Here is a 134,712-nt window from a genome sequence, read left to right on the forward strand (position 1 = left end):
TCTTGCTTTAATTACAATACACATACGTCGATATATTTCTGTGTATATATGTATTTCTCTGTATGATTATCTATCTGCATTCTACAACCTGGTCTGGAAGGATACAAAGCCACTGGTAGCAGTTTCCTCAGCAGAGAAGCCTTTTCTCATAGCTCCATATCTAGCTATGCATATGTGCACAAAAATGTAAATACAAGGATGTGCAACATTGTTTATGATGCAAAAAGAATTTTTACCACCTGATTTCATCACTAGGGAAGATGAGTCCAGAATGTACTACGGTATATTCACATAAGGAAAATCATGTGGCTGGGAAAAAGAACCTGGTGGACTTCTATACCTGACAAAGAAAACTCCACAAAAATGTGAAGTGAAAAATAGGTCCCTACATGGTCTTATTTCATTAGCATAAAATCACTGTAATATGTCTGTAAATGCTTCTCTAGCTGCATGTCACTTTATGGAAAGAAAGATGGGAAGGATACATATTACTGTTAACAGTGGTTTCTTCTGAAGAGAAGGAAGAGACATGGAAGGGCAGAGGGAGAGGGAAGCGGGCTCTTGTTTACTCTCTTTTCTGTGACTTGGCTGGAAGGCAGAGGGATAAATGTCGATTCCCCACATCAGGGGGAGCTCACTCTTACTGGACCTGTCAGCCTATGCTGTTTTGAAAGTGTTTACCCCTTTAATAAGAATAAATTAAATATTACTTGTATAAATTAATGCATACAAATTAAATATTAATACAAATTTTTATTAAAATAAGGAAATAGAAATAGTTTAAAAGACAGAAGAAACTCAAAGTTTAAATATTGGTTTTGTTAATCATAACCACACATATCTGTATTTATTGTAGGAAGAAATGTAATCCAAGAGTTTGAAATTATTCAGTCCAAAATTTTCATTTTACAGACAAGGAAATTGAGGTCCCCAAAGACGAGCGACCTGACCATGTCACAAGAGTAGCTACTTGCATCAGGAGCACTATTACAGTCTCAGAACAACCAGGCCAGCAGTTACTCCGATGAATTAGAAGCATTCCTAAAAAGCAGCACCTTCTGTCCAAACACCATCCTGACCATGTTGAGTTTTTGTGATCAGAGTTTTGTTATATTAAAGGGGCATTGCTGCATTTGAAATTAAATCCTCCAGGTTAACTACTAAATCCAAAGGCAGAGATGATGGTACAGGAAGGAAATCTCAGATGATCTGTACAGGAATCTAGAGTTCAGTCATTCCATTCTATGTTATCTGTAAAGCTTTACATCATAGGGCGTTAGTAGAGAGGGCTTTTGAGGTTACTTCTGAGCTTCAACCCCGGACACAGCAAAGGAGGAAAAATAATTTTCTTTCTACTCTTCTAAGTTCTTCTGGTTGGTCTAATGATCAAATGGACCTGGGACAAATCAACAGGAGAAAATGTCCAACTTATTATGTATGCATATATAGGGATTTCATAAGAATATGGGGGCAGTAGAGGCTTATTTGACATCTTGAGCTAAGGAGAAGGAGTGGGGTGTATGGTTTAAGACTTTAAAGAAGGCAATTCACATGGAGATGGAAAAGCAAATGCTTTGTAAACAAATGTTTGCTGGGCCATTATTAACAATAGGATGCAGAGAGGACTTTGATCAAATAGGCCTTTGCTAGGTCCCTCTCTATCTATTGCACACTAGTTCACATTGAACTATAGTTATCTGTGATGCTAGCGCTCTTTCTGGAGCAGGTCCTCTATCAAAGTTCCTTTTAGGCAGTTAAGGGAGAAGTTCAAAAGTTCTTTCTCAGTCTTTTGTTTCTTAAAACTAACCAGCTGAAAATCAATATCCCAAAAAAAGGTACATTTTGTGGTGGCCAACTCTTCTCCCCATCAGCATTATGGTAGGTAAACATGCTGAGGCTCTCACTTCAGTCCTTGGAAAACGCTTCTTTGACAAGCGGATGGAGACCTAGGTGAAAGGGAGTTAAGCACTGAATAAGTTTAATAAGATTTAGGCTCAATTTAATCTGTTATTCCCCAAAGCAAAATTTTACCTCTTACTAGCAAGAGGCTGATTTCTTTTTTTCTTATTCAACCACTTTCAAAATCTGAAAATGAGAATAACAAACTTATTCAAACCTTAAAAAAAACATGTGAGTGAGTTCCTGAAAAAAAAATGGCATAGATGATAGAAGCTTCACTCTTCCCCTCTTGAAACCACATCAAAGTTGAGATGGAAACACAGAACAAATAGCAAGCAGAATCACCTGGCAGTCTAGATGAACAGAAGCCCCATAACTAGGGAGAGAAATAAAAAGTCATCCTGAAACAGTTGGAGGTAGGAGGTGGTGAAGACACGAGTACTAACCAGGCCTGACCCAGCGTAGTTTCCAAGATCAGACATCGGGCTTGTTCAGGGGGGCATGACCGTAGACCATGTACTGTGGCTCCACTAGAGTGTGAACTCAAGACCTTTTGTGTGTAAAGCAGATGTGCTAACAACTATACCATGGAATCACATCCTTCAGATGCCTCTTAAAGGGGCCGTGTCCACGAGTAGACTTTTGTGGTGATAGACCTGCTCGCTCTGAGCACCAGTGCCAGGTCAGCTGCTGGGGGTCACCAAGGACTTACAGGGGAACACTGAGTTATTAGATTGAGGACCAGAGGTGAGGCCTTCTCCCAGGCAGAGGTGCTGGTGGTATCCATTGTTTTTCTGTTGAGCCTTCCCCACTCCCAGTGTGTGGACATAGCATCGCCATAGCTGAGACCTCATTTAACTGGATAACAGAGGTTGCTCCACCCAGAGGATTCCCTGACTTTGCCTCCCCCAACTTGTGGCCCTACCCAATCCATGTCCAGTTGTGTCCTTGGTGAGTCCTGTGCCACTTGCTGAGCAGCTCCAAGACTCACACTGGTGGCAGCTGACCTCGGTTTCTGGCGTGGCTTCTTGAAGCAACTATAAGCACAGCATCTGTGGATTGCTTGCTGAATTTAACAAGTGGCCCTAGAGGATGGGGCTAAACTTGGCATACAGCTGAACCCCTCTCAGGACTGAGCTGCTGAACACCTTCTTCACAAAGCTGCACTAATAAGGTTGAGACTTAGGAGCTTTCCTTAACACATAGAAACAGACACAGAAAGGCAGCCAAAATGGGAAGACAAAGAAGCAGAAACCATATGAGAGAACAGAATAGAGATTCAGGAATAATGGAGTCAAGCAATCTAACAGATGCAGAGTTCAAAATACTGGTTATGATGATGCTCAGTGAACTTAGGAGAAGTGTAGATAAATTCAGTGAGAACTTCAACAAAGAGATAAAAGACATAACAATGGAAATGGAAATTATAAAAGGGAACCAGTCATAAATGAAGAACATATTATCTGAGATGAAGAGCATATTAAAGGGAATAACAGAGTGGAGGAAGAAGAGGATCAAAACACCAATATAGAGGATGGGGAAGCCAAGGACACCCAATCAGAATGGCAAGAAAAAAGTAACCAAGAATATAATTTAAAGACCCCATGAGACAAAATTAAGGGTAACAAAATCTGTGTCATAGGGGTACCAGAAGAGGGAGAACAAGAAGTTGAATATACATTTGAATAAATAATGATGGAAAACTTCCCTACCCTGGTGAAGGAAATAGACATACAACTCCAGGAAGCTCAGAGAATCTCCTCGAAAATGAACCCAAAGAACCCCACACTAAGTCACATAATTAAAAGGTTAAACACAAAAAATCTTAAAAGTATCAAGAGAAAAGCAGTTAGTTACCTACAAAGGAGCACCTATAAGAATGGCACCCAATTTCTCAAAAGAAATTTTGCAGGACAGAAGAGCTTGGCAAAAAATATTCAAAGTGTTGAAAACTCAGGATCTACAATCAAGAATACTTTATCCCACAAAGCTATCATTTAGAGTCAAAGGACAAATAAAGAGCTTCACAGACAAAAGAAAAAGCTAAACGAATTCATCAGCACTAAGCCAGTATTACAGGAAATGTTGAAGGGACTTCTTTAAGGAGAAAAACAAGTATCAAAAATAGGAATAAAAAATGATGACAACTACTTTCCTATCAGTAAGTACCTTAAATGGAAAAGAATTAAGTGCTTCAACTAAAAGATAGGGAAGCCAAATGGATAAGAAAAAAAGACCCTTACATATGCTGCCTACAAGAGACTCACTTCAGAATAGAAAACACACACAGACTAAAAGGAAGGTGATGGGAAAAGATACTGCCTTAATGGACCTAGAGGGTTTTGTGTTGAATGAAGTAAGTCAGATAGGGAAAAACAAATACCAAATTATTTCATGTACATGTGGAATCTAAAGAACAAAATAAACAATGACAACAACAAAACCAGAAATAAATTCTTAGATACAGAGACTATTTTGAGGGCTCCTAGATGGTAGGGGGTTTGGAGAGATGGTGAAAAAAGGCAAAGGGATTAAGTACAGATGGACAGATATAAAATAGTCATGGATGTATAAAGTGTAGCATAAAGAAAATAATCAACAATGTTGTAAAAAGTATGTAAGGGAGAAGAGAGGTGCCTGATTTAGTGGGGCGATCACTTTGTGAATTACATAGATCTCTAATCACTATGCTGTGTAACTGAAACTAACATATCATTGTGTGCCAACTATAATTGAAAAAAAACTCATTGAATTGTACAATGTAAATGTGAGCAACTAATTGTCTATTATACGTCAATAAAGCTTGGAAAAATTATGAGCAAAATAGTTGTTTGTTTTATGTGTACTTTAAAAAAATAACAATTTTATAGAGATATATAATTCATATACCACAAAATTCACTCTTTTAAAGTATATAATTTAGTGGTTATTAGTATATTTAGCATTGTACAACTATACCCACAGTTGATTCTAAAACATTTTCCACACCTTAAAAAGAAACACCAATACCCTTTAGGGGCAACATCTTGTCCTTCCTTCCCTCAGGCCCAGGTAATCACTAAGCTACTTTCTGTCTTATGGATTTACCTCTTGTGGACAGTTCTTATGAATGGAATTATACAACATACAGTCTTTGTGATCAGCTTCTCTCACTTAGCATAATGTTTTCAAGGTCCTTCTGTATTATGTATCAGTACTTCATTCCTTTTTATGGTTGAATAATAGTTATTATATTAATATATTGCATTATATTTATCCATTCATCAGTTGATGGACCTTTGAATTGCTTTCACTTTCTACATATTATGAATAATGTTGCTATAAATATTTTTGTTCCTAAATAGGGCCCAAGAAGGATTGTCTGGACTTAATTCCAACATGTGTACAGAGGTTTTCCCACATCAGCAGGCAATTCTCAGATGCCAGCAGGGGACTGAAAGTAAGACCTCTTATGCCCAGCCCACATATTTGGTTTTTCTATCATATTATAAGTCTATCCATTAGCATGACAAATTAATGAGTACAGGAAAATTTCTTAGAAGTCCTAACTGTTCTATGCATAGCCATTGCCTATCAGTAATGGTACTTAATTTTAAACAACAAAAATCCACATCAGCTGTTTTAAGGAAATATGGAATTCATAGCAAGATTTAGACTTCTTTGAAGAGCTGGTGAAGCAGCTTGGTTTCCAGGCTGTGCAGGGAGAACCACAGTCAAAATTGTATCTCACCACAGGTCCTGTGACAACAGTAAGGCTGCCACTAATGAGGACAAGATCCCAAAGCTCAGCCCATGCACACAGCATTGCTGGCACTAGTGCCCCTGAAAAGGGGAAGACCTTTTTACAGTCCCCACTGATATAAGATTCTGACCTTTTGCATCTTAGCAATATACTTCAAGTCCAGAGAAAACAGATATGACTGGCTTGGTCCCACTCATGTTCCATGGTTGACACTTCCAAAGCTTGCCCATATTCAGTCCTCCCTTTCTGCTAAGGATATTAGAAATTATGCTTTTTTGTCTTCTTATAGTTAGGACAGGGCAGTGGTTTGTGAGTCATGTGCACTGGCAAAAGAGCTGGGTGTCCAAGTGACAGTCTTATTTCTGGGATAAAGCATTTTATTGCCTGCGTGAACCCTGTCCAACAATCTATTCCCCTGGGTATTAATGGTAAGGGCAGGTCTTCTCAGTGTTGCAGCTTCAGGATGGTGAACCTCTGTCTGTCTGCATTTCATGGTGACTAGAGTTAAATATGTAACACAGCAAGGAATAACTCATGTTGTTGAGCCATTGAAATTTTTGAGTCTTTGTTCCTGGAGACCAGTATAACCTAGATTATTTTAAATATATTTATAATAAACAAAATAAAAAGGCAGAAGGAGTTTAACATTTTTCTCATTTCTAAAATGAATCAATTATCAGAAGTTAACTATAAATAGAAAATTGGAAAAAAACACAAACATGTGGTGATTAAATACCATGGTACTAAACAACCAATGAATCAAAGAGGAAATTAAACAAGAAATCCAAAAATACCTTGAAACAAATAAAAATGAAAACATAACTTTCTCAAATTTATGGGATGCTGCAAAAGCAGTTGCAAGAGGAAACTTCATAGTTATATAGGCCTACTTCAAGAAACAAGAAAAATCCCCCCAAAACAATTTACCTTTATACTTAAAGGAACTAGAGAAAGAACAAACAAAACTCAAAGTAAGCAAAAAGAAGAAAATAATGTAGATTAGAATAGAAATAAATGAAATAGAAAGCGATTTAAAAGATCAATGAAACTAAAAGCTTATGCCTTGAAAAGATAAATAAAACTGAAAAACCACTAGCCAGACGCATCAAGAAAAGACAATGAGCCAAAATTTAAAAAATAAGAAATGAAAGAAAAGAGATTACCGCCAACACTACAGAAATACAAAAATTTATTAGTAAGTACTATGAACAATCATATGCCAATGAACTGGATAACATAGAAGAAATGGATAAATTTTGAGAAACATATAACCTTTGAAGACTAAGCCAGAAAGAAATAAAATCTGAACAAACTAGCAATGAAATTGAAGCAGTAGTCAAAAATATCCCAACTAACAAAAGCTCAGGACTAGATGGCTTCACAGGTGAATTCTAACAATTATCAAAAGAGGAATTAATACCAATGCTTGTCAAACTATTACAAAAAGATGGTGAGGAAGGAACACTTTCAAACTCATTCTATGAGGCCAATGTTACCTTGATACCCAAACCAGATAAAGACACTAAAAAAAAGAGGCAGGCCAATATCTCTGATGAACATAGATACAAGGATTCTCAATGAAATACCAGCAAACCAAATTCAGCAACACATTAAAAAGATTATAACACCATGATAATGCGGGATTTATACCAGGGATGCAAGGATGGTTCAATATCTACAAAACAATTACTGTGATACATAACAGTCACAAAACTGAGGATAGAAATCATATGACCATTTCAATAGATGCAGAAAAAGCATTTTAGACTATTCAACATCTATTTTACTCTCAACAAAGTAGATATAGAAGAAATTCATCTCCACATGATAAAGGCCTTATGTGACAAGCCCACAGCTAACATCATGCTCAATGGTGAAAAGCTGAAGGCTTTTCCTCTAAAATCAGGAATAAGACAAGGATGTCCAGTCTCATGAGTATTATTTAATATAGAATTGAAAGTCCTAGCCACAGCAATCGGATAAGAAAAAGAAAGAAAAGGAAAACTGTCATTATTTGCAGATGACATACTATATATAAAATACCCTGAAAACTACACCATAAATTATTAGCATTAATAAATGAATTGAGTAAAGTAGTAGGATACAAAGTTAATATACAGAAATCTGTCACATTTTTATATACTAATAATGAACAACAAAAGAAGTTTTAAAAAATCCCATTACAATTGCATCTAAAAGAATAAAATACCTAGGAATAAATGTAACTAAGGAGGCAAAAGGCCTGCACTCTGAAAACTATGACCTGAAGAAAGAAATCGAAGAGAATACAAATAAATGGAAAGATATAATGTGCTCACAAATTGAAAGGATTAATATTGCTAAAATGTCCATACTACCCAAAGCAATCTACAGATTAAATGGATTCCCTATCAAAATATCAAAGGAATTCTCCTCAGAACTAGAAAAAATAATCCTAAAATTTATACAGAATCATGAAAGATCACAAATAGCCAAAGCAATCTTTAGAAAGAACAAAGTTGGAGGTATTTTGCTGCATGATCTCAAACTATACCACAAAGTTATAATAGTCAAAACAGTATGGTACTGGCATAAAAACAGATACATAGATCACTGCAACAGAATTGAAGACCCATAATAAACCCTCACCTATATGATCAAAGGAAGCAACAATATATAATGGAGAAATGACCGTCTCTTCAAAAAGTAGTGTTTGAAAAACTGGACAGATACAAAAAGTGCTATGCTTTCTTCCTCTCATGACCATATTAAAATAACAACTAACCTACAGAACAACCATCAATGAGAATCTCCTGAAATTTAGCTGAACAGAAGTTCTAAGGATAACTAAGGATATACAGAAGACACCTCAAAACTAGTAGGAGGGGTGGAGACATGATATGGTCTGGCTCCACACTAATGTGTGCTGGTTGAGAATCAAGAAGAATATCTCAGCTGTTAATGTTCCCCCTAAGGAGCAACGGGACCTAGCTTCGCACCAGGGTCCCCAGTCTGGAGCACTAGTGGAGGGAAGAGAATTCCCCACAACTTCCGGCTATTAAAATCAGTGGAGAGTGTGGCTGAGTGAGACAGAGGACTGCTAAAGTCTCAGACGTTTCTCTTAAAGGACCAAGCATAGACTTACTCACTCAATGAACTCACTTGTTCTGAGCTCCAGCACTGGGGAACAGCATGAAAGGTGCCAGGGACATACTGGAAAGAACCGAATTATCTGGCTTTAGACAAGGGTTGGAGGAGTGGCTCTCTCCTAGACCGAAGTATTGTCAGAGGTATTGTTCCTTTGTTGAGCCCTCTCCAAACCCAGTGTGCAGACAAAGGTGGCCACTGTATCGGAGTTTCCATCAGCCTGGCAAACAGTTGTTACCCTGTCCTGGTGATTCCTGGAGACCCTGTCCCACCCAACTTGTGGGCCCATCTAAGCCAATTCCAGTGGCTTTTCCATACAAAAGGCTTGTCTTGGCTTATGCTGTGGACTTTTCTGAAATTTATCAAATGTTCATAAACCCTAAACAAGTAGCTGCTGGCCTTGGCCTGCCATGTACCCCTGCTAAGCAGCCCAAAGCTTGGGACTAGCAGCAGCTTAGCCTCTCCCAGGCACTTTAAAACCCAGCACAAGTGGCAACCATCTGCAGATAACTTTGTAGCTTATACCAAGTGGCTCTGGGCAGGGCACAGGCAGTGGCTGAATTTTGTCTTCAAGATAGCCCCTTCCAAGACGCCCTAGAACCAAAACACCCTATGGCCAGCTTCAGACTACACCAGAGCACCACCCAACCACCTCAACAAAAGACACACCCAAAGGACAGACAGGGTAGGCACTAAAGCCATGCTAAAGCAAATCCTGCTTCGTAAGGTCAGTCTCCGAACTACAGCTACTTCACTGTAGTCATAACCAGCTTGAAGGTCAATCCCTCTGACAACAGCAACCAAAGCTCAACTACAACATGAGGGCAATACAACCACACAAGGGACACACCTGGAGTACCTGGCTCAGGTGGCCATGGAAGACTGTGCTACTGGGCCCCACAGGACAGCTACCAGATAAGGCCACTCTACTAAAACTGGGAGACATAGTAGCCCTACTTAATATACAGAAACAAACACAGGAAGGGAGCCAAAATAGGAATACAAAGAAACATATTTCAAATAAAAGAATAGAACAAAGCTCCAGAAGATCTTAAAAAAATGGAGAAAAGCAATCTACCAGACGTAGAATTCAAAATAATGTTATAAGGATACTCGATGATCTCAGTGGGAGCTTCAACAAAGAGATAGGAAACATAAAAATGTAGGTAGAAAATATGAAAAAGAACCAGTCAGAAATTAAAAATTCAGTAACTATGTAAAGAATACATTAGAAAACCAATGTCACCTCAATAATTGTAATAAAAATAGAATACATTAGAGGGAGTCAACAGTAGATTAAATGAAGCAATGAATCAAGTCAGTGATTTAGATGATAAGGAATCAGAAAACATCCAATCAGAACAGCAACAAGAAAAAAGAATCCAAAAAATTGAGGATAGTTTAAGGGGTCTCTGGGACAGCATCAAGCATATCAACATTTGCATCTTAGAGGTATCATAAAGGGAAGAGAGAGAGCAGGGATTGAAAACCTATTTGAAAACATAATGATGGAAAACTTTCCTAACCTGGTGAGACAAATAGACATACGAACCCAGAGAGTCCAAAGAAAATGAATCCAAAGAGACCCACATCAATACTCATCATAATTAAAATACCAAAGGTTAAAGACAAAGAGAGAATCTTAAAAGCAGCAAGAGAAAAGCGGTTAGTTTACTTACAAGGGAGCTCTCATAAGACTTTCAGCTGATTTCTCAACAGAAATTTTGCAGACCAGAAAGGATTGGCAAGAAATATTCAAGTGATGAAAAGCAAGGATCTACAACTAAGATTACTCTACCCAGCAAAGCTATCATTTAGAATTGCAGACAAAGAGCTTCCTAGAAAAAACAAACACACAAACAAACAAACAAACAAATGTTAAAGGAGTTCATCACCACCAAGCCAGTATTACATGAAACGTTAAAGGAACTTTTTTAAGAAAATAAAATAAAAAGATAAAAAATATCTCTAATAAAAAGGTGAGAACTACATATCTAGCAATAATTACTTTAAATGTAAATGGATTTAATGATCCAATCAAAAGATAGGGTGGCTGAATGGATAAGAAGACATGACCTTTACATATGTTGCCTACAATAGGCTCACTTTAGATTGAAAGACACACACAGACTAAAGTAAAGGAATGGAAAAAGATATTTCATGAAAATAGAAACAAACAACAAAAGCTAGTGTAGCAATAAACAAAGAAGGATCCAGTAATCCCACTTCTGGATATTTATCCAAAGCCCAAAACACTACTTTGAGTGGATGTGTGCATCCATATGTTTATTGCATTATTTACAATAGCCAAGATATGGAGGCAATCTAGGGGGTCATTAGTGGATGAATGGATTAAAAAAGGGGTACAAATATACAATGGAATATTACTCTGCCATAAAAAAATGAAATCTTGCCATCTGCAACAATATGGCTGGATCGCGCTGAGTGAAGTAAGTCAGACAGAGAAAGAGAAATGTCATATGATTTCACTTATATGTGTAATCTAGAAAACAGGATAGATGAACAAACAAAGCAGAAACCAGCTTTGTTTTATTATATATATATAATAAAATATTACTGAGAAATAAAAAGAATTAAATCTTGCTTTGTTTATAAATATTTAAATTCTGTTTCAGATCCTAGTTCCACAATATTTCCCCTGTTGTTTAATATTGGTTCTATATTTAACTTTATTCAGTTTTCATCTCCATTACCATAATCTAATTTTAGAACATTTTTCATAACCCTAGTCCTATCCATTAGCAGTCACTCCCCATTCTCTCCTTCTAGCTCCTGTCAACCACTTGTAATAGAGTGAAATGCTCATTGCCTTATTTCCCTTAAGACTGAGGAATGAATAAAAAAGGAGGGAAATTTTAATAGAGTGAAATGCTTGGTCTGACTCCATCTTGTTCAAGTCTGCCGTAATCCCCGTGGCCTTCAGGCTAAGTAAGAGCTCCTGCTTTAAACATGGTAATCATTAGAGGAATTCTGCAGGGGGCTTGAATTTTTACAACAATAGCCCCTCCCATTTACCCTTCCCTTGACAAAAAGAAGCCTGAACTCTGTAGTTTTTTTAAAGATGGATTTGAAGATAAAATCTCCCATCTTCTTGCTTGGCACCTTCTTGATTAAACTTTTCCTTACGCCAAACATTGACATTTTGATTTTTGGCCTTTCAAAGCATCGGGCACTCGGACTTTGGACTGGTAACACACTGATCTATGGATGTGACTATTCTGGATATTATATGTATGTGAAATTGTTACTGGTGCTTAGATGGTTGCATTGTGTAAGTCCAGGGTTTGGTCCTTGGATCTCCCATGAAAGGTTTGCATGGAGAGCTGATGTTCAGAGAGGAAAGACAGAGAAGACAAATAGTAGCAAGCAGAAGTGATTTGATTAAGTGAAGCAAGCAAAGTAAACATACTTGAGAGTAAGTCCAAGGGAGCAACTTGATAGAAATTCGAGTGTGCTGATAAATTGAGGGTTAGAGTTTATATGAAATTTCTTTGTTCTCCTCCTGTCTCTCCTACCTCAAATGGAGGGAATTCCCTGATCCTCCCTCAGACTCTCCTCCAAGCTGGGGACTGAGGAGTTTGTGTACATAGATGGGAAGTCATACACCTGTGATGTGAGGATTTTGAAGGTAGGCACACGCCCAATTAACTAATTTTGCACATGCCAGTAGAATATTCCCCACCCCCATCCCACCAAGTAAGGTCATATAATGGTCATCTTCAGTTAACCGACTGCAGGGGAGAATGCTGGGGAGTGAGGAAGGTGCCACTAGTTATCTTACTTGCCTAACTGGCTTCTGACCTTGGGAGAATGAGGGAGGCTCCAGAAGCCACTAGATACCTTGTAATATACATTCTTCTTCTGAGTTGGTTTTAGGGTCTTGTTAACTCTTCATTGTCCCTCTCCCTCTGGCTCATATCTACTACCTACTACCCTGTCAGAATCATGCAATATTTGGACTATTGTGGCTGGATCCTTTCACTTAGCATGTTTTCAAGGTTCATCTCTGTTTTAGTATAAATCACTATTTCATCCCATTAAAAAAAAATGTTTATGAGTTTATTTGAGTCAAACTGAGGACATATACCAGGAAGTAAGATCTCAAATGCTCCCAGTACTTTATCCCATTTTATGATTGAATAATATTCCACTGTATGTATGGTCATATCATATTTTATTTATCTATTCATCAGTTAAAGATATTTGGGTTGTTTCCACTTTTAGGCTATTATGAATAATGCTATTATGAACGTTTATATACAAGTTTTTATGTGGACATACATTTCATTTCATACATTTGTAAGGGGTATATATTCATGAGTAGAATTGCTGGATCATATGGTAACACTGTGTTTAACTTTTTGGTAAACTGCCAGAGTGTTTTCCAGAGTGGCTGTACCATTTTACATTCTAACCTGCATTATGTCAGGGTTCCAAATTTTCTACATTGTGAATACTTGTTATTGATATCTTATTATAGTGATTCTAATGAGCGTGAATTGTTATCTTATTATCTGTTGCTTTACATAACTAATGTTAATCATTTTCCATGTGCTTACTTGTCATTATATACCTTTTTTGAATAAATGTTTACTTAAATCCTTTGACCGTTAAAAATTGGGTTGTCAAACAATAAAAAAAATATATGGTGTAGATGATAGAGGCTCTATTCATCCCTCTGGCGACCAAATCAGAGTTGTAATGGAAAAAGGAGCAGTAGCAAGGAAAAATCACCTGGGATCTAGATGAATAAGCCATTCAAAAAGGGAGAAATCCAAGAAAGCAAACTGTAATGGCAGAAGGTAAGAGGGGGAGAGGACTCGGGACTGCCTGGTCCCAGGCGGCTGAGTGAGACGGAGGCTGTGGCAGCAACAGGTGCCTTATGTCCCTTAGGGGCCTCAGATTTTCTGTGAGTGGATTTTCGTAGTAACAGACCCGCTCACTCTGAGCTCCAGTGTTTATTCAGCTGCACCCAGGGAGTGCCAGGGACTTACAGGGACACATTGTCAGAGTGAGGGCTTAGGCGAGACTTGCTTGGTACAGAAGTGCTGGCGGCATCCATTGTTCCTTGTTGAGCCCTCCCTCATATCAGTGTGCCACACACAGCACCACCATAGCTGTGAGGTTATCAAACTGGATAACACAGGTCTCTCCTCCCAGAGGATTCCCTGACTCCTCCCCCAACTCACGGTTCCACCCAAACCACATCAAGGTGTATCCTCAGCAAGTCGGGTGCTCCTTGCTGAGCAGTGCCTGAAGTCACACTGGAGATAGCTGGCCTCAGTTTCCGGTGTGGCCTTTTGAGGAAACTATAAGCACAGCATCTGTGGATTGCTTGCTGAATCTTGACAGGTGGCCCCAGAGGGGCAGAGGCTTGGGCAAAATTTGGCCTGCAGCTGAACCCCTCTCAGAACTGTGCCACTGGACATCTACTTCACAAATCCACACTAATAAGACCGGGAGACTTAGGAGCTTTGCTTAGTACATAGAATCAGACATGGAAAGGCAGCCAAAATGGGAAGACAAAGAAGCAGAAACCATATGACAGAACAGAACACAGATCCAGATATAACGGAGTCAAGTAATCTAAAAGATGCAGACTTCAAAACACTGATTATAAAGATGCCCAATGAACTTTTGGGAAGTGGAGGGAACTCCAACAAAGAGATAAAAATGGAAATGGAAATTATAAAAGGGAACCAGTCTGAAATGGAGAACACAATATCTGAGATGAGAAGTATATTAAATGGAATAAACAAAGGAATAAACAAAGCGAACAAAGAAAAGGATTAAATGCCCCATCTAGAGGATGGGAAAGCCAACCAGGACACTCAGTCAGAATGGCAAGAAAAAAGATGCCAAGGCTATAAAAATAATTTTAAAAGGATATGGGGCACTATTAAGGTTCCAAATATTCATCTGATTGGCATAAAAAAATCAAGATGTTAAACAGCTGTTTGAAGAGATGATGTAAAACTACCCTAGCTTGGTGTAGGAAATGGACATATAATCCCAAGAAGCTCAGAGAATTCCAAAAATCAGGGATCCAAAGAGGCGTACACCAAGACACATCATAATTAAAATGCCAAAGGTTAAATAAAAAGAAAGAATATCAAAAGCAGCAAGAGAAAAACAGTCACTTATAAAGGAGCACCCATAAGACTGGCAGCTGATTTCTCAAAAGAAACTATGCAGGACAGAAGGGCTTGACAAAACATATGTGACAGGATTAAGACCCAGGATCTACAACCAAGAATAATTTATCCAGCGAAGTTATCATTTAGAGTTGAGGGACAGGTAAAGAGCTTCCCAGACAAAAATAAGCTAAAGGAATTTATCACCACTAAGCTAGTATTACAGAAAATGTTGGAGGGACTTTCTTTAAGAATAAAAAATATGTATCAAAAACAGGAATAAAAAATGGTAACAACCACATTTCTATCAATAAGTACCTTAAATGGAAAAGAATTAAGTGCTCCTAGGAAAAGATAGAGTGGCTGAAAGGATAAGAAGATGAGACCCCTACATATGAAAAGGAAGGGGATGGGAAAAGATATTGCTTTGATGGACCTAGAGGGTACTTAAGTCAGACAGAGAAAGATAAACACTATATGATTTCACTTATATGCAGAATCTAAGGAATAAAAAGAACAAATTAATTTTAAAAACCGACTCACAAATATAGTGGACATTTTGGTGACAGAGAGGAGTGGGGTTTGGAGGACTTGGAAAATTGGGTGAAGGGTTGAAAAAGTACAAATTAGTAGCTGATAGATGGTCATGGGGATGGGGAGCATGGCATAGGAAATACAATTATTAGCATCAATACATTGGCTAAGTGGAAGTCAGGGGATGGAGGGAGCAATTGAGGGGATCATTTTACTAACAATATAGATCAATTTACTGCATACTTGAAACCAATTAAAAATTTAAAAAAAAAAAGGGAAAAAAAGAATGTTATTCCACTGCCTTTGGTCTTCATAACCTCTGTATAAATCTGCTGTTAACCTTATTGAAGACCCTTTATACAAGAGGAGTCACATCTCTCTTGCAGCTTTTAACATTCTCTTTGTCTTTGAATTTTAGCAATTTGACTAATATATCTTGATATGGATCTCTTTAAGTTTATCCTGTTTGGAGTTTGTTGAGCTTTTTGTATATGTATATTCAAGTCTTTCATCAGATTTGGGAAGTTTTGTGCCATTATTTCTTCAAGTATTTTTCTGGTGCCCTTTTTCTCTTCTTCTGATGCTCTTATAGTGCTTAGGTTGGTCTGCTCGATGATGTCCCACAGATCCCTTAGACTTTTTTCACTTTTCTTTATTCTTTTTCTTTTCTCCTCCTAAGATTTGATCATTTCTTAATATCTAATCTTTAAATTTACTAATCTTTTATTTTATTTGCTCAGATCTACTGTTGGTTCCCTCTAGTGAGTTTTTTTTATATCAGTTATTGTAATTTTCAGCTCCAGAATTTCTTTTTAGTTGCTTTTTATAATTTTCATCTCCTTATTGATATCTATTGATATTTTAAGACATCATTGCATGGATTTTCTTTAGTTCTTTGTCCATGATCTTCTTTATTTCATTAAACACATTTAAGATAGTTGATGTAACATCTGTGACTAATAATTCCAATATCTGGGCTTCCCCAGATATAGTTTTTGTCAAACTTTTTATTTCCCGTGAATGGACCATGTGCATTCTGAGCATCATATTAAGGTAACTCTGGAAATTCAATTCATCAAGAATTGCAGGGTTTTGTTCATTGATGGCTAGAGCCATTTTTTTTGTGTGGATTTTCCATACTATTATTGCAAAGTGTGTATTCTTTGTTGTATGTGTTCACTGAAGTTTTCTTTCTGCCTTTTCTACAGTCAGCCACCTGACAAAAATTAAATATTTGGCTCCCAAAAGATATTTTCAAAAAATACATCCTGTCTGTTGAAGTTCTCTCATGTATGGGAGGCACTTCATCCCATGGGGTTTGAAACAATAGTCAACTTCAATGCCTGCCACTCACTGACTTTTTTAGAAAAAAAAAAAACAGTCAGAAACTACAACCCTGAATTTTGAGTAACAAGTTCTTATTGCCCACTCTGGCTTTAGCAAGCTACATCAGGAATGTGGGCTGCCATACCTATAGCTGTTTGTTTTGGTATTGGGGAATAGGGAATGGTAGACCCCAATTTCACCAAAAGATGAAATCGACAAAATTTACCAGCCTCTTCATCACTCTCCTGGATGTTGCAAATGTTCGACTATACTCAAGTTACTAAGTAGTTGCCAAGTTACTAAGTATTTCTTTTTTGTTCAAACTAACACACCAGTGTTGAAAAGTCTCATTTATAAATTAACCTCAATCATTTTAATAGCATGTGATTGATATTTTTAAAGCACTCAGAAATTTGTGAAAAGCAGGTTGCTGTGATTATTGCATTTAGCATGTAAACATCCCTGCTTTTTATTCTCATTATGTCTGTATTCTCATAGTTTTCCAAGCAGCATAACAAATTACCACAAACCTAGCAGGCTGAAACAAAAATATTTATTATTTCATAGTTTCCATGCTTCAGGAGATCAGCACAGCATAGCTGCAACCCTGATCAGTGTTTCACAAGGCTGTAATCATGGTATCAGCCAGGGCTGGGGTTCCATTTGAGTCCTCTTCTAGACTCACAAGGTTTGTTACAGAATTAATTTCCTGTTGAATTCGTGGCTTGCATCTTTAAGCCCTGAATAATTGTTTTTTCTGATTTCACAACACCAAAGTAGCAATCAGAAGAGTCTGACTTGCTATGGCATTAGCTAGTTAAGCACAGTGTTCCTAGAAGTGAAATTAATAGGAAGTCTACTAAATTCTTACTTGATCTGTAGAAGCAGAAAAGTTCTAGGTCAAATGACTAGAAGTCTAACTCAGATCATAAAAATAGAGAGTCACAGCTGCCAATCAATTCTCAGGCTTGAACCAGTTACTCAACTGGCAGATCCTGGTTCCTCTTAAAGAAGGACTCCAATAAACTGCCAAGAAATTATACCATTAATCTTTCTTCCAGCCTTCTCTAAAGGAATTTATGGCCTTTTACCAGGATAAACTGAGGGAAAAGGAAAGAATCACACCTTCTAGGGACTACTGGACACTGGCTTTGAACAGGTATTGATTCCAGGAGATACAAATGTCATTGTAGTCCTCTAGTCAGAGTAAGGGCTTTTGGAAGTCAGGTAATCAAATGGTATTTTAGCTCAGTTCTATCTCATCATGGGTTCAATGGGTTCCCAAATTCATCCTGTGGGTATTTCCCCAGTTTCAGAATGCATAATTGGAATAGACATACTTAGCACCTGGCAGAATCCCCACAGTGGTTTTCTGACCAATGGAGCAAGGGCTGTTGAGGTGGGAAAGGCCAAATGGAAATCATTAGATCTGCCTCTATCTAGAAATATAGTAAACTAAAAGCAATATCACATACTTGGAGCGACTGCAAAGATCAGTGCCACCATCAAGGACTTGAAAGATGCAGGAGTGTTAAATCCCACCAAATCCCCTTTCGACTCTCCTGTTTGGCTTGTGCAGAAAACAGATGAATCTTGGAGAATGAGAGTGGATTATACAACCTTAATAAGTGGTGACTCCAATTGGAGCTGCTGTACAAATGTGTTTTCATTGCTTGAGCAAATTAACACATCCCTAGGTACCTGGTATAGAACTACTGATCTGGCAAATGCCTTTTTCTCTATACCTGTCCATAAGGCCCACCAGAGTAGTTTATTTTCATCTGGCAGGCTGGCAATACACCTTCAGAGCTTTACCTCAGAGGTATATCAATTTTCCAGTAGAATGGGAGCATTTGAGATCTTGCTCCCGAGCATATGTCATTAGATGGGCTCAGACTCTTAAAAAGTTCTCTACAGGTTTGGATGTTTCTTACATCGACATTTACTTCCTGTAATCAGCAGGATTCTGAAGAAGCCCACCCAAGACCACCCTGCAGACCCAGACCTGGTTCTAGGTGCAAGCAAGACCCATTGTGCCTCACCATCTTCCCGCTTTGCATTAGGTGAACATGGGTTAGTTTTTTCTCAGAATCCTAAGCCTCCTTGCTTAAAGTAGCAGGTAATGACTTTATTTGAGCTGCTTAAGAGTTAAGATAACCCAGGGAAAGGAGAAAAAAATAAATTGTTGATTTTAATTTTAGCTTTATAATTGGATTTTTTACTGAAATTGAACAATTTCTTTGCTAGTTAAATAAAAAACTGAACTCCATTTAGCTTCGGAAGCAAAAGGACACTTGCTTCCCCAACCTGAATAGACAATAGAGTGATTACAGTTTTTCAGATCCCTGAATCCAGAGGGGTGAAGATGAACACTAGAAGTCATCAAGTTCTGTAGCACAGGCAATTTTGGAGAAGCCAGTAAGAACCCTGGAAAGAAGAGAAAGGCTTGTGACTTAGATAACATCACAGTTCCAATGGCATCTGGTAAGCTCTCACTGACCCTTGCTTGGGTATTTGCAGGTGACTAAGAATCTTTGTGGAGTGGCCTAGGAAAATTTTCCTCTAGGGTGTAAAGCAGTCCTAGAAGATTTACCACTTTGAGCTTATGAGATGTGCATGGTAAAGGCTGGTTGTCCCTAGAATTTGTTCACATCTATGGATCTCAGAATTAACATGGATAATTGTGCCTCTCGGGCCAAGGCCCACTACAGTCAGCCTCTCACTTATAACTAAGATGGCTGATATGAGGATCCTTTGATACTTCTAAATTAATCTTTTGTGCACAAAATAAGAAAAAGCTGGATGTAATATTAGGCAGAATGACTGAGGAAAAAAAACTATTAGAGACTGCCTCAGAACTTAAAAAGGCCTTCTTCCCTAAGCTAAAATTAAACTATGTAAAAAGATTTACAAGGAGAGAGAGAGAGAGAGAGAGAGAGAGAGAGAGAGAGAGAGAGAGAATTTAGATAAATGGATCAACCTATGATGTCATTTAATGTAAGCCCAATTCTTTGTGGTGTTAAAATGTCTGTCCTGATAAGTTTGGAGAAATATGGCAGAGTGAGAGACATCCCCAGATCTCTCCCTTTGAAACAACAATAAGCTGAACATGTAAAACTCACAAAAAAATCAACACCCAAATTGCACACCAGCATGTCTGAGCGTGGGATCTGCATATAAGAGCTACCACAGGTTAGAACACCAGGGAGTCAGGAGATAGAGTGGGAGAAACAAAAAAGAGGCCTCTAGCAGCCAGAACTCCCTGCCAGAATGGGGGGTGGGAGGGGGTGAGAAGGCACAGCGAGTTCCCTGAACAGCCCTGCCTGGGAGAGCTGTGAGCTCCACACAGCCGGCGGCAGAGCTAAGTAATCAGGGCAGAGAGCGGAGGAGCAGAGACAGCAGAGGTACAACACTTGATTTTTACCAACCATGATTGCAAAACTGAAACCGAGCTGCAGCCCAATCCCCCAATACAGAGGGCCCCTCCTCTCATACCTCCGAGACCGATCACTGCAGAATCCCAGGGGAATCTGAGCAAATGTTACCGAAACTGTCGCTATCATGGACAAGGACTGAGACTGACGGTAGTGAGCACGATTAAACATCTATAAGGAAAAAAAAAGGCATTATTAGGCTTTATATAAAGCAGGGATCCAAGAGGCTTAGATGCCATCTTTTGGAAACCAAAAGAAAACTACCTTCTTTGCAACAGGCTAAAGAGAGACTTTTATATAATAAATCTCCTTTCTGGAAAAAAGCAGAACACACTTCCATCAATGCCCAGGTGGAGAAATAGTCCATTAAACACCATGAACAACCAAGGTGACAAGGCATCTCAGAAAGAAAAAGAAAAATCACCAGAAAATAAGCTTACAGACAGAAATATGTGACCTAAATGACAGAGAATATAAGATGATACTTCTGAAAAAACTCAGTGAGATCCAAAATGAGCCATATCAACAGTTTCAGGAATTGAAAAAATAAATAGATGCACAGAATGAGTTCCTTAGCAAGGAGATAGAAACCCTCAAAAAGAACCAAATAGATATTCTGGAGATAAAAACACACTGCAAGAATTTAAAAATGAAACAGCAAGCCTGGGAAATAGAGTCAACCAAATAGAAAAAAGGATCAATAATATCAAAGACAGAAATCTATCAGAAGAAAGAAAGACAAAAATAAATCAGAAGAAAGAAGAAACTGAAGAATGAAAAATAATGAAAGAGAAATACAAGAACTAGCTGATACCATCGGGAGAGAAAACATAAGAATAATGGGCATTATCGAAGGTGAGGAAAAAGAGCAGGGACTAGAAAGCATTTTCAGACAAATAGAGGGCAAGAATTTCCCAAATCTAAGAAATGAGCTGGAGCTTGGAATTCAAGAAGCCAACAGAACACCCAATGATCTCAACCCAAAAAGGCCTTTACTAAGACACATTGTATTAAAGTAACTGAACATCAACGACAAAGATAGAATTCTCAGGGCAGCCAGGGAGAAGAAAACAGTAACTTAAAAAGGAAAACCCATTAGATTATCATGGGACTTCTTAGAACAAACCTTACAAGCCAGAAAGGAATGTAATCAAATATTTAAGCTATTAAGTGAAAAGAACTACCAGCCTAGAACAATATATCTAGCAAATTCTCCTTTAGATATGAAAGAGAAATTAAGACCTTTCCAGACATACAAAAATTAAAGGATTCTCCACTATGAGGCCTGCAGTACAGGAAATACTGAAAGGGGTCAGCTCACCTAAAACAAAATGACACACACAAAAAAATACAGAATTAGGAGTAAGATGACTATCAGGCAAATAGAAGCAGAAGAGTGCAATCTTTACTAAAAAGAGGGTGTTATAAGCTTAAAATAATAATAAGAGAATTGCTATAGCAATATAGTAATGAATATTCAGCATACATAGGGACAAATTGAGACAACGATGACTGAAAAAGGATTCGAATATTCATATTCACAAAGGAGAATGGAGAAAAGGCACATGCAGAGGAAAATGGATGATTGTGTATATCTATATCTACCTCTATATCTACATATATATGTATAATGTGTATATATATGTATAATGTATATATGTGTGTATATAGAGAGATAGATATAGATATACATGTATATATGTAGTTATAGATATAGATATATACAATACAGATATATAGATAGATTATAAAGATATATAGATATATAGATATGTATCCTTTACATATTTGTAATGGTAATCACACACAGAAGATTCAGAACTGAAGTATATAACATAAAACAAGAAGAACTGGAGGGAAAACCCACAAAACTGAACCAAAATAAAGAAAACAGAAACACAAGGACAAGGAAGCAATGGAAACACCGAGCTACCAGAAAGCAAAAGAAAAAATGACTATAAGAAGACCCCATATTTCAATAATTATCCTAAATGAGAATGGACTGAACTCACCAATAAAAGGCACAAAGGTGTAGAATGGATCAAAAAACAAAACCCAACCAATATATGTCTCCAGGAGACACATCTCAGCTCCAAAGACAAATATAGACTCAAAGTAAAAGGGTGGAAAATGATATTTCAAGCAAATGGCATTCAGAGAAAAGCGGGAGTAGCAGTACTAATATCGGATGAAATAGATTTCGAAATAAAACAGGCAAAGAATGATATTGAGGGACACTTTATAATGATAAAGGGAATCATGCACCAAAAAGACATAATACTTATTAATATCTATACTCCCAATCAGGGAGCCCTGAAATATGTAAAGCAATTACTAACAGAACTAAAGGGAGAAACAGACCAAAACACTATCCTGGTAGGGGACCTAAATCCCCCACTGTCAGATATGGACAGGTCATCGAAACAGAAAATCAATAAGAAAATAATATCCTTAAATGACAGATGACACATTAGACCAACTAGATATAATTAACATTTACAGAGCCTTCCATCCCAAAATAGCGGCTTATACATTCTTCTCTAGTGCACATGGAACATCCTCAAAGATTTACATACTGGGATACAGAGATAGCCTCAACAAATATAAGAGGGTTAAAACCATACTAATCATATTCTCTGATCGTAATGCTTTGAAACTAGAGATAAACTGCAAAAAGAAAGCAGGAAAAACCACAAATACATGGAAATTAAACAACATACAACTGAAGAATAACTGGGTCAGAGATGAAATAAAATGATAGATCAAGAGATACATAAAAATGAATGATAATGATAGTACAACATATCAAAATTTTTGGGACACAGCAAAAGTGGCCTACCTCCAAAAACAAAAATGAGCCCAAATAAACAACCTAATGATTTATCTTAAAAAAAAAAACTTATAAAAGGAAGAACAAATGAAGCCTAAAGTCAGCAGAAGAAATCATCAAAATTAGAGCAGAAATAAGTGAAATTGAAAACAAACAAACAAACAAAACAGTAGGAAAATGCAATAAAGAACTGGTTCTTTGAGAGAGTTAATAAAATTGACAAATCCCTGGTTAAACTCACTAAAACAAAAAGAGAAAGGACACAGATAAATGAAATCAGGGATGAAAGGGGAAATTATGACAGACACCGCAGAAATACACGAGATCATACAGGAATACTATGAAAAAAATATATAACACCAACTTTAATCACCTACAAGAAATGGACCAGTACTTAGAAAAATACAACCTTCCTAGACTGAATCAAGATATGGAAAGTTTAAATAGACCAATCAGCAGTAGGGAAATTGGAACAATCATCAAAAACCTACCAAAAAGTAAAACTCCAGGACCAGATGGCTTCACCAGTGAATTCTACCAAACATTGAAAGAAAGTTTAATTCCTGTTCTCCTCAAACTCTTCCAAAAAAATCAAAGAGGAGGCAATACTTCCCAACTCATTTTATTAGGCCAATATTACTCTGATGCCAAAACCTGGTAAAGATAACACATACACACAAAAAAACTACATACAGACCAATATCTCCCATGAACACAGATGCAAAAATTCTAAATAAGATACTAGTGAAACAAATACAGCAACATATTTAAAAGATTATACACTGTGATCAAATGGGCTTTATCTCAGGGCCACAGGGATGGTTCGACATACGCAAATCAATTAATGGGATACACCACATAAACAAATTTAAAAATAAGAATCATATGATCATATCAATAGATGCAGAAAAAACTTTTGACAAGATACAACATCCATTTATGATCAAAACACTTAACAAAATCAGTATAGAAGGTAAGTACCTTAACATAGTAAAGGCCATCAATGACAAACCCTCAGCCAACATTATACTTAATGGTGTAAAACTAAAAAACTTCCCTCTAACAGCAGGAACAAGGTAAGGCTGTCTACTATCGCCACTGTTATTCAATATATTGGAGGTCCTAGTGAGTGCAATCAGGCAAGAGAAAGATATAAAAGGCATCCAAATAGGAAACGAAGAAGTCATACTGTCACTATTTTGTGGATGACATGATTCTCCATGTAGAAATCCCTAAAGACTCCACAAGAACACACTAGAAGCAATAAGCAAATAGAGTAGTTTCTGGATACAAAATCAATGTTCGAAAATCCATAGTGTTCCTATACTCTAATAATGAAGTGTCAGAAAAAGAAGTAGAAAAATAATTGCAACAAAAAAGAATCAAATACCTAGGAATAAATCTAATGAACCATGTGAGGGACCTGTATAATGAAAACTATAAGATCATATTAAAAGAAATTGAAGAAGATACAAAGAATCAATATACTTAAATGACCAAATTAGCTAAAGCATTATAAAGATTTAATGCAATTACCAACAAATCCCATCGGCTTTTTTTAAAGAAATGGAACAAAAAATCATCAGATTTGTATGGAAGCACGAAAGACCCCGAATTGCCAAAGCCATCCTGAGAAAAATGAAGGAGGCTGGAGGCATCACTCTGCCTGACTTAAATTATACTACATAGTGACAGTAATCAAAACTGCATGATATTGGCAGCAAAACAGACACACAGACCAGTATAACAGAATCAAGAGTCCAGAAGTAAACCCATATTTATATGGACAAATAGTTTTCGATTAAAAAAAAAAAAGCCAACAGCATACAGTAGAGAAAGGAAAGCCTTCTCAATAAATGGTGCTGAGAAAACTGGAAAGTCACCTACAAAAGAATGAAACTAGACTGTTGTCTATCACCACACACCAAAATTAACTCAAAATAGATTAAGGACATTAATGTAAGACCTGAAACAATAAAATGCATAGAAGAAAACATAAGAACTAAACTCAAGAACCTTGGACTTAAAAGAGGATTTTATAAATTTGACCTCAAAGGCAAGGGAATTAAAAACAAAAATAAATGCATGGGACTACATAAAAAAAAAAGCTTCTGCTCAGCAAAAGAAACTGTCAACAAGGTAAAGAGACAATCATCCGAATGCGAAAATATATTTGCAAGCAACACCTCCAATAAGGACCTAATATCCAAAATATACAAAGAACTCATACAACTCAATAACAAATGAAAAACAAATGATCCAATCAAAAAATGGGCAGAGGACCTGAACAGATGCTTCCCCCTAGAGAACATACAAATGGCCAACAAATATATGAAAAGATGCTCAACATCGCTCACTATTAGGGAAATGCAAATCAAAACCACAATGAGATACCATGTCATACCTGTTAGAATAGCTATAATCAACAGAACAAGTAATAATGAATGCTGGAGAGGATGTAGAGAAATAGGAACTCTCCTACACTACAGGTGGGACTGCATATTGGTGAAGTCACTATAGCAAACAGTATGGAGGTTCCTCAAAAAATTAAGAATTGATCTACCATATGATTTAGCAATCCCTCTTTTCGGTATTTATCTCAAAGACTTGAAAATCCATATCTGAAATGATATTTGCACACTGATGTTCATAGCAGCATTATTCACAGCGGCCAGGACATAGAAGCAACCAAAGTGTCCTACGATAGATGATTGGCTAAAGAAACTGTGGTACATATATACAACGGAATATTACTCAGCCATAAGAAGAGATGAAATACTGCCGTTTGCAACAACATGATATTACATGATGTCATTTATATTTCGGATATAAACCTAAAAACAATAAACAAGACAAACAAATAGAGAGTTATGGACATGGACTATAACTAGTGGTTACTAGAAGGTAAAGGGTGGGGGAGGATGGGGAGGTAAACGGAGTAAAGGAGGTTAAATATAGGGGGGTAGGAGAAGGGTGAAGTGGGTAAAGGGGATCAAATATATGGTAGCTGAAGAAAACTGGACTTTGGGTGGTAAATACACGATAGAATATACAGATGTCAAATTATAATGTACACCTGAAAATTATATAATTATATTAACCAATATTATGCCAATATTTTAAAAATAATTTTAAAATAAATAAATAAATAAAATTAAGTGGAAGCAAACATTAAAAAGTACAAATTAGTATTTACAAATTAGTCATGGAGCTATAAAGTAAAGCATAAAGAATATAGTCAATAATATTATAATAACTATGTATGGTGTCAGAGGTGTACAAGAGTTATTGGGTGATCACTTCACGAGTTATTTAGATATCTAATCACTGTGTTGTAAACATGAAACTAATATAATATTGTATGCCAACTATAATTGAAAAATTAAAAGTGTTATTTAAAAAATTATAAAATGAATGAATAGATAGATAGATAGATAGATAGATAGATAGATAGATAGATAGATAGATAAATCCAGGGTCCTACAAGACACGAGCCTGGATCATAGCCAGACCTAGGACCAACCAGGCCTGGGATCCACAGAATATGAGAAACAAATTCAACTAAAATTCAGATGTCTTTTACCTCAGTTAAATTTCTCTAGGAATCCAGTGGTGTCAGGCACATTGAGATATTCCATTTAAGGTAAAAAATAAGTTGTTACTTCTAGTCCCACCTATAAACAAAAAGAGGAGCAGTACCCAGTGGGCCTCTAAAATTTAGAGGCAACATACTCTTCATTTGGGTGTATTACTCTGACTCATTTACCAAGTGACCCAAAAGCTGCTAGTTTTGAGTGGGTCCCAGAACAAGAGAAGGCTCCGCAACATGTCTGGGCTGCTGTGTAAGCTGCTCTGCCACTTGAGCCTATGATCCTCAGATCCAATGATTCTTGAAGTGACAGTGGCAGATAGAGATGCTGTTTGTAGACCTTGACAAGTCCCTATAGGTGAATCACATTGCAGTCCTTTAGGATTTTGGAGCAAGGCCCTGCCATCCTCTGCAGATAATTACTCTTCTTTCGAGAAATAGCTCTTGGCCTACTATTGGGCCTTAGTAGACTGAATGCTTGACCATGGGCCACCAAATTACCATGAAACCTGAGCTGCCCATCATGGACTGGCTATTATCTCACCCACCAAGCCACAAAGTTGAGTGTACACAGCAACACTCCATCATTGAATGGTGGTGGTATATTCGTGGTTGGGCCCAGGCAGTCCCTGAAAGTACAGTAAGTTATACAAAGTGGCACAAGTGCCCATGGTCCCCATTCCTGATGAATTGCCTTCTCTCTCTTACATCCCTTAATTACAGCTTCATGGAGAGTTTCCTGGGATCAGTTAATAGAGAAAGACTCAGGCCTGGTTTATAGATGGCTCTGCATGATATTCAGGCACCACCTAAAAGTGGACAGCTGTAGCACCACAGACCCTCTGTGGAGCATCCCTGAGAACAGTGGTTAAGATAAATCCTCCCAGCATGCAGAACCTGGACAAGTGCACCTGCTCACTCACTTCGCCAGAAGCAGATGGCAGCATGCATAATTACATGCCAGCTCATGGCTGTGGACAGTTGTTTGGATGGTCAGAGACTTGGAAGTAACACAACTGGAAAAATTGGTAGCAAGGAAATTTGGGGAAGAGGTATGTGAATAGACCACTCTGGGCAAAAAAACGTGGACATGTTAATGTCCTATGTGAATGCTCATCAAACGGTGACCTCAGCAGAGGAAGGTTTCAAGAATCAAGGATGACCCATTCTGTGGATACCAGCCAGCTTCTTTTCCCAGCCACACCTGTCACCGCCCAGTTCATGAATAATATGGCCATGGTGGTAGAGATGAAGGTTATACATGGGCTCAGCAATGTGGACTTCCTCTCATCAAGGCCACCTCTGAGTGCCCAATCTGCCAGAGGCAGAGACCAGCACTAAGCCCCCAATACAGCAGCATTCCGAGGGAGATTATCCAGCTACCTGGGGACAAGTCGATTACATTAGACTGCTTCTGTGTTGGAAGGGGCAGTATTTTGTCCTAACTGGAATAGACATTTACTCCGTGTATGGATTTTGCCTTCCATGTACATAATGTTTCTGCCAAAACTATAATCCATAGAGTTAAAGCAGAAATCCCTAACCCCAAGGCCACAGACCAGTACCAGTCTGTGGCCTGTTAGGAACCAGGCTGCATAGCAGGAGGTGAGCAGTGGGCAAGCGAGTGAAGCTTCATCTGTATTTGTAGCCGCTCCCCAGCACTAGCATCACCGCCTCAGCTTCTCTGCAGAGCATTAGGCATTAGAGTTATAGGAGCACTGGTGCCAAAAAGGGGGGGGGGAACCACTGAGTTACAGAATGTCTCATCCACTATCATGGTATTCCATACAACATTGCTTCAGATCCAAGAATTCACTTCACTGCAAAAAAAGTACAGCAATGAGCCCATACTATAGGAATTAACTAGCCTCACCATGTCTCCTACTGTCCTGATGTAGCTGGCTTGATGGAATGATGGAATGGCCTTTTGAAAACTAAATTACAGCACCAACTAGGTGGTAACACCTTGCAGGACTGTGGTAAGGTCCTTCAGAAACTGTATATGCTCTGAATCAGTGACTAATATATGATGCTATTTCTTCTTAGCCAAGATTCATGAGTTCAGAAATCAAGTGATAAAAATGGAAGAGATACCACTCACTGTTATCCCTAGTGACCTACTAGCAAATTTTTGCTTCCTATTCCTGTGACTACGCTCTGCTGGTCTAAAGGTCTTAGTTCCAAAAGGATTGAATGCTTCTACCAGGGGACACAACAGTGATTCTATTGAGTTGAAAATCAAGACTTCCAGCCAGCCACTTTGTGTTCCTCATGCCTGTGAATCAACAGGCAAGAAAGGGTATCGCTGGACCATCGATCCTGTCTACTAAGAAACTGGACCGTTACTCCATGATGGAGGTAAGAGAGAATGTGTATGGAATACAGGAGATCCTTTAGGGTATCTCGGTACTGCCATGTCTTGTGATTAAGGTCAATAGAAAACTACAACATCCCAACCAGGCAAGACTGATAATGGCCCAGACACTTCAAAAATGGATAAGCCATCCTCCTACCTGGTAAAGAACCACAAATAGCTGAGGAGCTTCCTGAAGGCAAAGGGAATACAGAATGGGTAGTAGAAGAAAGTAGTTATAAATCCTATCTACAGAAACAAAGGCTGTAATTGTCATGAGAAGTTCCTCATTTTTTATGAATACATTTACACACACACACACACGTACACACGCATATTAAGCAAATATCTTTGTTTTCTTTCCTCTCATTTTTTTATCATGTAAGAGATATATTGACTTTATATCAAGGTACTTAAGTATTGTTAATTTTATGTCAGATTATTTAAGTTATGGGATATTAAGAGCAAATATCACTCAGTACTTACTTCTTTTGGGAAAGCTGTTAGTGCACTTTTGGTTGCATGCAGGATAGTTGTAGGATGAATTATGTATGATTTTTTTTAGTCTTTATTTGGAAATTAAGTGTGGTTTAAGGAGATGTGTGTAGGTGTCAGGTTGACAAAGGGTGGACTTGTAATGGTTAATTTTTCATGTCAATTTTACTAGGCTAAGGGATGCACAGATAGCTGGTAAAATAATATTTCTGGTTATGTCTATGAGGGTATTTCTAGAAGAAATTATACCATTTGACTGAGTAGACTCAGTAAAGAGATCTGCCCTCACCAATATGAGTAGACATCATCCAATTTAATGAGGGCCCAAATGGGACAGAAAGATTAAAGAAGGGCAAATTTCACTCTCTTCTTGCCTTTGGACATTGGGGTTTCTGATTTTCAGGCCTTTGGACTCCAGAATGTATACTACTGGCCCCCCCGGTCCTCAGGCCTTCGACCACAGATTGAATTACACTACTAGCTTTCCTGTTTCTCCAGCTTGCAGACAGCAGACTATGGGACTTCTTGGCCTCCATAACCATGTGAGCAAGTTCCTATAAATACACACGCCCGTGCGCGCGCGCGCACACACACACACACACACACACATCTCCTATTGGTTCTGTTTCTCTGGATAATCGTAGTACAGCAGTCCCCAACCTCTTTGGCACCAGGCACTGGTGCTCCTATGAGGATCTAATGCCTGATGATCTGAGGCGGTGATGCCAGCACTGGAGAGTGACTGCAAATACAGATGAAGTTTCGGTCACTTGTCTGCTGCTCACTTCCAGCAGTGCAGCCCTGTTCCTAACAGACTAAGGACTGGTACTGCTCCGTGGTCCAGGGATTTGGGACCCCGGCTCTAGTAGACACAGTTTCCATGCTTTAAGAGCTCAGCACAGCATACCTGGAAGCCTTACAAGGCTGTGATTATGGTCTCAGCCAAGGCTGGCGTATCATCTGAGTCCTCTTCCAGGCTCACATACTTCTTAGCAGAATTCATTTCCTAATGAACTCATTGCGACTTGCTTTTCAAAACCCAAACTAGTGTCTTTTTGGTTTCCCATCTCTCCCTTTAGGACTGGCCTTTTTTTAAAGGCTTACCTGATTAGATCAAGGCCACCCAGGATGATTCCCTATCAAATAATTTAAAGTTGACTGATTAGGGACTCTAATTACATCTGCAAAATTCCTTCATCTTTGCCATATGATGAAAACCAATCATGAAAGTGAAACCCCATTATATTTACAAGTTTCATCCATAGTCAAGGGATGGAGATTATAAGTTATGTACACTAAGAGCAGGAATCTTGAAGACTATCTTAGAATTCTTCCTGCCACAAGAGTATTTAAGAATGATTGTTTTTTAATTGTGTAACATAATTGTATTTTGGAAAACCTGCTACTTGCTTTTCTGATATTATCATCATGATGTCTTACATTTCAAAAGTGAGCAAAGCCAGAAACAAATTTGAGGACAGAGCAAAGCATGGTTTATACTCTCTGGCTCTTTTATTGACAACGGTGTACATAAAAAAGAAAGGTAGCAATAGACAGCAGTATGTGCTAAGTGGCAAATCCTAAGTATAAAATAAAAGTGTTTTCAGGGTTTAGAGAAGAAAAATCATCACAGGTAGGAGTGACAGAATGTGGTTAACAACAGAACTAGATCATGAAATTGAGCTAAAGAAATATTTATTAAGCCCTCCATGATACTTTGGGGGTAGAAAAATGAATAAGGCAGACTCCACCTTTCAGAAATGTATAGTCTGGTAGGAGAGGTAAACATTGAATGAAATGAATGTGGGTGGATTTAAAAAATTGTTAGATTAGAAATAGAATATATATGAAGAAATTCCATAAGTTTTAAAGGATAAATAGAAATCTACAAAAGAGATAAGGTTTAAAATACCTTTGCAGAAAAAGGTAAGGAAATGGCTAGGCTGAAGGGCAGCATGCGAAGGGAAGGAACAAATAAGAACGATGACAATGAAAATGAGCAGAGAACAAGTCCTGGGGTATTGGTCTGATTCATAATTTTGGGTTAATCATAACAGTCCTGAGAATTCTTTAAGGGGCTTGGTCAGGGAAGTGGAGGGCATGAAAGGCACCAAGTAGTATTTTTTTCCTCATTTATTTAAGTACCCTTAGGTAAACTAATCAACATTTCTAAGCCTTAATCGCCACATCTGTTAAATCGGAATAGTAGTTTCTATTTCTGAGGTGTCGAGGAGATGATTAAATGGGATATTCTGTGTAGAGTCTTTAAGATAGTACCAAAAGGCTAATATTCAGACAGTGATGACAATTTAGCTAGTTTGATCAGAGATGATGAATATCTAGGACAGAAATTAATTATTGAGACATGGCAGGAAAGGGTAATGGTAGTCAAAAGGTAGAAACTTCCACTTATAAGGTAATAATTCCTAGGGGTATAATGTACAGCATAGTAACTATATTTAATGGTATTGCATTATATATTTGAAAGTCACTAAGAGAAATCTTAAATTCTCTTTATGAGAGAAAAAAACGTAAAACTGTGAGATGATGGATGTTAACTAAACTTATTGTGGTGATCATTTCTCAGTATATACATATATCAAATCATTATATTATAGGCCTTAAACTAATACAATTTTTATATTTCAGTCATATCTCAATAAAACTAGAAAAAAAAAAGATTAGCAAAGTATTACAATGCGATGATGGTAAGAAACAAAATAGTACAGTTTTCCCTGAAATGAACATAACTAAACTTCGTATCAGAGATAGCTACAAGAAAAAAGTGATAGGAAATAATTGCCATAAAGATCCTACCTGGTTAAGTCTGAACTTTAAGGAGAAACAATTCTTCAAACATCCAGGTGAAGAACCAAAGTAACTCCATTTTGTGACGGGCCTCCATTTTAGCCAATTCCTGGAAATTACTGTGTGACCATCACTACAGGGACGCTATGGAAACGGTAGCCACCCTCTCTCCCCCAGTCAACCAGTAAGAATGGCCCTGGAATTGCCCTTCTATTGTTTTCTAGTTAGACCTCCCCTGCGGCTACCTGCCCACCAATGTTTGTAAAGGTCAAATTTGACTTACCAATCCTGTAATGCCAAGACCTGTCACCACAGCTTGTGGTTTTTCCCTTTAAATATGTCTGTAAGATTAAGGAAGGGGCCCTTCTCCTGCATACTGCTTTGGCTGTGTATGGAGTTGGGTCCGAGCTCGCTAATAAACTCCCTTGTGTGATTGCATTGGCAGTTGTTTCCTTCGCGGCTTGTGGGGTTCCGAATCGGGGCATAACACAGGCATAAAAAGCAGTCTCCGTACAAAGACAATTCAATGGGAAAAGAGTATTCTTTTCAACAAATAATACTAGGGCAATCCTTACTGCATTCCATATGCAAAATTGGATCAAAATGGCTCAACAACTTATAAGAGCTAAAATTATAAAACTCTCAGAGGAGAACATAGTACATTAAGTTAGGAAATAATTTCTTAGATACAACATTGAATGCAGTTTACCAAATGCTGCCCTCTCATCCTGAGTCCACACACATGGAAGACTCTTCAAGCACCCAGCCAAGGAAGCAATAGTGGTGGCTTCAGTGGAGGCAGGCTGGGGAAGGGAAGGGATCCTATACTTCCTGTTGGTTCTTGTTAACAAAGGGTCAACATTTCCAAAACTTACACTGGAACAAACAAAACACCTAACAAAAAAAACCAAGGGAATAAGAAAAAATTTGATAAGTTAGACTTTATTAAAATTTAAGATATTTGTGCCTCAAACAATACCATTATGAAAGTGAAAAAGCAATCCACAGAATGGGAGAATTTATTTGTAAATCTTGTATGTGTAAGGGACTTGTATCCAGAATATTAAAGAATCTTTACAACTCAATAATAAGACAACCCAATTTAAAAAAAAAATTATTTATTTTAATTAGTTTCAGGTATACAGTACATTGGTTAAACATCTATATAGTTTGCAAAACGATCCGATCCCCCCAATTACGCCCTCCCTCCCCTGACTCTCCACCTAGCCAAAGTATTAATGCTAATTGCATTCCTTATGCCATGTTCCCCATCCCCGTGGCCATCTATCAGCTACTAATTTCTATTCTTAATTTATACTTCTTCAACCCTTCACCCCATTCTCCCAGACCCCCAAATCCACCTCACCTCTGTCCATCACCAAATTGTCCACTATATTTGTGAGTCTGTTTTTTATTAGTTTGTTCTTTTTATTCCTTAGATTCTGCATATAAGTGAAATCATATAGTGTTTATCTTTCTCTGTCTGACTTAAGTACCCTCTAGGTCCATCAAAGCAATATCTTTTCCCATCCCCTTCCTTTTCATATGTAGGGGTCTCATCTTCTTATCCTTTCAGCCACTCTATCTTTTCCTAGGAGCACTTAATTCTTTTCCATTTAAGGTACTTATTGATAGAAATGTGGTTGTTACCATTTTTTATTCCTGTTTTTGATACATATTTTTTATTCTTAAAGAAAGTCCCTCCAACATTTTCTGTAATACTAGCTTAGTGGTGATAAATTCCTTTAGCTTATTTTTGTCTGGGAAGCTCTTTACCTGTCCCTCAACTCTAAATGATAACTTCGCTGGATAAATTATTCTTGGTTGTAGATCCTGGGTCTTAATCCTGTCACATATGTTTTGTCAAGCCCTTCTGTCCTGCATAGTTTCTTTTGAGAAATCAGCTGCCAGTCTTATGGGTGCTCCTTTATAAGTGACTGTTTTTCTCTTGCTGCTTTTGATATTCTTTCTTTGTATTTAACCTTTGGCATTTTAATTATGATGTGTCTTGGTGTACGCCTCTTTGGATCCCTGATTTTTGGAATTCTCTGAGCTTCTTGGGATTATATGTCCATTTCCTACACCAAGCTAGGGTAGTTTTACATCATCTCTTCAAACAGCTGTTTAACATCTTGATTTTTTTATGCCAATCAGATGAATATTTGGAACCTTAATAGTGCCCCATATCCTTTTAAAATTATTTTTATAGCCTTGGCATCTTTTTTCTTGCCATTCTGACTGAGTGTCCTGGTTGGCTTTCCCATCCTCTAGATGGGGCATTTAATCCTTTTCTTTGTTCGCTTTGTTTATTCCTTTGTTTATTCCATTTAATATACTTCTCATCTCAGATATTGTGTTCTCCATTTCAGACTGGTTCCCTTTTATAATTTCCATTTCCATTTTTATCTCTTTGTTGGAGTTCCCTCCACTTCCCAAAAGTTCATTGGGCATCTTTATAATCAGTGTTTTGAAGTCTGCATCTTTTAGATTACTTGACTCCGTTATATCTGGATCTGTGTTCTGTTCTGTCATATGGTTTCTGCTTCTTTGTCTTCCCATTTTGGCTGCCTTTCCATGTCTGATTCTATGTACTAAGCAAAGCTCCTAAGTCTCCCGGTCTTATTAGTGTGGATTTGTGAAGTAGATGTCCAGTGGCACAGTTCTGAGAGGGGTTCAGCTGCAGGCCAAATTTTGCCCAAGCCTCTGCCCCTCTGGGGCCACCTGTCAAGATTCAGCAAGCAATCCACAGATGCTGTGCTTATAGTTTCCTCAAAAGGCCACACTGGAAACTGAGGAGAGCTGCCTCCACCAGTATGAGTGTTACTTAGCAAGGAGCATCTGGCTCATTGAGGATAAATCTAGATATGGCTGGGTGGGGCCTGAGTTGGGATAGGCGGGGTTTCAGGGAATCCTCCTGGGTGGAGCAACCTGTGTTATCCAGTTTGATGATAGCACAGCTATAGTGGCGCTGTGTCTGCTCACTGGTATGAGGGAGTAGGGCTCAACAGGGAACAATGGATACTGCCTGTACTTCTGTACCAAGCAAGTCTCCCCTCGGCTCTCACCCCAACAGTGTCTCTCTGTAAGTCCCTGGTGACCTCTGCACTCAGCCCAACGGGCACTGATGCTCAGAACGAGCAGGTCTATCTACGAAAATTGGTCATGGCCCCTTTAAATCATGGATGCGGCCCCTTTAAGAGGTGTTTGCCACTACCTCAGCCTCTGGTCCACTCAGCAACTTGGGACTGGGCAGCCCCACGTCCTCACCTCGTGCTACCTTCTGCCTTTGCAGGGTGCTTTCTTGGATATCTTCCTAGTTGTATGGCTTGTTCATGTAGATCCCAGGTGATTTTTCCTTTCTGCTGCTCCTTGTTTCTGTCATAACTTTGATTTGGTCACTAGAGGGATGAACAGAGCCTCTATCATCTATGCCATTTTTTCCCCCCTCTAGAATAACATTTTTAAAGTGCTGAAATAAAAATTATCACCCAAGAATTCTATTTCTAGCAAAACTATCCTTCAAGAATGAAGGTGAGATTAAAACATTTCCATATAAGCAAAAGTTGAGGTAGTTCTTTACCAGTATACCTGCCCTACAAGAAATTCTGAAATGAATTCTTCAGGCTGAAATAAAGAAGGCTATATAGTAACTCAAAGGCATAAGAAAATATTAAAGAACACTAGTGAAGGTAACTTTATAGGTAAATATGAAAGCTAGTATTATTGTAACTTTTTTCCTTTAAAAATTTTTTAAAATAAATTTATTTATTTAAATTAGTTTCAAGTACACAGTACTTGAAACTAGACATCTATATTGTTCATAAAATGATTTTCCCAATTGCTCTCTCCCTGGAAATAATAAAATAAAAAATTTTAAGTTTATTGAGTTAACATTGATTAATACAATTATATAATTTTCAATATTATTGTACTTTTGGTTTGGTTTATATTGTCTCAATTTTCCTATATTATTTAAAATAATAATGCATAAAGTAATTATAAATCTATGATAATAGGTATACAATGCATAATTATGTAATCTGTGACAAGAATAGCATAAGGAGGAGATGTATAGAAGCAGAGTGTATACAGTTGAAACTCAATTGATATTACTCAAAACATATTATCGTAAATTATGAATGTTAATTGTAATACTTTAGGTAACTCCTAAGAAAATAACTTTAAAAACATACAGAAAAGGAAACAATAGGAAATCAAAATAGTGCACTATAATATCAACTAACTACAAAATAGGCAGTAATGGAGGAACTGAGAAACATAAAACAGAAGACCCCTAGAAAACCAATAAATAAATGACAGAAGAAAAACTTTTATCAGTAATCACATTAAATATAAGTGAATTAAATTCTCCTATTAAAAGATGCTGATTAGCAGACGAGATTTAAAAACAATCCAGAATTGATCTATATGCTATCTGAAACTAACTTTAGATATAAATTAACAAAGAGATTGAAAGTTAGAGGATGGAAAAAGATATTCGATGCAGACAGTAATCAAAAGAGAGCTGGGGTTTCTATATTATTGTCAGAATTAGACTTTAAATAAACAAAAAAGATTAGAAGAAACAAAGAAGGACATTTCATACTGATCACACTTTCAATACAGCAAGAAGATACAACAATTATAAATATATTTGCACCTAAAGAGCTCCAAAATATATGAAACAGAAATTGACAGAATTGATGGGAAAAATGTGCAGTTCTATGATAATAGTTGGAGACATCAGTACCTCACTGTCAATAGTGGGGACAACAACCAGACAGAAGATGAATAAGGAAATGGAGAACTTGAACAATACTATGGACAAATTAAACCTAACAGACATATACAGAATACTTATCATCAACAGGAGAATGCACATTCTTCTTGAATACCTATGAAACATTGTCTAGAATAGACCATGTGTTAGGCCACAAAACAAATCTTAATAAATGTAAACAGATTAAAATGATACACAGTATCTTTTTATGTCACAATGGAATGAAACTGGAAATAACAGAAAGAAAACTGAAATACTTAAAAATATTTGGAATTAAACACACATTTTTAACCATTGAAGAATAACAAGGGAAATTAAAAAGTACCTTGAGACAAATGAAAAGGAATACACAACACGGCAAAACTTATGGGATAAAGTAAAAGCAGCGATTATGAGGAAATTTATAGCTGTATACGTGTAGATTGAAAAAAGAAAAAACACCTCAAATTAGTAACCAAATTGTACATCTATGAGACTTAAAAAAAAGCAAACTAAACCAAAATCTAGCAGAAGGAAATAATAACAGTAGAGGAGAAAGAGAGAGAGAGAGAGAGAGAGAGAGAGAGAGAGAGAGAGAGAGAGAAAGAGAATAGAAAAAGAAAAATCAACAAAATTAAGAGTTATTTTTTTGAAAAGATCAACAAAATTGACATCTACCTAGGTTGGCTAAGAAGAAAAGAGAGAAGATTCAAATTACTAAAATCTGAAATGAATGTAGGGACATTACTACTAATTTTACAGAAATAAAAAGGAGTATAAGGTAACACTATGAATAGTTGTACACCAAAAAATTGGATAACCTAATATAAAGTGGACAAATTCTTAGAAACATATTCTACCACAACTGACTCAGAAAGAAATAGAGGAGTAAAAAGGCTACCATGGAAGGTGAGTGAGTTGCGTTGGGACCGTTGGGGGCGGGGGCAAGTAAAGGCATTTCACACAATGCTATGGCTAGGCCAACACATTCCTGTTCAACAGGAACCTCCTCTGTAAGGATCAAACTGTATGACTCTCTGAACAGAAACTAAAAACAACTTTCATCTCAAAGAACACATAACTTGTGTAATAGTGTGAAAATTTAGATGCTGGGGAACAACATTTGATGAATGAATCTTTCCAGCCAGATAGTGATCTTTTTGGACTCATTATCTTGCATTTGTAATCAGACTAGATCACTTTCCACCATGAGGTTCCTAAACACTTTGAATAATTTTTCAATGATCCTCACAGAAAGACACCTTCCCTAGAGAAAATGCAGTATTTAATATAAAGTCTATTGGTGTATACTGGATCTCTAGGGAACATGGGAGTTCCCAGTGAAGAACATATTAAATGGCACAAAGATTGCAATGGAAAACTCTTAGAACTGCTTTCTGTTTCTGCAACAGGTGTTCCTTTAGAGTCAATAATAACATAGAAAATCTACAAAATCACGCAGGGCACAATACGAAGTTTTTTTTAACAAAAAAAACCTGAAGATATATTCTGTTTGTGGGATTAACAATGATTATCTTTACTCAAGACGCTCCTGGAATTTCTTCTTTGTACAGACCTCTTTTACAGATGGTGTGGGTCCCAGGTAGTGCCCTCCGGGCCAGATTCCATTCTGTAACCCTGTAGGGGTGGAGTGTGGGTCCCAGGTCTGGCTGTAATCCAGGCTTGTAGCTAGGAATAGGACTGCGGACATAAAATGATACATTAATGTAGTAGGGCGCCTGCGCCTAACTTATGCAAGTATGACTCAGCTTATTGTTTATTATGCATGTGTGGCAGAATGCCACTATTGTTCTCTGACATATATAAAGCCCATGCAGTCCCCTAGTGCAGATGCACGCACTCCCCGCAATAAAGTTGGTGCCTGTTGTTTCATTCTCATGTCGGCTTTTTGTGTATTCTTTCAACTGTGTGTCTCACCACAGAAGCCTTCCCTTCTTGATCAGCTCTGTGGTGACATGCGGCATAGCCGGCAGGATGAGGTGAGTACAGCCCCAAGCGCTCTGGTCCATCCAGGGTAGAGGATACCTGGGTGGAGGACATGTGGCCCCGCGCCTCCCAGTGATATCCCGAGGTCAAGTATCTGGCTACGTAGATTTCCCAGAGGACTGGGATGGAGTGAGGCCGTGTCTAGAGGACATCCAGAAAGCCCTGGAGTTCCTAGATTTGAATGTCTCAATTGCTCACTGGGAAGCAGCATTTCGGGTGGCCTGGATGCTCCTGGCAGTGCTGGGGCAGGCCATCCTGGAGGTTCAGGCCAGGCTCAGCGGGTGCAACAATTGCAACATCAGAAAGAAGCACTGGAAAGTTGGCTGGCTGCGGAACGCATGCTGCATGGCCCTGAAGAGTCACTGCTATTGTCCCAGTCTGGGAGCCTGCCAATGATCCCGCAGTAGGTACAGCAGGTGATACGGCAGCTGGTTGCAGTAGAGCAGCTATTGGCCCCAGAGGGGCAAGCTGGCAGTGCCGCCAAGCTAAAAAACATACCTCCTTGATCTAGTACACCCCCGCCGAACTCCAGGACCTGACGAAATAGGTATAGCAGAGCCCAGGAGACAGTTCCGGGGTGGCTGCTGCGGCTGGGGGATGACGAGGTTGAAGGGACTGAATTATCTCCGGAAGAGATGGCTCAGCCGGCCTCTGTACTGGTGATACCGTCCCTCAGGCAGCACCTCCAGAATGCGGCAGGGACGGCACAGGGCAACCACTCCCTCATTAATTGGCTCGTGTTCGCTGCGTGGACAGTGTGGGCCGACCGCGGGGAGCTGCCAGAGACACTGAGTAGATGGACCACGTGCTTAGATCTGGTCCAGATAATTCGGGAAATGGGCGTGTGACAGATGATGTTTGGGGCCCAGTACCCTAGCCCCGATGAGGAGGTATTTACAACCCTATGAAAGACTTGATCTTGACCTCTGGTACCATGGCAGCACTGCTGGCCCCTAACGTGGATAGGAGGATCAGCAAGGTAACGTCTGCCATGGCAAGGTTGGGGGACGAGGAAGTGAAATGCAAGGAGCGTTCCACCCAAGTGAGTGCTGTATACCACTCCCTGCACTGCCAAACCAGCTAGTGCATGGACGGAGGTGTGGCCAAAAGAGGGGGTGGGGCAGTGCCATACCCCATCAACTGTGAAAGTGAACCACTGGCAAGTGTGGTTTGATCTCCTCGCAGCAGGGGTCGCTGCAGAAAAGAGCGAGCAGCAACCTAACGAAGTACTGCTGGCGCTGTGGAATCAGCTGCGCCCTGACCAGCAGCAGTTCACCCCTATTCCTGGGAAAGCCACAACCTGTGAGGTGCGGCTGGCCGATTATCAACTTGATTAGGGATTTGGCAGGGACACCCGGTTGGCAGGGGAGCCGGTTGACCTGAGGCTGCGTGTGGAACTGACTATACATTCCCCGCCCCCACCCCCGGGCAATGAGCAGAGGATATTAGCCCTCGTGGACACTGGTGCTGACAACATCCTGCTTTTTAAGGGACTCCAGACAAGTTTCTGGGCCCACTGCAATCATAGCAGGCTATGGGGGCCAAATCATTCTCATGCAGCAGGTCCTTATGACATTGGGTATTGGCAGATTGCCTCCTCTGACATACCAAGTGCACATATCCCCCAAACAGGAGCACATTTGGGGACTTGATGTTTTGCAAGGCTTGACTGTAAATACCACTGCTGATAAATTTTCCCTTCGTATCCAGGTGGTGAAAACTACTATCTGGGGATGTCCACACCATGCCCGTTGGTGTTGCCCCAGGCTAGCCGGGTGGTGAATACAAAGCAATACCGCCTGCCAGGCGCCAATGAGGAAATAGGACACACCGTTCTGAAGCTGGAAGAAGGCAATGTAATTAGTTCTACTCATAGGCCATACAACTCCCCCTCGTGGCCAGTGAAGAAGCCTGATGGCTCCTGGTGCATGACAGTTGACTATCGGGAGCTGAATAAGGTTACCCTGTCCCTGCATGCCGCTGGACCGAATGTCACGGACATCGTGGACTGGTTGGCACATGAACTTGGACGATACCATTATGTGATGGACTTGGCAAACGCCTTTTTCTCTACTGCCATAGCCCCAGAAAGTCAAGAACAGTTTGCCTTCACCTGGGAAGGGTGACAGTGGACATTCCTCGTCCTTCCCCAAGGCTATCTGCACAGTCTTATCTTGTGCCTTGGTCTTATGGCTCAAGATTTAGCCACATGGAAATGACCACCTGCAATGTACTAGTATCATTATATCAATGGTATGATGTTAACCTCTGGTTCTCTTTCAGAACTAGAAGCAGTGGAAACCATCTTGCGAGAAGCTCTCGCTGATTGGGGTTGGGCAGTCAACAAGGACAAGGTCCAGGGACCTGGGTTCTCTGTCATATTCTTGGGAGTTGTCTGGTCGGGTAAGACAAAAGTAATGCCAGAGGCCATGATTGATAAGATGCAGGCATATTCCCAACCTGAGACTGCAAAGCAGCTCCAAACCTATTTGGGACTGCTGGGGTTTTGGAGAGTGTTAATTCCTCATTAAGCCTCCTTGATGCAACCCCTGCACTGTCTAGTGAGACAGGGTGCCCAATGGGATTGGATCCCCAAGATAGAAGAGGCCTTTAAAGCTACAAAGCAAGCTGTAGCACAAGCCCAAACTCTATGTGTAGTAGATAAAGCCCTCCTATTTCTGCTTACAGTGCAGGTGGATGTTGCAGAGTTTGGATGGGGCTTGTGGCAGAAGCGCAGTTCACAGAAGGTGCTGACAGGCTTCTGGTCCCAGTTATGGAAAGGTGTAGAAGCGCAGTATTCTCTGATAGAGAAACAACTGGCTGCCATATATACCGCCCTTCTGGCCAGTGAGGCCATCACTGGCCTCAATCCCATAATCGTGCAATCCACATACCCCATGGAGGAGTGGCTGTGGTCTTGAGTGAAGACCCCCATACGGGAATTGCACAAACCCCTACACTGACCAAGTGGGGGGTGTACCTGGAGCAGCGGGCACAGTTCTCCACAAGCCCCCCTGTCAGGTCAACTGCACTCCCTATTGAGTCCGGTGCATTTTCAAGCAGAGCTCCTGGTGGGTGGTACCTGCTGAGATGGGAGACATACCAAGTCCCTATGTAGAGAGTCGAGCTCCCCCATCCCTGAGGACATTTGGTACACAGACAGTTCATGCCATGGGCAGCCCTCAACATGGGCTGCCATGGCATTACAGCCATCCACAGAAGGCTTTTGATATGAGACTGGTGCTGGCCAATCTAGTCAAAGGGTGGAGCTTCAAGGGGCGTGGTTGGTCCTTATGAATGAAACGGATATAGGGCACGTCTGCACTGACAGCTGGGCTGTGTATCCAGGTCTAACTCTGTGGCCGCCTCGGTGGGCTTCCCAGGAGTAGATGAAAGGCCACTGTCCCCTATGGAACTGGGGGTTGTGGGAAGACCTCTGGAAGCGGGGTTTTTAACAGGAGGCCACTATATACCACGTCCCCGGCCATCGGCCGTTTATAGGCTCTGGACAATAATGCAACCGATGAGCTGGCATGAGTCCACTCTGCCCGTGTACCACCAGTTCCAGCAGAGATTGGCCCCTGGCTCCACCGAAAAGTGGGGCATGTAAGGGCTGTACCATGGAACAGGTAGCAAAGCGATGGGGCTATCACTGACCCAGGCACAAGCACCAGTTGCAATGACAGTAGGTAAAGAGTACCCCGGGGGTGGTGCCACGTGGGGCTAAGCCAGTCCAGGAATAGCAAGTGGACTACATAGGGCTTCTGCCCACAGACCAGGGACACCACTATGTGTTCACAGGTGTGGACACTGCTACTGGTCTAGGGTTTGCATAGCTGGTGGCACCTACTGATCAACGTCATACTGTGACCACTTTGGAGCACCTTGCGGCAACCTATGGCCAATCCTTATTAATCTCCAGTGACAGAGGCACTCATTTTACTGGACAGGAGGTGCAGACCTGGGCCTGCACCAATGATGTGTGGTGACAGTTATATGTTGCTTATCGCCCACAAGCAGCTGGAATGGTAGAACAATTCAACAGCTTGCTGAAGGAAAAAACTGTGCACCTTGGGCCCGGGCTGGTGCCACTGGTACACTAGCCCACAGGCTATAACCTTCTGAATGAGAAGCCCCGGTGAATGGGGTTGTCTCCCCTTGATAGGGTTGTAGCAGGCTTGCTGCGGACTATCAAAGTGTGCTGGGGCACTGCTGCTAAACAGTTCTTGCCCCTAGCTTACCAAGTAGGTCTGCTCCTGCCAGTCTCAGAACCTTTGACAGCAGGTAAACAGGCCACCTGGTCATGGCCCTGGACTGTATAGGTAACAGAAGCTATGGATGGCCCTGGTGGAGCCCTGGGGATAGGGCTTACACAATGGGTTGCGGGTACAACCCTGGATTTGCATTTGGCCCACACCCTTGTGAGTGTTACTTCCAATGATGGCAGAGGGTTCATTGTTAATGGGGAGTTTTGTCCTTAGCCTCTGGCCAATTCCTCTCTATTCTGTGATGCCAGTGGAGACCCCCTGGCCTGCTACCCCTGGAGAAACTGTCTTGTATCACAAGCCAGGGGCAGCTTCTCTCCCGGTCACCTTTCTATCTCAAGATGGGCAGGTGACCTGCATCCTCCTGGAAGGATGGGACTTGCCCCTAATGGTCCCTTTGTCTGCTCTATCCTATCGCCCAGGCTGGCAACAGGAATAGTGTCATGTCCTGGACTCACATGTTTGCTGCTGTCTACAATGTTTCCCACTGCTGAACTACCAGTGGAAGTAGCGAAGGGACTGAGGTGGCACACTGCTCTGGCTACATCTGAGGACTGGACATGACTGAGCATCTGGAATACCACACCTGAATGGGACCAGCGACGGCAGGCCGTGGAAGAGCTTCTCCACTGCGATCATAGAAATTCCCTACCCTTCATAGGCTATGCCATTTTCAATGGGTGGGAATGACTGGCGGGAGAACATGTGGAACTGCAAGAGCAGGCCCCTCACTGCATAGAGCAAGTAAGATCTGTATTATGGGGTGGATACCCCCCGAGGTGTGTGCTAACACCACCCTTGCTAATATTTCCAAGGTCTGGTAGGATGGGCGACGTTATGTTGGTATAGAGCCTCCCTGCTAACTACCTGCAGGGCATCTCTGGGTCTGCAGGCACTACGACTGGCCCTACTTGCCCATTTATTGGACCAGCCATTGTACCTGGGGACGTCCCTATTTAGCTGGATGCATTTTATCTACCTTTCCTCAATTGCCTTGTAATTAGGATCCCGCATATCACCGCTGGCACTGGCAGAAATGGGCAGCATGGTGGTTCTACCCTCTGGCATTATTCATTTGGTGGGGCTGGGGGGAGGGATCAATAGATATAGAATTGCAGGTGGAAACTTTAGCCCAGCACATTGCACAGGCATTGAACGCTACACATCAGGCTATAACCCTTTTAATGGATGAAACCATGCAAATACAGAAAGTAATTCTGCAAAACGGCATGGCCCTTGATCTCCTAACTACTGCCCAGGGTGGCACCTGTGCCCTACTCCACGCAGAATGCTGTGTTTATGTTTCTGATCTTGCTGAGCAGGCACAGGCGGCTCTCCAGGAAATGAATGTTCAAGTCCAAGCAACCCATACCCTGGGAGAAGACCCCTTGACAACTTGGTAGGATTCCTTGGTGTTCTTCTGGCAGTGGACAGTAGCCTTCCTAGCCCTTGTAGCCTGTAGCCTGGTAGTATTTTGTTGTTCTATTTTTTCCCTCTCTTAAATCCCCACCCCACCCCTTCCACCCCTGACCTATGGATGTTGCCCTAAGAACTGGATCTCTGAAGGCAGGGCATCTCCTCCCACATGCTTGCAGCATGCACCCAGGGCCTGGCGCACCAAGGGTATGGTCCATGGCTCTACCTGGGCTGTGAACCCAGGACCTTCTGCATATAGAGCAGATGTGCTAATCGTGACACTATGGAGCCATCCCTTGTTGTTCTTTATATTGTTTTTGTAGATTGTGGGTTCCAAGTAGTGCCCTCTGGGGCAGATCCTGTGCTGCAATCCTATAGGGGTGGAGTGTGGGTCCCAGTTCTGGCTATGATCCAGGCTCGTGGCTAGGGACAGAACTCCGGCTTTAAAATGATACATTAATGTAGTAAGGCGCCTGAGCCTAACTTATGCAAGAATGACTCAGCTTATTGTTTATTACATGTGTGGCAGAATGCCACAGTTGTTCTCTGACATATGTAAAGCCCATGTGGTCTCCTAGCACAGAAGCACGCACCCCCCACAATAAAGTTGGTGCCTGTCGTTTCATCCTCATGTCAGCTCCTTGTGCATTCTTACAACTGGGCATCTCACCATTGAAGACTTCCCTTCTTGATCAGCTTGGGGCTGACAGATGGTGTGAGAATATTCAGCTTTGCTAGGAATGACAATGACTTTTATAGTTCACAAACACAAAGTGAAGAAGCTCTAGAAAATATCTTCAAGTGACTATTCCATTTCTGATTAACTATTATATTCCTCAAATGGCTAATATTTTACTACTTCAATCTTGTTAAACTTTAATCTATGAGATTGAACATGTATTTGGATTGCAACATTGTTAGAGGCTTGCTTGCCTAATGCAAGACTCCAACCACTTGGAATGAGCCAATAGCTGCCCTCTAAACCTTTGCCCATCTATTTACTCAAGTTGCAGTGTGCTATTGGCTTCAACATATTGTAGAAAGATAAAGTGCTGGTGAGGTGGATTTATGATGAATCTGCTGATGCATCTGGAGTCAATCTGAAACATATTCATGAGGATAATGTAAATTGCCAAAACTTGTGGATACCTTTAAGGAATAGAAAAAGATAATAAAATGCCTTGCAGTGCTCCAAAATAAGAACCTTCGAATAAGATTAATTAAAATAAGACACACATAAATAAATAAATTCTAAATGACTTATTCCATGACCTGGATGTTTGTATCCCTCCAAAATTTGTGTTAAAATTCTAACCTCTAATGTGATGGTATTAGGAGGTGGTTCATTTGAGAGGTAATTAGGTCATGAGGGAAGAACCATCATGGATGGGATTAGTGTCTTATAAGAAGAGACACAAAGGAGCTTGCTCCCTCTTTCTGCTATCCCCTATGTGAGGATACAACAAAAGACAGTCATCTGAAAACTAGGAAGAGTGGTATTACCAGACATCCATCTGTTGGCACCTTGATCTTGGACTTCTCAGCCTCCAGAGCTGTGAGAAATAAATGTTTGTGGTTTAAGCTACCCAGTCTATTGTATCGTTATAGCAGCCTGAATTAAGATAACCTATAATTGGTAAGGAGATTGAATTAGTATTGAAAAATCTCATAACAAAGAAAATCACAGAACCAGATGGATTCACAGGCGAATTCTACCAAACATTTAAAGAAGAATCAATACCAATTATTCCCAAGCTCTTCCAATAAATTGAAGAGGCAATACTTCCTAACTCACTCTATGAGGCCAACATTATCCTGATAACAAATCTATACAAAAGTACTACAAGAAAGAAACTACAGACAAAAGCCCTTTATGAATATATAGATGCAAATATTCAATGAAATACTAGCAAACCAAATTGAGCAGTATATCAAAAGGACCATAATATGACCAAGTGTGATATATTCCTAGAATGGAAAAATGGTTCGACATACTAAAATTAATCGATGTGATAAATCATATTAATAGAAAGAATAAAACTATATGATCATCCTGATGTAGAAAAATCATTTAAAAAACAACATAAAAATATGTATACAGCTACCTTAAAAAATAAATTTAAAAAGTAACTTTCTAGCGATAGAGTTCTTGAATCAAAATATATATAAATTGAAAACTTTGATAAATATTGCCAAACTTCCTCCAAAACTCTCATTCGATTTATATTTCCACCTACTGTGCTTTATCACATTTCCTCAGTCTTATCTACACTGGATATTAGGAACCATATACATTTTTATCAATCTGAAAGATGAAAAGAATATTTCATTGTTTAGAATTTCTTCACTTGTGAATGAAATTGAGTGTACTTCCACATTAAAAAAAAGGTTGACATAAAAACACTCAACAGTCTACGGCCATGCCACCCTAAACATCCCCAATCCCACCTGATCTTGGAAGCTAAGCAGGGTTGGGACTGGTTAGTACTTGGATGGGTGACCACCTTGGAATACCAGGTGCTGTAGGCACTCAAACAAACAAACAAACAAACCACTCAATAAACCAGGAATAGTAGGGAAATTCCTCAACACGATAAAAACCATATATAAAAAACCTACAGTTAACATCATACTCAATGGTGAAAGACTGAAAGCTTTTCCTCTAAGATCAAGGATAAGGCAACAATGCTAGCTTTCACCATTTCTATTCAACATAGTTCTAACTAGAGTGATTAGGCATGAAATGAGGCATACAAACTGGAAAGGAAGAGGTTATCTTGTATACAGATGACATGATCTGATATGTATAAAAGCCCGATGATTCCACAAAAAACCGGTAAGCTTGTAAATACAGCAAACCTGTAGAATACAAAATCATTACAAGGGACTCGGTTGTATTTCTATACATTTATAAGTAACAAGTCAAAAGCAAATTTTAAAAACAATTCCATTTACAATAGCCTTGAAAATAATAAAATATTTAGCAATGTAAAATTGTACAGCTGCCAAGGGTAATAATAGTATGTGATGATTCCTCAGAAAGTTAAATACAGAATTATTACATTACTTAGAAATTCCACTCCTAGATATATATCCAAAGGAACTGAAATCAGGAACTTGAACAGATACCTGCATGCCAGTTTTTTTTTTACTGCATTATTTAGAATAGATAAAAGGTAAAAACAACCCAAGTGTCCATTGATTAAAGGTTAAAGTAAAATGTGATACATACAATGGAATATTATTCAGACATAAAAGGGAATGGAGTTCTGATGCATGCTACAACCTAGATGAACCTTAGAAAGCTTATGCAAAGTGAAATAATCCAGACATAAAAGGACAAATATGCATGGTTCAATTTATATGAGGATCTAAAATAGGCAAGTCCATAGAGATAGAAAATGGGTTTGTTTACTAGGGGATAGGGTAGGGAGAATGAGTTATTGCTTGGTGGTTACAAAAAAGTAATGAGAAGATTTTGGAAATAGATAATGCTGATGATTGCATATTGCGAATGTAATTAATGCCACCAAATTGTATATTTAACATGGTCAAATGGCAAATTTTATGTTATATATTTTTTACTACAATCAAAAAAATTAATGAAATATATCAAAAACCATTGAATTGCATACTTTAAATGGGTAAATTGTATGGTATGTAAATTATATTTCAGTCAAATTGTTTCAAAATAAATAAATAATAAATACAATATTTAAAAAATCAATGGTCTCTCTTTACTAATCATACTACTATTACCCTTGGCAGCTGTACAATTTTTTGCTCATTAACTAATGAGCAAAAAATGAAATTAAGAAATTAAAAGTTAGCAATGTTTAACAAATGAAAATCTTTTACTCTGAATACTACAGAACACTGTTGAAATTAGTACAAAATTAGTATTATTTCGTGATCAGAATACTTAGTAAGGTGGCAAAATTTCCCAAATTTTTCTAGATTCAAAATACCTATCGGAAATCCCAGATGACTTCTTTGCAGAAATTGATAGGGTGATCCTAAAATTCACCTGTAAATTTAGGGGACCAACAGCTAGAACAATATTGGAAAAGAAAAATCAAAATGGAGAACTCACACTTCCCAGTTTCAAAACTTACTTCAAAGTTTCAACAAATAAGATAGTATAGTGGTGGTCTAAGCCTAAACATATGGATCAGTGGAATATAACTGAGAGTCCAGAAATAAGTCTTCACATACACAACTAACATATCTTAAACTCATTTCCAGGACAATTCAATGGTGAAAATATAGACTTTTCAACAAATAGTCCTGAGAAAACTGGCTAGCCACATATAAGAGTAAAGTTGGACTCCATACTACATATAAGATGCAAAACTTAACTCAAAATGGATTAAATTTCTAAATGGGAGCTAGAGTTACAGGGTGCAGGGCTTGTTTGGGGGGCAATGAAAATATTCTAAAATTGGCCATGGTGACAGATGCATTACTCTGTGAATATAGTAAAAGTCATTGAATTGTACAAGTAGGTGAATTGTATCTTATGTGAATTGTATTTCAATACATCTTTTTATAAATTAAAGGTTATTACTACTGATCCATGGACATGAAAAGGATAATAAAGGAATACTATAAACAACTCCATGCACACAAATTTAATAACTTAGATGAAAACTCACACAAGTAGAGATAGACAATCTGAGTAGGCCTATACCTATTTTAAAAATTGAGTCAATTAAAAAAATTCCAAAAAAGGAAGTAACAGGTCCAAATGTTTCACTGCTGAATTTGACTGAACATTTAAGGAACAAATTATATCAATTCTCTACAATCCCTTGCAGAAAATAGAAGCAGAGAATACTTCTTAACTCATTCTGTGAAACCAGACAAGTACAAAAAATAAATCCTGGACCAATATTGCTCATAAACATAAATGCAGCTGAATATTGGCAAATTGAATTTAACAATGTACAAAAATAGAAATATGTCAAAACCAAGTGGGATTTATTCCAGGTATGTTTTACTAGCTGGCTTAATAATAATAATAATAATAATAATAATAATAGTAGTAGTAGTAGTAGTAGTAGTAATAACAAAATGAATTCTACCATATTAACAAGCTAAAGAAAACTCACATGATCATAGTAGTAATTTGGAAAAAGCATATGACAAAATCCACCATTTATTCTGTGATCAAACCACACATAGCAACTTTCAACTTGATAAAGAACATCTACAAAACCCTCTATGGCTAACCTCATACTTAATGGTGGGACGCTGGATACTTTACCCCTAGGATGGGGGACAAGGCAAGGATATGTTCTTTTACCACTCCTATTCAACATCTTACTGGGAGTCCTAGTCAGTGCAGCAAGACAGGAAAAAGAAATAAATCCTATACAGATTGGGAAGGAAGGAATAAAGCTGTATTTGTTAATAGATAGCATAAGTGTTTATGTAGAAAGCCCCAAAGAATCACCAACAAAAAACTTCTGTGAATATAGCAACATCCCATCATACAAGGTTAAAAGAATATATTTATTGCTTTCCCATGTACCCTCAGTGAAAAATTAAAATTTGAATTGAAAACACAGAACCATTTACAAAAGAACAAAAACATGAAATACTTAGGTATAAATCCAATAAAATATGTACAAGTATATATAAGGAAAAGTACAAAGCTCTGATCAAAAAAATCATCAAAGAACTAAATAGATAGTTCATGTTCATGGACTGTAACACTCGACATTATTAAGATGTCAATTCTTTCCCAACTTGTTCTATACATTCTATGTAATCCTAATCAAAATCCTAGTGATCTATTTGGGAGATATTAACAGATTCTATTATGAATCTGTTATATGAAATATGAAAAGACAGAATGCCCAGGATAACCAATATGATAGTGAAGAACTAAGCTGAGAACTGATACTACTCAACTTCAAGACTTAGCTATAAATCTACAGTAATCAAAACAGTGGTACTAGCAAATGAAAAAACGAGTGTATCAATAGAACAGAATTGAGAACCCAGAAATAGAGCCACACAAACACAGAAAACTTATCTGACAAAGGAGCAAAGGCACTTTAATGGAGAAAGAATAGTCTTTTAAACAAATGGTGCTGAAACTGGACATCCATATGCAAAAACATATATATTTACATACGTCTTACAACTTTCACAAAAATTACCTCACAATGGATCATCATAGACCTAAATACAAAACGATAAAACTGAAATAACAAAACATAGGAGAAAGAAAATCTAGATCTTAGGTTTGGTGATGTGTCATTAGATATAATCCAAAAGCACAATCCATGAAAGAAAAAACTGATGTACTTAAGTTAAAAACTTCTGCTTTTCAAAAACCACTATTAAGTAAATGGAAAGATAAGCAACAGACTGTGAAAAACATCTGCAAAATACTTATCAGAAAATAAAATAAAACCTGGGCAGATATCTGAACAGATACCTCATCAAACAGTATATTATTAGTAAAAGAGCGTATGAAAAAATGCTTAACATCATATTTCATTAGGGAACTGCAATGAAAGCAATAAAATACCACTATGCGTCTATTAGAATGAATTAAATACAAAATACTGACAATACTAAATGCTGGTGAGGATGCGGAACAAGAGGAACTCTCATTCACGGCCATTTTGGAAGACAGTTTGGCAGTTTCTTACAAATCTAAACGTAGTTTTATCTTATTATTCTGCAATCATACTCCTAGGTTCTTACCCAGCTGATTTGAAAATTTATTCCCACACAAGAACTTGCAGGCAAATGTTTATAACAGCTTTATTCATAATAGTAAAAATAAAAAAAAGGAAGCAAGCAAGATGTCTTTTAATTGGGAAATGGATAAACAGTTGCATATTCACAGAATACCAGTAAAAAGAAACAATTTACGATATATATAACAAATGGATGAATTTCAAATTATGTGGAACAAAAAAGCCACACACAAATAAGTATGGACAATATGATTCCATTTACGTAAAGTTCAAGAACAGACAAAACAAATCTATGATAATAGACAGTAGATCAGTATTTACTCTTGGGGGCGAATGGGGCAGAGGTGTACTGACTACAAAAGAGCATTCTTTCTGGGGTTATAATACCTTTATTCAGTTGTTAGCTATCGGTGTATATATTTGTTGAAACACATAAAACCGCATAATTTTTAAAATCTATTTCTAAATAATTTATTGGGCCGACATTGGTTATTAAAATTATGTTTTGAATGTACAATCCCATAATACATCATCTCTATATTGCATTGTGTGTTCACCACCTAAAGTTAACTTTCCTTCCATTACCATGTATTTGACACCCTTTATCCTTTTCTACTCCCTCTGCCCCCAACTTCTCTCCGGTAACCACTAAACTGTTGTCCATGTCCATGAGTCTCTACAAAACTTTATATTTTACTTTATATAATTATACTACAACAAATTGGTTATTATTATTTTTAACTTCAAGATAGTGGTTATTTTGGAGGGATGTTGAGGGTTGTAATTGGGATGGAGCTGGTGTGGGGCTTCTGAGGTAACTAGTGTTGGACACAAGAACATAACTGCCAAAAAAGAAACCTTGTGGCTAATTGGGCTCAAATTCACAACTGGAGTCCAGCAGATGTTGTTTGCTGAGGACCCTCACACACGCTGCACTTCAGGGAAAACCCAGACTGGCCTGTGAAGCCTCCTGTACTGTGCTCCTGCCCTTTGAGCTGACCCTGACAAGAGAGTTCCTAGGATCAGAATTTGACCAAGAGCACTGACACTTTCCTATGCATTTGGAGCTGTGCAGCTATCTCATTTGCATGTTCACCAACTAATCAGAGCAGCTCCATTCCAACCAAGGGGGATGGCGCTATTTGGGCTAAACACTGTGAGGATCAAGAGTCCTCATTTGCATAGAAATGGGATCAAGGACTCGTGGTGGGCACTCTTCTCTATATAAAGCCAGCTTCACCTCGGCCTCAATGGAGTGCTGTCAGTTTCCTTTGGACTCCACTTCCCTAAATGGAGCTGTTACCACTGGAGCTGAGCTGACACCAGAGCCTCCTCACGCGAGCTGTTTCACAACTGAGCTATTTACACAGAATAAAGTCTCCCCCCTCACTACACCCCACACTGGGGACTCCTGTTGACACTGACTTGGCACCAGCCAAGTTCTTTTTCCTACCCTAAGTGGTAATTTCAAAGTTGTTATTTTAAAAATTTACGAAGCTACATTTGGTTTATGTAATTTTGTGCATCTGTGCTGTATTTGACAAAAAAGGTATGAAAAAATATCACATTTCATCACAGGGTGGATTGGACTACATAACCTCTAAATAACTTTTAAAGTCTAAAAGTTATTGTGATTTTATTACTTTGATAAATACTGTAAGGCATTTTCTATTTAATGATATTGGAAATATCTGTTTAAATACTGATTTTCTAGACCAGATGGGTTAACACTTCCTGCACGCCCCCACCGCCCCGCTACCTTCCACTTATTTTCACTGTAAAGAACAAAGTCAATCCAAGTGTTACCTCAAACAGATTTTTAATTCTTTCTAATCTTTAAGTATATGAATGATAGTTTTCTGAACCAATGACCAGTCTCTGAAATGGGAAGCACAACTAAAACCAAATTAAAAAGTTGCATGCAAGCATACGTTCATACAAAGAAACGCAAAACAGTTGTTTCTATAATAACCCAAACTACTAACAACTAGAATGCCTTTTTTTTACAGGCGAATGAACAACTTGTGGAATATCCACACAATGGAATGTCTGCTAATCAGCAATAAAAAAGCAATGTATTGAGACAAGCAACATGAATATACCTCAGCATAAATTTCCATTACGTTGAGTAAAAGCAGCCAGATTCCTTCCCTTCAAGAATATACTGATTTCATTCAAATAAAATTACAGAACATGCAAGCTGGAATGACGGACAGATTTGCTTGGAGATAAGGAGGCAGGTTAAGAGAGGTGTGAGATAAGAAATCACAGAGCCAAAAAAAGACTTGGGTTTGATATGTTCACTATCTTGATTGCAGTGATGGCTTCATGGGTATATATCAAATCTTACCAAACTGTACCAGTTTTCAATAAAACTTTTTAATAACATTGTGTATGTAGGCAAGACCCATCTCCTTCTGCCTCCTCCAGCTTCTAATAGTATTGTCCTCATAAGGTGAAGGAAAATTGAAAACACTATTATTCTACCCTGCACTGACAAAGTTCCTTTGACCAGGATTACTTAAGTTTTGTTTAAATGGAGGGGATACTTTTAGAGAGAACAGGTCTGTAATGCAGGATCCCAAACACCTGAATCCTGTCCTTCACTAACCAGTACAGCATGAGAGCAACAGGGCAACATGAGCAGATGAAACTGAGGCAAAGGAACACTATTCTAGCAGTCACACTATACTGGTGCCTTACTAGTAAAACATCAGAAATTAGCTCCATACATCAAGGGAACACTATAGTGAAGAAGCTTGACTGTCCCAAGGACTTCTTTAGCCTTAGCTGTGCAGGCCTGTGTCCTAACCAGAGGAAGGCCAAAAGCCTACTTTGCTTCTTTCTCCTCTAATCCTATACCAGATAATTTACCATTCCAATTTGAGGAAGGCTATCTCAGGCGAGCCAGTCTAAAGTGAGCCAGAACATTGGTTCCAAAGACCCTGACAGAATTAGCAGATGCCCTGTCTCGAATCTGTTTAGGTCACAGCAAAGAGAACTCCAGCCCCAAGTTGGCAACTGGAATTACATGTCAAGCTGGCAGGAGAGTATCCAGCTAGAAAGGATAGATATGGTCACTTGGGCCGAAAGGAAGTAAGCCTGGGCTACTTTACCAACCCTTAACAGAAGTTAACAGGAAGCCAAAGTGACCCTGTGAAGAACACCCACTCTCCTGGGAACAGGACCCCTGTTACTGCAACCTCGGTTGTCCTATAATTTGACCAGTTTATATCTGCAATGGGATACAATATAGTCTTGTATTTTAGATAACCAAGAGCCAACAGACTTCACCATTGGGACATCTTCAAAATACCAACACGAGTGGAACTCTTTATGTGGAATAACAAAACGTTAACAGAGTAGACTTTCAAATGTGTTAAGAAACTCCAGCAGCATCAACACTCAAGTGACATTCAATATAGTATGAATTTTATAAAAAGACAAACTGCTCATGTACAAAACCTCTTTGAGTCCTTTATTAACATTTGGAGATGTGCGGCACATACAATTAACAGCATCACACCAGCTACAGAAGTACAGATAACCAAGAATGTACTTCAGAACAAGAATATCAGAGAAATTTATGGTGTTGCTTGCTCTGAACCTCCACAAAAACCCAACTCTGACACACGCAGGACAGACAATATAATAATTTCACTTTGAAATGGTACTTAAAAAATGACAATAATCAATAGTTCAAACCCTTTAGAGTGTGAGATGTGGCAGGTCTCTGAGTACCATGGCACTGCTGTAAAAGGCCAGCTCGGGCATTTGAAGGTTAGACAGAATAACAACTGACCAGGGTGAGGGGAGAGGTTTGACTTTCAGTGTAGATAACAGATGGTCCAAGTGGAAACTTTCAGTCCAGGCTCAGTATAGGTCCTACAGGAATCCATCAGATAAATAGTTTATAAACCAGAAAGATGAAAAATGCCAGCCATCATTTGTTACTAATTCCAACTGGTAGACACTGATGTATCAGGAGTCATTTATGACACAGTAAGTTTAAGAGGGATATGCCTGAAAGAATGGAATTCACTGTGTTAAATCAGCTCTGATCTTTTTGTGACACTGTGTGCCATGGGTCCCGCTGCTTTCACATATGAATTAAGGAACACTTCCTTTATTTCAATGTTCCACTTTGAAAATAACCCAAACCCTCCCCCCACCCCCACCATCATTCTTCATAAATTCTTTCCAAAGGCCTGATTCTTCTGGATCTAGACTTTTTCCTTTCGCTTCAATTTTGATACCTTCTTGACAGTCCCGTTCTTATTCAGAAGCTTCAGGACACGGTCTTTATGATCTAAAACTTTAAGCATGGAGTCTCTGGCCTCACTGATTTGATCCATCACAAGTTTACACCTCTGCATATTTCCCTGAAACAAAAGACATGACATCATCAATCAGTAATTTTGAGGATGATCCGGCTTGTAAAGAACTTCTCATCTTTGGATTGAGGCCATTTTGATGCTTTCATAGAAAAATGTTTTAGTGTTTCCTGGTAATGTAGGCTGAAGTAAATAATAGGTTTTTGCTATAGTGGATATTAGTGGATGAGAGAGGGAAAGGGAAAAGTAAGACTTTACAATCAACACTCCATAAAGTGGATGATCAGCGGGAAGGGGTTCATTCAAACCTGTATTAGTTCATTTATTCGGTGTAGATCATCATCAGTTGCTGCTTTTTTCTTTGGGATAATCCCTTCCTGTAGGTTGGTGAGTCTTTCATAAACATCATGTTCTAGATTCGTCTACAACACACAAAACGGAAGGCATCATGACCTCGAAGATACTTTTGTCAACTTTAGGCAAATAAACCCATCTAGAATCATCTTTGTAAAGTAGCATGAAGGTGTTTGGGTGATGAAATCCTTTCTCCCAACGACTAAGGTAAAGGGAATTGATCAACAACAATTTACAGTTTGCCATAATTCAGAGTCCATCTTCAAGGATAACTTTATATACTGCCCTGAATTCAATTCCTCTGGAAAATAAGTCTACAGGTTTCACAGAAATGTGCTTCTCTGCCAAGTACAAAACTAGTCACAGCACTACTGTTTTTTAATATGTAACAGACAACATTCTCCAGATCACAGCTACTCCAAAAATGGAAAAACTTCATGGTATTTTGTTTTATCATCTCACCTTCACCTCATTGGTGAAGGAAAGATTCCTGCAAATGGTTGAATGGGTAACACCTACCGACACTGGACAACTCAGATCAAGAGCAGTTTACCAGAGGTACTCACAGCCCAGGGGAGGAGGACACTGCACACCACACAAGGCCACAGGTGGGCTGTACTCAGGAACAGAGTGAACAAGCAGGGGCTGTAGGAGGCAGGCTCTGTAGTATCACGAGGGAGAAGGGCCCCCTGGTTCCTATGGGAGGGTGTGCCTGACTGATTTGAATAATATCACACACAAGCTGGCAGAGAAAGCCAATCTTCAGTAGAAGTGAAAACTGTGGCTGGTCTCCATGATAAGGAAAAGAGTGAGGAGGAGAGGCTTACAGTGAGGTCATCTGAGGCCCCCATTTCATATGTCATGGCAACACATAATACTGAAACTTAATTGTAGGTCATGTATTACAGGTATTCAATATATTTTGGTTTTGGTACCAGAACTAAGATATATCTAGGGCATAATTATATCTATGAACTATATATATTACATAGCACACAGAAAAATTCTATCATGACGCAAGTTAATTGAGACTGCTTCACAATTATTGAAAAGGAAATGCTCTATGAATTCAGACATCTCCAGCATCTATTCCTCTCTTCAGCAGGATATAACAACTGCTAGAACTCTACCTACCAGCTGCAGCAACTGGGCAGCACAGAGGTGGACTTTCCAGCCTTGGGCACGACAGGATACTCCTTTCTGGTTAGCTATTTCCTGCAGCATAGCTTTCTTCTCCTCTGGAACCATAAAAAATAAAAAACATACTTCAATTTTTAGAAAGCTAAAGTCCTTAGTGTTCAAGCCACTTAACACTACTATTTTATCAAGAATTTCTTATTTAAATATCTTTAAAAAAATCCTTTGCATTTAAGGAATAGCCTTTATTTGCAAGAAATAGACTTGTCCACTCTAGAAGAATGTTTTAAAGACGTGCACTGATAATCTAGTGAGTTCATAAGATAACAAGTTATTATTCTAACCTCCTAAAAGGAAGGAAAATGGTCATCAGTGGGTTGGGGCCTAGCACATGTGTGATGCCTGCAGGTATGTGGAGAGTTGGGCATGAAGTCTTAGAAGCTCTTTGGAGTTATTTAGATCTTGGAGAAATCACAGGACTCAAATTTGAATAACATTTTAAATTTGGGTAGAAAAGTCCAGTAATCATAATTGTAGTAAAATATTTATATGAAATGTACCATTGTGCTGGAGAGAGACAACTAAGATTGGGGAGTGTTTGTCAGAGGTAAGTTTAGCTATACTTATGAAGTTTTAGTTACTGTGTAACTAGGACTTAAAATATATTGACACATTACATGAATAATTTAAAATTATTTTTAAAAATTTAAAAATTAAAAAAACCTACATATACATATACATGTCAAAATCCATAGAATATACAACACCAAGACTGAATGAACCCTAATATAAACAATGGACTTTGGGTGATGTGTCAGTGCAATATCATCAAATGTAACAAATGCATCACTGTGGTGGGAATGCTGATAGTGAGGGAGGCAGCAGATGTATGTAAACTCTCTGTATCTTCTGTTCAGTTTTGTTGTGAACCTAAAATTGCTCTAAGACATTCCTCAATTAAAAATAAAATTAAAACTAGCAGTCAAATATTAACATAAATATGATTTACATTTTTTTTAAAATTTTGAGGTAATTATAGATTTACATGCACTTGTATGAAATAATAGAGAGCTCCTATATGCTCTTAACCCAGCTACCCCCAATGGTAACATCTTGCAAAACTACAGCATAATATTGTAACCATGACATTGATGAAGTATACTGACCCTACTGGTTTCACATTTTAGATGTACTTGTGTACTTTATTATAAGCATTTAAGAAACGTTTTAGTTTGAAATAATTAAAGATCGATAGGAAGTTGCCAATATACTATAGAGATATACCTGATAAGAGACTTTCTTCTAGAACACATGAAGAATTCTTAAAACTCAGTAATAAAAAGACAAACTAGTTAAAAAGGGCAAAGAATCCAAATAGACATTTCTCCAAACAATATACAAATGGCCAATACACACCTAAAGATGTTCAACATCATTAATAGGAAAATGCCAATTGAAACCACACTGAGGTACCACTTCCCACCCACCAGCATGCTATAATCAAAATCAGTAAGTAATAGTGAGGTTGTGGAGAAATGAGAAGCCTCATGCGTTGCTGATGGGAAAGTAAAATATGTTTGCTTTGTAAAAATGGTCTAGAAGTTCCTAGAATGTTAAATATAGAGATACATACCCAAGAGAAATGAAAACAAATATCCACACAAAAGTTTGTATACAAATGTTCACAGCATCCTTTCCATAATAATCTAAAAGTGGTAGCAACCCAAATGCCCATCAAGTGATGAATAGGTAAAATATGGTATTATTTGGCAAGAAAAAGAATTACTGATATATACTACAACTTGGATGAACCTTGAAAACATGTTAAGTGAAATAAGCCAGTCACAGAAGACTGCATATTATGATTCCTTGCATATGCAATTTCTCATGTTAGGAAATATATAGGTATTACCTAGGGTTGAGGGATAGGGAGGAATGAAGATGACAGGACTGGGATGATGGCTAAGCAGTGTGGAGTTTCTTACTGGATAATGAAAATGTTTTAAAACTGTAGTGATGGATGCACAACTCTGTAAACACACTAAAAAAATCAATAAATTGTATATTTTAATAGGTGAATGGTATGCTATATAAATTTCTCAATAAAGCAACTAAAAATAAAAGATAATAAAAAGAGGTCAAATTTCCCCTGCTGGTTACATCTTACATAACTATAGTACAGTATCAAACCCAGGAAATTGTCATTGAGGTAGAGTGTGAGTGTAGTTCTGTGTCATTTTATCATGCAATAACCATCGCAATCAAGATTCAGAACTAGTGCATCAACACATGTTCCACCATTATGGTCACACCACCTCTTCCGCACCATTAACTCCCAGCATTCTCTATATGTATAATTTTATCATTCTGAGAATGTTATATGTTATATAAATAGGAATCACATGGTGCTGGGTTCTAATAGGGCAAACGTCAAACAATTCATGGGGTTTATCAGCCGGGTGTAATCAGGAAAAGAGTGGGAGAGAGCCCCACCAGTGCCCCCTCTTTTCCAGGATGACTGTGAGAACACACAAGCTGTGTCTCCCTGAGGAGTAACATCAGAGGTTTACCACTTGATGGTGGTGGGGTGGAGGTGATCAGACTTTGTGAAAATAATCCAGGCAGTCACTAAGCAAATTAACAAGCAAATAACAATAACAGGCCTTGGGGGGACAGGAGCCATAGGTGTTACGATATATTATCTAAAATGTCCAGTTTCTAATGAAAAATTATGAGGCATGCAAAAGAAACAGGAAAGTATAACCCCATACATTGGGGGCGGGGGGGGGGGGGTGAAGCAGGCAAGAGAAACTGCTTGTAAGAGTGACCAGATGCCACTTATCAGAAAAAGATTTCAAAGGAGCCATTATAAATAAAGTTACAGAATGAAGGAAGAGCACGAGTGAAGAAGTAAATAAATGAAGGTATGATGATCATATAACATTAAATAGAAAATGTCAGAGAAAGAAATTAAAAAAGAAACCACATTAAATTCTGGAGTTGAAAAGTATAATAAATAAAAATTTAAAAATCCACTCACTATATGAGCACAAACAACAGTAGATCTGAACTGGTACAAAAAAGAATTAGTAAAGGTGATGACAGACCAGTAGAAATTACGCAAACTGAAATACTGAGAGAAGAATGAAGAAACATGAACAGGGCCTCAGAGAAATGTGAGCCATCATGAAGGACACTAATGTATGTGCTGTTGAGCACAAGAAGGAATAGAGACAGGAGAAGGAATATCCAAGAAAAAAGTGGCTGCAAATTTCTCAAATTTACTGAAAAACAATAACCCATACAACCAGAAAGCTTAAAGAACGCCACATATGATAAATGCAAAGATACCCACTGACAGACACATCATAGTAAAAATGTTACAAGTCAAATTTAATTTGAATTTGTTACAAGTCGATCTGAGAAATTCTTCAAAGCAGCAGAAGAAAAAATGACATGCCACTTACGATGCAACCCCAATAAAATCAATAGCTGGGTTCTCAGGAGAAGTAAGGGTCCAGAAGGCAGAGGCATAACATTCAAAATGCTCAAAGGAATGTGAGATCTAGTTTCTCCACATCCTCACCAGTAATCAGCACTATCAGTATATATATTTTAAGTATTAGGTATTAAATTTATTGCTGTTGCCATATCGAAGTTGTACATTGTAAATTTTGATTAATGTTTGAGACAGAGAAACATCCAAGTACTATATAGTTAATGAAATCTGTCTAATCATCTCCCCAAATTGTTCTATGCCAACTTACTTTATAGGAGTCTTATACACACAGTTACAATCCTTCCTGATGTACATCTCAAGGAATCTTGGTACCCTGTAGCCCCTGCTTAGAATGAAATTCTTAAAGGCAACTGTTGCTTGAAGGTCTGCATTGTTCCTTGTTGAGCCCTCTGGCACTATCAGTATTTCTTATTTCATCTCTTTTGATAGGTGTGTAGTGACATCTCAATTTAAATTTCTCTTTAATGGCTAGTGAGATCGAACATTTACAAAAAAGTAAAATTGTTTTCTATTCTTAGATCCAATCCATATACCACACTATGTTTACTTGTCTCCCTGGACTCCTCTTGGCTTGATGGTTTCTCAGACTTTCCTTGCTTCTGATGATCTTGACAGTTTTAAAGAACACTTTGTGGAGTATTTTGTAGGATGCCCTTCTATTTGGATTTGCCTGATGTTTTTCTTAGTATTAGACTGTGGTTATGGGTTTTTGAGAGAGGACACAGAGGAGAAGTACCATTGTCAACACAGCCTATGAAGGGTACATACTATTACCATGATTCATCATTACTGATACTAACTTTGATTATCTGGCTGAGGTGATATGCGTCAGGTATCTCTACTGTCAAGATACCTTTACCCCAATTCTCTTCCACATAATACACTCTGGAAAAAAGTGTGTATAGCCCATATTTAAGAACGATTTATGTCCCCTTGAAAATCTCATGTGCTTGTTATCTGTGTATCCTCTGGTGAAATCTGTCTTCACGTCTTTGTCCATTTTCTAATTGGATCATTGTTTGTATTTACTGTTCAGTATTAAGAATTCCTAATATATTTTCTAGATATGAATCCTGTATGAAACATGTGGTTTGCTAATATTTCCTTCCAGTTTATAGCTTATCTTTTCATCCTCCTAATAGGGTCTCTCACAGATAAAAAGTTTTTACAAAGTCCCACTTTTTTTTTTTCTCTTTTATAGCTGGTATTTTTTAGTGTCATGTTTAAGAACTGCTCAGCATGCCCTAGGTCTGGAATATTTTCTACCAGGTACTCTTCTACAAGTTTTAGAGTTTTACATTTCATATTTAACTTAAAATTACCCATTTTGAGCTAATTTTTGTATAAAGTACAAGGATGAGGTTGAGGTTAACAACTAGAGGTTTTTAGGGAAACTAACCTTTGACCCGGACATCACTGTACCGTTGAAAGTGGTGATAAGCAGCTTTCCAGGGGTTCCGATAGTGGCGGAGCAAAGTGATGGGAGGTCTTGGACGCACTGGGACGTATCTCACACCTTCTTCATCTATTCAAAAGGGAAGAAAAAGAAGACACGTATTTGCAACAATCCTCAAGGTACAATTCTAATAAGTGAGCCATAAGTGTAATCTGACTATGTAAACAGTTTCAGGGATGGATTCCTAAGTGGGAAAGCTTCATGTGATAATAGTTAGCTCAAGTAACCATTACCAATATACTCCTTGGGAGGAGATTTGCGCTTCTCAGCCTTCACCAAAAGACTCTTGGCAGTAGACTTCTCATCATCAGTGCTGTTTGTCTCCATCATATCCCCTTCTTCTGTTGAAATCACGTGCTGTTGCTTTCGAGGCTTTTTCCTTGGGGAGGCACCAGGTGGTAGGTCACTTGTAGGCATGGACAGGTTGTTAGCCAGCAATGTAAGAGATGGAGACATGGTGTTGGTAGCCAGTGGAGGAACTGCTGTCATAGGAAAAAGAGCACACACGTATGAGAACTCATAAGCTTTTCCCATAAGGAAAAGCTTCACTTGATTTCCACCAAAGAGAACGAATAAAAAAATAAAAAAGAGAGACAATATTGAGTTTTCCTTTGTGCCTGGCACTGTATTAAGCACTCTAATTGCGGCAGAGGTTGCCAACTGTTTCCTAATACCTCACATCTTCACCTTCCTTAGTACAAGGACCTCACTTTTAGTTGAGCAAATTGCCACTCAGCTGAAAAACTATATTTGCTAGCCTGACAGTTAGGTGTGGCCATATGAAATGAAGACAGACGTTTTTATAGCACTTTTAAGAAGTTTCCATAAAAGAAAAGACATGACTTTTTCTTCCTTGTCGTCTTTCTGTGATTCTGGAACTCAGATGTGATAGCTAGAGTTCTAGCAGCTTTCTTGAATCAAAAGCATGAAGGTCAAATGCCAGGGGTGAGAGGAGGCTGGATCTCTAATGACTATGGAGTCCATATACCATTTCTGGACTGTATGCCTCAGAATTTGCTCCAAGGAAGACAATAAAATCTTACATATTCAAGCTACTATTTTTCAAGCCTTTGTGCATTAATTTCTAGGAAATAACCCAGTAAATCATACAATCTTAAAAATAATTTGATTAAGTTGGCATTATTTTATTATCCCCAATTTAAAGATGAGAAAATATGGCACAAATCACACAAGTACAAAGTGGTAGAGTTGGAAACTGACAGAAGCAGTCTGGCTTCAGAGCTTGTACTTTAACTATCACAGTAAACTGCCTCCAGAAAAACGGCCTTCATAGTATGAAGGAAACATTTATTTGGGCTTGTATGGCAAATATCTGGGGACTTAAAAATCATGATAAAAGTTCACTTCAACTCTTATTTTTAGTTTGTCATTTCCTTGTACCACCCTTTTCCTCCACCCTACCTCAGCCACCCACTCCCAACAGGCAATACTTAAACAGTCATCACATCTCAATTACTAGCATCTGACTCTCCAGCCAAAACTAACTAGTCTTTCCAGGTCATTACCCTTAGTAACCAGTCTCCAACAATCCTAGACTCCACTAAGAACTATTATCCATTAATCCTACTTTTATTTTTTTTGCTGTCCCTTATCCCTCTTACATCCTCTCCTATCACTATGTTAATTCTATCATCAATTTTATTCATTCATTGTCCCTTCTCTTTCTTCATTGTACTCAGAAAAAGCACATAAGGTTAAATCCAATTCTGTGCACTCAGGCAGCTGAATGCTGCCAAAGAAAGATACAAATCAATGCTGACTGGTCTCCTGTTAACATTCTCACTAAACTTGAGTAGGGCCTTACTGCTGTGGGAGAATCCTACTAGATCTGCAAAGTCCATTCACTCTCCACATGATCACTTCATACCTTCTCCTCCCTCCTTATAGTTTGAGCACCTCCTTTACCATCCTTACTCTCAGCTGATGACCTTCCTTTCAATTTTACTAAAAATAAAATAGGAACAGAGGAAAATGTCCGCAAATTGCGTTGCAATCAGCATTCCCTTTCTCTTTGTGCTTTCAGCAAAGATAGATCTCTTCATGTATATGATAGACTCCACCCACTCTCACCTCCTCAGATATTACTCCAGGAATTCTCATCTCTTTTTCCTGCATTATCATTTCTTTCCTCTCTACTGGATTATTACCAATATCACATGCAATTGTTATTTGTCCCATCTTATAAATAATTTCCTCTTTGCATCATTTCCTTTCAGATATTGCCATTCCTTTTTCTATCCTGTTATAACAAATTTAAGTGCTATTTATACTCATTGTCTCTAATACTTCTCTCCAAGCTTTCTCTTGAAACAAATCCCAATCATACTTTGATGAAAACTGTTCTTCTAAGGATCTCGATAACCTCCATTTTCCTAAATCTAATGGTCACTACCTGGTCTTTATCTTAATTGATCTCTCAAGAGCATGTGACCCAGCTGCTTACTCCCCTTTCTCTGAAATATTTTTGTTATGGCTCTCCAGGACATCATATACTCCAAGTTTTATTCCTATCACTCTGGCCTCTCCATTTAGTCTCTTTTGCTCGCTTCTGCCTCCTCTCCCTCCTCAGAAAGTAGAGTGCCTCAGAGGAGCTCAGTCCACAACTGCTTATATTTTTTTATCAGCACTCATTCCTTAAGTGAATTTATCCAGGGTCATGGCTTTAAATATAAATTATATACAATGACAACTCCCAAATTTGACTCCAACTTCCTTTTCTCTTACAAAAGCAGACTCATAGATCCAGCTGCCTACCTGATGTCTCCATCTGGAGGTCTAAGAGACACCTCAAACTTACCATATCAAAAACTAACTCCTAATCTCTTCCTACAAAATGTGGTCCTCTTGCAATTGTCCCTACCTCAGCTGACAGCAACTCCATGCTTCTAGGTATAAAAAGCATGTTGTAGTTGACTCTGATGCCGTTCTCTCACACTCAGTTCTACTTTAAAAATATATCTAGAATCCAACCACTTCATATTACTTCTGTTGATACTACCCTGGTCTAAGCCTTCGTTGTTCTCTTCGATTAATGCAACAGCCTGTAAACAAGTCTAATTCCATCCTTGCTGCCACAGTCTTTCCTCTACACAGCAGCCAGAGCAGTCTGTTAAAAAAGGAAGTGAGCTAAAGTCCCTTGTCTGCTTAAAAACCCTCTGACAGCTCCCCATCACCCTCTGCAAAGCCCATGTCCTTAAAACAGCCCACAGACTCTCACAGTCCAACCCTAGTTCTCTGACCTTGCTTCTACCACTTCCTCACACACTTAGCTTCATCTACCTCGCTTCTTTGCTATTCTTTGGGCACACAAGGCATTCTGCCATCTTAGGGCTCTTATACTTAGTGCTCACTTGGCCTGGAATACTCTTTTCCCAGATATCGTCACGGTCAACATTTCATCTCTTTAATGTCTCTCTCTACTCAAGAATCACTTCCTCAGTAGGCCTTTCCTTTAAAAGTCTTTTTAAAATCATAGTTCCAGACCTAACTTTCTCTTACATTTTGTCTCTTTATTTTACTGTTTTGTCACCCTTGCTAGAGTGTAAGCTCAAAGAAGATGAAGATGTACGTGTTGTGTAAAAGGATGTCTCATCAGTGCCTGCGGTAAAGCCCTACAGTTTGAGGCAGGATTACTATCAGCTTCTTAGAAGAGAGAGGTAAGAGGAACTATCCAAAATGAGACAGAAGATGAACAGTAAAATTTAGAACATTTCGTTTCCCCTCCTTGGTATCTTTTAATGGAAGTACTAAGGCTAAATATGGGTACCACAGAAGGACATTTCATGGCATAATAAATGAAAATAAATAAATATGCAAAAAAAGAGCACACTTAAAAACTGCACACACAGCATGGCCCCATTTCTTTCTGAACAAACAGCATAGGAAATGGAGGCCTTTACGTTGAAATGGGAAAGAGGGTAATATTGGGTAAATGGAGAACAGAATGACCTGCTTTCCACTTTGGCTTTGTCTACAGTTTATAAATTTCTTGCACTGAATGTTACTTTTGTAGTTATGAAAAGCAAGATCTCCATAAATTATTAAAAAAACAAATGAAACAAAAAGAAAACCTCCAAAGTGACCTGCCTTTCTTAAACTAGAAGTTTACAGTTGAGAAGAGGAAGTAAAAGGGATAAGAAGTAGTTTTAAGATTTACTAATCCCATATAAGTTTATCAAGAGAGTATTTTTGACAACATAAATCTTACTTAATTTCATAACAAGACAACAAAAATTGACAGGGAATAAATTGTACATAATCATTACTTAGCTATGATCGAAGCTTGACCCCTTTTACAGGGCAATATTTTCTTATTGGATACAAAAAAAGCTGTATTAAGGATATTCTTAGGGAGATTTTTTTTTTTCACGATTTTGGTAAGAGAAAATTAATTATAAAAGGGCAGCAAAATGATTTATTTTCAAAAGAAGCTTCTGTTTATTAAAAACTAATGAAATGCAAATTTAAAATGCACATGGAGGAGTCAGGCTTCCCGGATGGGGATAAACCAAGAGTTTGGACTCTGAGGAGAGTTAGAAAAAAGGGAAGATTCAAATGCCAATGAAGAGTATTCTGTGAATGAACTTACCAGAAACTGGCCTCATGATGTCCATTGGTTCCATTTCTTCTTTAACTTTTATCTCAGGTACAGGAGGGACCAAAACAGAGGAGAGATTGCCACTCACAGCTGCTGATGGTGGAGGGGCAGCTGCAATGGTAGTGATGGGTGGGGTGATGGGAACTGCTCCAGGAATGGTTGAGAGAGTGACTGCTGGTTGTGATGGTGGACTAGCTGCTGCGATCATGGTTGGAATGGCTGGTGGGGGCTGCTGAGCGGTGGGAGGGACTGCAATGGTAGGCTGATCATTATTTTGACTGGACACGGTCTCCATGGACACAGTGACTGGAGTGGCCATTGATACGTGGATTTCTGACTTAGGTTTGACACTAAAACACAAATGCAAAGACAACGTAGTAAACGTTAGAAAACTGTTTTAACCTGCAATGTCTCAGAGGATGGGCATTTGTCCAATTCTTTTTGTAAAACACACAGCAAAACAAAAACAGTATTCCTTAATTCTAAAAGTTGAACTTGAAAGTAAGTTCTAAAGGGAATTCAAGTTTTAAAAACATCCCCTCCTTTCCATACACAATGTTTTTATAAGCAGTAATAAAATTAAAACCGAGAACATTAAATAAATCAAAGTCACATCATCAAAAGACAACCAATTTTCGTTACAAAAGTGGATTTCCCACTCAGAATTCCTTAAAGCATATGTTACCTTAGGAGGTCTTCTGATTGATTACAATGTACTCACACTTCGAATGTAGTTTCTTTTATACCTATTTCTTATAAAAGAGGAAACTCGCAAACATGGCAAAGATAAAAAAGAATACAAATTGAAAGTAACTTCCTCCACTTGACACACTCAGTCTTCTACCTAGAGGTACCACTCTTAAAATTTTCCAGTAGGTCATATTAGAGATACTCTAGGCAACTAAGGTAGCCACAAATACAGTGTTCAAAAATGTATATTCTATTTCTTCAGTTTTATAAGAACAATTCATTCATGTCATTACAATTTTTTTAATCATTATTTTTAAGTAAAACATTTCATTTAATAGCTGTATAGGTTTACTTATTTATATTATTAATGCTAAAATTCAGGATATCAAAGTGACATAAAACAATATCCCTCTAGATAGATCAAGGCCAAAAACATTTGGACTTTCTTAGGCAAAAAATTGAACTCATTCTTAAACAAAAATGAACTCAACAAGAATCATAAATCTAACTTGTTAATTGCAAAACTATCAAAATTTTATAAGAAAATACAACAAAAAACCTATACTGAGGTAAAAAGTATAATCCATAAAGGAAGAAAACTGATAATTGAGCTTCATTAAAATTAAAAACCTTTCCTTTGCTAAAGACCACTTCAAGAGGTTGAAAAGACAAGGCACAGAGTGAAAAAAAAAATTTTTGCAAAACCTATCTGACGGGATGTACCTTGAGGACATTATGTAAAATGACATAAGCCAATTATAAAAAGACAAATATTGTATGATTTTACTTATATGAGGAACCAAGAACAGATGAATTCACTGAAAAAGAGGTGGTTCCCAAGGTTTGGAGGGAGGGAAAATGGGGAGTTGTTGAATAATGGGTATAGAGTTGCAGTTTTATAACATGAAAAACATCTGAAGATCAGCTCCACAAGAGTGTGAATATGCTTAACAATGTTAAAATGTACACTTAAAAATGGTTAAGATGGTACAAAAATAATGACGAAAAACCTCCACCAAAACACATTTTCTGAAAAAGTAATTATATTAAAAACATATACAGAATTTCCGTAAACTCAAAACTGAGAAAATATAGAAAATCCCATTAGAAAATGGGTACAAGATATGAATAATGAATAGACACTTCACTAAAGAGGATATTCAGATGGCAAATAAACACATGGAAAGATGATCAACACGCTTAGCCATCAGAGAGATGCAAATTAAAGATTCGATAATATATCACCACACTGCTATCAAAATGATGAAAGTGAAATTTAAAAAACTTATAACACCAAGTGCAAGGTGTTATAAGGATGTGGAGTAACTAGATCATCAAAAAAAAAAAATCCTAGCATTTATGAATAAGTTTATTTAACAAGGCTGTAGGCTAAAAGGATCTCATATGTTGGAGGTAGGAATTTAAAATGGTACAGCTAACATGGAAAACAGTTTGGAAGACTTTTACAAAAGTAAAAATACATGTGCCATACAACTCAGCAACTGCACTCTGGATATTTATTGTAAACAAAAATATGTCTACCAAGAAAGGTGTACATAAATGTTAACAGCGCTTTATTTACAATATCCCCAAACTAGACTACCCTAACATATTTCAAAAGCAAATAGATAAACAAATTCTGGCACATTCATATGAGATGCAATACTACCAACTCAAAAAAGAACAAACTATTGATACATGCTACAACTTGGATGGATCTCAAACACAGTATGCTGAGTGAATGAATATAAGCCAGTATCATTAGGTTATTGCATGTGAAATGCATGTAATATGTAATGTATGTAATATGTATATAATAAATATAAGATTCCATTTATATAAAAGTCTCACAATAAAAAGTCATTATGGTTGGGGGAGGAGTTGACTAAATTAGAGAATGTCTTTGTAGTAATTAAACAGTTCTACTCTAATTATGATAATGGTTATAAAAATCTCTTCATGTGAAAAAAATTCAAGTTAGTACATACCTAAAGAAAAAAGTACATATTAAAACTGGTGACATTCTAATAAAGTCTGTAGATAAGTCAATAGGATTGTACTAATGTCGGTTTTTTCATTTTGAAAATGTACTAGATTTCTGTAGGGGGTAATCATTGGGGGAAGCTGGGTAAAGGGTACATGGAAACTTTCTGTACTCCTTTTGCAACTTCTTGTGAGTCTTAAATTATGTCAAAATAAATATTTTGAAAAAAAGGGTGGCATAGAAGAATTATTGTAGAATTAAAGCAAATTGAAAATAACCAGACACACAATTGAAAAAAAAAAGCATGGCAGAGTGAGAGACGTACCCAAATCTCTACCCTTGAAACAATAAGCTAAACATTTAAAACTCAACAAAAACCACCCAAACTGCACACAACAGGTCTGAGCATGGGATCTGCGCATAAGAGCTACCACAGGTCAGAACCCCAGGTGTTGGGAGGTAGACTGGGAAAGATAAAAAAAAAGCTGCCTCTCACAGCTGCCAGAACTCCCTGTAGGAGGAGGGGGAGGGGAGACGGAGCAGCGAGTTCCCTGAACATCCCTGCCTGTGAGAGTTGTGAGCTCCACGAGGCTGACAGCAGGGCCTGGGCATCAGGGCAGAGAGCAGAGAAGCAGGGATGGCAGAGAAACAGCAATTTATTTTTGCCAGCCACTGTTCCAAAACCAAGACTGAGCTGCAGGCCCCATCCCCCAACCCAGAGAGCCCCACCCCCCCATATCCTCTGAGACCTGAACACTGTAGAACCCCAGGAAAATCTTAGCAGACACTACTGAAACTGTTGCTAACACTGACAGGGACTAACAATAGTGAGCGTGATTAAACATCTATAAGAAAAAAAAGGCATTAAAAAGGCTTTATACAAAGCAGGGATCCAAGAGGCTTAGACGCCACCTACTGGAAACCAAAAGAAAAACACTTTTTTTGCAATAAGCTGCAGACCATTATATAATAAATCTTCTTTTTGGAAAGGAAAATCAGAACACACTTCCATTAATGCCCAGAAGGAGAAATAATAGTCCATTAAACACCATGAACAACCAAGGTGACAAGGCATCACTAAAAATCTCCAGAAAACAACCTTATAGACATAGAAATGGGCTACTTAAAGGACAGAGAATTCAGTATGGTACTTCTAAAAAAAACTCAGATCCAAAATGAATCATATAAACAATTTCAGGAAATGAAAAAACAAATAGATGAGCAGAATGAGTGGTTTAGCAAGGAGATTGAAATACTCAAAAAGAACCAAATAGATCTTCTGGAGATAGAAACACACTGCAAGAGTTGAAAAATGAAATAGCAAGCTTGGGAAACAGAGTTGACCAAAAGGAGGAAAGGATCAGAAGGAAAGAAAGAAACCGAAGAATGAAAAATAATGAAAAAAAATAAAGAACTAGCTGATACTTTCAGGAGAGGATACATAAGAATAATGGACATTATTGAAGGTGAGGAAAAAGAGCGGGGACTAGAAAGCATTTTCAGACAAAAAGTTGATGAGAATTCCCCAAATCTAAGGAATGAACTAGAGCTTGAAATTCAAGAAGTCAACAGAGCACACAATGACCTCAACCCAAAAAGGCCTTCACCAAGACACATTGTATCAAAAATCAAAGACAGAGATAGATCTCAGGGCAGCCAAAGAGAAGAAAATGATAATTTACAAAGGAAAACCCATTGGATTATCCTTGGACTTCTCAGCTCAAACCTTACAAGCCAGAAAGGAATGGAATCAAATATTTAAACTATTAAATAAAAGGAACTACCGGCCTAGAATTATGTATCCAGCTAAACTCTCCTTTATATATGAAGGAGAAATTAAGACCTTGCAAGACGTAAAAAATTGAGGGAATTCTCCACTACAAGGGCTGCACAGGAAATACTGAAAGGGGTCAGCTCACTTAAAACAAAATGACAATAAAATATGTAATTAGGAGTAAGGCGACTAGACTAGCAGGCAGATAGAAGTAGAGGGCAACCCTTACTAGGACTAGGACATTACAAGCTTAAAAATAAGAAAAGGCTTGCTATAGGCAAGGTAGTCATGAATGTTCAGCACACACGGACAAATTGAGACAACGACTGAAAAGTGGAGCATTCAAAGATCCAAATTTGCAAAGGGGAATGGAGATAAGGCATGCGCAGAAGAAGACATGACTGTGTGTGTGTGTGTGTGTGTGTTTGTGTATAAAACTAACCTTTACATATTCGTAATGATAACCACACACAGTAGATTTAGAGCTGAAGTATATATAACATAAAACAAGAAGGACCAGAGGGAAAACCCACAAAAGCCAACCAAATTAAAGAAAACAGAAACACAAGGATAAGGAAGCAATGGCAACACCTAGCTATCACAAAGCAAAATATAAAATGGCTATAAGAAGACCTCGTACTTCAATAATCACCCTAAATGTAAATGGACTGAACTCACCAATAAAAGGCAGAGTTGCAGAATGGATCAAAAAACAAAACCCAACCTATGCTGCCTCCAGGAGACACATCTCAGCTCCAAAGACAAATACAGACTCAAAGTAAAAGGGTGGAAAATTATATTTCGAGCAAATGGTATTCAAGAAAAGCATGAGTAATGGTACTAATGTCAGACAAAACAGATTTCAAAATAAAAAATGTAAATAAAGATACTGAGGGACACTTCATAATGATAAAGGGAACAATGAACCAAGAAGACATAACACTTATTAATATCTATGTTCCTAATCAAGGAGCCATAAAATATGTAAAGCAATTACTAACAGAAATAAAGGGAGAAACAGACTAAAATACTATCATAGTACGGGACCTAAATACTCCACTGTCAGATATGGACAGATCATCCAAACAGAAAATCAATAAGGAAATAACATTCATAAGTGATACATTAGAACAAATGGACATAATTGACATTTACAGAGCCTTTCATCCCAAAAGATCTGCTTATACATTCTTCTCTAGTGCACATGGAACATTCTCAAAAATTGACCACATACTGGAACACAGAGATAGCCTCGATAAAAATAAGAGGGTTGAAATCATACCAACCATATTCTCTGATCATAATGCTTTGAAACTAGAAATCAACTGCAAAAAGAAATCAGGAAGAACCACAAATACACAGAGATTAAACAACATACTATTGAAGAATAACTGGGTCAGAGAAGAAATAAAACGAAAGATCGAGAGATACATAGAAACAAATGATAGTGGCAGTACAACATATCAAAACTTTTGGGACATGGCAAAAGTGGTCATAAGGAAAGTTCATATCATTACAGGCCTATCTCCAAAAACAAGAACGAGACTAAATAAACAACCTAATACTTCATCTTAAAAAACTAGAAAAGGAAGAACAAATGAAGTCTAAAGCCAGCAGAAAGAAATAATGAAAATTAGAGCAGAAATAAATGAAACTGAAAACAAACCAACAAAAAAACAATAGAAAAAATAAATGCAACAAAGAGCTGGTTCTCTGAGAAGGTTAATAAAATTGACAAACCCCTAGCTACGCACTAAAGAAAAACAAGAAAGGACACAAATAAACAAAATCAGGGATGAAAGAGGGCAAATTACGACAGACACTGCAGAAATACAGCACCCATTTATGATCAAAACACTTAACAAAATCGGTATAGAAGGAAAGTACCTTAATATAATAAGGTCATACATGACAAACCCTCAGCCAACATTATACTTTATGGTGAAAAACTAAAAACCTTCCCTCTAACAGCAGGAACAAGAAAAGGCTGTCCACTATTGCCACTGTTATTCGATATAACATTGGAGGTCTTAGCGAGTGCCATCAGGCAAGAGAAAGATATAAAAGACATCCAAATAGAAAATGAAGAAGTCAAACTGTCACTATTTGCAGATGTCATGATTCTCCATATAGAAATCCCTAGAGACTCCACAAGAACACTACTAGAAACAATAAGCAAATACAGTAAAGTTTCTGGATACAAAATCAATGTTCAAAAATCCATAGTGTTCCTATACTGTAGTATCAGAAAAAGAAGTAGAAAAAATAATTCCTTTTTTATTTGCAACAGAAAGAATCAAATACCTAGGAATAAATCTAATGAACCATGTGAAGGACCTATATAATAAAAACTATAAGACCATATTAAAAGAAATTGAAGAAGATACAAAGAAATGGAAAGATATTCTGTATTCTTAGGTTGGAAGAATCAACATAGTTAAAATAACCTTATTACCTGGAGCATTATACAGATTTAATGCAATCTCCATCAAAATCCCATCAGCTTTTTTTAAAAGAAATAAAACAAAAAATCGTCAGATTTGTATGGAAGCACAAAAGACCCCAAATTGCCAAAGCCATCCTGAGAAAAAAGAATGAGGCTGGAGGCATTACTCTGCCAACTTTAAATTATACTATATACCAACGGTAATCAAAACGGTATGGTATTGGCAGCAAAGCAGACACATGGGACAGTGGAACAAAATCGAGAGTTCGGAAGTAAACCCATACTTATATGGTCAAATAATTTCCAATAAAAAAGCCAAAAACATACAGTGTAGAGAGGAAAGCCTCTTCAATAAATGCAGCTGGGAAAATTGGAAGGCCACCTGCAAAAGAATAAAACTAGACAGTTGTCTATCATCACCAACCAAAATTAAATGAAGATTGAAAATGAATTAAGGACCTGAATATAAGACCTGAAACAATAAAATGCAGATAAGAAAACATAGGAACTAAACTCAAGTACCTTGAACTTAAAGGATTTTATGCATTTGACCTCAAAGGCAAGGGAAGTAAAAGCTAAAATAAATGAATAGGACTACGTCAAATTAAAAAGCTTCTGCTCAGCAAAAGAAATTGTCAATAAGGTAAAGAGCCAACCATCTGAATAGGAAAATATATTTGCAAGCAACACCTCCGATAAGGACCTACTATCCAAAATATACAAAGAACTCATACAACTCAATATCAGCCAAAAAAAAAAAAAAACCCCACTGATCCAATCAAAAAAATGGGCAGAGGACTTGAACAGACACTTCCCCCTAGCGGACATACAAATGGCCAATGAATATATGAAAGGATGCTCAACATCGGTAGCTATTAGGGAAATGCAAATCAAAACCACAATGAGATACCATCTCACACCTACCTGTTAGAATGGCTATAATCAACAGGACAAATAATAACAAATGATGGAGAAGATGCAGAGAAAAAGGAACCCTCATACACTGCTGGTGGTACTGCAAATTTGTACCGCTACTATGGAAAACAGTACGGAGGTTCCTCAAAAAACTAAGAATTGATCTACCATACGATCCAGCAATCCCTCGGATGGGTATTTACTCCAAAGACGTGAAAATTCGTATCTGAAAAGATATTTACACACTGATGTTCATAGCAGTATTATTCACCATGGCCAGGACATGGAAGCAACCAAAGTGTCCTATGATAGATGATTGGCTAAAGAAGCTGTGGTACATATATACAATGGAATATTATTACTCGGCCATAAGAAGAGATGAAATACTGCCATTTCCGACAACATGGATGGACCTTGAGATAATCATGTTAAGCGAAATAAGCCAGGCAGAAAAAAGTTGAAAATCACATGATATCACTTATATGTGGGATATAAACCTAAGAGCAACGAACAAACAGAGGGGAGGAGGGGAAATGTTAAACAAATTAAAAAATGAAAGAAAAATAAAGCGGTGAGAGAGAGAGAGAGAGAGAGAGAGAGAGAGAGAGAGAGAGAGAGAGAGAGAGAGAGACACGACTAAATCCGCTCTCCCACATCTCACTACTGAAGTATCAAAAGAGGCCTAGCAGGGAACCTGGACTTCAACCCCAACATGGCAGTAACGAGGCAAGGCTTTCCCTTCTCTGGTTGGGCCGTTTGAGAGGGAAACTGCTAAAACAAAAGCTATACTAATAACTTCTAGTTTCATAATATCTAACATGTCCAGGTCCAAATAGAAACCCACTCGTCTAATCAAGAGTAAGGAAAATCAGAACTTGAAGAAATAAATGATGTAGGAATTCACTGACAAGGACTTTAATGAAGATATCATAAAAAAAGCTTCAACAAACAATTCCAAATTCACTTGAAAGGAAAAAATAGAAAAACCTTAGCAAAGAAATCAAAGTTATAAAAAGAACCAAATGGAATTGAAAAATATTATAATGGAACAAATAAACTCAGTGGGTATTCTCAATAGCAGAGATGAGTGGACAGAATCAATGGATTTGAGGACAGATGAGCATAACTTAGCTAATTTTGACAATAGAGAGAAAAGAGACTGAAGAATGAGGGTAGAATAAAGACATTTTTCTGATATACAAAGTGTCAAAAACTGGCATCTTTTGTACTCGTTCTCTACTATGAGAGGTCCTCTAACAAATCAAGACAGTAAACCAAGAAAAGGGAATGTATGGGCTCCAACATTGTTTTCTGTTTTAATTTTGGTTTAATTCTGTGGTGGTTTCTTCTAGATCTTTACTGAGTTCTGTCAACTCATGTGTCATCTCTTTATTATTTACTCTTGGAAGTCTTTGCATTTCACCTTTGTGTGTTTTCTTTCATCGAGGTTGTGGTTATTTAAGTAATTTAAATTCATAGTCAAATATTGCTATAGATTTCATCTTCCTCCTGAAATATTTTTTTTTTCTGATGAGTGTTCTTAGTGAACAAATTATTATATTTTATTGCTCTTTTCGTAATTTTTAGTTATCTTCATGTCAATCTTTTTATTATTCATTAGTGAATGAGTTGGGCTATTCCTAAAAGTAGCTATTTTCATGAAGTTCTTCTTACTTGGGCATGGAAGTGTGAGGAAAGTGCTTTTTCAGCTAGTTGTTCACAATCCAAATGCTTCTTTCAGGTGCTACAGAAAAAGACTGAGTACTGCAAATGTCAGTCTGCGTGCCTGTGTGGAATCCTACCTCTACAACTTCTCTGAACCATACTAAGACCAAGAAAGTTTCTACAAATAGCCCCTCTTCTCTCAAATTTCTACACATATTGTCACTCCCAAGAAATATACTTCTGTACTTCACAGTATGCTCTTCACCTTTGGAACTATATGTTTTTTTTTTTCTAGCACTTTAAAAGTAACTGCATATGCTACTTAAAAAAAAGTATTTTAAACAATAAAAAATAATGTACTACATTTGTAAAATTTAGTATCTAGCATTGGCAAAAATGTGGAGAATATGGGAACACACATTTTATTAGGATGTAAACAGGTATAACGATTGGAAATCAGAATTCAAATGGCATATTTACGCTGACCAGGCAATGCTACTTCCAGAAATATATTTCAGAGAAATGCCTACCAAGGGACTCAATGAAAAAGAGATTCCCTGAAGTTGTGATTATTAACAGTGTTAATGGAAATAAGTGTTCATTAATTAAGACTAATTATGGTATCAAAACATTTGGGAAAAATCACATAGTATAGGAATACAGTCTCCTTTTCTTGTTTTTAATTTTCCTGACCTCTAAAGATGATATGTCCTACGGCATGGTCCTTGTACCACTTCTATTTTCTCTTCATACTCATTGGCAATGGGATCTCCTCCACTCTCATGGTGTTAAAAATATACCTACTTGTAATTTCCAAATCTAATCATGAGCAAGGACCTACTTCAGAATTTTATATCCAACAATGTAACTGACATCTCCATTTGGGTGTATCTAACCACATGTTTAAAACCAAACTCTTAATTTCCCCCCTGCTACTCTCATAGGTCTCCTCATTTTCAAAAGGATAAATTTTTATCTGTATTAGCTCAGGCAAAACCTTGTAGCTATTGACTCCTTTCTCTCCACTCCATTAGAAAATTCCATCAGCTTTACCTTCAATACGTATCCAGAATCTGAACTCCTCTTAAGACTTTACTACTTCCAGGCTAGTCCAAACAACTAAGATAGTCTGAGGTTTTATCATCTCCCATTTGGTCTACCTGTTTTGACTCTTGCCTTTTTGGTTTATTCTCATCCCAATAGCCAGAGTAATCCTTTTATAAATAAGTCAGATTGTGTCACCCCTGTGCTTTAGCATCCTGAGGGCTATCTACCCAAAATAAAATCAAGGAATTTCGAATGGCCCACAAAGCCCTATGTAATCCAACTCTCAATTATATCTCTGAAGCATGTTGTATAACTCTCCCCTTATGTAAGGATGATCTTCCTTGCTTAAAACACTGCAGTCCTCACTATGCATGATGTTGGTATATGTGAATTTCACTCACACACACGTATGCACTAGATTATACCAGTCCCCCACTAACGCTGTTCACATTTCAGTTATGGCAGTATATTAATTGTAGCTACAAACACTGCTACTAGTTCTTCAAACCACTATGTAACTAACATACCACGAAGGCATCATGATCTGTGACCAATCACAGCTTCTCTCCTGAAGTATGTCACTGATTTGTCACTACACATGTTATTCGGTTCATGTAGATAGCAAAGGGTGTAGTTATACTGTTTCGTTTCCCAGTGATAAGCCCAGGTGAAATTTTATAAAAATGGATGACTGAAAAGGAGAGAGATCTAGTCAACAAAGATGAAAATACATTAAAAAAAAAAAAAAGGATAATTCTGGAAATAAAATTGGATGTGATTAGAAGACTGAAAAAGCAACAGCAAATTGAATACAGGAAGAGATCTGTATGATGCTATGATATGGATCATACAGAGAAAGTCCAATGAACATGAAAAAAGTAAAGTTGTTTTACATAATTTTTTTAGTTTAAATTGTAGTAGGAAGAGAAAGCCTTCATGGTAAAATAAAGTATGTACATCTACTTTGGATTGAACACCGTAAAAACAAACAAAAAAACAAAACATAATGATTCAGGCTAAAGAGTTGAAGGTAGCTGCTACATTGAAAGAAAATGGCAATTTTGAGAACGAAAACACAACCTGTTGCTGTCAATAAAGGCTAATTTAACTGTTTTAAAAGTCAGCATGACTTTGATTAATGTTAAGCTACCTGGTGAAGGTGCTAGCTCAGATAAAGATACTGCTGTGAAATGTGTACCCAAATTCCAAGGATTAGTTAAGGCAGATGGTTTTGATGAAAAAGTTATGCTGGTAGTTATGCTGGCAAAAAATTTCATGTTTAAGGAACTCTTGGAAATATTTTACAACATTGAAAGAGAAAGGATAAAATATCAGAAGCAGAGGCAGGTCCAAGATGGTGGTGCAGGAGGATGCTGACATTGTTCTAAGAGCACATGGAATGTACATTTATACTTAGATCAATACCTCCTGAGAGACAACTGAAGGCCAACTGAACAGCTTCTGCACGACAAATGAGAGACTGCATAGAAAAGGTGAGGGAACAGCAAAAGGTCTTTGGGAGCTGAGAGAACTCTCCTAAGCTGGAGGAACAGGTGAGCACGACTGTTCATGTTTCCCCTGCAGTTGGATAGCAGGTAGGTGTTCTATCCAAGTTCTTAGGCTGACCTGCAGGGCTGCTGTAGTGTATCCCCAGCCAGCCCTCCCACAGCTAGCTCCAGCAAGAATAAGAGAGTGCCAGAGTGTGCACGCATGGGCCCCTCTACCCATAAATGTGATCCAAGGCATTGCTGTGCATACCTTCTAGGCTGATTGTACATGTGGAGCCCCCTACATGCAGAGACTGCAGTACCAGCAAAGTGCTACAGTGTCTGCACACAGTGCTATCTTGTTCATAGAAACTGCAGAGACGGCGGGGTGCTGCTGCATGCATATGTGGGGCTACGCTTGCAGAAGGAAGTGCAGAACTAGTGGGTGCTGCTGGGAGCACATGAAGGGCTGCCTTGCTCAGAGAATGTGCGGAACTAGCAAAGTGCTGCAGTGTACACGTACAAGGTTGTCCCATCTGGACAAAGTGCAGAACTAATAGGGCGTTGCAATATGCACATTTAGGGCAGCCCTGCCGAGACCTGGTTTGGGCAACAGACAAATAAAGCAACAGGGCTCTGAATCAGAAGGGCAAGGAAGAGCACACACATCAGGCTGCCTCAAACTAACTGTGTTTTGGCTGTGGACAGCCAGAATAATGCGTGCACACCAGGCTGTGCCACCTGGAACCCATTCCAGATGGCACACCAGGCACTGTGTGAACCTACCCCAAGTATAATAATCACCCTGACAAAACCATCAGGCACACAGTCTATATTCGGAAAAAAAAATGGCTGAGAACTTTCCTAATTTGAGGAAAGAAACATATCCGGGTCCAGGAAGCACAGAGTTCCAAACAAGATGAGCACAAAGAGGTCCATATCAAGGCATAATGTAATTAAAATGGCAAAAGTTAAGGATAAAGGGACAATTTAGAAGGCAGCAAGAAGGAAACAAGTCACATATAAGGAAAACACATAAGGCCATCAGTTGACTTTGTAGCAGCAATTTTATAGGCCAGAAGAGTGGCAGGAAATATTTGAAATGCTGAGAGAAAGTAAACTACAACCCAAAATACTGTAATTGGCGAGGTTATCATTCAGAATTCAAGGAGACAAAAAGAGTTTTCCAGACAAGGAAAAAGATAAAGGAGTTCATCACCACTAAACGAGCTTTATAATAATTATACGTTCAAGAGTCTTCTTTATACAGAAGAGGCCATAACCAGAAATAAAACATAGGGGGAAAAAATTCACTGGTAAAGGCAAATATATAATAAACATAGTGAACCAACCACTAAAGTACCTTATATGAAGGTCAAAAGTAGCAAAATTAACTATAAGAAATAGGGGATACACGAAACAAAAAGATATACAAATATGACATCAAAACATAAAGCATAAAGAGGGCAGGAAAAATGTAGTCTTTCTGGAATGTGTTTGAACTTAAATGTCTATCAACTTAGAACAGACTGCTATAGATATCAATGGATATATACGAGCCTCATGGTATCGAGAACCCAAAAATCTACAAGAAATGTACAAAAAATCAAAAAGAACCCAAACAAAAAACTAAAGAAAACCAGCAAATCAAAAGGAAAGAAGATGGCAAAGAAAAAACAACAAAACAACCCCCAAACAATTAACAAAATGGCAACCTATCAATAAGGACTTTAAATGTAAATAGGTTAAATGTTCCAATAAAACACAAAATGTGGCTTAAAAGATAAAAAAATTAGAACCATCTAGATGCTGCGTACAAGAGAATCATTTTATACTGAAAGACACACAGAAAGTGAAGAAACGAAAAAAAATATTCCATGCGTATAGAAACAAACAAAAAAGTTGTGGTAGCAATACTCAGACAAGTTAGGCTTTACAACAAAGAATGTAAAAAGAGACAAAAAAGGACATTACATAATGATAAAGGGGTCAATCCAAGAAGAGGATATAATAATTGCAAACATACAGGCACTCAACTTAAGAGTTCCAAAATATATAAAGCAAATATTAATAGACATAAAAGCAAAAATTAACAATAATACAATAATAGTTTGAGAGTTTAATACCCCACTTCACAGACTCGATAGACCATTAAAAATAAAGAAATGACCTTAATGTCAAATAGAACAGTTCAACTTGATAGACATTTATACAACATTTCATCCAAAAACTGCAGAATACATTTTCTTCAGATGCCCATGGAACATTTTCCAGGACAAATCATATATTAGGTCACAAAAGTAGTCCTAATAAATTCAAGATTGAAATTACATCAAGCATATTTTCTAACCACAATGGCATAAAAATAGAAATTAACTACAGGAAAAAAACTGGAAAAAACATGGAGATTAAACAACATGTGACTAAAAAAACCAATGGATCAAAAAGGAAATTGAACAGAAAATCCAAAACACCCTGAGGCAAATAAAAACAACAACAACAACAAATTTCCAACATTTATGAATTGCAGTAAAAGCAGTTTTAAGAAGACAGTACCTAGCTATACATGTCCCAAATAACTTTATACCTATAAGAACTAGTAGACAAAGAAAACGAAAACCCAAAGTAAAAGACAGGAAATGATTAAGATCAGAGAGGAAATAAACGAAATAGAAAACAATTTAAAAGATCAATGAAACTAAGAGCTAGTTATTTGAATGTTTCAATGAAACTGACAAACTTCTAGTCAGACTCATCAAGAAAAACAGTAAGCCCAAATTTAAAAAATAAAAGAGGAGAGATTACAACCAACACCACAGAAATACAAAAATTTAATGAGTATTATGAATCATATGCCAACAAACTGGATAATATAGAAAAAATGGATAAATTTCTAGAAACATGTAACTTTTGAAGACAAAATCATAAACAAAATCTGAATAGACCAATTACTAGAAATGAAATTGAAGCAGCAATAAAAAATACCCCAACGAACAAAAGCTCATGACCAAATAGCTTCACAGGTGAATTCTAACAATTATTGAAAAAAAAAAATTAATATCAATGCTTCTCAAACTATTCCAAAAATCTGGAAAGAAAGGAATGCTTTCAAACTCATTTTATGAGGCCAGCATTACCTTGATACCCAAACCAGACAAAGACACTAAAAAAGATAGGCCAATATCCCTGATGAATATAGATACAAAAATTCTCAACAAAATACCGGCAAACCAAGTTTAATAACACATTAAAAAGATTATAACACCACAATAAAGTGGGATTTATACTAGGGATGCAAGGATAGTTCAATAACAAAGCAATTAATGTGATACATCGCAGTCATAAAACTGAGGACAAAAATCATATGACCATCTCAATAGATGCAGAAAAAGCGTTTGAGACTATCCAACATCCATTTCTGATAACTCTCAATAAAGTAGGTACAGAAGAAATTTACCTCCACACAATAAAGGCCTTATATGACAAGCCCACAGCTAACATCATACTTAATGGTGAAAGTCTGAAGGCTTTTCCTCTAATATCAGGAACAAAACAAGGATGTCCAGTCTTATGACTATTACTCAATATAGAATTGAAAGTCCTAGCCACAGCAACCAGACAAGAAATAAAAGCATACAAAATAAAAAGGAAATAGGAAAACTATCACTATTTGCAGATGACATTATACTACATATAAAATACCCTGAAGACTACACCAAAAATTATTAGAATAAGTGAACTAAGTAGCAAGATACAAAATTAATATACAGAAATCTGTCACATTTCTATACACTAATAACGAATAATAGAAGGAGAAATTTAAAAAAACAATTCTATTTACAATTGCATCGAAAAGAATAAAATACCTAGGAATATATTTAAGCCTGTAGTCTGAAAACTAACAGATACTGAAATTGAAGGATATACTCTGTTCATGGATTGGAAGGATTAATATTGTTAAAATGTCCATACTACCCGAAGCCATCTATATGCCTTATCAAAATACCAATGTCAGTCTTTTCAGAACTAGAAAAGTAATCCTAAAATTTATATGGAACCACAAAAGATCACCAACAGCCAAAGCAATCTTTGGAAGGAACAAAGTTAGAGGTATTATGCTGTGATTCGAACCATACTATAAGCAATAATAACCAAAAAATTATGTAGTCAGTGACAGTCTCTTTAACAATCAGTGTAAAAATGGATACATGCAAAAAATAAATAAATAAAACCAGATCATTCTCTCATACCATATACAAAAATAAACTCAAAGTGAATTAAAGACTTAAATGTAAGACCTGAAGCCATAATCCTAGAAGAAAACGTAGGTAGTAAATTCTATGACATCAGTCTTAGTAATATCTTTTTGGGTATATCCCCTCAAGCAAGAGAAACAGAAGTGAAAACCAACAAATGGGACTACATCAAACTAAAAAGCTTTTGCATAGTGAAGGAAACCATTTACAAAATGAAAACAACCTACTGAATGGGAGAATATATTCATAAATGATATATCCAATAAAGGTTAATATCCAAAACATAAAAATGATTTGAATAACTCAAAAACAAAGAAACAATCCAATCAAAAATTGAGTATAGGATATGAAGAGACATTACTTCAAAGAGGACCCAGGCCAAAAGACAAAAGATAAGATGCTCAACATCACTACTCATCAAGGAAATGCAAATCAAAACTCCAATGAGATATCATCCTATACCTGTCAGAATGGATACTATCAAAAAGTCAACAAATAACAGATATAGGCGAGAATGTGGAGAAAAGGGAACCCTCATGCATGGTAGGTGCCAGTGTAAATTGGTGCAGATACTATGAAAACCAGTGTGGAGAGTCCTCAAAAAACTAAGAATAGAGCTGCCATACGACCCAGCAATTCCACTTCTGGTTATTTATCTGAAGTAAACAAAAACCACAAATTTGAAAAGATATGTATACACACTTTATTCACTGCAGCATTATTTACAATAGCCAAAATATGGAAGCAATCCAGGTGTCCACCAATAGATGGATGAATAAAGAAGATGTGAGACACACACACACACACACACACACACACTCAGAAATAAAAAAATAAAATCTTGCCATATGCAAAAACATGGATGGACCTAGAAAGTATCATGTTAAGTGAAATAAGTTAGAGACAAATGTTCCATGATTTCCGTCCTATGTGGAACTAAAAAAAATCAAAACAAGATGATTCGCTAAAAAAGCTGTGGAGTTGGACCTTGAAATAATCATACTAAGTGAAAAAGTTGAAAAATCACATAGTATCATTTATATGTGGGATATAAACCTAAAAGCAACAAATGAACAGGACAAAGAAACAGAGACTCATGGACATGGACAATGGACCAGTGGTTAACAGAAGGGAGCGGGGAGGCGGGATGTAGATGGGGGAAAAAATTTAAATCATTTCTTCGATTAAATAAATAAATACATATCAAAACAAATACGTAAAACAAAAAAAGACTTACAGAAACAAAGCATAAACTGATGTTTGCCAGAGGGAAAAAGGTTGCAGGGATGGGTGAAAAAGGTGAAGGGAGACAGCAATCGATAATAATGTAATGAGTCTGCATGGTGTCAGATGGTTATTAGACTCAGTGTGGTGAGCACAGTGTAATATATATATAAATGCTGTACATCTGAAACTAATATTGTATGCCAACTATACTTTAATTTAAAAAGTCAGAAGTAGAGCCAAACTTAAAAAGGTAGCTCATCTTGCTGTGTACCAAAATAGTTTTACTATTTTTTCATTTCCCCATATATTTTATTACTGACAGTAGTTAATATTTTCACAAATGTTTTTAAAGTTCACATAATAATCCTAATTCCCCCCACTGATTGAGATCACATTGCATTTTCAGCTTGCATGGTTTTTTTTACATTCCTACACTACTGTGAAAAGTTCTGACCCCACCACATACTCCTACATCATAATCTTGGTCCCTGCTCTTTCCTCTACCTGAGTCAAAGATAAGAGATTATGTGGCTTATTTCATCATGTTCATAAATCCCTCCTGAGATAAGCCTTTCTGTAAGTCATCACTTCTTCCTCCCACCACTTTACATTCCCTTTACACTGCTTTTTCTTCACACATTTATTATTTCTCTACACTCATTAGAAAGTAAACTTAAGAAGAATGGACACTTTTTCTGTATTAGACACTCATATATATCCCCACACTCTGAAATGACACTTGGCACACAGAAGGTACTAATTTTTTTCTTGAATGAAGGTTTATCAAGTAGGTCTAAACATATTAACATGGTAAGCTATTATTGATCTAAGTTAAAACAATAAGACACAATCAATCAGCAAGATTTATTTTTAAGAAATGATCAATCTATATACATATGTAGAAAAAGATGTGGAAAGATATTAACAAAAATGTTACCCATCAATATTATTCTTGGGAGTGGTACTGACAAGATGGGTGAAGAATAGGACAATAATTTTCATTATATCTTTAAATATTTTTATATTGTCTCATTTTTTCCAAAATAATTTCAATTTTGGAATTAAGGTGATAAAGAATAAAGAAAAAAGTGTATTAACTATTGTTATGATGCCATTTTTGACAGCAAAAATAACTGTTTACTATGAGGCAGGCTCTGTTCTAAGTGCTTTTAATGCATCATTTCTTTTAAACACATAGAAGCCTATGAGGTAAATGTTATAAGAATGTCTATTTCATGAGGTAAATGAGGGTCGGAGAGGTTGAAAAACATGTTCAGGTCATATAGCTAGAAATAGCATATGAGAAATATACACAAGCAAATTATGTGAAATTCGTCACACATATTTAAGACTTTTTCCTCTCAGATTTGTGCAACTGGACGCAAGATCAATAACATTTGTGTACTTACCTTGCAGGCCTAGGTGATCCAGATGTACTCCGCATGGAGCTCTCCACTCGAGGACTAGCCACTTCAGGAGGTTGAGGAGGAATGAGGGTTTTTCGAACTGCCATTCTGAAAGAGACAAAAGACAACCCCGGAAAACAGCAGTCTGAGGGCATTAAAAAAGTACAAAGTATATATTTGCGAGGTATACCTAATGGTAAAATAGAAGCATTAATTTCAGTGGTTTTAAACATTTTTAAATTTTATCAAAGTAATACAGGCATGTTGTTTAACAAGCAAAATAGTACTAAAAGGCTTTTCACAAAATACAGCAGGTCTCTCTTCCCCTTCTCTCCCCACTTCCTTCCCATCGCCCTTCAGGAAGCAAGCATTACAAATGTTCTAGTTGCTTTATCTAGCATGTCACATCTTCTTTCCAGTTAATATTAAAATTTAAATTCATACTAAGTGTTTATGATCATTATAATGTCTATGTATTTATATTGACCTGAGCAAGTTCCTGGAAGCCAAGTGAAAAAAGCTGATCAAGGTAGTCAGTGATTACCTACTTTGTCATGCCATAGAGAGGCCACATATGGCTCAGACTGAGAAGCACTAGAAGTCATGAGTGATCTTGACATGTTTAGCATGGGCAGAGTGGTGGGAACAAATGTTAGACAAGAGTGGGGTTGAGAACCAGACTTCACCATTCTGCAATGCCCAATAATTAATGGATCCAGATACTGATTTTAAAGGTAGCTAACATCTAAAAAAGGGGTGACCACCAACTTATAAAGTAGTTTTGACAAACGAAAAATTTAAAAAGTGAATCTAATTAAGCCTTAAGATTCAAGTAACGATTTAGAACAAATGTACAGAAGAACAAGTGAAACTATATTATGGGGGTTATGAATTGAACTGTATTCCCTAAAAGGTATATCTAAGTTCTAATCCCTGGCACCTGTGTATGTAATATGTAGGATCTTTACAAATGTAATTAAGTTAGGAATCTTGAGACATTCTAGATTTAGGGTGGGTCCTAAATCCAATGACTGGTTGTTAGAGAAGAAAGGAGAGGGAGATTCAAGACACACAGACACAGAGGGAAGGCCATGTGAACACGAAAGCAGACTGGAATGATGAGTCCACAAGCCAAGAAATGCAATGGCCACCAGAAACTGGTAGAGGGGCACAGAATGGGTTCTCCCTAAGAGTGTTCAGAAGGAACCAGCCCTGCAAACACCTTGATTTCAGACTTCTAGCCATGAGAATTGTGAAAATAAATTTCCATTGTTCTTAGCCACCAAATTTGTGATAATTTGTTATAGTAGTCCTAGGAAACTAATACAACGGGGATGCAAGCAACAAAATTGAGAGAAAGAGAGGGAGGGAGAGGGAAAACTCTTATAGGACAAAAGACCAAATTTCTTCAACAAATAAATTGCGAGGAAGAGATGAGGAAATCTATAGATAGAAGAGTCTTAAGAGACATATCAACTAATCATATGTGTACCTTATGAGGATACTAATTCAAATAAATAATTTAAAACAAAATCTGTGACATTTGAGACCACTGGAAATTTGAACTAGATATTTGATATTAAAGAGTTATTGTATTTTTTTAGTATGTATTTATGTATCTCTCAATAGATACATGTTGAAAATGTACAAATGAAAAAATGTGCTGTTTGGAATTTACTTCAAAATAATATGGTGGAAGGGGGTGGGTAGGCTTACAGATAAAATTGGCCATGAGCTGATAAACTGACAACTGAAGTTGGATAATGGGCATGCATTTATATGTTCAAAATTTTATTACGTTCGAACTTTACCATAAGAAATAAAATGAGACCACCTCCACTACCCACCCCCAAAAGGAAGAACAAACGAAACCACCTAATGAAATACACTACTATAAACACAGAATAACTAAACTTAAAAAGAGTGCCAATAATAAGAGCTGGTAATGATTCCCACAGAGGGTATAAATGGGTATAAGCACTTGAAAAAACTATCGGTATGATCTACAAGTTGAACATAATTACAGCCTACATCCCAAATATAGCCAGAACTAGAAGTGTCATTTGGCACTACTGAGTCCACTCACCCATCTGTGGCAGGTTTCTTCCGAAGTATACTTGGCCGGGGGGATGAGCCCTGGGCTGGAGTGTTGGTGGTAGCACTCTGGCTGTGGGTCTGTACCATGGTTGTTGCTGCTGAAGTAGCACTGAATGGACTGCTGATAGGGTTGGCTACAATTGTGGCTCCATCTGCCAACACCACTGCTGGACAGGGAGGAGTCAGGAAAGAACAATGAAGAGAGGGAAATGAAAGAAACATTACTAAAATGTCACATAAAACAAATAAAAACAATTAGAGGACCCATGTTATGACTGTCCAATTTCAAGAAGATAAAAGGTAGGAGCATAACGCTCATGTGCCTAAAAGCAGAAGGCAAAATGGAAGAAGTTACTAAGTCTATTGATGCATGATCAATAACCATTTTTCTCTGCTCTATAATCATAAGTATTAATAAATGAGATAAGATACATGTATTTCTAATGCTTACAATGACCCTGACAGATAAGTTCCAAGCAACTCATGCTACACAGAGGAAATGAAAGTCTAGAAAAATCACCCAAGACCATAAAGTCAGCAATAAGAGGTAGATTCAGGATTCGGTTACTTTTCTCCATAGTAACTTCCATGTAAAAAAGTAAAATTACCTGAAGTCTTTCCTTCAGGCGGAGGCTGCTGAGTACCTATTGATGCAGGCTGAAGTCCTTGTGTACTTATTGGGGTTGCTGAGTGAATTCCCTGTGTGCCAATTGGTGCTGGCTGTATTCCTGGGGTACCAATGGGGGCTGGCTGTATCCCCTGTGTACTGATGGGCGCAGGCTGGATCCCTTGGATATGCCGAGCATGAGATGCGTCCACAGTCATCAACTGCATAGGGTTTAGGTGGACTGTAGAAGCTACCCCAACACCAGTCTGAGCTGTTATGGCAGAGTTTGGAGCCTGAGCTGAAACTAAAAATGATGCAAAAAGTGATTATGAGAATATTAGCTCTGATAAGACACAGCCCACATAAGGAGAAAAAAACACTGAAGTGAAATCAGAATTTTCCCACTGTACAAGATCTAAATCCTCAGTTAAAAACAAAAAAAGCATTATATAAAACTTCATACATTGAGATCTTTTTTCTCCCTCATTTCCTACAAATTTGATACAATCTTTCTGATTACTAGAAATATCATTAAAATAAGAAAAAGCCATCATCTATTAAATTCCAAATGTGAGCCAGACAACTGTGCTAAATAATTACTATAAAACCTGAGATTCATCCATGGCTCCCAAGTCAAGAATGTTTATTTTAAATGGTAGAACCACTATCATGGGCATTTCTCAAATACGAGAGTTATGAACTTTAAATTCTATATAACCATGGAAGAGAAAGAATAAGCAACTGTTTTTTTTTTTTTCTATCAAGCAAACACATCATCTAAATGTATATTAAAAACAAACTCAAAAACAAAACTGAAAATAAAAGCACTCCCAAGAAGCAAAAAAAGAAGAGATTTCTCATCACTTGCGGAAAGAAAACACAAAAGTTTCTTCTCAGCTACCGAAATAATCTAGGAAAGGATATATGGACCCTCATATTCACTGCAGCATTATTTACAACAGCCATGATATGGAAACAACCTCAGTGTCCACTGATGGACAAATGGATAAAGAAAATGTGACACACATGTATGTGCTCATAAGCACAAATGAATATTATTCAGCCATAAAAAAAGAAGGAAATTTTTGCATTTGAGAGTATTATACTATGTGAACTAAGTCAGACAGAGAAAGACAAATACTGTATGATCTCACGTATATGTGGAATCTAAGAAAAAACAAAAACCAAACTCACAGATCCAGAGAACAGATTGGTTGTTGCCAGAGGTGGAGGTGTGTATGTGTGGGGGGTGAGAGGTGGGTAAAAAGGGTGAATGGGGTCGAAAGGTATAAATTTCCAGTTATAAAATAAGTCAAGGAGATATAACGTACAGCATGGTGACTATAGTTAACTAACAGTGAAAGCTGCTATGAGGGTAGATCATAAAAGTTCTCACTTTATAAAAAAAATTTATAACTATGTGTGGTGATGGATGTTAACTAGACTTAATGTGGTGAAAATTTCACAATATACACAAATATCAAATCATTATGCTGTACACCTGAAACTATTGTCAATTATACCTTGATCAAAAAAATGTAACTGAAAAGGTTTTATAAACCACACAGAGGAAAAATGATAAATTTTTATTATGACATAAGTATAGTAAAAAGTTAGTAAGTATAAATTTGTAGTCACTGCTATATTGCAATTCTTCTCTTGTAAAAAAATAAATAAAAAAAAATAAATAAGCCCAGAGAATTATCAGTTTCTTCCTGAGAAGTGTATCTTTGTTACTTCTGTTCAATAACAGTTTGGGTCATTTGCCTGTTGTAGACCATGCAGTCAAGTCACAATTTCAAGCCTTTTCAAGACCTAATCTTGAAAGGACTGCATCCTTACTGACACTATGCCAGCCAGAATCAAACTGTTCCAAACACATATTCTATGCTAATACTTTGTGCACAGAGAAAAATGTGTTTTCTCTGATTCCAGCACTGCTTTGTCCTATCCATTCTGAGAGATGCTTTCCTTTAGAAAAACCACTCTTCACTTGAAAATTTGTATTAACCAATGTTACCCCAATAAACTTAATTTAAAAAATAAAAAATAAATAAAAATAAAAAATAAAACTTAAAAAAAAAAAAAAGAAAAAGAAAAACTATTCTTGACCTCTAAATCTACTCTCATGTAGAAATAACCTTTTACCTTAGAGGCAAATGGCTTTCTTTGCTCAAGCATCTTTTCTGCAACTTAGTACTTTATCTACTATAATATCTCAAGTCTCACCTTCCTAATAGTCTCTAACATTGTTGAAAGTAAGATCTGTTTGAGTCAACTTTAAAAACAGAGCCTAGTGTAGTACCTTACAGTAAGTTATCAATAAATATTTGTGGAATTCACAAATGGATGAATGAAATGGAAAACAGTTCTGAAACAAGTGAAATTTCAAATAATTTGAGAGATAAATCACTTGTATACTACGAATTAGGTATATTTATAATTATATTCAAATCTATATTTAATAACTAATGGACCAATCAGAGACCATGAAGGATTAGTCTAATCTATCATAAACTATGTATTCGAGTAATACTATGTTTGGCAAGACCGAAGCTTATTAAACACAAATTTTCCTGTCTTCTTCCTGATTTGAAAAACATCTGCTTTAAAATTATTTAAAATGAGCCACTGAATCTATATTGCCTGAAAATAGGACATTGTAAGCTGGTTAATAAATCATCCTTTCAGTTGTGTCCAGCATGTATAGATTCATTTGTCTGAGAAAGAATATACTATCTCTCATCTGCACCAACAATGGTGCAAATATTGGTTTGGAAGAAATAAAGTGTTGTTGATTACACTATTCATTGTTCTGTGTTAGTATCCATCAGGGATACTGTAGTGGTGAAAAAAGAAACTCAGAATAACAACGCAGAAAAACAGATGACTGGCAGGACCCCCAGCACTTCTGATAGTGTTAGTATGATGGATTTTTACAATATTTATATAAAATGAAAGTGCTTGCTCAAGGGACAGTGCATATCCTTTTCAGTTGCCCAGCATTCAGAGTAATACATATTGTTCATGAGTTACCTTCTCCAGAGAGGCAAAATGACTGCATTGTTACAGAAGTATCAATTGGCTGAGGTAGTAGATGAAGGAACATGAAGGTAAGTGTTGTGACTGATAAAAATGCTTAAGAATTTCTAGCAATAAGCATAATACATTTAGCGACATTTTATACTTATAAAACTGTGAAAGAACACTGTTAGGAATTTCCTTTGAAAAGATATTAATTTGATGTACACAGCAAAACAGGATAGAATATTCAAACAGTTCAGCTATTTTTCCACATCAGAGATAAAAATTAAAAATAAAACTTAGAAAAAGTTTTGCAGAAAAAAACAAAACAAAACCAACAAATGAAAACCAATGTAAACATGGAAGAATCTGTTTTCAAAGCTATTTAAATACTGTGTTTCAAAGTTTTAGACCAGCACTCCAATGCAAATATAAGTCACATGTGCAATTTAAAAATTTTGTTACCCATATTAGCAAAGTAAACAGCAGCAGGCCAAATTAATTTTAATGATATATTTTAACCCAATACATCCAAAATATTATCATTTCAAAATGTAATCATTCTAAAAAATTTTAATAAGACATTTTACATTCTCTTTCCGTATTGTTTTCAAAATTCAGTGTAGATTTTACTTTTAAAATTCAGATACTAAATTTTTATCAGATATATCTGATTGTATTTTGATTCCATAAAATTTAATTTTGAAAAAGTTGTTTCACAACACTAAGTTGTTCCAAACATATTTCAAGTTTCTTTCATTTTAATTAAGTAAAACAAAAAATTCAGTTCTTCACTTGCGCTGGGGGTCCCTTCAAGTGCTCAATGGCCGCATGTGGGCCTGGCTGGAATCCTAGTTCGCACAGCAGAAGGTCACAAGCTGGACAATCTGCTTTCTTATCCCTCAAGTGAACTGAGGTTCCCTCAGGAAAATATTTCACAAATGATGACGTTTAAGGATCATTCTTTCTGGATTGTTGAAAGGAATATTATTTACAAGTAAGAATGGTGAGTGTTTAGCAAAACTGGACTAACATTAAAAACATGACAGATATCCCACAAAACAAGAAGCCCTTCAAGAATACAGGTTTATTCATTTTAACTGTACTATGCTTTTAAGGTATAAAAAAAATTGTTAACATAATTATTCTCAGGGTAGGATAAAATCATGCAAATGTCACTAATAATAACCACCTTTTTATAGAACAAAGAGACAGTGATTTAAAACCTTAAAGGTTCAGATTTCAGTCTTATCCAAGTTTGAAAATAGAAGCTGGAGCAATTAAATTCATACTACAAATATTCACTGATTAATTTTTATCTCATTGCTTACAAAAATTAAAATGCTAAGTCATCTTAACAGTGAGGGCTCATACCTGGATACTGTCGGATGGTGGACACAGAGCTGGTGATTGGGGTATACGTATGCGCAGCCAGTGGGTATGCAGAAGGTGGATACGTTGGCAAAAAGTACTGGAACTGAACAGGAACAGATGGTCTATAGGTAGAATACAAATAATATGAACCTAAATGGTTTATTTCTTCCTTTACCTTCAAATGATCCTATCCCCCAGACCCTTTTCATACACTTAAACTGCCATACTAACACTTCCCAAATTGTGTCTCGAACTATTAGATCAAAGGACACACATTTACAGAGTAATATTTTTAAATAAATACTATAAATATATCAATAAATGTATAACACAGAAGAATAATTACCAAGACTAAAAAAACTCAGTAATCAAAGGTCTTCCCTGCTCGATTCCACTTGAAAGACTCTAAGCTCAGATTGTATTTAATGGCAAATTTTATCAAACATACATGAAATAGATAATCCTAAGCCTATACAAACAAAAGCAGAGATCAGGAAAAGAAGTGATCTATCTTATTTTTTGAGCCTTGAAACCAAAACTAGACAAGGAGAGTATGAGAAAAAGATTATAAACAAATCTCATTTTCTGTATTGACACACGAATTCCTAAATGAAATTGAACCAAGTGCTATATAAAATTAAATGCATCTTGATCAAATAAGGTTTATCATAGGATAAGACTGTCTCAATACTAGAATTTCTATTCATGTTTCAGGTTATATTTAAATATTGAAAGAGAACGAGCATTTGAAACTTTGCAAAAGATAAACAAAAAATATTTAATAGCATTCACTACTTATTCATGATACCTAAGAAATGCCTAAAAAAAAAGGAACAGAAAGAAACTTTGTTCCTCAAACTGAAAATAGTATCTACCAAAATCTACGATGAAATTTCAGAAGAATTCCCATTCAGGTCAGGAATAAGACAACTATCAACTCACTATTCAACACCTATTCAAACTCTAGCCTACAATAAGAAAAACATAGGTATACAAAATAGAAATGAAAAAATTCTTTCACCCCTCAAAAAACCATCCTTGTTTGTACACGAAATAAATATATACACTGGAAATACAAAAGAATCTACAAACTTTTAGAGCTAATAGTCATGTTCAGCAAGATGGATAGATACATGATCGTTAAATTAAATCCTATCAGCATTCCTACACACCATAATAACCAACAATTTAAAAATGATCCACTTCCGCAATTACTTCATGTTCACTGTACCAGGTTCTCACTGTTGAAGGGAGAAACAAATACAAAAGGGGAAGGTAACAGAGTTGAACTAGAGTTATATACATGTACTACAGAGTTTTTAAAATATGACACACTTCCTACCTCTGCCTGCTGAAAGTACCTAGAAAAAAATGACAATTTAAAAACAAAGAACAAAACTAATGAATACATCTTGGTTTTTAAATCATGAAAAGGAACCAAGGCTCACTGGAGAAATGGTAGATTCTGGGACTCAGACAAAGTTCAAGAGGATCTTGGAGAATCTTGTTGGTGAGAAGGACTAGATGATCGGGACATGGTAAAACCACAGGAATTAGTCTAAATTGTCTCCCAAAGACCAACCTAGAGACAATTTGAGCATCAAAAGAGATTACAGTACTGAATTATAGTAATGAATAAAACCAAATCCATGAGCCTAGGCTGATTCTAAAAAATACACAATGAAATAAATAAGGATAAATTTCTTCATATCAGAGTGCCAAATGATAAATGTGGAAGAAATGATAGTTAGAAAGTCGCTACTTTGCATGCAATCATCAACTGATTCAGCCAAGAATTATCAATAGGCACTAAAACTATGGGTGAAAGTTTCATCAAGGAATAGGATATTTAGTCTCAAAGTATTTCCACACAGATTACTTGTTTACAGAGAAGAATACCCCTTCGCAGTAGAACAATTTGACAAACATTACCTTTACTAAGTAATGTTAACATAACTAATAATGGAACAAAGGGATAATGTGAGCTCTCTAATGTAATAGCAGTGAGAGGATTGTATCACCGTGGTGGTGATTTCCTACAAAAATGCATAACCTGAATCTAACTATGAGAAAACAATCTGACAAGTCCAAATTGAAGAATATTTTACAAAAACAACTGGCCTATCTATACCCTTAAAAAATGTCAATGTATGAAAGAGAATAAAAAGCGAAAAAAATTGTTTCAGGGATAACTACACTGGAGTTAAGTAAGAGAAGGTCTTTGTTCTTTGGAGATGGAAATGGAAGTACTGAGAAATAAAGGGTCATAGCGCTGCAACCCTTGTTCAAGATATATTAAACACAGAAATACACAACACACACAAAAAAAATGGATACGAGAACATCCATCAAAAAGAGAATGGCTGAACAGACATTTTCATAAAACTAAAAGAGAAATAACAATGAATTATTTTGGGGGGAAATCTAAAGATAAGAATAAGTAAATATGTGCCATATTTGTGGGACATTTTGTTTTACTGAAAATTCAAAACAATTAATGACACAATGAGGCAGTGTAACTGGCACATTCCCTCCTACCTATTGTCACTTCGGGTTTCCATGGCCCCAGAATTCGGAGAGGCCCGATGTCCTGTAATGGGAATCAGGCTCCTCTCTGCTGCCGGGTAATCAGGCTGTATCCGAGGAGAAGTGTGTGTGATCTGCTGAGGAACCACCTTAGCTACAAAAAGTAAAACCCAATTACATTATTGCTCATATGCTTCTATTGGCATGCCAAACCATTCTTGGCCAGCAATAATCTTAAGAATGTAAATAGTAATTAGAAGTCTATATTTTTAATCAAAATGAAAAATAAAAAATGAGTACATAAAGTTTTACTGAATTATTTCAATTTAATAATCCACTAACATATTCACACTATTATTTTGCAAAGCAGGGTTCAACATCAACACTTTTACAAAAATATCAGCAACCAGGCCCTTTCTTCCCTGACCTGGCTTCCTTTGAAACCTTTTTAAAAGGAGAAACTTTTTATTTAAAAAAATAATTCAACAAAAATGTGAATACAGAAATTACAAAGATCTTAGATTCTACTTCATAACTAATTGGGTCTATAACTAATTTGTAAAATGTAGTTAATTAGTAATGAGTAGATCCTCTTAATTTCAAAGTCTGTTTCTTCATCTATGAGGCCTTCTCTAGATAATTACTTAATTCTGAAGGTCCTGTGATTTTTATCTAATACCTTATAGCAAAATCAAAATGACCATAGAGTTTTCAAATTTAATATGAGGCTCAAAGTTTGCTTTCCTCTACAATTTGCTATTAAATTTTGTTCAGAAGACATAGTTGAACTGGGACATACTTTATGGTTCTTACAGACCTGTCTGTCAACATTATGCCTGGGAATTTTAAAAGAAAAGCCGTGACATCAGAGATATAGAGGAACAGCTTCCATCTGTGTAAAGACCCAAGTTATATCAGTGACACGAACAAAACCACTAGAGACTAGGATGATGCATTACCCAAAGTGTGGTGTACTGAACACCAAAGGTAAGCAGCACAAACACACCATAATGCCCAGCTACTTCCTGAGGGAGGCAAGCTGGAGAAGTTTCTGTAGGATGATGACTGGGATGCTCAATTTGACCACTGATGATGGCATCTATTGGCTAATGCAGAGAGAAGCTGGCATGATACATTTTCCGTCAGTTTTAAGTAGAGTGTTGAGAGGAGAGCAACTAAGCTTTATTTTTTTGCTGTACCCATAAAAGGTAGGAAAATAATAACTTCCAACAAGAATGCAACTGTCATTTGGCAGGGTAACCACAGGTGGTTGGTAACCATACAGAACACACACCCAAGAATTTATTTCTTTGCATTTTTTTCTAACTAAAAAAGCCACATTCTCGACTATCAAAAATAAATAAGGAAAAAATACAATGCAGAAATCATAAGTTGACTATAATGCTATCTCCAAAGGTAATCTCTGAAAATAAGGATGGTATGGTATTGGAAATGAGCCTTCACTAGAAGTGAAAACTATGCTCATTGTTGAACAGGTTTTTCCCCCTGATCTAACACATTCTTATTAGTAACAATGGCTGAATTTAATATTTAATCTCACCTGGAGAAAGCGAGTAAGTAATCTTAGAAAAAGCCACTTAGGTGATTTTACTATTACATTTCCCATACTCAAACTTGAAAATCAGTGCTTCAGAGTTAGTATCAGGTTTCCCTTCTCAACTGAGGTACCTTTGTACAGAGTATTTAGGTACTATGAAAGAGGAAAACAAAACTAGAGCATAAAGCTGATGGAATGGAGATGAAACCAATCACATTAAATGGCAGATGTTAAATCTGGACATTTCTGGTTAAAATTCAAAGAAAAGTGAGCCAGGGAAATATAGAATATAGTAGTAATACAGTAACTTAGGACAGGTAAAAAATTGGTAGTTTTAGTCAAATGAATGAACATATTTCTATCTCCTGGCACTTTTAGTTGAGTTGGCTTCCACAGTATGATCTCTTAGGAAAATACAGTAACATTAATAAGAACTCATCTCAAAATAATTTTTCAGAGGTGAAAGAGGAAACCAGAGAGCCCCTATGGCGTACACTGCCCCTTCTTTAATGGTCTGTTTTTCTTTATTGTTGCAGATTCCCTAGGGAGATTCTCAACTGTAAAAATGAAAAGAATGGGCTTGGCTCAGATGTTAGAGTGTTGAAGAAAACTGATGGCACTGTCAGGTATAGCCAGAAATTGGTGTGAAATGGAAATATGGAACAATCGATAAGGCCTCCTGCAAAACCTAAAATATTTACTATCTGGTCCTGCTCTTGATGACTAGAGTTTGGCTGCCAGGAACTTTTCAAAAGTTTTTTAATATTCAAAGTAAATACGTATTTAAAAGGGGAATAAACAAAGCCTTTAAAGAAATTTACGATGATTACAAGGTATCTTGAGGCAGCACTCAGATGAAAACCTATGGTAATCAACTAAGTTTAATGTTCGTCCCACTGTTCTATCACCCAGAGATTTTCCCTGAACAATTTATCAACGTACAAGTCCTCTTCATTCCAGATCTTTGCTTCTTAATTTACTTGTTGTCTATGTCAGTAGGTTAATTTACTTCTTTAAAACAGCAGCTCCCAACATTTTTGGCACCAAGGACTGGTGCTCCCAATGAGAATCTAACGCCTGATGATCTGAGGTGGAGCTGAGGCGGTGATGCTAGCCCTGGAGAGCCGCTGCAAATATAGATGAAGCTTCACTTCCTGCTGTGTGATCTGTTTCCTAATAGGTCACTGATAGGTACTGGTCCATGGCCTGGGGGTTGGGGATCTCTACTTTAAAATGTACACATAAGGAAGGTACAGTTTGATAAATTAGAAAGTCAAAGTAGAGTTAAAATGAAGTTTACTTTGAGCTCTCAAAGATAATTACCCTCTTTTTCCCCTATCGTCAATGCCAAATCTGTATGACGAATAATATTAAAAGTTAAATTCTGTGTTGCTTTGAAAACCAACGACAACAAAAAAATCAATACCAGTCATCTGTATGACGAGCTGGTTAGAGGGGCTGAAAAAATCCCTTTTAAGATTCTGTTTGAAGGTTGTATAGCACTTACCGACTGGGATGTTTGAGGTGGTCACAGCAGTAGCATGGGATGAATGTGAGGGCATTGTCATGGTAACAATTGTACTTGTGGGAGCTTGTGTGTGTGACACAGATCCTAAAAGGGAAAAAAAAGGAAATTCTTCAACAATGGCTTCTCTGCACACGTCACAGATTTTCAAAAATCTGAGTAAAGCTCATAGGAAAAGTTAAGAGAATTTTTCTAGCCTAGTCTTCTGACTGAAGCTGAGAAGTAAAATATTAACCCACCACCTTATGCCTTACTCTTCCCTGACAGGAAGAGCAAGCAGGGTTGCCGACTTACCAGCTGTGGTTGCTGAAGAAATGGTGTTGGTTGCCAAAATAGGTGCTACTGTTGCTGCAGCTACTGGTGTGCCAGTGCTGAAGATAGTTTTCTGTGGGGAGGAAAACCCCACAAGAGTTATAAACAAGAACATTTCTCAATCTAGTTTAAAAGCAATCACTGCCTTTGATATTGCCAGCTTCTTATCAAGTTTTGCACAATTCTGGTTTTAACCCACAGAGTATACAGATGGTTCTTCACCTCTGGTTTTACCTGAGCCATGGTATGAAGCTGCTGTTTTGGCGTCCCTAATGCAGGGTGTGATGGCAGTGTGATTCTCGTTGTTACGTCTCGTGACTGGGCAGGACGCTGAATACTGATTGCTGCAGATGGTGGATGCTGGATAGACAAAGTCGGTCGACTGAAAAGACAAAAAAGGCATTATGATTTATAACTTGTCTCCAGACACAATGCAGGCAGTCAAGAGCATTAACTATCTTGTGCTAGATCACAGAGTTGTACTTTTTCCTAGGTCTGTGAAGTCCACAGTTGAACCAGTGAAGTAAATGACCCATCGAGTTTCTCTCCCAAAACTGACATTAGCCTCATTTTAGAAGGTATCAATATGTACCATGAGTCATTCTCAGTATCTTCCATATAGTTAATCAATGCTCTATCTTGAGTAAGCATTACCATAATGAACACACTCTATTCTGTGGACTAAGCTGACAATACACACCAAGGTCCTTACCATCATGAGGAAAGACTACAGACAATCTTGATTAACAACAGCTTAACCTGCCACCCTTAAAAGTGCTGACTTCCCCCAAATCACAAATTTATATAATTTCTTACCAAATAATAAAAAGTTAGTTATGACTGCCTAATGACTGAAAGGAATATCAACACAGCCAGAAAGTCAAATTAATTAGCAGCAAGCAACTGAAACTGCAAGAATACTTGACAGTATAACAAAGTTGGCATCTCAAGTCACAGTGTAGAGACCTATTTAATAAATCACCTTGGGAAAGTTACGTAGCTATTTTAAAAAAAATGAAATTGGACCAATACCTCATATGGTACACTAAGATAAACACAAAAATGACCAAAGATTTAAGAGAAAATAAAAAAAAAAAACATGAAGAAAAGACAGGAAAATTATTTTATAACCTTGGAATAGGGGAGAGCTTTCCAACTATTAAAAGTTTTCAAAATCCACAAGCTATAAAAAAGATGAACCAATTGAACTCTGCGAACAAATAAGCAAACCTCCTACACAGCAAAACACACTACAAGGAAAGACCAAAGACCCATTCATAAAAGCATAATCTTCTGAATATACTAAGGGCTCCTAGAAATTGATGAGAAAGATAACAGCCAAATAAAAAACAGGCAAAGAATATGAATAGTTAGTTTTCTAAAAAGAAAACTTAATAGTCTTTTAAAGAAAAGATGCTCTCACTCATAAGGAAAGAAATGCAATTTAAAATACACTGAAATATCGTCGTTCATCTATCAGACTGGCAAAAATCCCCCCCAAAATGACAGCACACTCTGTTGTTCAAACTGTAAGGAAACAAGAAATTTTAAACATTCTGGAGGGAGTGTTAATTGGTATAAACCCAAAAGAAGGTGATTAGACAGTAGGTATCAAAATTATAATCACATATACTCTCTGATCACTTTTGGGAATTTGTCCTGCATATACTCTTCCTGTACATATGCCTAATGACCTACAAATTAAGTTAGCCACTGCAATATTATTTATGATAGTAAAGCACTAGAAACAACCTCAAATCCATTTACACAATGGATAATTACACTGCTACTAAAAGAAAGATGAAACTATGTACTGAAATGGAAAACTTTTAATATATGTTATGTGAAAAAACTGCAACAAAGTAAAGAGGAATATATGAATTAATCCTTTGGATAAAAAAGATAAAATAAGAACTGCATTTGAATTTGACTGTATTTAAGAAACACTGGAAGGATACCCCAACAAAGCTATTAACAGGTTATCTTACAAAGACAAAGGGAAAGGTACATAGGAATCTCACAGATCGGGGACAGAATAGGCAGTGATATTCCTTACTGTATACCTTTTTTATACATTTATATTTTGGAAGCATGTGAATACAAACTAGGAAAAAAATATATTATTTTTCAAAGAGATAAGAATCGCTTCAAGTGACTTTTGAACATATTCCCACTCTACTTAGTGGGATGTCCAATCTGAGGAGAGAAAGAATGTGAGGACATCTTAAACTTTACTGAGTAGTCTTACTGTTAGTAGTAATCTATAAAACGTAAGGGCTTAATTTATGACAAGTAGGCTTAGGACTCTGAATTGTTATTCTGAAACTTTTTTTTCTAGGTATGTCATGAATGAAAAAAACAAGTAGCTACATTAATGTCTCTAGAAAATAAAGTTTTCAATATAAAAGGTCACAAATATAAAATGTAAGAAAAAAACTTGTATTTCATTTGGAAATATCAGTATGAAGACATGACTATCTTTACTATGTTGACCACTCTGTCCACAGAAACAGTTCAAAGGCAATGATATCTGAGAAGAAATGTGTACTTCTAGCATCCAGATCTTGGGTTCTAAATACTATTCTCCATTAACAGGAACCAAGAATCCTTGGTTTCAAGACTAGGGGAGCAGAGAAAGTAGAAGAGAGCCCAATTCATCATGTACTAGAAAGAAGAAAGTACTCAGAAACTTATAGGAGTTATCAAAAGGACACTCGAGCCAGTTCAAAGGGGTTCCCAATAGCCAAATTTGGGGCAACTAAGAGAAAAAGAAAAGGATTTGATTAAAACACTTTGACTAAATCAAACACCCTCGAGTTCATAATGGCAACTCCACCCCACCCTCCCTTAAAGGGTCAACAAGTAAGGTCGGCCACCTAGAAAGTGCTCCCAAGTTTATCGTCTTAATCACTATACTATTTCTCCCAATGATCAATTTTTTGTTTTTAATGGCCTCAAAGGTGACTCTAGGGATAGAGACTCAATTTAGAAACTGCACATATACAGAAAATAAAGGGTTAATTTACAAGTGGACTGTGACTGCCTCCAGTGTTCCACTGGGTCTTTATTTTGAATTCTTTGAAGTGAAGACAAGAAATATTATAGGCAGAGACTGCCAGTTTGATTTTTCTCCTCCTTTCAGAGAGCAGTAACAAGAAAAATCAGAAATAGGAATGCAGTCTCCACCTTTGGCAAAATTAGGAGACATCTGAAGCCTCAACCCACAAAATAGGTAGCTAACTGTCAAAGATAGTAATAAAAAAGGGACACACAAACCAATGGAGAGAGGATTTCCGCAGCTACAATTTAAGGGGTAAAATCCAACTAAGTAGATTTCTCCAAAGTGAAGAGCATACTCTGACACAGGACACCAAAATCTTTTTATAACAGTGGGAGCTAGCATTGAAGCAGACTCAGACTGGTTCTAAGATTCAAGAAGCAAAGGATGAACTAGGAATCACACAGATACAGATCAGCCCCATATGGGAAAGTATGTGGTGGGACCCAGGGAAGAAATACTCTGCCATTTAGAGCAATCTATCTTTACCAGCAGGAGAGAAGTAATGGACCAAAAAAAAAAAAAAAAAAAAAAAACCCAAGCAAAGATTGTGAGACAGGAAAATTTCTCCTAACTCAGTATATAGCCCAGCCTACAAGAACCAATCATAAATAGCTGATTCAGAATAAATTCCATTCATTCAAAGATGACTACATGGAAAGGAACCAGCAGAGAATCTCTTTAAAGATGCTATGAGAAAAACGGTAGACAGGAACAGAGAATTTCACTAGAAATGCTTAAAAAGATGAAAATTGTGCCATGAAATAAGAAACTTAATAAATGCTTCCATGAAATGAAAACACAAAGTAAAAACGTAAGAATGTGCTAGAAGTAATGACTAGAATAGACTAGTAGTTACCAGACAGTAGAGGGGAGAGGAGAGGAGGGAAGTAGATGCGGTAAAGGGGTCAAATATGTGGTGACAGAAAGAAATCTAACCATGGGAGGGGAACAAACAATGCAATATATGTATGCCTTACTGTTAAATTGTACACCTGAAACTTATTGGATTTCAGTAACCAATGTCTCTCTCTCTCTCTCTCTCTCTCACACACACACACACACACACACACACCCCCAACCACCCACCCACCCACACATCAGAGACAAATGCACAGAGCTCAAGAAACAGAAGAAAAGCATTCAGCTGTTTCAGGAATGAAGGCAAAATTAAAAGTACACCCATTCCTCGATTTATGTGGTATTTTTTTTTACATGAGTCTCCTTATATACAGTAAATATCACCCTCCCCCTTACATGAATTTTTTATATGCAGTTTCCATTTATGTAGTCTTATTTTATGCAGTCCTTTCTCTTTCATTTCCATTAGTAGCAATTACTCTTTCTAAAAAATAATAGCTTAACTCTGCAACGCACATAGAACTCTTACTAAAACACAATTACTAATAATCTTCCCGTTTATTAGATGTAAAATAAAAAAGTATGGGTGACTACTGATGTTTTTCGAGACTGGTTTTATAAATGTTTTGCTGTAGAAATTGAAAATTATATGATGGAAAATGTCTTCCTTTTAAAATACTTTTACTTTTAGATAATGCACCTGGTCATCCACACAACTGAGAACATCCAAATGTAAAAGTTGTATATGTGCCACCAAATACAACTTCCTTGATCCGACCTTTAGATCAAAGCATTATTTCTACCTTTAAGATTAATTATATTAAATGGAGTTTTAATGATATTTTTAATAAACTTATAGATAATGAAATCACTTAGTTACAGAAGCCTGGAATACACAGTTAAACTGTATGAAGACTATTGCTTTAGCTTTGAATGATATAAAGCCATTAACTTTAAATGCCTGCTGGAAAGCAGTATGGTCAGAAGTGGTCAAACCAGAGACTGTGGTTCCCACAACTGAAGAGGGATTAACTGGCACTATTAATTTATTAAATCAATTTCAAGAAGAAGGCTCTGACAATTTGAATGTAGGTGATATTAATGAATTATTGGTTGATCACAAATTAACTGATAATGAATTAATTCACTGAATATATGAAGCCCTACCCTGCTGATGAATCTGCAGTGACCTTAAACCAGTTTCACTCACTGCAGAAAACATTTACAAAGCTCTTCAACTGGACACAAAACTGGAAACTTCAACTCTAGACATTGATCTAAACATCCAACGATCCTTAAAAGTTCGAAGAGATTTTAAAAACTGTTGCAGTGAATACTGAAGGATTTATGAACACTTAGCAAAAGATGGGGTGGAAAAAGATCATCCAAAAACATAAACATAAATAATGAAACTGAAGTAGTACATCCAAATAATTCAAGCAATGAAGATAGTGACCTTGTGCCAATTAAAAAGAGAAAGTTGATTACTTTAGACAGCGAATAAAATCTATTTTGTTTTTTCTGAATTTTCATTAGCAATTTTTGGTGAAAATATGTAAAACAAATATTTTTATGACTCATATGAGCCTAGTTCTTTAGTATTCTTTGTACTGGTGGACTTTTTTTACATGGTTTTCTTTCACATAAATAAAAGATACTTGGAATGGCTAATCTATATAAATTGAGGAATAGGTGTAGAACATGAGAAACGATGCTAAAAACAGTAAGGGCAGAGAAGATGGAGAGAAAAGCAAGCAGAATCTAAAGGAGAAAAAATACTTTAAAAGGATTAGAGAAGGAAGTCATGCAAAAAGAACACACACATAATTGGGTGTCCCTTCCCCTAAAATAAAATGGACTAGAAAGAACATACAGATACAATTCAAGAAAGCTTTTTTACAAATATAGGTCTACTCTCTGTACATTAAAAAAGGCGCACTATATTCCAGAACAAAAGGTTACATAATATTCACTGCAACACACATTCTAGTAACACTGCTGAAATTCAGTGACAAAGAATCTTTGGCAATCAGGCAAAAATATCAAGGTCCTTTTAAGGAATTTCTATACAGCATTATCCAGCCCTAGAAACCACAGGAAAAATATCTGTAAAGGATGCATGGAGAGAATACAGAAAACAAAAAATTCTGTATCAGCCAAACTACTGCTTAACTATAAGGATATCTGGGAAACAATTTTAAGTATGTGAAAAAAACATTAGTCCTATAAGCCTTTCTTGAAATAATAAAAAAATAAATTTCATCTCATAAGTGATAGGAAAAAAAGATCAAAGAACTGGCAGACAGAATTGAATCTATTTAACAGAAGGAAAAAAACTCAAAAAAAATTTTTTTGAACTTTCCTTCTTTTTCTATGTGCTGAATCAATTTAATTATCATTGGTTTATCTGGTCTTCGGGAATTTGTAAAAGCACAGTCTGGGCCTGGTGCTTTTCTGAGAGACAGTACTCTGAAATTTTTTTCTATTTCCTCTATTGAAATTGGTCTGCTTAACCTTTCTATCTCCAGAATTCAAAGAGAGTTATAAATTACGAATTTATCATAGTTATATAAGTAGAAAAATCATCTGATCATTACGGTGTTTGTTTAATTCACTAGTGTATTTCCAGTGCCTACAGCACTGACTGGCCCATAGAAAGTACACAGTAGATATTTGCTGCATGAGTGAATATTGAAAATACATCTGCTGAAATTCAGTGTCCATTTTTATTAAAAACTCAACATCCTGGAAAAGATACTTTGATAACATGATTTAAAAAAACCCAACCTTACTCATTTTCATTGTGTATACACACTTATACCTTTTGAATTTTTCACATATTAACTTTTTAAAGGTAATAGAAAGTTAAAAGGACAACACAGTTTATATTGGGCAGTTGTAACTCTTTGTACCTCAGGCAAATATATTAAATTACCAAAAAAGTGTCTTCATTTTACTGAAGACAGAACTAAGGATCAGGGAAGTTGAGAAACTTACCTAAGGTCACACAGCTGGTAAATGGCAGTGCTAATGGTTAAAGGTAAGTCCTAGGCACTACTCTGCACTTAAATGTTATTTTCTTCAGAGTCTGGTGCTGGAACCTCTCTTCACTCTATACATCCACCCTGGATAGACTCAGATACCTCACAGCTTTAACTAGGCCAGGTGTTGATGACTTCTAAATACGTTATTTCTGGCAACAACAACTCTTCAACCACTAAGAAACTCAGTTACCAAAACGCAACCCTCCTTCTAATACTTGCTTTCTTTTCCTTGTTTCCTTTCCATTTACTTGGTTAAGCAAGGAAGAAACCGAGGAAGCTTCTAAGACTCCTCCCTCTTCCACTCTTTGCCCTATCACCAACCGGTAATAAAATCTTGTGGAGGGTCTCTAGTTCCTGACAGCTTTACTCCCCATCCTACTATGCCTTCTTCTGTTTAGTGAATCACTTCTTGTTTCTATTGCCAAAGGTTTTCCCTGGCATCCACATAAACAATGGCAGGAATCGAGAAAGATCACTGAACTATGTCTCTTGAGAAGGCTCATATTCCACTGCCTTGCCCAACTATATTTTCATAGCCTTGCCACCACAATATAGGTTGGAGATGATAAGAACAAATATCATCATGTTTTCATTACTGAGTGTGTCATTCGTAAGAAGCATCAGCGATCATCCCTCATCAACCGGACTTTATCCCTGTATAGCTCTACAAATCTCTTAATTATACCACCTTCTCTTTTCAAACAGCCAACCCTTCCTGTGTACCCTCTGGGCTTACAATCTATTTTTAGCAAAATCTCCCATACCTTCATCCCCTTCTCTGAATATAGCCTTACCTTTCTGCCCTAATAAATCTTGGCTCTTCCCTGAGAACACTGCTTCCCTCTATAGCCCTCTCAATTAGGAGCCATTTTCTCTCATAAACCTTCTCTCCATTTATATTGTCTTTCTAAATTATCTCCTTCAGAACTCCTCCCTAGACTCCAGACTCATATATTAACTTATCTCACCATCTCCATTTGGGTGCTCAGAAGTCAGCACAACATTAAAATACCCAAAAGCAAAGTCTGGAATTCCTCCCCCAAACCTATTCTTCCCAGTTATCCAGCTCAACTTAATGCAATTCCACCCTCCTAACTGCACAGGCCATCCAGTGCTGGTATAATCCCGACTCTTCTCCTTTTCTCAGAGCCGTCTAAGTCCTCCAAAATCCTCTTATCTTCAAAATTTTTCTCAGAATCTGACCATATTTTTCAACCTCCAACAATCATCTCTCTTGATCTGTAATGCCCTTCTAAACAATTTCTCTAGAGCCTTTGCCTTTCTAGAGCCTACTCTAGCTGGCAACCAGGCTGATGTCACTAAAACTTCATATCATGGCACTGCTGTGCTCAAACTCTGGCAAAACTTCCCACTGCACCCCAGCAAAGTCCTAATCCTTAGCATGGTCTATAAGGCCTCACATGATCTGAGGACCCTGTTACCTCCTAAAATAATCTCTTGCTACTCCTTATATGTGGCAAACATAGTCCTGTTTCAGGGCCTTTCTTTGCACTGACTGTTCTCACTGCCTAGAATGCTCTTATCCCACACAGCCATATGGCTTACTTCGTCAAGTCTTTCAATTTTCTGTTCAAATGTATTCTTATCGACAAAGCCCACCCTGATTATCTTACATGAAAAAGTAACATCCTGTCACTCCAAATCCCATTCACTCTTTCTAATTTTCCCCGAAGTGCTTTTTGTGATTTAAAAAACTATTTTTTTTTATTGTACATATCCAGACCTTAAAAATAGAAATTTTGAGAGCAGGAATTTGCTCACTGCTTTATCCTTGGTATCTAGAATACCATAAAGCTCATTAAAAAAAGGACTCAGTAAGTATTTATTGAGTTAAGTGAAGGAATAAAGGAAGGAAAAGAAAAAGGGAGAGAAGGGAAAATGGCTTAATCTTCAAACCCCCAAATATACCTAAGTGCTGAATCAGTAGCATGTGCTGCTGTTGTAGTAATGACTGGAGACTGAGCTCTGGTGGCTGAGACAGTTGCTACCACAGCAGGAGGGATGGTATTAGAGGTGGTCACAGGTGGACGAGACTACCAAGAGAACAGAACAAATATATTTCATTTAAAACAAAAAGCAAAATAAAATTCGGTAAATCAAACACTAGAAGTATAATTTGAAACTTAGGCCTTCAAAATAAGTATGTTAATTTCCAAATGATAGTAAGTTATACCAGATTAAAGAATTCTCTTTTCATATATAGGTTGTTATAAAAACGAGAGTCAGAATTATCAAAAAAAAATTTCAATTTTGGCTGGTAATACACAAGTCCTTCCTTTCCAAATATGACTGGATTAAAAATTTTGTCCTACTGTTAGTACAAATTAGGATCTAACTCTTCAGATCTACAATTCCCACAGATCTGTTGTTGGTCCCGGTGTTGACATTTTCTACTACCGCACAACTGAGTGCTTTCTACAGAGGGCTGCTAGCTCTTAGGCCATCCAAGGTATACTAAAGGCAAACACATGTTAATAGTATTCTTTGCTGGAGGAAGGTTCAGATGCCTTCTGGATGTTTTCACATGCATACATTTCCCTTACCACTATATCTATGTGTAAACTCTTCATCTAACAAATGAGTTGACACTGAGTTTCACCTGCTTGTCCGCTGTCAATTCTTTGATTCATCTTATTCTGAGTAGTTCCTTCTTCTTGACCCTGTTACATGCAGTTAAATCTGCAAATTATGCCTATTCTTGATGTTTTTTACCTTCAAACCTCTTATCTGCACTACCTACTGTTACAGCTTGTTGTCTCACAATAGGGCTGCTGTATTATCTTCCTCACTAGTAGGTTTCTTGTCTTGGTTCTTTTCTTTCTCCAATCCTTCTTATATACCATACGTAATCCTGGGGACCTAATAACTTTGTAAATGTGTTTTGTTGGTTAGCAAGTTCTTTTATTTTGAAAGCTCTAGGCTGGACATGAATTACCCCGTGTCCTAATCTGCACTTTTCCTTACTGTCTTAAAACCAGCTATTTCACACATATTACAAGTCTGGCACTCAAAGGTATTTGAATTTCTACTTTTAGTATGTAATTAGCTAGATTAATCTTTTATAGACATTTCTTTGATGATACATTACTGCGTTCAAAAAATTTAGTGGCTCTCTACAGTGTACAAAACCAAGTTTACACTCTGTACCTTAAGAGTTCTAAATTTAGAGACACCACAATATCACCTAGCAATACATGACACTTATTAGTACTGAGGCCACAAATTCTATTGAAAAAACGTTGAAAGGTATTGACCACCTTCCTCAAAAAACATGTATCTGTGAGTAAAACATTTAGGGGGTTCATAAACCCCTAAATTATAACTCCTCAGTTCTAACCAGCATTTATATAACCATCACCCATCATAGTATTGGCTCCCTCACTTCCCCTTCACTTCTCTGAATTCTCATTATCATACCTATCCTACAAAAACACTTCCCTTACTACCTCTTCTAAGTTCCTACAGTAGATCATATGACACTATATATAATACAACCTTCCCTACATTCTGACAACTAGACTGACAGTCACTTAAGGTCAAAGGACTCTCACAGTGCCTAAGTGAATGACTCAGAGTAGACACTTCATACTTGTTGGCTAGCTACCAACACCCCTGACATGCCTGGATTGGTTGGTGAATGATGTGCTGCACTGCTGGCTGAGCTGCAGCAGCATTTGGCAACTGGGAAGTCGGCCTCAGGACCGTGGTTACTTTAGAACTAGACATCACAGCGGCAGCAGCTGCACCTGGAAAGATAATTTTCTTCATTAATATGGCTCATAATTTAAATAGTTCCAATTATATATTCTCTAGAAAAATAATCAGAATTTCTAAAACTCAATGTCAGTATTCAGCTGAAGAGCTTAATGAATACATCCTATTTCATCACATAGAAAAATTTTAAAATGTGCATTCAATGGTTGAGATTTAATGACGTGTATTGCTTCTTCAAGGACATTCTTAAATGACATTGTCTATCTTGTTCTTTTAACTGAAAGTATGTAGCAGTGAGGCACACAGTAAAGAGCACAGTGTGGTGCTGTTGCCTGGATTTAGGCCAAGGTTCCAGCAGTTTAATCACCAGACAGTGAATGGTCACTTGAATGCCACTGCCTTTGCACCATCAGTGCAAATGTCAACACTGCGAAAAAAGGTGAATGATGTCTCAGTATATTCCTGCAAAGTTTTGATTTTACACAGACCCCTTGCTGTCCGTGAACCTCACTCTGAGACTCACTGAATTACATTCTGAGTGAGTAAACCTGGTTTTGTTATTTGTTAATTTGATTTCAGAAGCAATATTATATTCTCCAATAGGAGGTAACAATTTCTGATCAAGTAATTGAGAAAACTCATTAAATTTAATACGTCACAACCTATAACAACTTATTTAAGAATAAATTCATCTTGTTGCTATGTGAATAAAAAAACTGAGTAACCATTATCACAAAACTTTAAATATATTTAGTATTAATTTGTGACTTATTAAAAATAAAGACCATGTTTAGGCTACCATAGCCTTGAGAAGTTCCTCATTAAAAAGAGCAATATTTAGACCACACTAAAAATGGGAATTACTTTAAGTTTACACACACGTATACACACTTGTTGTAATGTAACCTGAATAAAAACACATTAGACCATGCTAAAAATGTATATTGCTCTTCTGTTATTCTGTAACTTTAATAAGCTCATTTTGGTTATGTTTGGTGTTACTATATTTTCTACCAAGTATATATTCCATTTTGAGAGTATGAATAAAACAAGCAGCCTTTACCTCGAGGTAAATGAGAAGCTCCGATGTGAAGAGGGGGCCCAGGAGCACTGCTGCGGATGATAGACATCTGTACATTTGTCATGATATGATGCAGGTTACTGGGGTGGCCCTGCAACAAACAGGATGCAATGATATTTTCATGTGCCTGGTCTTAGCCAATGGTGCTTAGCCATTGCTTCTTGGAAGTCAGCTGCCTCCAAATGTGGGTCAGGCTGTCCTTTTCAAAAAGTGAGTATCCCAAGGGACAGGACATTTAGCTTTTTTATTTTACATAGCATGTATAATGACACACACTAGCAGGCATATAGTGACTATGAGGACACATCAACTGCCTTAAGCCTAGCTAGTTGTTACATCCCTTTCCTTTAACAGACGATACCATTGACTGTCTACTTTTTGGACTCTCATCTTTGGTATTAGTCTATCACACCTGTTTTCTTTCTTGGTCAAAGTTTATTTTTTTTTCTAGTCTCACCATTTCCTTCATATGCCACTGCAGTCATCCATGCTTTATGCTCTATTTCTAAGTAAATGCCAGCTAGCATCTAGTAGGTACCCCACTACCAGTTCTTCAGCTCACACTTTAAATGTCCTTTCCTCATCTTCTCCTAACCCAGATGCCAGTGCATCTCAGGTGTGTGTGTTGGGGGCAGTGGGGAGGAGGCTCCAGTACTTCTGGGAGTACTCAGCAGTATGACAAAAGGAAAACAATAAGCATCTTTTTTGGAATATTTATTTTTTTCTTGAAAACTTGAAGAGAAAGAGGTTTGAGATTCAGTTTTATTCATTGATAATTTGAAATATTTAAATAAATCGAATACATATTATGCAAGATTATAATTTCAAAAAATTTTTAAGTTAAAACACAAGACTTGAAATGTTCACGACTGGTGGGCTGCTTGAGGGAACACACCATTCACCCAAGAGATAACTTTCACTCTCCTCAGCGAAAAAAACTACAACTGTGAGGCTATTCTCAACCCACCAGAGTTCTGTACCTATAAACAAGCATAAGTGGTCGCTCAGCTCCTCAAAGACATGCATTGTCTTATTTGGATCTGTATCTCATATGGAGGTAGTGCCCTACACATAGCAGATGCTCAGTACCTATTGGCTAAATGACAAAGACCACCGTGTACATTGGTTTTACTCACTGTAGCTATCCTTTTCTCTCAAATCTACTATCTTCCCCTTGCAGATTATCAGTGACCATCTTTTATTTATTACAGTGCCTAATGTACTGCTGGCATTCAATAATGATCAACAGTTGGCATCTCAGTTTGAAAATCAGCAAATTAAGAGGAAAAAAACCTGTTGTCCACTGATTGTTGCCACAGGAATGGCTGAAGCTTGAGGGATGCTACTCTCCATGGTAACGGTAACCTGCCCTGGAACCTTGGGGGGAAGTGACAAAGTAGAAGGTGGAGCAGGAGCAATGGGACGGCTAGGCATGGTGGGCTTCGGGGGCGGCTGCAAATAGAAAACCATATGAAACATATCAATAGCTTTTTACTAGCGATGCATTTCATTCTATAGTTGTAAGTACACAAATCAACCCTGGAGAGTGCCAGGAAAGATGCCAGAAGCCTTATATGTTTTATCTCTTAGCATCACAGCTTTTCCATTGAAATATTAGCATTTCCATTTTACAGATGAGGAAACATAGAAAGCAAAGCTAAGTCGCTTGCTCAAAGCCAGACAATAAAAACAAGACTGGGAATAAAGCTCAGATCTGTACAGCTGACAGCCCACATTCTTTCTTCTGTACAATGCTGCCTTCCCAAAGTTTGGGCATAAATAAAACTCCCAGTAACTGAAACATAACCAGAAGGTAATACACAAGGCAATAGTCGCAGATACCCTAAAATTAGCAAGCTATTAAAACGAAACCTTGAAAAAGAGTGCCACTCCAAGATAAAAACTGAGTTAGCATGTCCATAACTTGAATAAAATTAACATCGAATGGAAACTAGAAGAGATCCTGTGATGCCAACTGCCCAGCGGCCCAAGACTAGGCACTGCAGAATAGCAGAACTCTGAATTACAGAGAAGAGCTGAACCGATAGGTCAAAACAAAACAAAATATAAACCCTATGATCCTAGGATATAGTCTAAGATTTTGTGAAAATTGTCAGGAATAATTTAGCCAGTCTTTAGCTGTGGCTCATTGTGGAATTTTAAACCTCTCCATTACCTTCATAAGTCCCTCCGAAAATGAGAGTGGCACTGCTGGCGTCAGATGTGCTGGTGGGGCTGTCACTGTGACAGGTGTGCCCGATGCAACAGCATGGTGTGTAGACAACATCTGCACCTGTGGATATGGCCTTACCACAACAGGCTCTTGCTTCTCTTCACGGGACTGTAGGGAGCTGCTGGAACCCATGTGCTCCCTGGCAGTGACTTCAGCCTCTCGACTAGATTCATCATTGACTAGTAAAGACATTAAGGGTAACACAGCATATCATATACTTCCAATATTATTTAATGTAACAGCACATACATGAATGGCACTTGAAGGTGTTTCAGGGTTGACAAAATGACCATTTCCTTGTGAGATTTTCTTAACGAGGAGAATTTGGGCATTAGGTTCCCCTGAGGGATATCAAACCTAAGCGTCATACCTGTGGAGCACAGGACCTGTTTTGAATACCGTGGCTTTCCCACTACTATGAAAAAAGGACCTGACAACTATTTAAAATGAGCTCAAATCGTTGAAAGCACAAGATATAAGACAATTTCATTCAAAATATTTAAAAAATTATAAAAACGTAACATTAAAAATGCAGTTCTTAAGTCAAAGAACATAATTTTTCAAAACAAACTTCTCAGTTCAAATCCCTACAGAGTGAACAGGGCAATCTCTATTGTTATCATTAACACACACACCCTGCGAGTCTCAAAAACTCCACTTGCAGGCATGTATCCTATAGATACATACCACATGTGTAAAATGACTTACATATAAGGCATTTGTTTCAGCATTTTTATACTAGTAAAGAAACAAGAAAACTACATGTCCCTCAATAGGAGACTGGCTATATAAATTATGGTGTACTCCCACAATAGACTACCGTGCAGCTATAAAAATAAAACAAGGAAGCCTTTTAGGTACCCTTATGAAAAAAATCTATAATGTATACTACAAAAAAATATATGAAAATATATAGATGAAAAAACAAGGTATGGAACTGTGAAGAAGTAGATAAAATGCACACAAACATATGTACACTTATATCTGTATATGGAGAAGATACCTCCAAAAGCATCTTGGTTTGAAGGGAAAGAAAGTAGATGACTGGGGAATAAAAAAGGGAGTTTTCACTGTATACTTTTTTTCGTTTGGAATTTTGGACTACGAAAACAAGTAACTTATTTAAAAATTAAGTTAAAAAATCAAGGAACTAAAGTAATAAAAGAAGAAAGTTTGTGAAAATTTTAACTCATTCTCGTCTATCACTTTTCCAAAATAATATCACTATTTTTCTGAACAAAAAGATTAAACCCTTATGGAAAAAATTTTTAATTATTTAGAAAACTATAAAGAAAGTTAATATTTTGGTAAAATCTTCAGTTACTTCTCACCTGTTCATTTTGGGAGGGGGTTATTTAACTTTTAGTTGAACTATAACCATCATAAAGACAAGTATAGAAATGTTAATTGTACAGCTCAATGAACTTTCACAAATTGAATACACCTGAGTAGCCAGCATCCAGTTTAAAAAGCAAAACATCACTGATTTCCCAGAAACCCTCTGTTTAGCCCAATTCCAGTCCCTATCCCTCCCAAGGATATTAACTTTGAATACTACAAATTACTGCTATTTTTGAACTTAATATAAATAAACTCGTAACAAATGTATCCTCATGTCCTGCCACTTTCACTTATAGGTATGAGATTCATCCATGTTATTGCACGTTACCAGAGACCTTTCATTTTCAGTTGAGTATACTATTGTGTGAATAAACCACAAATTATCCATTTTACAGTTAATAGGCATTTAGCTAATTTGGGTTTTTTTTTTTTTTTCTTGCTATTAGAAATAATAGTGCTAGCAATATTCTTGCACATGTGTTTCAATAAACATATGTCCCATTTCTATTGGGTATATACCTAGGAGTGGAATTGCTGAGTAATATAGTATCCTGCATCATTTTTAAAATGTTAAATGGAATTCTACTGCATAGATGTACTAGAGATTTTTTTAACCATTATATCACTGATGGGCTTTAGAGTCATTTCCAAATTTTTCCTATTAACAAAACTCTGGGATGGATATCTATATGTACTTTAGAGTCCTTGTTCAATGACCTCAGGAAAAAATATTCTACAAGTACAAACAGGGTAAAAAGACTGATGTATATTTAACATTTTGCTATATATTGACTCCCCCTCCCCCCCAGGTGATTCAGATTTTTAAAAATTTTGAGTTTTAAAACTACTTTATTGAGGTATAATTTACATACAATAAAATGGCTACTCTCAGAGTAGAGAGTTCAATGATTTTTTAACATTCTCACCAATCAGCTAGGAGTAGAATGGCTGGGTCGAATGCTAAGTAAATGTTTATACAAAACTGCCAAAGTACTTTCCCAAGTAACTATCACATTATGTTCCCACCAGCAGTGTATCAGAATTTCAGTTGCTCCTCATCTTAATTCTTAATACACAGACATTCTATTGGGTGTGTAGTGGGTACTTAATTGTAGTTTTAACTAGCATTTCCATGATGACTAGGAATGTTGAACTTTTTGTGATCATAAACCATTCACATATATCTTTATGAAGTATATGTTCATGTCTTTTGTCCATTTTTAATCAGCTTTATTGAAGTATAGAAGTATACTTTACATGTAAAATTCACTAATTCCTTGTATAAATTTTCACAAAAATACATAGTACAATTAACCATACCACAAACATGATACAGAACATTTCCTTTTATTATAACAAGTTCGTTCATACCCCCTTTGCAGTGAATTCCCTTCCTCCCACACCTATTTCTTCCAAACTACACTACACTATCACTACAGTTTTGTCTTTTCTGGAATTTCATATAAATAAAATCATACAATTGTGGTCCTTGGTGTCTGGCTTTGTTCTCTTGGTATGTTTTTGAGGTTCATTCATGTTGTTGTGTACACAGTTAAGTTCATTCCTTTTTATTGCTGAGTAGTATGCCATTGTATGGGTAAACCAAACTTTGCTTACCTAGTCACTAGTTGATAAAATATGGGTTGTTTCTAGTGTCTGATTATAAGTAATACTTCTGTGAACACTGAAGTCTAAGTCTTTGTATGTACGACATACATTTTCAGTTATCTTGGATAAAAACCTAGGAATGGGACTGTTGGGTTGTATGATAAATTTGTTTAATTTTATAAGACAATGACAAACTATTTCCCAAAGGGGCAAGATTATTTCGCATTCCCACCAATAATGAGTTCTACTTGCTCCACAAACACATCAAAACTTGGTATTGTTAGTCATTCTAGTGGATGTGTAATAATGTCTCACTGTGGTTTTAATATGCACTACCCTGAGAATTAATACTGCCAAGTAGCTTTTATGTGCTTATTTGGCATTTAATAGGGTCTTTGGTGAAGTGTCTATTCAAATATTTTGCCCATTTAAAAAAAAATCTGTCTTTTTACTACTGAGTTACAAGAATTCTTTATATATTCAGGATATAAGTCCTTTGCAGATACACTTATCACAAATGACTTCTCTCAGTCTGTGGCTTGGCTTTTTATTTTGTTAATGGTATCTTTTGAAAAGCAGTCATTTTTAATTTTAATGATGTACAACGTATCAGCTTTTTGTGACCTAAGCAATTTGTGCTTACCCCAAGATCGTAGTGTCTCTAATATTTTCTTTTAAAATTTTTAAGTTGTATATTAGGTCCATAATGATGTTTTGAGTTAATTTTTGTGAATAGCAAAGGTAAAGGTCAAGGTTCATTTTTTTCCATACAAATACTCTGGTGTTCTAGCACTATTTTGTTGAAAAGACTATTATTTCCCTATTGAATTACTATGCACTTTTGTCAAAATCAATTGACCATTTTGTGTGGGTCTATTTCTGGATCATCCACTTTGTTCCAATGATCTGTATTTCTCTTTATGCCAAAATCAAACTGTGTTGATTAGTGTAGCTTTAACAAGTCTTGAAATAACACAGTAGAGTCCTCCAACTTTCTTCTTTTTTTGGTTAAAATTACTTTGGCTTTTAGGTCCTTTGGTTTCCACATAAATTTTAGATTCAGGCTGTCAATTTTTATAAAAGAGCCTGATGGGATTTTGATTAGTATTTCTCTGAATCTATAGATTCCTTTGGTAGAATTGACATCTTAATAATACTGAGTCTTCCAATACACGAACATGATAGATATTTTCATTTATCGAGTTCTTTAATTTCTCTCAGCAATGTTTTACAGTTTTCTAACCTCAGGTCTTACACATATTTTATTAATTTGTCTGTTAAGTTTTCTGTAGTTTTTTTTTTCAATGCCATGGTAAATGACATTTTAAAAATTTCAATGTTCATTGCTAGTACTTAGAAATAGAATTGATTTTTGAATAGTAAACTTTTATCCTGTAACCATTCCTAATTTCACTTATTAGTTCTAACAGTTTTTTGGGTTTTTTTTTATACAAACATTCTTTAGGATTTTCTGAACACATGGTCAATTTGTTTGTGAATAAAGAGTTTTACTTCTCTTTATTAGTAATTTAAACTTTCTCCAATATACAAATGGATTTTGCCCTCATTAAATTTTAAGAGAAATGAATGAATTCATAACTTTCCCCCAAATGTATTTGTCCAGGAAGTTGATATTTAACAATTTCATTAAGATATAATGTACTGACCATCTACTGTTAAGCTCTTTTTGGAACCATTTACCATTTCTTTCTAGACATTTAGAGTTCTCTATTTAAATTTATTTTGAACAGAAAAGAATCTTGAAGCAGTAAAGAGAACTAGTTGTAATCTATTCTTCTGAACTCTGAAGATATATTTGAAATCCTGACATGGATTTCAGGAGCAATAGGAAGTATAGAGACATCTAACTACTTACGGAAAAGGTTTTTTGGTTTTTTTTGTTTTTTTTTTTGAGTTACTGATGAAAAATCACATGTTTCACAAGTAAAATTATAAACAATTTTGGTCTAAGTCAATAATTTCCTTCTCAACAAAATCTGAGGCCAATTATTGCTGACCTCAATGAGCAGTACAATCCTCGTAAAAAAATAGGTGTTCAAAAAAATTGTCTTAGCTATGTTCTTTTAAATTATTCTGCTGTGAACTTATACTAAAAACAAAATAGTGTCAAAAAAACTTTAACAGTAAGGAACTTTTAAGTGACTATACAAGAATTTGTTGATCACTACTTTGTGCCCTACACTGTAGCAAGTATAACACAAAAGTACATGACACAGACATGCTCCTGGCCTTCATTCTAGGAGGTCCTAACCTCAACTGTTGTGGATGATGGAATCGGCAAATATTTCCTAGAGAAAAGTGACACCTCATTTTCTTGAAACCTCAAGAAAGAACAGAAATTAGCCAAATAAGTGTGGAAAGGAAGAAGGAAGACTGTGACAAAAGGAACAGAATGTGTAAAATCTCAAGGCCGAGAAAATTGAGAACTTTTTTTATCATTCATTCAGAAAATATGAGTAGCTACTATTAAGCAGGAGGCATAGAGTAGCTTAAAGTTACTTTAAGACTAAACAGAAATAAAATAAATTTGTAACAAAAACTAAGTTGGCAGAAAGGAGGCAAAGCGATAGAAAATGAGATTGAAACATTATACAAAAGGCTATAGTTCATAGGTAAGAGACAAAGATGACAATTAAAGATGATGATTGAGTCTTTGGTTTGAGCAATGAGTATACAGTGGTACCATTCACCAAAAGGAACACAGGAATCGGATAGTGAAGAAAAAGAAATAGAAAAAGGAGTACTTCATTTACTTTGTGGTGCCGTCTTTTTACTGGATATATGCAGAGAAAGAGACTATTTGGAATTCTTCAACTTGAGCATTGTTGACTGGACTGGATTCTTTTTGTGGGGGGTTGTCTTGCACTTTGTAGAATGTTTAACAGCCTCTATTACATGCCAATAGCACCCCCTATTTGTGACGACAGAGATGTATTCAGACATTGCTAAATATTCCCTGCGAGGTAAAAATCGTATGTCACTGAGCACTACTGATTTACAGCCCTCCAAGGGTATACAACTAAAAATCAAGTTGTATATATGTGTATACATACTTTTTTTTTTTAAAGCACCGTTTTAGCGTCTTTTCCTAGGTGGTAAGGAAGGCAAGACCTACGTCTAAAAGGCAAAACCTATGACTTACACCTTTGGGCTTTTTCTTTTATTATACTTCTGGGCCTTAACTAAATGAGAAGACATTAATACATTTAAAAAATAGTTCTTGCAGGCTTGCATTACAACTTTCATGTATACTTTAGTACACGTGAATGAAGTAAAACAGGAAGAAAACCTTGCTTAAATTAGAATTGTAATATCTCCTCTCTTTAAATTTGATAAGCTAGTATTTACTAAAATTCCAGAAGTTTGCTAGTTTTTAAATTAAAAAACTGACAGTATTCTTAAAGCAGGAGGCAATATAAAAAAAAAAAAATCACACATCTCACCTGTAGCTGCTGGGTTTATCAATCCTGCAGAACCACTGTTTGCAATCTGTGAAGGAGCCTGACTTAGTCCAGTGGAAGGAGTTCCTAACCGAGGAAACTGTTGAGAACTCATTTCCACCTGCAGTGCATACAGTCATATGGTTACTACTGGATTCTGAGATTAGAATCTATAATGAGAAATTAAAGCATCTTTAGTACCTGAATCTTCCCTCAGAAAAGCAAAAGCAAATGCAGCATTATTTATCTAAAACGATTATCTGTGATCAACATATGGTACAGAAATTATCTAAATTCTTTAAGTTTCAGATGTACATAGGTTCGATTAATAGTAAAGTTGTTCATATAGTGTTAGGGGATACTATGACCCTCTAGAAACTTGTGGATTACTATACTGAAAAAAATTGACATTGAGTCCTGTATGAAAGCCACACATCATTAATACATACACACGCACTTGTGTAAAGTTTTATGGAAAAACATGTCCCTTTGAAACACTTAACCTTCACATAAAGGTGAACAGCATTGTCATCAATATGTCATAAAAGGAATGGGAGAGAAAATGCCCTAAGAATCAGAAACCCTACATTAAGACCTGATCCAAAAATAATTCTCAAATGCTTTTTCTGCACAAGCCTTCATTTATGGATTTCCTTTTCCACCCTCTTTCACAGACCCCCCAGAGCCAGAAGTATCTGAGACCTTCACCGCCTTCTCTAAAACTGACCCCCACTTTTCGCTCAGCAGTCAAGCTCTACCGATATCCCCTATTTGCCCAAAACCCCGCCCCCACCCCACCGCTCTCAGCTGAGATCGGGGAACACTGGTTTCCAGACACTTTGGATGTCTGACACTATGTCTCTGGGCGGGGAACAGGCGCGTTCTGGGGAGCCCAGGACAAGTAGTGTGCCTCTTTACCTGCAGCCACCGCCCACCGCCTGTCCCTCCCGCTTCCATGTCGCCGGGTTAGGGATGCCGCGGAGGACCCATCTCTGGTAGCAGCGCTGGGCTCCCGGGTCGCAGAGAGAACTAGTGCGGAGAGCACCTCAGGCCCGCCGCTATCCAGCCCGTCGGCCCCGCTCACCCTGACTGCCGTCCACTGCTCCGTTCCAGTCCTTTTCCCCAGAACCTGCCCCTACCTCCTCTGCCCACCCATTGGCCCCACGACAGGCGCGTCACTCGAGGGCCCGCACCAATCCACTGAGGCCTGCCCACTCCGATCCCGCCCCACCCTCCCGCCGACTGCCAGCCAATAGGGCGCGAGCCTTGCCCGGGCTGTCCAAACCCCTCTAGGTGGAGCCAATCGCAGGGGAAGAGTAGCGCTCCCGGCGAGGAGGGCGGGGAGCTGGGAGGCCCCGCCTAGACCGGGGTCTAAAAGCGGCGGGCGCAGGGCCCGGATGTGGAGAGTCACTTTAAACTGCTCTAGGAGCCAAACTCCCGGGCTGCCCGCCCGCCCGCCTGCGCTCCCTGAGCGCTCTGCTTCCCCGCCGAGGCCCACGCCCGCCACGCCCCCACGCCCGAATCAGCCGGTGCCTCGCTCTTCCTTGACCGCAGGACACCCAGCCCCTGACGCGGGCCCAATTGCCGTGCCCGCCTCGCCACGGAGCCTATATCTGAGCTGCCGGAGACGCGGCACCGCTGCCCTTCCCCGGGGACGCGCAGCGGGACGGACGCTGCAGCCCGGTTCCGCCACCCCGCCCCCTCGTCTCCTCCCCTTTCCTCCCTTCCCTCCCCGGCGCCCGTCCCGCCATTACCTGGATGCAGCGCTGAGTGGCCGCCGCGCTGCCTTGAGCTCGCTCCCGTGAGCTCTCCGTCTGTGGGGCCGACGTCCTAGTCTCCGGACCCGCCGCTGCCGCCAGGGCGCGAGCACTCTGCCCCCCACCCCTCAGCCCAGCGCCGCTGCTTCCGCCGCCGTAACGAGCCCCTCACCTATTGGCTGGGGTAGGCCCCGCCCTACTCTGCGGAAGCCAGTCACCGCTCAGTGTGAGCAGGAGAGCGGACAGGCCTACCCCTCCTGGCCGCCGAGGCCTCTGGGAAATGTAGTCCTGGCGCCAGGGAGGCGGGCCTGGGCGGGGCCTCCCGGCCACTCGGCTGAAGCAACACCCCTTTCGCTGTCTTGAGTTGGCTCTGCCTTTTCTCTTTGCCTAGTGAAAAGATAGTGGATCCCACCCCTTTTCCTTAGCTGACTGCACTAGCTCTCATTTCCCGAGGGAAGTGCGGCGCGAGAACAGCGTAATGGAGGCCGCCTGCAGCGAGCGAAGGGGCCATGGAAGGGCCGAGAGTTTTCCTGAATAGGCTCGCTTCCCCACTGAAGACCACGGACCGCAAAGCCTGAGCACCGTGGGAGGATCAGGCTGCCGATATTGGAAGACTCTGTTGCGTTTGCCAGCTCCAGAGCTGAGACCCTCCCGTTAAAGCTGACCGGCTCGAAGAGCGGTTCCTGGCACGGGACTCGGGCACTGTGCACCTGCTCAGTTTCTCTAGATTACAAAGAAGCGACGGAGGATGGTGTTTCCCTCCTCCTCTCCTTCCCCCGAGGGTGAAGAATCGGACTTTATAAACCTGTTGAAAGTTTAGACAAAGCCGCTGAAGCAAAATTTGGGTCTGATAATCAAGATTACATATCCCTCTTGCCTTCCTAGGTGATAATTTAAGCCCACAGTTTTGTGACTAGTTAAGAAATAAACGGGATTTAAATCCTTTCTTCCTACCGTGCCCAGCTGTGTAAGATAACTGCTTGCTAGGATGACTCTCAAGTACCCATCCTTCCTCAAGGCATTTTCTTATTTTACTTGCTTCCCTTATAAATTTTCTTCTGAAAAAGCTGCTGTAATATACTTAAGCCTCGTCTCGTCTTAGGTAATCACCCTTGTTGGATTTTGCTCCTGCCAACCTTCTCAAAAGGCTCCCCCAAAGTTGCCAGTGACCTACTCTACCCAGTGAGCCTTGCTTAGTTCTCACCTTGTCCAACTTACTGAGGGTAATTCCTCAAAATGCTCTTTCTTTGGCCTCTATAACTACCCTCTCTCCTGGTTCTTCTTATCAATCTTCATTATACCACCTCCTTCATAAATACTGTACGGCGTTTTCCAAGGCTCCAAATCTCTTTTAATGCTCTACTACCTTTCTAACTTGTTTAATGCACTCTGTTTCAAGTATCATTCTTGAAAATGACAAAATTGTATCTACATGGTGATTCTCTTGGAGTTGTACACTTACAGTTCCACCTATTGTACCAGTTCATGTATGTCTTATTAGCCCCTGAAATTTAACATATTGAACACTTATTGATTTGCCTCATCTCTATACTCCTGATTTCTGGGTTTCATTAATGCATCACCATCCTTATTTCTTTTAGTTTTATTCTTGTTTTTATTCTTTAATATACCGGAGTCACCATATGTATCTCTATACCTGCTTTCCAGTTGCTTCCATAGCCTTGGCTCAAGCTTTCATTATTTCTTGTCTGGATTTCAGTAGTGCTGCCCCCACTCAAATCCCTTCCTACTCCCAATCTGTTCTCCACAGAGTTCTTTTTCTAAAGCAGTAATTTGAGTTTGTCCTTCCCATCCACGATGTTCTAATAGCTTTAGAATATATTCTAAACCTCTAACCCTAGTATTCAAAGGCCTTAATAAATTAAGGAACCACAAAGAGTTAGTGATTTGCCTTTCTCTCAATAACCATCAGGCAGATGTGGTACCTGTAAGTGTCTTTGCTCAATCCATCCAAACTATCTTGCATAAACAATATAATTTTCAAGAACCCAAGATACTAAGTAGCCCTTGAAACTGGCAAGGGGCTTGAATACCTGAGAAGCATAGAAGGTTCAGCCTGGCTGTTGCAAAAGGAGGCTGTCTTTAGCACAAGCTCAGTGGATGGGAATTCTAAGCCCTAGTAACACAACCATTTTAAATTATTTGTGCCAAGCACTCTGACCTGCAAAGTTTCTTTTGAGAAATCAGCTGATAATAGTATGGAAGCTCTCTGGTTGGTAACTAATTACTTTTCTGTTGCTACTTTTAAGATTCTGTCTGTCTTTGACCTTTGGCATTTTAATTATAATGTGTTTTGGTGTGGGCCACTTTGAGTTCATCTTGTTTGGGACTCTGCACTTCCTGGGGTTGTATGTCTATTTCCTTCACCAGGTTACAGAAGTTTTCAGTCATTATTTCTTGGAATAAGTTTTCAATGTCTGGCTCTCTTTTCTCCTTCTGGTACCTCTATGACGCCAATGTTGTTACACTTGATGTTTACCCAGAGGCTCCTTAAAATATCTTCATTTATTTAGATTCTTTTTTCTTGTGTCCTTCACCACCTCATTCTCTAAATGACTGATACAAATCTCCACTTCATGCACTCTTGATTCCCTTTAATGTATTCTTCATCTCGGATATTATATACTTTATTTTTGACTGTTTCCCTTGTGTTTTCCATCTACATTTTCATGTTTTCTATCTTTTCATTAAAGTTCTCACTGAGTTCATCTACTTCTCCCCTAAGTTCATTGATCATCCCTATAACAAGTGTTTTGAACTTTTGCATCTGGTAGATTGCTTGTCTCCATTTTGTTTAGTTCCTTTTCTGAAGCTTTTATCTGTTCTTTCGTGTGGGCCATATTTATTTTTCTCCCCATTTTGGCTGCCTCCTTGTGTTTGTTTCTATGTATTAGGCAGGGCTCTTAAGCCTCCTGGCCTTAGTAGAATATCCTTTATGTAGTAGGGGTTCTGTAGGGCCCAGTGGCAATGTCTTCCCTGGTCACCTGAGTGAGGTGCTCAAGGTGTGTCCCTTGTGTGGGTCCTGTGTGTTCTCCTGTTATAGTTGAGCTTTGGTTGCTGTTTACACACTGAGGGAAGGGATCGATCCTTGATCTGATTGGTTGTGAGTACTGGCTGGTGAGAGGCTGAACCTATAAGAGCAGAATTCACTTTAGCAGGGCTCTGGTGCCTTCCCAGTCTGCCCTTTGGGTGTGTCCTCCTCAGATGCAGCCCTGGGTGGTGTTCCAGCTCTGGCAATGGTCGAAGCAGGCCATTGGGTGTGCTGGCCCAAGGGCCTCCTGGGAGGGGCCCACCTTTAGGCCAAGTTCAGCAGCAGCCTGTGTACCTCAGAGGCCACCTGATAAGAGTCACCAAGCAATTCACAGATGACTGCCACTCATGCTGAGTTTATGGGTGTATTGAGAGGCCTAGCCAGGAACCAAGGCTGGCTGCTGATAGTGCCAGGCTTGAGGCTGCTCAGCAAGAGGTACAGGGAGGGCACACTGAGGCCAGATGCTGCTTCTCTGGGTTTTGTGAGCTTTTGAGAGATTTTAGGAAAGTCCACAGCAAGAGCCAAGATAGGCCATTTGTATGGAATAAAGCACTGGAAGTGGCTTGGGTGGGCTCACAAGTTGGGAGAGGCAGAGTCTCAGGGAATCATCTAGGTGGAGCAACCTGTGTTACCCAGGTGGCTAGTGACTCAGAAATGGTGGCCACCTGTGTCCAAATGCTGGGAGTAGGGAAGGCTCAACAATGGATACTGCCAGCATGAAGATACAATTTTTAAGAAAGAAGGGAAAATCAGCTATTCAGTAGGCAATTAGTGGTATTTGTATAGAACTTACCAAAAGGATAGAGCGAAATACAAAATGTAGAAAACAAATTCTTTCACTTCAGCCTCTGTGGGAACTTGAGATGTCAAGGAACCACTAACATAGCTGTGAGCAGTTTCCATGGTAACAAATGCCTGTGTCCTGGCCCCCAACCTCATGATCTGGCTGTTGCTGCCAGCAGCGGCAGAGCTGAGAGTGCCTATATCAGAGTTTCCTGTCTGGGGTATCATCAAGGACAGGAGAGATCACCCCTACAGCCAGGAAAGACAATGCACGTGTCCCATGGAGCAAACAGGAAGAATGGGCCACTCACTTCAGTAGACTGTGTGACAGGCACCTCACAGAGACTAGGCATGCAGAGCCCAAAGAATCAGACCCATTATCGCCCTCAGACAGCATTACATAAATACAACTTTCCTGCAAAGGAGTGGAGGCAGACTCAAGGAACTAAAAGTTTGTGACCATTATTATGAAAATATTTTTATTTCCAGGCCTGTGTGGAATGGAAATCTCATTTAAGAACTGTTCACATGTTTTTAATAGAAGAACCATGATTAATATTATAGTGAGCAACTGGTGTTCTGACTGATCCACAGCCCTTCTTTTTAGGAACTCCTTATCTCCAGAATCCCAAGTGAAATGATGACAATCACGTGGCCCTGTCCCTTGACCACAGGGATGGGTGTGGGCCCCCACTAGGAGAGTGAATCCTCTTCCATGAACTGAAAAACTTGTATTACAGAGACATACAAAGACTGAGCATGCGTGGAACCCAGTCACCTGTGGCAGTCCCACAATTCTGGTGTATGGGATGCCAGTGATGCCTGGCTTCTTCCTTTGGTTCTATGTGCTCTCCAGTATGTATCTAAATTAGTTTCTTATGGCTGTAATAAAAGATTACCACCAACTGAAAAATCTACATTTATTATTTTATTGTTCTGCAGGTCATCTGTCTGATGTGAATCTCACCAGTTATCAGTGAGCTACTTTCTTTTTTGGAGAATCTAGGGGAGGATCCATTTTCTTGCTCATTTGGTCTGTTGGCAGAATTCAGTTCCTTGTAGTTGTAAGACTGAGATTTTTGTTTTCCTGCTATTCTTAGCTGAGAGCCTTTGTCAGCTTCCAGAGGCCACCCACATTTCTTGGTCTTAGCCCTTTCTTCTACCTTTAAGGTAACCAATGTAGGTTAAGTCCCTTTCATGTTTCAAATCTTCACTCTCATCTCTCTGATCAAGACAGGAAAAGTTCTCTGCTTTTAAGGACTCATGGGATTAAACTGGGTCCACCTGGATAATCCAGGATGATCTCCTCATCTCAAGGTCCAAACCCTTAATTACATCTGCAAATTCCCTTTTTCTATTTAAGATTCTGTGGATTAGTCTGAGGGCACCTGTGGTAGTTTATTACTCTACATACCACACTACACATCTGATTAATTCCTGGGGGCCAGGGAATCTGATTTCTACCACAACTCTGCTTCTAGTCAGCTGTCTGACCCTGGACCAGACACTTTCTATCTTTAAGCTAGTAGGTTACACCAGGAGGTCATGTCCTGGTAAGCCACATCAGTCTGACTCAGGCTGACTCAGGGTGTATGAAGCAAGTCAATTCCCTGGTGACATCATGGCAGACGGAGCTGGGGGGAAGGCAAAGTTGCTCCTGAGGAGGAAAGCCTTGGGACCTAGTGGAGAAGCCAGAGAGGCATAGCAGGAGCACTAGCACTAGGGAGTCTCCATGACAGCAGGAAGAGGCTGGGCTACACGTGCTTCCCACGCTGGGTGCCAGCACACCTGAAGTGGGGAGTCGGTCAGCACTGGGGCACAGCCAGGCCAGCAGGGCCAGATCTTATACCCACATCTTGGCCCTGGGGCCCTGCAGACTCCAGACTCCAGGGACCTTTTGAAATGCTCAGCCTTTTGACTCTTGATGGCCTGTGGCCTCAGACCTTTCAAACATTTGGGACGTGATCCCATTCCTGGACACATGCCTACCTCCCTTATCCCTTCACACAGAGGCCCTGGGCCCTGTGAAAGCCTGGTGGGAACTCTCCCCAGGCTCAGAGACTTGTTCCAGGCCTGCCTCTCGCACTTTCTATAAGGTTCTGTTTGGCAAATCCCCCAGAGTTCCTCACTGCCTAGCCATGTCTACTGACTATACCTTTGGTCGGAAAATCCTTGAGTTCGAGTCCAGCCCCTTCAGGAAGAAGGTGATTCATAAATAAACTTAGGGACCACTGCAACCTCTCTTGGGTCTAGAATAGGGAAAAGTGCACCAGGCCATTTTCCTGTGCTCTGATCCACATTTCTTGAGGTCACCTGACTTTCTCTCATAACACATTGAGTAGTCCACCTCAAAGGTCTCTGTTCCAGGCCCTTTTTTTCCAGGAAGCTGGTCTTGAAAAAAAAAACCACCTGCTTTGGGAATAGGAGTTACTCACCATAAATATCGCCTTGGAGGCATCATTCAGTGGGGTTCAGCAACCTCGTGAAGACTCCTCAGTTCTAGAGCTGGCAGGGCTCCTTTTCAGTATTTGCTTTTTCACCATATTTTTATCTACCTCAATGCTGGTATTTTTGTGAGTGTAATACCATTAATTCCAACTTTTCTTGGCTCAATCCCCAATCCTCTAATTGTTCTCACAATCATCCCTGATGCTCTTTTAGTTCCTCTTTATTTTTCAACTCTGAGAATTTCCCAGCCCCCTTCCACCTACCATGGCTCCACACACAAACAAAAGCTGAGCAGGCACCCAGCAGAGGAGTCCTCTGGGCAAGGGGAGGCTGCAGAATATGTCAAGAGCCAGACTATATTCTAGATCAATAAGAGAGAAGCGGAAACAACTTCAATTTGGCCCTTTGCCAGATTCAAGTTGCTCCCCCAATGTAGTACTCCTGAACTCTGCATTGAGGGGAGCCATGCAGAGAAGGAACCCTCTGGACAACAGAAGAAAGAGCTCCTACAGGTTCCTTAGATGGAGGCATCAAAGGCAAAGTAAACAGCAAAATCTGGAGACACTAGAGAGATCTCATAATATTTTGTAATGTTTACGAATGTTTGTATTTTAAAATTTCTCTTGATTTTATGAATTCTCTACACTTAAAATAATATAAAATGCCAGTTCTAACATTGGCATTCCTGCATTACCCCAAATAAAAACGACAATACTGGGCTTGTCCTTTTGCATCACCATTGCAATCACTTGGTCACTGCAGCCTTGACAAGCTGAGATGGCACTAGAAAACTGGTACCCATGGAACCAGGGCATCTGTCTCCTTCAGATGCTCACAGACCACAAGCGAAATCAGCTGGGCCTATATCCTGGCAAGCTAGAGAACCAGAGAACAACAATGACAAAATAAGTGAACATAGCAAGGTCATAGAATATAAATTCAGTATATAAAAATCAATTGTATATCTATATACTGGTAATGAACTTTTGGAAAATGAAATTTTAAAATAATACCATTTACAAATAGCAACAAAAAATAAAATACTTAGGGATGAACTTAAAATATGTGCCATAGTCTTTCCTTATCTGAAGGGGATATATTCCAAGACTCCCAGTGGATACTTGAAACCATGGATAGTACCAAGCCCTATATATACTATTGTTTTTTCCTATTTCCAATGATAAAGTTTAATTTCTAAATCAGGCACAGTAAGAGATTAACAACAAGTAATAATAAAGTAAAGAAATTATAACACTATACTGTAATAAAAGATGTGAATGTGGTCTCTCTCTAGCTCTCAAAATATCTTGTTGTAGTATACTCACATTTTCACTTAAAGGAAGCACTTCATGGCTACTTTCTGGCATATCCGAATTGTCAGCATCATTACTCTTGCTCTTTGGGGCCATTGTTAAGTAAAATAAGGGCTACATAGATATAAGCAACTGCGATAATACAGTCATCAATCTGGTATTTGAGATAGCTACTAAGTGACTAATGGGAGGGTAGCATACACAATGTGGAGATGCTGCACAAAAGGATAATTCACGTTCCAGGTGGGATAGAGTGGGATGGTGCGAGATTTCATCATGCTACTCAAAACAATAATTTAAAACCTTTGAATTGTTTACCTCTGGAAATTTCCATTTAATATTTTTGGACCACGGTTGCCTGCAGGTAACCGAAACTGCAGAGAAACAAGATAAGGGGGATCACTGTATAAGATGAAGCATACTTCATTGTATTTCACTTCATAGATACTGCATTTTCATCAACATCAAGGCAAGACCCTTCAATAGCAAAAAGATTACAATTTGCTGATGATGGTTAACATTTTTTAGCAACAAAGAATTTTGTTTTTAACAGGAGAAAATGTCCAAAATTTATTGCGGATGTGCATTCATGGGTGCCATAGTATATGAGACCCAAAGACACATTTGGCGGTTGAGGCTTATATGCCACTCTGGATAAAGAAGAAGGGAGCCAGGGGTCTGAGATTTCAAAAAGAAAGAAGGCAATTTACCTGTACTTGAGAAAGAGCGAACATGTGGTAAACAAATTCTTGCTGGGCCACCCAGAATAATGGGACACAGAGGGAAGTTTAATGAACAGCCTTTGCTAGATTTCTCCCATTCTGCCATATTTACTATTAAAGTGATGCTCCCTTCCTTTAAGCAAATTTTCTATTTGAATTCCTTTAGGCAGATGAGGAAGGGGTGGGGGGAGGGAATCAAAGATTCTTTATGAGTCTTTTGTTTCTTAATAACTGGCTTAAAATTAATATCCCAAAAGGCACATTTTGGGGTGGTAAAACTTTGGTCTCCTTAAGTTCTGCCTTTGAAACTTTAAATAAAAATTTTATATTCCAGAAGCTGAATTGGTAGATTGCTCCATATTTCATTGAACCAATGATTTGGTCCTGAAAATAAGTCAGTTCAGTTAAACCATTGTGTCTCCTTTCAGAAGGTGTTGATGTAGTTGGGCTCCCACGGTTAAGCCTGTTTTGTATAAACAAGCAATCAAGTATTTAATAAGAGGAATTTCTATGGAAACAAAAGCAAAACAAAGGTGAATGGTTAGAGCAAATTATAAACCCAATTTCTGAGCCTAGAGGGCTGCCAGTTAAGATTTATAGATGTTAGGTTCAAAGCTTCTTTTGCTAGAGTGAGGGAAGACTGTGACAATCTGATATGTTTTCCTGGTTTGCAGCTTGAATGTCTCTGGTGATGTCACCAGGTGCTCAGGCAAACTTTTGTGTGTGTGTGTGTGTGGCTTACACAGCATCAGTCACAGAGACTAAGTGTGAGTTGTTGTGGCGATTCCTCTGAAGCTTGTCATTTAGCTGCAATTTATAAGGCTTCCGGAAAAAAGGCAGTTTTAGTTCTCAGTGATTCCAAATCAAAAGATGGGAATAAAATGAAAACATTAGTTTGGAGGGTTATAGCCAAATGTTAAAAGAAACTAGAAGAATTCAGGATACAGTCCAGTTTAAAACTAAATAACAAGAACCTCAAAAAAATTAGGACTAGAATATATCCATAAGTGTGTATTATAGTTCCTAGTGAAACATAATTTTCCTCTCTAAAATCACCCTCATTTTTCCCAAAGATAGCCAAAGACTAATTTATTTGCAAGGAATAAACTCGACCTGTTACTTGTATAAATACAGCAAGAATAACAATCGAACATAGACTCTTTTAAATCTGCTTTGCTGGAATTCTTTTATAAGGGATCTTCAGAATGAATTTTTAACAGCCTCTTGAAGCTGAGAGGCCAAGCCACATATTTACCATTGCACTTTGTCTGTAGTACCTTTATATTTGGTTTAATTCTTCTCTTTTAGAGGTCTCTCAAATATCCTGAGATTCTCTGCATCTTCCAGAAAGTGACCTTTACTCACCTTGAAAGACTGCTGTGAACCTTATAAGCAAGGTACCAGGCTGATTTCCCAAGGGGCTTTTATTGGCTTTCATAACCAGTCTAGTTCCTTCAGGCTCTCTGGTCACATCTGAGTCTATGAATCTCTCTCTCAAATATGACATTCCAGTAAAAGCCTTGGTAATAGTACCAGTTTCCAATTGTGCCAGTTACAAAAAGACTAAATTCTTACTGAATTTATGCAAATAACCCTACTGCTATGAAACTAATACTGAGTTTTTAAATTCTGGAGGGATCAGGTAGGGAGGAAAAAAGAAATGTTTCTATTCTTCTTACAAAGGCGTAATTTGCCAAAGCACTCTACGTTATAGGTAGTTTAAGAGAAGCAAGTTTCCATATATTGGTAAACAAAAGATTAAAAAATCAGCAGTATTTCAAACAAAAAGTCACAAGATTGTAATCATCTTCAGTTTAGCCTCATGTAATTAATTTCTGCTTATGCTAATCATTTGTTAGCTTTTTTATGAACCCAGTTTTTCTTTAGAGTTTTGCAAATTTTTGTTCAATTTAAAGGCATGACCTGAAAGTTTGTTCTCAGAATGTTACATTTTAGAATAAGTCAAAGTTCTCTCCATTAATCTTACTCAAGATGAAACATAGCAATAACATATTTTAAAATTAAGGTACATTGTTTTATTAGACATAATACTACTGTATACTTAATATTTTAACCTATTATGTGCACTGGGAAACCAAAAAATTCATGCGACTTGTTTTACTGTGGTAGTCTGGAACTGAACCCACAATATCTCTGAGGTATGCCTGTCCTGAAAGCCTCAAAAAAATTGCTGAGAGAAACTAAAGAACTAAATAAATGGAGATATATACCATAAGTTTGTATTAGTAAACTAAATCTTCAAGTGACAAGTTTTCCCAAATTGATCTATAGAAGCAACACAGTCCCAATCTTAATCCTTGCAAACTCATTTTGCATAAATTGAGAAGCGGATTCTGTATGTATTTGGAAATTCACATTTTAGAATCAGGAGATGCAGAAGATCTAAAAGAACCAAAACAATCTTGAAAAAGAAGAATAAAGTCTGAGAACCTACACTACCTGATATCAAGTCTTACTATTAATACGGTATTACAGTAAGGCTAGATTTGTCATCTAACAAAAAGGAATAGAAAGTCTAGAAATAAACCACCCTCATGTATGACGAATTGCATTTCAAAATAGTGCAAAGGGGATATAATTATCTTTTTAATAACCATTGCTAGAACAATTGGATATTCATATGTAAAGAAAAAGGAATCTTGACCTCAAACTATATATAAAAATTAACTCATGCTGTACTTATGGATAAACTCTTTAAATACGTTCAAAGACAGAAAAAAATAGTTATCTCGATTTCTTAGTTGTTAAATAAATGTTAATGAAAATGCCTTCTAAGTGTCATTTAATGTCATATTATGTGGCAAAGGAAGGGAACATATAAGAAATACTCTCCTATTGTACATGGATATAGGACATTTGATTTTTGATAAATTCAGTAATAAATTAAAAATATCTCTAAGTGACAATAGAATATTTTATCTTATCTGTGCTACTGACAAACATTTAAAAGAATGTTTATGCAGAATTTGCAGTCCAACTTAATTAGTAAAATGATGGAATAAGTTGAGCAACCCTTTAAGTCTGATATGTGTACAAAACTGTTGCATGGAGTATTTGTTCATATATTTACTGGGGATATAGCAGTGAATAAAACAGACCTCTACTTTTGGTGCTTACAAAGTAGTGCTGTCTAAAATTAATCTCAAAAACAAATGGAAATTTATAGAATTGGAATATTACAATGCTGAACAATATAAATTAAATTTAAACTGTAGTTAAAAAAAATTAGATGTGATGGTGTGGTAAATAGGACTAGAAAAAATCAAATAGACGATACCTACACTGCTAATAGCAATGCTGATTGAAATCACTGTTTTATACATCGTGAAACTTTGGCATCCACAGAAATTTTGCCAAATCTCATGGATAAACTGACAAATGTAGTGAAAGCGTTCATTTTATTAAAGCAAGCTTGCTGCATAGCTGAATTGGAGGCATGTTCTATTCAGAAGTGGGGCAAACCAGACCCACTGTGTATGCTAGTCAAGTCATTGCTAGGAGCAGTGCTAAGCACGGAGTATGGGCGCTAGAATGAGAATTACATTTTTCTAGTTGAAAAGCAATCTCATTTAGCAGACATTTGAAACATGATATTTGGACAACAGAATTAATTAATTAATTAATTAATTAAAATTAATTATTTAATTTTTTGGTGTTCTTTTAAACTAAATTTGAAACCACATCTTCAGGTTATTTAGGACTCAAAAAACATTATTGTTACAGTAAGTAAAAAAAGTGATTGCTCTACCTATAATATGAAGAACATGTTACAATAGAGGTAGTTTGAACAAACAAAATTAGAGATATTGTTATATTTCACAATATCTGTCTCAAACTTTTAGTTTATTACTCTCCTCAAGAAATAATGTTAAAGTACTTTAGGTAAAATATCCATTTACTGATTACTGAATTAAACTTGGAGCCTGATTTTTTACATTGAAGAATGAGTATAAACATTAAGTGGGATGAAATAAAAATCCAATTGTCAAGTAAAAAGACTATGTTTTGTTATAATCACTGTTTTCAGTGACCTATTAGTATAAACTACAATTTTCAACTCTGACCTGATAAAAATTTTTTTTAAAAGGCTTGACAGTTTATCAACTGTGTATAATTAAATTACCCCATGTATTTCAGGCTGTACTAAACTTATCAACAAACAAGCTCATCCATTACAATATATTTAAAATCTGTCCTAATTTTGGGGGGCGGGGGATATACTTGATACATTTAAATATTAGTAAACAACATATTTTATGTAAATATAATTATGTTCTTCCTTTACTATATGCTATGGGCTGAATTGTACCCTCCAAAATCCAGATGTTGAAGTCCTAACCCCCAGGACCTCAGAATGGGACCGTGTTTGGAGATATGACCTTTAAAGAGGTGATTAAATTAAAATGAGACCATTTAGGTGGTTCCTAATTAATTGGATTGAGGACCTTATAACAAGAGGAGATTAGGAAAAATAGACACCAGGGATGCGCTTACACAGAGGAAAGACCATGTAAGAACACAGTGAGAAGGCAGCCAGCTGTCTGTAAGTCACGGGCGGAGAGAGCTCACAGGAGAAATCAACTTGCCGATACTTTGATCTTGGATTTCCATCTTCTTAAACTGTGGAAAAATAAATTTCTGCTGTTTAAACCACATAGTCTGTGATTTTTTTTTATGGCACCAGGAGCTATATGTATTACATACCATATGTAGTAGGGTACTGTTTTGTGAAATTTTAGTTTGTTCTGTGTATGTATACTAAATCTCAATGCAAGCTGGATTTCTTATTATTTATTATAGGTCAAAGTGTTTGAAAACCATTGAGCTAGAAAAAAACAAGGGTTTTGCCTCCCATCTCTGAAATAAGCCAGCTGTATTTTTACAGTTTCAGCTCCTTCCTCCGCTGCACATAACCTGAATATTTTCTTATCTGTTTCTTTCAGCTTCTACCCTTTTGAATATGACCAAGACTCTCCTTCTAACTGGTTTCTTTTAACTGGGACCTTCTTTGGTTCTAATTTTGATAGGACATCGTCCTGAAGGCTGCCTCTTCGTTTACCACCTTTGCTCTTGCAGAGCAGCCCAAGAGCAGTGACCCCGTCCTGGTATCTGGCCCAGAAAACTGACTGACAGTTCTGAGAATTGAGGATTGCAGAGGACCAGCTGGAAGAAGGTTCATTAGCCACCCAGGGCCACAAGGCCACCCAAGGAGCTGATGTTCACTAGAAACACAGCTAAAATCAGCAAAGTAGGAAGGGGAAGCCCTCAGTTCCAGGCCCTGTGAGCCTATTCTTGACTCTTGAGGGTGTCCAGCTTACTTTTGTGTCTTCCCTGATCACATCATTTCATATTTAGACCCCAAGCTCATGATCTAAATTTGAAGCACCATACAAGACACTCT

General features: G+C 37.7%; 1 protein-coding gene and 3 pseudogenes across 8 annotated transcripts; 3 read left to right on the forward strand and 1 right to left on the reverse strand.

Moving 5' to 3' along the window:
* The first annotated feature begins 17,417 nt into the window (after positions 1-17,417).
* Positions 17,418-29,258, forward strand: LOC118613583 (annotated as a pseudogene).
* An 8,694-nt stretch (positions 29,259-37,952) lies between these two features.
* Positions 37,953-45,978, forward strand: LOC107516870 (annotated as a pseudogene).
* Positions 45,979-47,148: 1,170 nt separating this feature from the next.
* On the forward strand, positions 47,149-47,267 carry LOC118614136 (annotated as a pseudogene).
* Positions 47,268-54,906: 7,639 nt separating this feature from the next.
* On the reverse strand, positions 54,907-121,113 carry SAP130 (Sin3A associated protein 130). 8 transcript variants are annotated; one of them, XM_016157072.2, is made up of 21 exons: positions 120,970-121,113; positions 119,219-119,385; positions 112,749-112,984; positions 111,866-112,024; positions 110,555-110,663; positions 109,399-109,523; positions 107,686-107,810; positions 99,028-99,175; positions 98,776-98,866; positions 98,464-98,568; positions 95,411-95,552; positions 92,873-92,994; positions 88,476-88,778; positions 87,857-88,031; positions 85,774-85,878; positions 66,865-67,223; positions 62,489-62,737; positions 62,199-62,324; positions 57,277-57,380; positions 56,097-56,210; positions 54,907-55,836 (listed from the first exon to the last, which is right to left on the reverse strand). In XM_016157072.2, the coding sequence occupies exons 2-21, from the start codon at positions 119,328-119,330 to the stop codon at positions 55,678-55,680; spliced, it is 3,168 nt and encodes a 1,055-aa protein (XP_016012558.1). In that variant the 5' UTR covers positions 119,331-119,385; positions 120,970-121,113; the 3' UTR covers positions 54,907-55,677. The 8 variants fall into 8 exon arrangements, with proteins under 8 accessions (XP_016012558.1, XP_016012555.1, XP_036092432.1 ...); XM_016157069.2 differs by having other exon boundaries at positions 87,857-88,034; XM_036236539.1 differs by having other exon boundaries at positions 119,219-119,336; positions 120,970-121,111.
* Between the last annotated feature and the right edge of the window lie 13,599 nt (positions 121,114-134,712).

Source organism: Rousettus aegyptiacus, unplaced genomic scaffold (genome assembly GCF_014176215.1).
Source record: "Rousettus aegyptiacus isolate mRouAeg1 unplaced genomic scaffold, mRouAeg1.p scaffold_m13_p_2, whole genome shotgun sequence".
NCBI lineage: Eukaryota > Metazoa > Chordata > Mammalia > Chiroptera > Pteropodidae > Rousettus > Rousettus aegyptiacus.

Bases quoted from the DNA above. Each gene is read 5' to 3' on its own strand.
- SAP130 (XM_016157067.2), bottom strand. From the start codon at position 120,172: ATGGAAGCGGGAGGGACAGGCGGTGGGCGGTGGCTGCAG. The intron at 107,811-109,398 runs GCATGTCAGGGG...TTCTCTTGGTAG, and splicing joins TCATTCACCAACCAATCCAG to TCTCGTCCACCTGTGACCAC. The intron at 92,995-95,410 runs GTAGGAGGGAAT...TTCTACCTATAG, and splicing joins GAAACCCGAAGTGACAATAG to ACCATCTGTTCCTGTTCAGT.